Consider the following 144,179-nt stretch of genomic DNA (forward strand, 5'->3'; position numbering starts at 1 on the left):
CAAGTCTAGGGAGTACAACAGTAGCGAAAGTGTTGGATAGAGGAGAGGTAAAAAGTACTATTCCCACTCCAGTGAGTGCCACAGTAGAGAAAGTGTTGGATAGCATAGGAGTAAAAATTACTATTCCCATTCCATTGAGTGTAACAGTAGGGAAAATATTGCAAAGCGGAGGGGTAAAAATTAATATTCCCACTCCAATGAGTGCAACACATAGGGAAAGTGTTGGATAGCGGAGGGGTAAAAATGACTATTCCCACTCCAGTGAGTGCAACAAGTAGGGAAAGTGTTGGATAGCGGAGGGGGTAAAAATGACTATTCCAAGTCCAGGGAGTACAACAGTGGGGAAAGTGTTGGATAAAGGAGGGGTGAAAATTACTATTCCCACTGCAATGACAGCAACAGTAAGGAAGTGTTGGATTGCAGAGGAGTAACAATTAATATTCTCACTCCAGTCAGTTCAAAATTAAAAATAATAAAAATATTTAAAAAACAAAATACATTAAAAATATATTTAACATTAACATTTTAAAAAGCATAATAATTTTAAATACATATGACAAATACCTACAAATATTATATTAAATAAAATAAAAAATAATCTCCAAACAAATAAATATTTGTAATTAGAAATTATTTAGAAACAAAAACATTAATTATTACATAAATGTCCTTTATTTGATTTTCTACCACATAACACCACACAATGCACTACCACTATTTTTTTATGATCTTTCTGAACTAACATAAGTAATTTCGAATTAAAGAAATATTATTAATTAAAAACAAATTAAAATTCATAAAAATAATTTTACTTCCCACACTTTACCTCTATGATCCCAAAAACCCACAGCAAAAATTAAACCGTAAAAAAATTATTACACAATTAAAACTTATTTTCAATTTGAAAACTAATAGTATTTAACAACTAATTATAAAGTAAGTAAAATTAATTTACTCCCCACACTGTACCCCTATAATAAAACCCACATACAAAAAATATAAACAAATACCCTAATTAAATATACATTAATTAATATTAATGATCAACTAATTTTTAGTTAATTAAACATAAATTACTACCAACCCTTTACCCCTGTAAACCCCACAACCAGCACCTAAAATTAATTATAGTTTGCATAATACATTTTCAATCAATTAATTAATATAAATTAACAGCGAATTATTAATTAATAAAAAAATTACTTCCCACCCTTAACCCCTATAAACTCCACAACCCACACCTAAAAAAGCAAAATTACCATAATTAATTATCAATTAATTAATATTAATTAGCTACCAATTAATAAGTAATTACAAATAATTTACTTTCCACAATTAACACTATAAAATAGAAATTAAATAAATGAAAATAATCCCTAATTATTATAATTAAATTACTTCCCACCCTATTCACCTATAAACCCACAACCTCGCTACAGAACTTAAAAAATACAAAATTTTATTAAAATAAAATTCATAAATATCAATAATTTAACACATGTAAAAAATATAAACAATACTTAAACAAAAAAATACATCACATACATTTAAAATATAAACTACAATACACAACACTAATTTAAAAATCGATATTTTAAACATCTATATTTTTGCAAACAATATTAATGACTTCTATAATTTTAAAAACAAATTTCTTACCTTAAATTCGATATTCGTGACCACGATATTCTTGCTGTCTATATTTCTGAATCACGATATTTCCAACTCAATATTTGTGTAAGTAGACATTTCTAACTCGATACTCTGTCTCAACACCTTACCACCCTAAAGAAAATGGTGGTCTTTTACAAATACTGCACTACTTTGTACATATCTCAGATAGACCAACAGACAACAGTCGAAGAGACAGGACAATATATTGATTAAATTCACTTCCCAATTCATTCATTAATGAAACCCATTTCTAGGGAGGAACTACAAGAAGTAATACACTCCACTCCTAGGGCAAGTTGGGGAGAGGATGTAGCTAGAGCGGTCGACCACGAAGCTGGGGAACTATGTTCGAGTCTTGGCAACGACGCTCAGCATCCTGTGATTCTTGGCAAATCACTTAATCTCCCCGTGCCTAAGAAAAATGAATGTGTTGTTCTGTGACGTAACTGCTGCTCATGTAAAGCGCTCTGATAGCCGATGTCTCAGGTCTAGTTCGCGCCATGAAAAAACTCCCCCCAAAAAATTGGGGGGAAAACATGCACCACTTATTCTCAAAAAAGACACACCTCATAACCTCCCCAATTCATACTGATTGATATCATTACTACACACATACTATAAGATATTTACATGGATATTTGTGAAAAGAATTAATACTGTTATAAGTCATTTTGTGTCACCATGGCAACATGGGTACATACCAGGAAGAGACACCACTGGCTGCAACAATATGGTTGTTTCACTGATCGACTGGTCAGAGACCACAAAAACTGTCCTTTATCTTATAGAGTTAGATGATGAAAAGGCATTTGGCCATGTCAAATGGCCATTCCTGTGGATAGTCCTGAAATCTAATATCAATTGCATTCAACAAATGTATCACGATCCACAGGCACAAATCACTCCAAATGGGTCAACCTCTGCACCATTTTCTATTGAATGTGGAACAACACAGGGATGGCCTTTGTCCCCTGTACTATTGGCGCTGTATATGTAGCTATTTTAACACAACTAATGGCTCCTGATGAAATCATATCAATCATGTTTCAAATCCATATGGTTCAAGTACTAGCATATGCAGATAATGTATAATAATTAGCTTGGGCCCTCACAGTGCACTTTGCAGCATGCTTTAACTTGCTTCATCATTTGAGAAGGTATTGGGCTACAAGTTTAATGGGCAAAAACACAAATACTTCCAATAGGAATTTCTACACAACAATTGATATCCCCTTCATACACCAAATATGTAGTCTTGGAAATGAAATAATTAGGGCTCTGACAAACTGCTACCTATGATAGCATCAAACTAGCTAACTATATCCCAATATTAAAGGAGATTACCAGGCTACTAAATAAACGGAAATGCCTCTATATATCATTAGTAGGAGGATTTTATTTTTTAAAATAGAAGGTCCAATTTTGATGTCTGGTACCACAAAAGGCCATGTACCAATATCTTCTATTTCTGGTACTATGGGTGGTTGGGCACTTCCCACTATGTTGTTTTATTACTGGGGGCTTTAGCTGAAAATATGACAAAACTAATAGTGGATATATCAAATACGTTCTCACGTATTGATATGTATATATATATATATTCACTGAAAAAACCATAGGTTTCAGCCACGTTAGTTAGGAATTAGCATTTAATAAACCTTAGAAATTCACTGAAAAAAACATAGGTTTCACACATGTTATAGTTAACTGGACATTTCACTCATACAAAATCATTGAAATTCCCCTGTTATAGTTAGTTCAGCTAACTATAACTCGTACACCCGCAATGTACTGCTGATGACATCACATATTACATTACTCATGACATGGTCAGTGACATCACTCATGCCATCACTGATGACATCTCAAATGACATCACTGATGACATCATCCAGTGAATGTGTGTCTTTCTGAAAAATAAATATTTTTTTATATGTATATCTAAAGGTCGATGGAAGAATAAATGGGCAAATAACTGTCTAAATGTATGGTTTTTTTTGTAAAATTGATTGTATAACTGACTTATTACGTGTATCGTAGTGAATACATGTATTAGCGAGTCATGTTTAAATATGTAAATATCTGTATCAGTGTCTCACTTTGTGTATAAGTGGCTGCATGGGTTGGTGACTAGCACATTGAGTGTGTATATGGATTATTAGTTGGTTTTTTGAGTATCAGTATGAGTGTCTGTATGGTTTGTAGGGGAGTACTACTTTGCTCATACATGCATGAATGAGTGACTCACTGTTTGTATGTGTTTTGAAGACAGCATGTGTGCAGGACTGTATGGGTGGATGAGTGTGTGTATGGGCGTGTTAGTGAGTGAATGACTGTCTCAATAGTATCTTTGTGAGTAACTACATATGTTTTAATCTAGTATATGTGAGTATTAATGCATGTAAGTGATTATATGTGAGAGTGAGAGATTGGAAGAGTTCCTGTATAAATAAGTATGTGTTTCTATAAGTGATTGTTTAAGAGAGTAAGTATGTGTACGTTTCTGTAAAAGTAAATGTAGTGGTGTGTGTATAGCTGTATATGCAAATAAATAGATGTTTGATAGTTTATTTGCATGTGTGAGTATGTGTGTGAGTAACTATGGATGAGTGTCGGTGTGTAACAGGATGTATAGGTTTATGAGTACATATGATGAGTGAGTACATGTATGAGTGACTATATAGAACTGTTGGTGTATGAGTGGATGTGGATGTAGATGGTGGAATTGCTGAATAGGTTGTTGTAACTGGTATTGGTATCTCCATTTTTTTGAAAATGTTAGTTTCCATTTTTGAATGTGTGTATCAAAGGTTATATTACGCTGAGAGAAGGTCTGCCACTCTTTCACAAAGATGATGTCATCAGTGATGTCATTTGAGATGTCATCAGTGATGTCATGAGTGATGTCACTGACCATGTCATGAGTAATGTAATATGTGACGTCATCAGCAGTGCATTGCGGCACGCAATGCACTACATGTTTCCCTGCATTATGTATCCCTTTTTTTTACCCAATGTTCCTTCCCACATGTAGCTGGCATGTTGACTACTTGTTTCCTTGCATTATGTATCCCCATATTTTACCCAATGATCCCTCCCTTCCCTGCGCTCTGGACACCTCCCTTAATACTGTAAAGCGCTCTGATACCCTCACAGGTCTGGTTTGCACTCTATAAAACTTTAAATTAAATAATAATAAATTAAATAATAAATTGTATGAGTGAAATGTCCAGCTAATTATAACATGTGTGAAACCTATGGTTTTTTCAGTGAATTTCTAAGGTTTTTGAAATGCTAAATCCTAACTGTAACGTGGCTGAAACCTGTGGTTTTTTCAGTAAATTTCAAAGGTTATGTAAATGATAATTTTTAAATGTATTAATTGTTATATATTTTTTATACTGATTTACTGCATTGTTTTAAAGTATTTATTGTTAGATATTTTATTTTTTAAATTACATTACATAAATTTAATATAAATTGAAAATATTGAAATTGTAATATTTTTTATTTTATTTTATATGTTTTTAATTGATATATATATTATATAGCAGGCAATGTTATCCTATGGAAGGAAATTCAAGTTACTGGTAAGTACGGTTAAAATTACTTTTCAGGGACAGTAGTGAGCTGAAAGATGCAGCACTGAGGTCTCTCCTGATAACAGGTGAGTAAATCGGAATTCGTAGTTCGACTGATTTTGCAGGAATTTTTTAAAGTTGCAAAACTCCAGACTTAGAAGAATTTCCAAGTGAAACCAGTCAATGTTAGCCTACGGAAGGAAATTCAAGTTACTGTAAGTATGGTTAGAATTACTTTTCAGGATCAGTAGTGGGCTGAAAGATGCAACACTGAGGTATCTCCTGATAACAGGTGAGTAAATCAGAATTCGAAGTTCAGCTGATTTTTGAGGAATTTTTTAAAGTTCCAAATCTCCACACTTAGAAGAATTTCCAAGTGAAACCAGTCAATGTGAGCCTATGGAAGGAAATTCAAGTTACTGTAAGTATGGTTAGAATAATTTTTCAGGATCAGTAGTTAGGTGAAAGATGCAGCACTGAGGTCTCTCCTGATAACAGGTGAGTAAATCGGAATTCGTAGTTCGACAGATTTTAGAGGAATTTTTTTAAGTTCCAGGGGCCTCATTTATGAGAAATGATGCACCGCTGCGTGAAAGCAGCGATGCGTCACTTCTCAGTGCGCACTCCTTGCGACATTCCTGATGCGTCATATTTAATGTATGACGCATCATGTCGCAAGGAGTTACAGATACGTCAGTATTTCTGACGTATCTGTACGCGCAAAAGTGACGCATTGCTGGAGTGTGTCACAAAAGTGACGCAACTCCAGCAATGCGTCCTTTCACATGGGGAAAGCCCCAAGTGAAAGGGCCTGCGTCAGTCTTACGCCTGCTGTGAGGCAGGCGCAAGATTTTGACACAATGGCGTCCTAAAAGTGACGCAGTGAAATATAGATTTCACTGCGTCACTTCTACGACCCTTCCTTGCGTCAATACGCCCCCCTTGCATACATTATACCTGGAGCAAGTATAATGTGGCGCAGGGGTTTACAAAGTGACGCATCTACCTAGATGCGTCACTTTGTAAATATGGCGCAACAAGGCTCATTTTTACACCACTGGTGCGTCACAAAAGTGACGCACCGGCGGCGTAAAAGTGACACACAGCCTCATAAATGAGGCCCCAAAACTCCACACTTAGAAGAATTTCCAAGTGAAACCAGTCAATGTTAGCATATGGAAAAAAGTTCAAGTTATTGTAAGTATGGTGAGAATTACTTTTCAGGAAACTTTTCTGGTGAAAATCACACAATAGATTTCCATGGAAGGAAATACAAGTTACTGGTAAGTATGCTTAGATTTGCTTTTCAGGGTCCGTACTGGGCTCAAAGATGCAGCACTGACGTCTCTCTTGATAACAGGTGAGTAAATCAGAATTCGTAGTTCACCTGATTTTAGAGGAATATTGTGCTCAATAGTGAAGGAAGGGGGTGGGGCCTGAGGCAACATGTGGGCAAACACGCCCTGTGGTGCATTTTAGTTTGGGGAATTAATTCCTCTTCAATCCTGAGGTCCCCTGTGAGCCAACTAGCCCACCAGGTACCTCCAGTATGCACCAGGGAGCTGTGTTGCAGAGAGGTGTTCAGAGGGCATGCCCCCTTTTTACAACACTCTGCAATGCAGCTCCGTGGTGCTTACTGGAGGTACCTGTTGGACTAGTTGGCCCCTAGGGGACCTCTGGATTAAAGAGGAAATAATTCCCAACTTAAAACGCGTCACAGGGCATGTTTGCACACATATCCCCTCAAGCCCCGCCCCCTACCTTCACCACTGTGCAAACGCGCCCCGTAGCGTGTTGTAAGTTAGGGGATTAAGTCCCCTTGCATACTGGGGGTCCCTGGGGGCAAACTAGCCCACCAGGAACCTCCAGTATGTGCCAGGGGGCTGCATTGCAGAGAGATGTAAAAAGGGGCATGGCCTCATTACTTCTCTCTAAGCAGGCCTAGGGGGTCAGGGTGTTTCTACCCTGCCCTCTTTTCGCGTTTTTCGTGTTTCTTTTTCTGTTTTCTTGTGCCTCGGTTTGGAATGTTGGCAGACAGTTTACAACCAATTAGCATGCAGCTCGTGCTCGTAATAGTACGCGAAAAGGTCTCGGACAGTACGCGTACGGTACAACTTCGCATATATATCTATATGGAACTACTGAACGGATTTACACCATTTAACAAAAAGCACAATCTACGGACCAAACTCTACCTTTTTGCCAAATTTGGTGTAATTCCGTTCAGCAGTTTGGGCTGTAGCCGTGTCTAACGGTCGCTATGAAAAATTGCATGGGGAAAGCACGTTTTGGGACCCCCCTTTGTTCTCGGCCCCCGCTTCATGAATCACCCCAAAACTTTCAGGGAAGGAGCAGAGCGGGCCATCTTCTTGGAGAATTTTGCGGAGATTCGTTGACCGGCGCTAAAGTTATTCCAAATAGAATGTTGCGGATTTCCTATGGAAACTAGGTTTTAACTATAACTACCTACTTGGAAATATTTATTGGCGACGCGTTTCGACCGAACGGTCTTCTTCGTTAGCCAACCAAATAAACAGTGCAATCACCATTTTATAGTGCACTAAAAGAAAAGTGGAAATAGATATAGGACCACATCCCAAAAATGAACTACAAATCATGTAGGAACTACAGAGAATATAGAAGAAAGACTCTTTGGTGCAATTATTATCCTGATTGTGCTTAAATAAATAGTGATTCACATTTCATTATTCATGTTATAATGTATGTAATCCTTAATGAATTAATTTACTTTAAATTAAATAGGATAAATAAATAAACTTAACAGCCTGGCCCAGTGGCCTGAAACAAAAGCACTGGATGTTTTCATCCTTAAATTTGCACATCTTTAGAGTCAGAAATCACATGAAATCTAGGCCGAGTGGCCTCGTATTGTCTCTTGGCCGGTTTTGAAATACAGCATGTATACAAATCCACCATCCTCAACGATAAAGAGGAAGAGAATAATTATTCACCCCACTGCTTTTTATTTGTGCTGTTTTGTGAATCCTAAAAGACACCCCAACATGTTAAGTTAAACGTAATACAAGCATATGCATTGGCATGGAAACATAGATGCAGGCATTGTAAAATCCCTACACTACATGGGATTCAACCTATATATAAGACCAACTATTTTGACAAGTATTTAGAGGATCGGCTACTTCTCCATGGATAGCATCCAGCCACAATGTTTACACCTGTTACATAGAAAAGGCATCCTTAAAATATTTAATGAATTCACTAAAGAATTTATCATTCCTCAATATAACTTCTTTATTGGAAATAGCCTTGCCGATAAAAAATAAAACCTAGCTCTTTAAACATTACCAAATATATGCTACGTGCTGATGAAGCCTACCCCAACACCTGCCATCAAGGTCTATTAATAAGAGTTTATGATGCGCACACAGGATGGGCTTGACCACTGGGCAGAGAAGTGTACGAGTTGGTTAGGAGTATAAATTACACAAACACATTTCATTTCAGCACTGACCATGGTGCTTAAGACAACGTGCATCATGAAACATGGGCTACAACATAATAGTAATCTAATGCATTGTAAATTTTACCCTACAAAATCAATAAATGGCAACCTCAAATGCCCTCATGCTGTCCAGATGCCTAGAACCTTCAGTAGATCACAGACATTTGTTTGCATGATGTTCTAGAATCAAGTTGTACTGGGTGTTCATCTTTGCAAGCATATCACAAATCTAAAGATTTAAAGTTCACCAAGATATTCAAATGATTACGTTAGACCATATGGAATATGTTAAGTCAGACTGTGTTTTTTGCAAAACTGGTCGCTAAATGATAGATAGACCACCACTGGAAGCACTTGTTCAGTCTGGACCAACAACAATAAAGGCAAGAAAGACTTGACAGCCATGTGCACCAAATGCTGATGAATAGGACTCTGTGAACCAGTAGAGTTTATTCAACATGGGGTCAATTTGATTCAGTTGTATTTATGACATGTCCAGCCGTATGAATTAGCAAATCTTTTGGAAAGTAATGGCTTAGGTATTATGGGGAAATTCTTGATTGAACCTACATTTTATATTGTCTTACATTTCCTTGTAGATTGCCCAATAAAAAAACAAATATCCCACCAATAGTAGTATAACATCTCCACCAATCCACATTACTACCAATACCACCAATATCAATAGCACCAACACCATCAATACTACTACCAACAACACTATGTAGACTACCATCACCATTACATCACCATCACAATACCAATTTCATCTATTCCACAAATATCACCACCACCAGTACCACCACCACAAATACTGCCAGCGCCAACACCAATGAAATCACAGCGCCAGCAATTATATGCCACCACCAATGCCACCTCAATAATACCACATGCCCACAGATGCTACATCACTTCAAATAGTACTTTAACTGCCAATACCACCAACTAAGTCACCTTCACCTCTGCCAATACCACCAATACTGCCACCACCTAAACCAAATGCCATAAACACTAACACCAATAACACCACAACAATATATCACAAACCTCACTACCAACATTACATCTACCTCTAATACTACAACCATCACCAATTCCACCACCACCAATACCATTACTAGAAGTAACACGCCACAAATACCACACCTCATCCTATACAGCATCACACCATCACCAATGTCACACTACAATCAATACCATACCACTACCAACATCAATACCACCTATACTACTACCATCACCAACACCATCAATACCACCACTGCTTAAATAACTACCACCACTAACATCACATCACCACCAGTAACAATACCAACACAACCATATCAATACCATCAATGCACCAATATCATGACCATCAATACTGCCAACAAAAATATGAACACCACCAATATCACTAACAATACCACCACTAATAACACTAATATCACCATTACAACTACAGCCAATACTAATAATACCACATCACCATTGTCATGTCACCACCGGCACCACAACAGCACCACATCACCATCAATACCACCACAGCTAATACAATCAACTCAATAACTACCAACACAGCCAATAAAGCCAGCATTACAAATACCAAGACCAATACCACCAAACTCAATAACACCAATATAAACACCACCTTTACTGCCGCTACAAATACCCCACCACAATACTAATAAGCCACTGCCATTATTACCACTGCCACCAATACAACCAACAATACCATCACTACCAATAACACACCACAAATACTATCACCACCAACACTTACAATTTCACATCAGGACCAGTTCCACACCCCCAATACATATCACCACTAATACATACAACCAATATTACCAATATGACCCCCACATCACTTTCAAATAGTCTTTATTTCGATGCACATATCATAAAAGACAATACAATAGAATTTAAACAAGTATAAGAAAATTGGACATTCCATTCTCATGAGAATAACAGGACAACACAGCAGGAGAATACATCGTCAAGTTAATCAATCGGTCGCACTGGAGGGAGCGGTGAGCATGTTATCGGACTTTGGGAAGCTATCGGGACTTCGTGTGAACTGGACTAAAACGTCTGTCTTTCCTCTAAAGATGGATATACCCCAGCCGCAACTAGCCGCTGATTTAATATGGGAGAGATCGTGCTTCACCTACTTGGGAGTTCGGATCTACCACAAGGCAGAAGATATGTTGGAAGGGAACATAGGGCGCTGCATAAGAGCACTGAGGGACAATATGGCGTTTTGGGCAACCTTGCCTCTCTTGGTACTGGGGAGAGTTGCACTGCTCAAGATGGTGGCTTTGCCACGCCTACTCTATTACTTCCGTACACTCCCGCTCTGGGTGCCACCTCGGTATTTTCGGGATCTACGGACGCTCACCATTGATTTTTGTGGGGGATGGGAAGGAGACGAGTGGCACTGGATACGCTGTTGAGACCAAAAGCGGAGAGGGGACTAGCAGTTCCTAACTTTGAACTTTATTATCTGGTGGCGCAACTGCAGATCCTTACACAGAATGTAGCACGGAAATGTAGGGGTCCGGAACAAGTTCGTGGATCGGGGATACAGAGGCATGTCCTCTCCTATATTGTTATGCAACAGCACCTGGTGGTCCGGAATCTAACCCTGGAGGAGAAGACCCTGAGGCTGTGCTGGAATAAAAGCCAAAACAGGGCGAGAGTGGCACACCCATATGCACCCGAAATCCCTCTAGGCATGTTGACAGCATTGCCACACGGAGGGGACTGGTCCCAACTACTGGAATGGGAGGGGCTGGGGTTACAAATGGTGGGCGACTTATATGCTGATGGCGAGCTGCAAGACCAATTTGGCCTTCCTGATGGAGGTTTCCTTTTGCACATGACTGTTACTACAGCAGTGCGGAAACATTGGAAAACAGGGCAGTTAGAAGCGCAAACCACAATGGCATGCCAATATGTGGTAATGGCGGCGGGTACGTTTAAGGCGGTCACCTGCCTACACTCCCGAATGCTGTGCGAAGGTCTGGAACCCCTGATGATGCTCAAACAGAAATGGGAGGCAAGTATAGGGAAACCCATTCCGGACACGACTTGGGGTCATATCATGACGAGGACATGGAAAGGGTGCAGGAATGCACAGTTTCAGCAGGTACACTTTTTTATAATACACGGAGCTTACCTCACTCCGGGAAAGATCCGGAAATATTTCCACGTGCAGGACGCAGCATGTCCTAGGTGCCTAACGCCTGATGTGGAGCTAGACCACATGATGTGGGATTGTCCGAAATTGCGGCCCTATTGGTCCAAGGTAGGGACGCTTCTTAATGAAGTCACTGAGCGGCAAGTGGAATATGACATGGCGACTTGTTTGTTGCTTTGGTTTCCTCATACTAAGACGACCAAGATAACTAGTAAATTCATTGACTTGGGCCTTATTCTGGCCCAGAGGGAAATAACCTGGCATTGGAAATCGAAGGAAGGTCCCTCTAGTAAGCGGTGGGCGAACAAACTCCAAAAATGGGCCCATAGTGAGAGCACGATAAGATTACGCCAGGCAGCCCGTACAGCTAATGAGAAGAGTCTAGAAGCAGCGCACGCATGGGCTGAACTAGTGAGAGCGTTAAGTGACAGCCTATCACCAGCGGAAGAATAAAGCATGAGAGCTGTGTGAGTTGTTCCATGTAAGATACAGAAGGATGATTGCGATCCTACAGGTTTCCTCCTTTTAGGTGCTAAGAGACTGAACGTAGGCCCACACCAGCTGCAGTTTAGGGGGGGTGGGTTTAATCGGGATATTGAAGGTATCTACTGTTAGTACGGGGGGATGGACCTCTTAGAATTAAGTAGGTGGTTCTTGGGATGGTGCAACCAGACTGGCAACTACATCTGAGGAGCGGCCGAAAAGAACGGGCTCTACAATGAGGTTTACTGTAGAGAAACTAGGCCTGGGCATTACATTAACAGAACCTACAAATACACACCACCTAGGTCATAAGTCTGGTTTACTGAAAGGGCCGAAAGACATGGAATTACAGGAAAGCAGATACTAGATGATCCGAGTAGCAGAGATTAAGGTCCCCCGCTGGAAACCCCAATTATGACATTGATTTGCTATCGCCGCCCGACCTCAGGGATGCGTGCTAAATGGCTGTGGTATGCAGGAGTTATATTGAGTTATATTGAAGATGAAGCATTGATCTATTTTGCAGGCGGGATACCCAGAACAGTTGCATGTATATTGTCTAATTCTGCAATAAAAATAAACTTTAAAAAAATCAAGTTAATCCATCCAAATACACAATAATGCATCTAAAAACAGGATAAGAACAATAAAAAACGTGGCAAATCCCGGCCCAAAATACCATAAGCATCACAGAATTAATATCACTATATAAATGTATGTATATAATAAAGTTCCGGCTTAACTTATGCGCACGAATTGCCCACATCCAATGTAGAAATTTAGCAACAGCAATGACAGTATATTCTGACCAATCTGTTTTGAGTATCCTTGGTGCCTCTGTACCAGTGGTAATGTCCTTCAACAGGCAGATAGGCTTCAACCAAGTGTGCCTGGGATATTTGTACACTGGACAGATAAACAGAATGTGTGCTATACTTTCCGGCTGAGATGGACAAAATGGACAACTTGTGCTGGTTTTAGCATGCCATTTGCCGGACCCCCACATCTACAACACTGCTACCATCAATGCAAATATCACCACCACAATACCACCATCAATACTAACAACAATACCACCACCACCGATAAAACAATGCAAATAGCACAATATCACCAGTTTCAACAATGCCATACAACCACTTATATCACATCACCACAAATATTACCAACACAATATTACCAACACAAATACCACCATGACTAAAACCACTACTTGCAAGCCTACCACCACCAATATCACCAACCACCACAATACCAATACCATCACTGCCGCTAATATCACAACCAACAGCACTTCATTAATACCACTATAATCAATACCACACTTATCAGTACCACACCGCTGCAACCAACACCATCACATGTATCACCTCCAATACCACTACAGCCATTCTCAACATTATCTGCACCACCAGTAATTCCACAACACCACCAATATCCTTCCCACCACTCTATGACTCTCAGTACCACAACACTGTTAATACCACATTTTGTCTAATACTACCAACTGAAAGCACTACCAATACCACCAATAACACCACCTACACCACTACCAGTACTACAAATACCACCACGACCAATAAAATATTAACATCAATATTAGCACCACCAACAGAAATACCTTCCCACAATACCAATAATATCACTGCCACTGAAAATATCACCAACACCATCCCCAGTGCTGCCACCACTAATAACATCACTACCTATACCACACCACAAATATCACATGATCACCAATACTAACCACATCAAGCCTCCGCTAATTCCACACTGTTAATAATACACCATGATCAATATCAACACTACCAACATCACCACTAAGTGGCACTAGAAGTTCCACGACTACCAATATTAATACTACTGCCACATAAACCACTACCAATACCAGTTCTACCAAGACTACCCACACCAATATCACCAACCCCAGTAACAATGCTACCACAAGCACCACAACAAACATGATCACCAATACCAAACATATTGCACCACTATCAATACTACACCACCATTGTCAACAATACCACACCAGTAGTACCCTAACAACAATAAGAATGCCACCAATAGCACCAAAAATGCCACTACCACCAGTACAGACTAAATCACTCCAGCACCAATTTCACAACCGCAGCAATACAAAACCATCACCAATACAACCCCACCAGTACTGTGCCACAACCAGTACATAAATATCACCAATATCAAATCACCACCAATACAACATCTCTTCCAATATCACCACCACAATACAATCACCATGACCGCTACCAATACCACCAGTAAAATCACCCCACTTCTACAAATACTAATACAACCATCGCCGCCACCAAAACCAATAGTTCTAATACTTCCACAACCAATACCACCACCATCAATGACATTCCACCTTAATACCAATTAACCACTTCCACTAAGGCAACACACACCAATGCCAGCACCAATACCACCTCCACCAACAACATCACTACTAATAACATGCTACAAATAACACACCACCACCAATTCCTGCTGTGAAGAGGTTATTTACCATTTAAGGATCCATTTCAGATTTGTTTTGTTTCTCTACCCTCTTACTAGTTCCTTTCCCTTTGTTCCTGAACAGTTTCCTGGTTATCTTGAATTGCTTTCCTATTTGTTTACCAGCATTTTTGGTGTTCTGCATGTGTGCCATCTGCTTGTATGAGGAGGATTCCTGAAACTATCTGAAGTCATGAACAGCTGTGTCTTTGGAGCATTAGGTAAGTGTACATTGTGTGGACTGAAATGACAAACAAGCTTAAGATGTCATAAGGTCTCCTTTAGGCTGGGGCAGAAACACCACCATTGTATATGCTCACATTTAAAATTGACATCTTTTCTTGAACATTGACATTTGATACACTTTTCCTTGCGTGCCTGTGCAGATAAAGTTCCATGAAATAACTTTGCTTACATTTACACATCTTCGTAAGCATATTATCAGAGCATTGAACATTCTGTACGACAGTTAAAGTTCACTGTGCAGAATTATGTTGTTTATTCGTGTATGCTCAGCAGTAGCTTTGTTAATGACAGCCTGACTGGGACTTCGGAATGGCAACATGGGTGATGTTTATTATATAAACAGCATCACGCCTTTTTTTAGTTAGAACAGCATTTTACTGACACTGTCAAGGTCGGCCGATGCCGGAATTCCAGCCCAATTGAATCCTGTTTACCTCCTGAGAGGGATGGGGCCCAGCTCTACACCAAGACGTGCTCCCTGATGACACTTACCCACAAGTAACGGGAGAGTTAGATCAACCTACAGGAATTCTGGCACATTAACCCACCCTAGGGACACTAGGATAGGGATCGCTAGGTAGGAGCAAAAATATCCCTATAATTATATGCAATCATATATTCTATCTAACACCATCTTTTTTTTACAATTTTCGTGATGCTGATTACTCTGTCTTACTTCCTTCTATTGATTATTGCACACACACATTTTACACAAGAATCATGATGCTTCAATAAATATTGAAATGCCACATTGTGTGTTTCTTGTGGATCTCTTTGGGTTTGTGTGAGTTGCCAAATATAAGGATTCTAGATCTGTTCCCCATTTTCCTTGGGGAGTCAGGGTTGTCATGTTCTGAGGTTGCACATTCCACTTGTCACCTTTCCAGGTTAGGGTTACAGATGGAACGTTGTGAGCTAGCAGGACTTTGGCCAACATATCCTGATGGTGTGCATGAACTCAGTCTCACAGTTTTTATGTTTATGTTGTCCAACAAATGCACAGTTTTACTGAGAAAGTATGAACCATATAACATAGAAAGGATGACTAGATCTTAATATATTGTTCCCATTTTTCCAATTGACTAAGAGCCTCATAAAGAAGAAACTAGAGATGAGCCAGGGAGTAGTTTACTGTATTTACTGGATGTTCATCACAATAAGACCAGACCAGTGGGTTCTGTTCCAGTGATTCTGTCTCTTTCTATCTAACTTCACCTAGAGTGAGGGTGACTGCGATAGTTTCCTATCTCACACATCTACCTTTCCTTCAGTTTGGTTGATTACTGTTGATGATGGCAATCAGTGCCAAATCCTTGCTCCCCAAACTTTGCCTGTGTGGTGCCACAAAAGCACCACTACCGCCAAATCAAATACCACCCCACAAAAACAATACCGCCACTTTCACTAAAATCATCACCAATACTAATACTGCTGATACTAATAACACAGTACAAATGCTACATCACCACCAATACCAGCAATATCCCACCACCAGTATTACAAAAAACACCAAAATCAATGCCACCAATACTATTACCAACACTAGAATCAATACCACAATTAACAAAACCACTACATCCAAGACTACCACCACCAATACCACACCACTATCACCACTTCCACCATATCAGTAGAAATACCACCACCAAAAAGACATCACAATCAATGCCACCACAGCCACTAATTTCACCAGCAGTGCCACTGATACCTCCACTACCACGACTCCCAGCACCAGCATCACCAATAGCAATAATAATACCACAACAAATACCACCACAGTACCACCAATACCAACCATATTACACAAATAGCTATTCCACAACCCCACCAATGTTAACAATACCATACCACCACAATGACCATAACAATACTAAAACCTCCAATCCAACTGCCACCACTAACATGAACAACATCACATCACCATCACTACCGCACACCAGTCTCAATGCCACCAATACAACCATCACCACCACCACTTCCACATGAAGACTACCACAAGTACAAATACGACCACCACAATACCAATAGCACCAGTGCAACCAAAATAGACATCCCCAACTCCACCTCCTATACCAATACCACTACCAATACCATCACCACCAATTATAATAATACTAAAAAAACATGACAAATGGCACACCACTATCAATATGACACCACCAGTACCACAACAACATTACCACTATCAAATCACCACCAATACCACTTCTATTCCAGTACTGCCACCTCCAATATATTTACTGACACCACCAGCAATACTGCTGATGGATCACTGACTAAATATTGACGGACACAATATAGACTACCCAAAATATCGACGCCAAAATATGGACAAACAAAATATCGAATTCCTATCTACAAACAGGTAAGTACCAAAATATCGAATCCAAAATATTGTTGATATATATATTTATATACATTGTAAAAATATCGAACATGATTGTATATAAAAAAATATACAATCATATCTGTTAAAACATATATATATATATATATATATATATATAAACATAATATTAATACAAAATACACAATGTTATTACCGTAGCATAGCGGGGGTGTAAAAATTACTATTCCCATTCCTGGAAGTGCAACAGTAGGGAAAGCGTTGGATAGCGTAGGGGTAAAAATTACTATTCCTACTCCAAACAGTGCAACAATAGGGAAAGCGTTGGATAGCGTAGGGGTAAAAATTACTATTCCCACTCCAGAGATAGCAACAGTAGGTAAAGCGTTGGATAGCGTAGGGGTAAAAATTACTATTCCCACTCCAGAGAGTGCAACTGTAGGGAAAGCGTTGGATAGCGTAGGGATAAAAATTACTATTCCCACTCCAGTGAGTGCAACAGTAGGGAAAGCGTTGGATAGCGTAGGGGTAAAGATTACTATTCCCACTCCAGTGAGTGCAACAGTAGGGAAAGCATTGGATAGCGTAGGGGTAAAAATTACTATTCCCACTCCAGAGAGTGCAACAGTAGGGAAAGCGTTGGATAGCGTAGAGGTAAAAATTACTATTCCAACTCCAGAGAGTGCAACAGTAGGGAAAGCGTTGGATAGCGTAGGGGTAAAAATTACTATTCCCACTCCAGAGAGTGCGACAGTAGGGAAAGCGTTGGATAGCGTAGGGGTAATAATTACTATTCCCACTCCAGAGAGTGCAACAATAGGGAAAGCGTTGGATAGCGTAGGGGTAAAAATTACTATTCCCACTCCAGTGAGTGCAACAGTAGGGAAAGCGTTGGATAGCGTAGGGGTAAAAATTACAATCCCCACTCTAGTGAAAATAAATTGATATAAATCACATAATTATAAATTAATCAATTAATAAATTTTAATTAGCAATTAAGAATTAATTAATTACCAATTAAAAATCCATTAACAATATATTCAAAATAAATACCAATGAATTAGTTAACATGTTTAATTAATTATAATTAAATTACTTCCCACCCTATTCCCGTATAAACCCACAACCCGCTACAGAAAATAAAATAATAATATTCACATAATTATCAATTAATACATTTATAAAAATTAATGATCAATTAGCAAATAATTAATTACCAATTAAAAATAAATTGACAATTTATTCAAAATAAATACCAATTAATTAATTAACATATTTAATTATTTATAATTAAATTACTTCCCACCCTATTCCCCTATAAACCCACAACCCACTACAGAATTAAATTACACAAAAACTAAATAACATAAAATTAATTACTTACAATAAATTACAAATAAATATACACTTTTCACACATATACTAACATACAAAACACTTAAAAAATTCGATATAATTAAAAAATCGATATTTTTAATAACCTATATTATGTACTTCGATATTTTGACTATCTATATTTTTAAATTCGATATTACATTACTTACTTTCAAAACGATATTTTGGATGTCTATATTCTGTCCAGTCGATATTTTGTCCATTCTATATTTTGGACTCAATATTTAGGTTACTCGATATTTTGGAATCGATATTTAGACCATTTACCACTGCTGATACAACCAGCAACCACCACTACTAATACCAATATCACCACTGCCAAAGCAATACCTCTCACACTATCACCAATCTCCCTACCACCAATAACACCTCACCACTACTGCCTCTACACATTTCACTAGAATAACAAAAATACCACTGCTACTAATACAACCACCACCAATACATTACCAATATCACCTTTACCAACACCATCACTACTAATAACATACTACAAACAACACAACACCACCAATATCACACCACCATTGCCACTCCTTCACTGATATCACTACCACCAAAACTACTACTACCAACACAGCCACCACCAGTGCCACATAAACACTGAATACCACCACCAGAATACCAATGCCACCACTGCTACTCAAATGAACACCACCAAAAGCACCATCACTACCAATACCACCACCAATTTTTACCATCAGTACAAATAACACACCACAAATACGTTAGCACCACTATTACCAACAAATCACCCCACCACAAGTACCATACTACCATCAATATTAATACCACCAAGACACCATGACCAACAAAGACACAACTACTAAAACTACCATTACCAATACAACTCCTCCACTACCACATCAACAATACTACTACCATCACCACAATACTAAAGTTATCAATACAACCACTGCCACTCATATCACTACCAAAACCACCACCAATTACACCTTTAACAATACCACCATCACCAATTACACCACAAGTACCACAAATAGGACCACCAATACAACACCACATCCAATGCCAACACTACCACATTACCAGAATCACACTGCCTCAGACCGCAAAAATAATACCAATACCACCAGTGCCTCCATACCTGGGGCCCCCCATCTCTTTACAAAGCTGAATTAATTTTGCTCTTACTGGCCAAGATGAAGTCACTGATTCGCCTCAAACAACTAAATATGGCTCCCCAGACCATCCTTGCTCATTGTCATTTTGACAGTCTCTTATTAATATACACTCCAAAGAATTAAAAACTTTGCAATGTGAATAGTGTACAAGCTATGGAAGTGTGAATATATGAACCAAGCCAGAGCTCGGTTCAAGGTGACTTCATGTCTGAGGCTGTTTATTTAAGCAATCACCACCCCAGGGCTGGCCAGTAATAGTGCTCACATATTCAAGAGTTGAGACTGTTCATTCTACGGTTGACCCCTACCTATCTGCAAAGCCACTGTTACTAACAGTGCCTACCAACAGGAAAGCGAGTTCTTTGCACCGTTATCTGAGAGAACATTGTTTCATTTTATCATCACAGCTGGGCTCATTGAAACGACTCAGTGGCATTATTACTTGGTGAAGTGATTAGGAATTAAATAAGCAATGGCAAAGCAAATAGCTTTCGCCTATACAAAATTGCTATTTGCTTGGTCAATGTTCATGTGCTGAATATTCTATTCATTCAGCAGGTGGCCCCTACCACATAAGCCGCTTACTGTGTTTTTATCGACACTGGTGGGAAAAATTCAGGAGATAGGCAGGTAGTAAGAGAAGAGTGCCAGGGACTGAAAGGGGAGAAAGAAGAAAGATAGACAGACAGAGACTAAAAGAGTTGATGAGGAAAGGTCCTAGAAGGATAACACAAAGCTAGCAGATTATTAAATAATAAAGATAAGGATGTAAAGATGATAAACACAATGAAAGGGGGAGAGAAAGGAATGGAATTGGTCATGAGACATAAAAGTAAATGGGTCAAGTGCACAACAGTGGATAAGTGCTAAAACAGATTACAGAGAAGAAAAAAGAGAACAAGGAGGGGTAAAGGGAAGATGAATAAGAGACCGAAGTGGTCAGAGAACCGGAGGGTGAAACCAATGTGGTAAATGAATAGAATCCTGATATCAGAAAGTTACAGCTAATTCACGACCCTCCTTTCCATGTCCCTGTTAGAGAATACATGGAGTGCTCAGAGTGAGTGATGTTGGAATACACCAATGGCAAGTTCAGGTAAGTAAGGGGTGGGTTCTAGCCCCTTTTAAGATTTTTAACACAAAAGACTTTGCATACTGTGTGCAAGCGCTGTGAAGGCGAAACCTAAAAATGAATGTGTTCTTTTGTAATGTAAATGGTGTTCATGTAAAGCGCTCCAACACCTTCAGGTCGAGTTTGACCTATATAAAACTATAAAAAATTAAGTTAAATGCTGGCGGGAGAATGTGGCCTAATGGCCAGAGTTTCGGAGTTTGGAAATGGGGAACCAGGTTCACGTCTCAGTGTCTTCTCAATATCTTGTGATTGTGGGCAAATCACTTATTCTTCCACTGCCTAATAAAAAAGAAATGATTGTTTAATGTAACTTGTAAAGTGGTCCACTAACTTCAGGTCGAGTTTGCGCTATAAAAAAAAATTAAAAAACAAAAAACTTAGGGGAATATTATCAAGGGGGTTTATCTCCGCTTTTTTGGCTTTAAAAGCCAAGAAAGCGGAGATAAAATTATCTCCCTGTTACCTAGCTGTCGCTAACACCAGTTAGCGACAGCTAGTAGGAGATAGCGACCATCTTGGGCCCCGCTTTGCATGTCAGTGATATTTATCACTAATGACATGCAAAGTGGGCGTGCCAAGATGTTAGTGACTGGAAACAGTCGCTAACATCGCTATCTCCTATTACCAACTTTTGGAGATATTCGCGCTAAGCGCGAATATCTCCAAAAGCTAACACCTGCGCATGAGCAGTTCTTAGCCATGTTATCCAATGGTAGGTGGATAACATGGCTAAGAGCATTAGCTCGGTAATGCATGAATATCGCTGACTTTACAGCGATATTCATGCATTTTGGCCGATTTTTATCGCTTAGGAGATAAACCTTGATAATAGCAAGGCTCCTAAGCGATAAAAATCGCCGCAGCTCGGCGATAAAAATATCGCCGCTAAACCAACATACCGATAATTATCGCTAGTTGTTGGTAATATGCCCCTTACTTTCCTGATGTGATACCTGCCTGAACAACAATTGAGTCAGTAATGGACATAACAAAAAATGGATGCACTACACTCTCCTAACATCGCTTGGATCAATATTTGTTCTCCAAATGTTGTGCTGATAATGTTGTATGTATTACAAACAGATGAAGTAAAATATAATCTTAATACAAATAAAATAGTCCCAAATGTGCTGTCTTTTTCAGCTCTATCGTTGCCCAATATCTAAAAATCTCCCAGTATTTTTAAATCCACTTCTACAAAACGTGTTAGCGTTTTTTGTTGAATCTTGTTTCAAACTGTCTGAGATACCTCCTACTTCAGAGCTCGTGTTTAAATATCTGGCATTAAAATTATGTTCAAATACTTCGTTCTTGTAAGTTGCCTTAGGAAAAAACGATGTTGCACATAAAAAAACCAATGTAATCTCGACTTTCAATGTCATCAATTTGCGGACTTAGTTAATTATAGAAATGCCTCTGCTCAGTCCCTTTATACTATTAAACCAGGAGACGCTGCTTTTATTTTCATATAAATGCACCTTTAGCTGTGACTTAAAGTCCATTAACTCAAACTCATCCGAATGCTGGCCACCATTTAATGGCAAGGAGAGAATAAAGATAGCGGTACATACCATCCTTTCAAAGGCAGGAACCACAGGGGAAGGGATAGGAAGTACCATGGAAACCTAAATGTCCATCTTTTATGCAATGTCTTCCCCTTATTGTCTCTTTGCCCAAAAGGTCTTGAGTGGCTAGAGGTCTGTTTGCTTTGGAAAAGGCTTGAGAAATTCTCGTTCAGGCCTGCCGCAGAGCTTTCCTCACCCTCCGGGTAATCTTGGAGAGATCTGACATAGATCGCACAAGATATCAGGGGTGCAGTTCTGTATAAGTGGGCACGTAGATGTATAATCACAGATTCATCAGACCAGAAAACCAAAAATTACTGTCATTCTTAAAAAACGTTTACTCTAAATTTACATGCAATATGTCCAGAAACATCAAACCACAGCTGTGAAGCGGTCTCAAATCATGAATGACAATGACACCTTCAGCCAGTCCTGACTTTTTTAGGAAAAAACACTTTTGCATCCCGGCCTTCTGTGCTTCAGGAATGTAAGTGTTCCACTGCATAGGTGGCTGGAAACTGACAGGCACTCTTTGTTATTGTTTAAAGAGTTTAAGAAACTTGGTAACAATACTGTGCATTTAGTGTAACCTCTGACTAGAGTTGAAGACATTAACTCTGATGTGCACGCTTCTTTGTTGTCCCTGATGTGTTTTGCAGGGGCCGCCCCCGAAGGTGGCCTCGAGGACCGGCTCCAAGACCACCACAGAGCAACCGGAAGGATCCGGTTCTGGGTGCCCCAAAATGTAAATGTAAATTGATACTTGTATAGCGCACTACTCACCCGCAAGGGTCTAAAGGCGCTTGTACAAATACCGCTGTGGAACCCTTCCTGGCTTTCCCTGTGAGGCGTCCACTCCTGGGCACCCCCAAGGTGGAGGCCAGGCATCCTTAGCGTTGTGGGGGCCGTTGTGGAGATTAAGCAAGCTATTGTCCAGAGTTACAGAGTGGGACTCCATGATTGGAATAGGCACTGAGGCGAGAATTATCAGGTCCGTGGAATTTTGAGCCCAAGACCCGCCGAGGCAGGGAATTGAACCCTGGTCCCGGTCTAGACCTCTGCATCAAGGTCTGCCGCTCTAATCATTGAGCCACACTTCTCCAAAGCACCCAGAAGCAGATGAGGGTAGCCCTTCACGCCCAAGGTGCGCCAGAGTGGTGCCATACCTCCGTCCAATTGGGGGCCAGGCGAGTTACGAAACCCCCCAATGGGTGAAACCGCTAGCAGAGGCGGGAAAACTGAGGGGGTTATAAGTCGCCGCTCACCCTGTGCAGCTCCTTATCATCGTGGAGCGGGGAGAATGGCACAGCCCAACTGTGGAGGAAGGTGATCCTCCAGGCCATCCAGATGGACTTAACAGAGGCTGCGAGGTGCTTTGGTAATACGTTCATCATATGGTCGGAGCTGATCAGTAGAATGGCTTGCGCGTGTCCGAATTGCACAGGGCAGTTGAAAACTCAATGAGAAAGCTGAACATCGCAGTTAACAATTTCTGCAAAACCAATGGCTTGGAAAGCATCAGGCACGGCCTCATCCACCCAGGCCGCTCAGAGCTCTGTGGGCGGGATGGGGTTCATCTATCGGTTGAAGGGATGTGTGTGTTCTGGGATAACCTGTGGGGTGCAATAGCTCTTTCAGGCTGCAAGTAAAAAAAATATTTAAAAAAAGGCTGACCCAAGGGGGAGCCGCAGGAAGATGTTAGCTTTCCTGATCTTGTGGCAGATAAGTACGGGTACAATGGTTGGTTATGGAGACACACAGACAGGGCGGTGTGTAGGAGTAGGGCCACTCACTTTGGGATGCCTTACGGCAGGGTGAGTAGGCCTGACAAAAGGGGGTAACAAATGGAGACGGCACACGCAGCCCAGACCCCGCCGGATGGCAGGGCACAAATGAGACTAACAAGGTAGCGATTTGGGGCTTAATTCTGGGAAGAAGCTATCCCCCACACACAAAGAGCTTGGAAACCAACAGAACAATTTTATGACCCAAAAGTGGCAAGAAGGAGATAAGCTTGCAAAAGAACCGACCAATGAACTGTTGGCGCGATTTACAAATTTATAATGTACAAATGATTTACGACAAGCAATGTGTTATGACAAGCAAAGTATATGATGTATGACAAACAAAGTATGACAGTTTGCAATGATAATTTACGGCCAGGGGTCAGAAAATTATGACCAATGTATATGCATGTTCGGAATAAAACTGCGGCCAACAATGACCACTATAATCACAACGCATGTTGGCTGTTTATTGTGAGAAATATAGGTGATAGAAGATTGCATGCTATACTGGAGTGGGCACAGTGCAAGGGTTATGTTTTTAGGTAAGCCTGGAGCAGTCTCTTTGCGGTATCACTAGAGCATCTTGTTACAGGAGGCAACGAATTTGCGATGGAAACGCTGTACTTTCCAGGAGACTTGCAGGGCTGATGGCAGCAGCGCGGGTCCTACTGAACTTTGGAGGGCCATCGTGGCAGAATTAGCTTGGGATCAGAGGAGCTGCAAGACTCCACCAGAGGCTCAGAAGTACTATGTGTACTTGAAAATAGCCTTCATCAGAAATCCCTTCCTGCTCTAAAGGGATGAACGGAGCTGCACTGCTCAGGACCCCTAGCTCGCAGAGGGTTCCAACCGGCAGCAGAGCCCTACTTTTGTGGTGTGTGCTCCTGTTCACCCCCCATCTGCTGTCGCTTGTCACATCCTTGAGCTCCTTGGAGACACTGGGCCTGAGCAGTGAAACAGTACGCAGTGATGCTAAACGTGGACATCTGATTCCAAAGAGCATCCTTCTCGTGAGTCACAGTGTTTGCATCTTGGAGAGATACTGACAAATGCACACTGTGCACTTTGGAGCCACCCGGACCCTCCACAGCATCAAGAGTCAAGAGAGAAACAAAATAAAATGTAGCTTGCAAGCACACTTGAAATGTCTGCTGACACGAGGACATTAAATAAAAGTCGTCAGACAAACAAACAAAAAAAGATTTGGAAAAGATAAACAGTAAACACTGTGCAGGTAAACCTAATAAAAGAAGATCCCCCACCAGGGCAGATGAAAAGGAGCACTTGGCCCATGGGAAACTGATGAGAGAAAGACACAAGGCAAGAACAGGAAATAGCATGCAACAACCAATAGAAACGACGGAAAAGTAAGTAGCGAGCACAGCAACAAACGAAAAATGAGGGTGAGATGTAAGCCCCTTTTAATATATATTAAATACAATAGATCACACAAGCACGGTGTAAGCACTGGGCAGGCCAAACCTAAAAAGAGATTTTTTTGGAGGCAGAAGTTCTTTAAATCGATTCTCCTGCCAAGCCACAGATACAAATCGAAGCGTGTTGAGAATAGCACGTTGCCTGGTGAAAAGCGTCCTTTTCACAAACCCACCTATGTTTGCAAGTGGGTTAAAATCTTCAAAGGTTGCCTGCTTTCCATTGAAGAGACCTTGTCTTGTCAGGCCTGGTTAAATCTGATCTTGTTCATCTGGTGACCTCGGCTTTCGTGTTGCTTTCAACGTGCTGTATTTCATCGCTCACACCTAATAGTGGCTGTTTTTCATCCATCTTCCTATAAGAAAAGCGCTGGCTCAGAACAGCGGCCTCTGCAAAGGGCGAACACCCGAGCCCCGCATTTGCATGGTGCTAGCTAGCCTCAACTGTAAACGTTCACCTCAGGTACATTTGTATTTGCTTTTTCTTTAAAGGCATTCCTCAGGCTGGTGCTGCCAAAGGCTTTTCTTTTAACGTTGTGCTGACATTTAACTGAAAGCGCTTTAGTATTTTCTGTCAGGGAAATTAGCAACATTGCATAAACCCATCTCGTTGGAGGGGTTAAAGGTGATGCTATCACTGGGTGCTTTCTTGGAAACAAGCGACCCTCTTATCCTGCATAAAAGGCAGCAGAATAACTATTTTGTAGTGCGCAGGAAGGCTTCGCCTTTCACGCTGAACCCGTCACCTTACAACTGCAGTGCTGCGAGAGGCTGGATGACAGGTCAGCTTTAATGAGAATAAAGGCATGCAGATCATGCTGGAGGGGGCGGGGTGACACTTTTGTTTCCTTCAGGGAAATCTTTCTGCTTCCGTGTAAACTTGAGGTTTCAGATTTGAAAAGGCAGGATTTTTTTTTATAAAGAAAGGATTCTGTCGCACATTTACTGTTTTTTTTTTTTTCAGAGTTTTATATAGCGCGAACTAGACCCGAGCAGAATCGGGTATCAGAGCGCTTTACATAGCACCAGTTACGTTACATTAGGACACACATTCAGGGCTAGATGTAGGTAATTCTATTTTACCACTTCTAAAATACCGAATTTTACAGATTCGGTATTTAAGAAGTGGTAAAATAGAAGGGGGCACATGTAGGTATTTCAGAATCGGTAAATACCGAATCTGTAAGATTCGGTATTTACCAATTCGGTAAAAACAGAATCGGTATCCCCCATTGATTCCTATGGGCCTTGAAGCCCATAGGAATCAATGGTGAATACCGAATCGGTATTTACCGATTCGGTAAATTCCGATTTTTGCAAGGGTGCAGGGGGTGTCACTTTGACACCCTCTGGCACCCCGATTCCGGACTTGTGTGCCATGTGGCACACAGACATGCCCTAAGGGCATGTCTGTGTGTCACATTGCACAGGTGTGCATGCACAGATGTGCATGCACACCTGGATTCGGTATTTTACCACCCAATTGGATTGGGTGGTAAAATACCGAATCTGAAAGGCCTGCGGCACTCATAGATGTGCTACCTACATGTGCTTTTACAGAATCGGTATTTTTACAGAGTCTGTATTTACCGATTCGGTAATTTTACCAAATCTGTAAATACAGATTCGGTAAAATACTGATTCTGTAAAGCATGCTCCTACATTAGAAAACCCTAATACCGGTCGGAAACGGCCGAAATCGGCCGTTTCCGACCGGTATTAGGGCTCCTACATCGGGCCCTCAGTGATTTGCCCAGAATCACAGGAAGTTTGGCGTTGTTACCGAGACTCGAACCCAGTTCCTCCAGGTCCGAGGTCGAGCGCCCTGTTTTATATGGGCTTCTTCTCAGAGTGCTATGGGGGAAAGTGGATGATTTGGTTTTGTGGCTCAGCTACCGGTTTTGATAGCTGCAGACTTATTTTTTTTCTTTTTTTTATTTAAGCAATTTTTAGAGCGCACTAAATACCCTTGGGTGTCTCGTCCCTTGGGTGTCTTCGGCTTGGGATCTAATCTTGGTTTTGCAATTTTGAACAAAGATGTGTGTGATCCAGGCCAAGGGCCCGATGTAGGTAAATCTACATTTACCACTTCATAAATACCGAATCATACCGAATCGGTATTTATGAAGTGGTAAATTAGAGGGGGGGAGATGTAGGTATTTCAGATTCGGTAAATACCGATTCGGTATCCCCCATTGCTTCCTATGGGCCTTGAAGCCCATAGGAATCAATGGGCACTACCGAATCGGTAATTACCGATTTGTGCAAGGGTGCAGGGGGTGTCACTTTGACACCCTCTAGCACCCCCAAAACAGGCATGTGAGCCATGTGGCACACAGACATGCCCTAAGGGCATGTCTGTCTGTCACATGGCATAGGTGTGCATGCACACATGTGCATGCACACCTGGATTCGGTATTTTAACACCCAATCGGATTGGGTGTTAAAATACAGAATCTGAAGGGCCTGTGGGACAGAAAGTAGTCCCACCTACATCCCAAATTTAAAAATCGGTAAAATTACCGATTCGGTATTTTTGCGATTCGGTAATTTTACCGAATCGGTAAAATACCGAATTGGACAAAAAAAGGTCCCCTACATCTCAGTAGGCCAAATACCGGTCGGAAACGGCCGAAATCGGCCGTTTCCGACCGGTATTTGGTACCTACATCGGGCCCCAAATCTCTAATCCAGCCTCTTTTTTATCAGGCAACATAGGGCCAGATGTAGGTAATCCCCGATTACCAATTCTTAAATACCGAATCATACCGATTCGGTATTTAAGAACTGGCAATCGGGATGTAGGTATATTTACCGAATTAATTACCGAATCGGTATGATTCGGTAATTAATGAAATCGGTATTTACCGAGTCTGTAACTGCCATTGTTTCCTATGGGCCTTGCGGCCCGTAGGAATCAATGTCAATTACCGAATCGGTAAATACCGATTCGGTAATTGGGGGAATTATTCAAGGTTGGCAGGGTGTCACTTTGACACCCTGTTGCACCCCTCAATTGTGCATGGGTGCACATGTTGCTGACATACATGCCCTTAGGGCATGTATGTCTGCAACATGGCACTGTGTAAAAAGCAAAAAAAATGCTTTTTAAATGGTTTTCTAAATTTACCACCAACTACTAGTTGGTGGTAAATTAAGAATTCTTAAACCCTTGTAGCACTGAAAACAGTGCTACCTACATCTGAAATTACAGAATCGGTAATTTTACCGATTCGGTAAAATTACAGAATCAGTAAAATTACTGATTCGGTAATTTTACATGCCCCCACATACCAATGTCCAAATACCGGTCCGAAACGGCCGAAAATCGGTATTTTCGGCCGTTTCAGACCGGTATTTGGACACCTACATCTGGCCCATAATCACTTAGACAAGTTGTGGGTATAAATGGGCGCAGATTCATTAGAGCAAACAATTCAAGTGATTATACATTTTTATCAAATATCTATTAAAAACAATCATTGCCTTCACATCGGGCCTCATGCCGTGAGTGTCTGCCATTTATTTTCTTATGGTTAACCCCTTTACAAATTGTGGGGCTTATTTACAAGCCCCTTGCACCCCTAGTGCATCACTTTTAGTTTAATATGGGAAAAAGTGACGTACCTGCGGCGTTAGAGGCTTGTAAATAAGCTCCTCTAAGCAGCATCGGATTGGTAACGCGGGCATTCGGGCAATGCCCGAGGGGCTGGTGTCCGAGTGCTGCTGTGGGCCTCTTTTGTTAGCAGCCTGGGGTGGCCATTTGGGCGCTGTCTCCATTGTTCTAACAGCCAGCGGCCCAGTGGGTGTCTGAGTGGCCTTTCTAGAGGCAGATGGGCGCTCATTACCTCTGTTTAGCAACAGGCAAGAGGTGTCACTCCCTTTGTCTCGCTGGCCGGCCCAATAATGTGTGCACATACTGAGCGGGGGCAGGGGGCCTGAGTAGAAGTGGCCTAACTTGTTTCACCACTGTAAACTAACGTGTGCATTTTTTTTACCCCCCTCCTAAAGTTTTTTTTATATGATTACGCCATAGCAGTGATTTGAGGAGTGATTATGCAAATGTGGGCCGATTTTTTTTTTGTGTGTGCCCGGGCCGATTTTCAATCCCAATCCAACCCTGCCTCTAAGTTAAACACGCTAACCCATCAGCTTGTTCCTGTTCGCTGGCCTCAGGGTAAACTTGACTTCGATTGCTGTGCAGGGCACGAGTCGGGGGACAACGCGGGTGCAGAGTCCACCTAAAATTTTCACCCTTCAAAGAATTTGTGCCCCACTGAATAATGTGCTGAACTGGTCCTGGTGTAATTTCCAAACACGTTGTTTGCTTTCCATCTGCAACAGTCAACAACGTGCAGGCGGGACGGGGCTTTCTTATTTAACCGCATGCACGCTAGCGGGTTTTCCCGCTGCGCGCTGAAAATTCGAAAATCGCGAGTTACGTGACAAAGCCAGCTCAGGTAACGCCCATGACGAGCTGGCTTTGTCACCAGCATCGAAGGGGTTAAGACTCTTGCTGGGCCCGAAACAAAAGCCGAATTTGAGGGGTCATCAGGCCTCCTTTTGTTCAAGTATCTTGGCTGGGAACAGTCAGGAGCCTCACACCTGATGCAAATGGAAGGGGAGGGGAAACAAAGGCTCACATCTTGTTAGCACTTCACACATACTTAAGAGCCAGCTTTTCACTTTGTTCTGTCCCTGTTTAGGAGATATGCATGCACTGTAAGGTCAGATGCGTTGGCCTTTCCCATTATGTACCCAAAGCAAATTGCATTTATATAGAGCTTAGTTTCCCTGAGGAGGCGTTGAAATAATGTAAGTACCACTATTTTTTCTTGTATAGCCCTCCTCATTCCAATGCAGGTTGTCAGAGAACTTTCCATCAATGGGTGCATATTACATTTACAATAAATTACATGTTAGTAAATTAACGTACAGGATGTGTTATATAAAACTGGGGGACTGCAAAGTGTAGAAGTCACATATTTTCCATAGCTCATTGTGCTATTATCCTCGCAATGCGCTCAAACGTACACATGATAGACCTGCTAAACATATATGTGAGGGCTTTAGATATGATGTCACTTCTTGTGATGCCACTTCCTGTAAAGTTGTGGCTTGTGATGCCACATTCTATGATGTCAATTCTTGTGATGGCATGTGTGATGACATGCGCCGTAATGTTGTACACCGTGATATCGCGCACCGTGATGTTGCACGCAATGATGTCACTTGCATACTGCCTAACTATGTTAGTCTCCCCACTTCTTTTTTTAGAACTTGTGCCCAGGTGCTGTGTCTGTTTCTTCTCCAGCTGACCTTGCTGGTTGTCATCCCAATGCCTGCTGTGTTAACTGATGCTCCTCCTCGCGCCATTTTGTGATTGGGGCTTGGGGAGTTATTCTGTAACGTCGTTATTGTTCTTTACCACTACTGTTCTGCCACTAATTACCTAGGTTATGCCATTTATACCCACACTCTTCTGGCGCCAGTCGGTGGGAAATTGCTATAACTTTGAGTATACTTGCCTTTTCCGTTTCTTTGCAGTGGGCTGGTTGGCCAGTTCAAACCAAACTAATCAGCTGCCCAATCCTTAAACCATGACCTCCTTGGCGCCCTTCCAACTTGGCACGCTAGGCCCCTTTCCAACCTCCAGTGATTCTTTGGCACAAATTTAGGTGTACTTCGCTTTTCAATTTGGGCCTCTTTGAGCTCCTTTGTACCTGGAGAAAGCAGATGTGATGGACTATTTTTGGCATTTGTGTACACTTTTGCTTCTGGTCTTCTACAGGGCTATTGATCCAGTCACAATGCTCTTTTCACAAGACGCGCCTTCACACGTTCAAGTTATTTTCCTTTAACACCCTGAAAATGGGTGTTCAGGAGCAGACAGAATACCAGTATTAAGCACTATGGTGGAAAACATACTCCTGCGCCTGAAAGCGCCTGCAGGTAAAGTAATTCAGTTCTCTGCTTTTTGCACTGTTTGAGTGTAACTAGTCACAGTTGTTTAACCTTTATTGCTAACAAAGGGAGGGACAGTGACTTATACATTTTAATAAAGGATTCCAAGTGTTTCCCAATGACTGCTCTTTATCAGAGGTGATAAAATGGCATACCCAAAAGGACTGTATCAGTCATTGAAAAATAGAAACCAAAGCAAGGAGAGTTACAATAGTAACATTGCAATCAGCCCAGACACCCACATATGCAATTATACAAACACTCCATTAAAGTTGTACACAATACAAGAACAAGGCCTACCAAAAAATCAAAAAAGATGGACTGTTTATCACAGTTCACAGTTATTAGGAAGACAGTTATTTGGCTCAACCCTCACTGAGATACCCTTCAAACAGATAGCACAGAAACCAACTCACCATGATCATCCATACATCTCCACCCACCCTTACCCTGAATTTGGAACACAACACAAGAAATAAAATCCAACACAACGCTACTTCCCCTAAGTTGATAATGGTCTGTTTGTAGACAGCCTCACAATGACTGTCCCTTGGTAAACCCTTAACTGCAAAGACTTACATCTGCCAGTAAAAGCTCTGAGGTGACAAAACTCCACAAGACCACACCACTTTCTGGGAGCTTAGGTTAATCTACAGGCGGCTGTGTCAGAAGAGAAATGTTTGGGCTAATTAAGTAGACCTCACTGAAGAGAAACTGGTTTTGGACAGAAGTTGAAGTGTAGGTAACTCCCTTATGAGCAGATATTATGGTTAATGTTCTCCCTGTGTAATCAGTGACAGACTTAGAACAGTTAGCACCAACTACAGGGAATTCCTATTTAGGTGACGGGAGAGGTGCGGATTTCATCACTCATGTGGAGCAAGGCAATGATTCCTGACACTCAATTATATTAGTGGGCAGGCATGAGGATGGTTGAGAGGTAGCACAGAACGTTGCTCAGAGTCGGTGATAGATCAGCTTTCCCGGGCCTCTGGGGATTCCTCCATCAGGAAGCTGTGCACAAAGAGAAATCAAAAAAGGGAAATTGCTGGGACTCCCTGAGGCCCAGGTAAGGACACATGGATCCATACCTCCCCTGCACATAGGGATTTGAGTAACTCTTTGGATTATTGTCCCTTTGAGGAAATCTTTGCCATTCACCTTTTCCTAGGCCACCAGGCAAATTCATGTTAGGTCAAGGGAATCGCTTAGGTTGCCCTATCCAGAAGGGTGCTTTTACCAGGGAGAGGATACCCAAGGGACATCATGTCTCAATGGCCTGGGGAGTTCCTTGGATTCCCTCTCCTGCACTACCTTTTATGAACATGGGTATGGGAATAACCCAAGATTCTCACCACTGCACAATGCCTTTGGTGTGTTGTTCCACAAGTCCTAAGATCTGTCTACTAGGTGGAATGTCTGGGCCACCTGGATAACCAAGACATCAGCATGGTGGTAGCAATACCAATATTCTAATCCACATAATGCACTAATGGCCCTACTGCCTTCTGAATTGGGATGAAAACATGGTGGGTCAAAGACATGGGAAAGGCAGAGAAAAGGCCTTCTGGGGGGGGAATGTTTGTTGACGTCTATATCAAAGCCTCAGGGGGAAGAAGGCCAGAGAAGAGAGCAGAGGCACAGACTTTGCACAATTTTAAGTCATGACCATATACATTGATTGCAACTTAGACTGAGGTATCATCATCACCTAAGTCTCCATCACTGTCTTGCCATAGGTACAACAATCATTTATGTTTCTTAGAATATAATCAAACAGTAGTGAGACAATGGCAGACATCAGCACGATGGTATTGCTACCCCAGGGCTGATACCCCAGTCGTCCAGATGACCTTTCAGGTTGGACTTAAGTGGAACCTAAGGGGTGCAGCCTGCCATAACTTCCCAGGTGCCCATCCAGGAATGTGGAATTCCTTGGGATCCCACCATTCTGTGCAGGGACAATAGTATTGATTTCCAAAACCCTTGGGACTTTAACAATCTTTTGGATTACCCTTCTCAGGGTGAATGTATCAGATCTTGGGGCAAGGCAGAACTCTAGGATATCCCTGAGGACTATAGTTGGCATGCACGGCAGTGCCCTCTGGAAATCCCTGACGTTAACCCATGGCCCAGTGTAAATGCAAACACAATGGATAGTATTAGCCAATTACCATGGGGTGGGGAAGTAATGGGGATCCATATCCCCCAGGAACCAGAGTCTAAGGGTAGGGGGTTCTATGTAGTCTGCCACATATGCATAGCAGTTTGCATAGCAATATGAAGGGCTAGCTCCTCACACTCTGTCAGGCCAAGGGAGGCCCACCTTCAGCTCACAGCTGCCCATCAATGTCAAAAGTGGACATCAAGAATCACTACCATTGTGGCGTGTGCCTGACAGCACTAAGGTGGAAGTGGACAAAGGAATTCCAACACATAAGCGGTTGATTTCCCCATCCATAGCTTGTCTATAAATTTGGTAAGGCAGGTGTAGAATAACAATACTTTGGTAGGAGGAGGCAGGAGTGTACACACTCCATACTATAAACAGAGAAAGATTGCTAAACTATGAATTCTTAATACTAGAATGCCCTTCAATGGCTTTAAGGTACATGAGAAAAATCTTTATTTTATATCAATCCTTGATGTTTCCCTTCACACCTTCTTGGTCTTAAGGTGGCACCAAAATTGTCACAATGTCCCCTCTATGCATAGAGGAGCATAGGGACTAAATGTCAAACAATATTCCATGCAGCCCCTTAAGCCAGGAAAGCTTTTCATAGGTGAGTCTCCTTATAAATGTGTGGAGGTAACTAGAATTTGCTTATTATGTGTTTCTGTGTTTCATTTTGAGACACAATAGGGGCACAACGTTTTAAAACATTTTCAGCGTACTCAAATATTTTCAGAAGAAGCTGGAAGAAAGATCACTGAAACAAATTCCTGTTTTAATATCCACATTAAATGTATCATTGAAACATATAATCCAAACATTACACAGTAATGCACTGTAGTTCTGTGTATAGTGCCATAACCCACAGGTTTCCCTTGCCTGTGTCATTGTTAGGCAGCAGAATTGACTTATCTGTCAGGTAAAGTAAAGACATAATATAACAAACCCAAATTTTAAGATCCAAATGCATACATGATAACTAAAACAAAAATGCATACAAGACAAAAACAAATTATTCTAATGACTAAAAATATTAAAAATACTAGAAAACATTAGCAACCAGAAAGTTCATTCTGGACACATAGTAGAACCTGCTACATAGATAGTGAAACCAAAGTAAATTACACCCCAGGATAAGTACAATTAACTTCTGAACCTCCTTCGCCTCAATCATTTTTTCTTTGTAAATAGAAAGAACCTAGGGGGCATATTACTAACAACTAGCGATAATTATCGCTATGTTGGCTTAGCGGCAATATTTTTATCGCCGAGCTGCGGCGATTTTTATCACTTAGGAACCTTGCTATTATCAAGGTTTATCTCCTAAGCGATAAAAATCGGCCGAAATGCATGAATATCACTGAAAAGTCAGCGATATTCATGCATTACCGAGCTAATGCTCTTAGCCATGTTATCCACCTACCATTGGATAACATGGCTAAGAACTGCTCAGGGGCAGGTGTTAGCTTTTGGAGATAATCGCGCTTAGCGGGAATATCTCCAAAAGTTGGTAATAGGAGATAGCGATGTTAGCGACTGTTTCCAGTCGCTAACATATTGGCACGCCCACTTTGCATGTCATTAGTGATAAATATCACTGACATGCAAAGCAGGGCCCAAGATGGTCGCTATCTCCTACTAGCTGTCGCTAACTGGTGTTAGCAACAGCTAGGTAATAGGGAGATAATTTTTTCTCCGCTTTCTTGGCTTTTAAAGCCAAAAAAGTGGAGATAAACCCCCTTGATAATATGCCCCCTAGTTTATGGACATGCTTTGAGATGCACACAATTCACCGACCAAGACACAGTAACAAATTACAAGAAACTGAAACATCACCCATGCAAGGGTTTCTCTAAAGTACTAAGAGACCACAGTCAACTGTGAGGTAGTGTTGGAGGGAGAGTATACATGGCCAGAACGCACAAATATAGCAAGAGAGATGATGCATATGAACAGACAGAAAAAGACAGAAAATAGGTAAGTGGAACAGGTGGGTGGGTAAGGATCAGCTGATATGTGTATCTGCTTATGCTCAGATGCAGAATTCATTTTGTATGTCTCAGAGGGGTACACAGAGGCAATTACACCATTTAAGATCTAATTGCAAAATGCACCACCCACCAATGCTATTGTACTTGTCCTGTTGCACTTCAGGTTACCTTTTTTTCCCTGGTCAGCTTCAAAAATGTAACTTTGATTATTTAACAAAATATGGGGATATAGATGTATATTTTAGAAAATACACGTCGGGTCTTTATTTGTTTACTGATGAACTAGGAAGAATCCGTTATTATCTGAGAGGCTTTGGAGATGTTCAATAACTGACTACCGTTGATCTTGCACGAATAGCAGGTACTTTTTTTATACATATGCATTTTAAGATGTGTTTTGCATATATTATAAAATTGTATATGTTGCTGTATGATTTTTATGTCGAAATCAGGAATAAAACCAGACGATGTTGGTGATGGTCTAGATATTCAATGGAGGCAAGGAAGCTAGATTGTTGCTATGAATACTGGAATTACATAAGGGATGGCCAAATGCAAGAGTTCTCTCGATTGACCGTCAGTACCCAGGCTGCCCAACATCAGTCAAGGGTAGCACTGACATAACGTAAAATAATGGACGCCCCTGCAGAATTGAAGCAGGGCCCCTGAGTCTTCCATATCACACAAATATTTATTGGTTTAGGAGGAATGGGGCCCCTCTGAAGGTTTGTGATCCCTGAAAGTTTGCCTCCCCCAGCTTGGCAGGGGCTGCAGGGGCATGAGCTATGTCCCTGAAGGGGGTGTGGCTTTTGGTGAATTGGGGGTGTCATTATCTTACAGTGGTGGGCTGTGCTAATCTCAACAGCCTAATTCCACAATTGTACAGGCATGGTATTATTCAAGCTGACATGAAGAGGGATAGAGTATTAGTTAGGCTCTTGGGTGCTATCCGATAGCCATTAAATTATGTACTCATGCACACTTGAAATACGCCTGTGTTTTCCTATTTTTTAGGAATTTGAAATAGTCAGACCCACCTTCTGTGAGCAGCTCAGCACTTTACAATTTTTTTATTGTAAGAGAAAAATCTCGAGCATGAGTATGATGAACTCAAGGTGCTCTACGTAGAAATTGTTTTGGTACTGTGCAAAGAAAGATTTGGTATATGGAGTCTAGTTGATGCAAAGGTATAGAAGTCAACATGTGACAAGGGTAAAAACATGTCATAGGGATATCACACTGAACAATTATTTTTGATCACATTTTTACATTATATATTCTTATTCTACATAACATATTTAGATTTTACTCACAGGCAGTTGACATGATTGGCAGAGAATCACACAGTTTGCGGTCAAGTAACGAAGCCATGATTAGAACTCGAATCTTCAGGATCCAAAACCATGAACACAGATAACGAATCACAACTTCTCCAATTGGAAAACTTTGCTAATTATGATGAAAATGAAGCCATTGAGAAATTTTAAAAGTTCTCATTATTTTCCCACTGCCATTTATCCAATAATCTACGACTCACTAGAATAGTTCTTAGGGCTTTCCCTTCTTTTCATGAACGTGCCATTCCTAGGGTTTCTGGTAGCAGTTGCCTGCAAATATGTTGCTCTGAGTTGAGATGTGGATCAATCTGGTTCAAACCTGCTCAAGTTGTCCTAATTTCACACACACACCTCATGAAAGGTAGTCTTGTGTTTACTGGGGTCCTTCTTGTTTAGGGAGAAAACTTTATGAGAAAGATCAGACCAAATTGATTATTTTTCAGTGTCTTTGCACAACATGTTCATGACAAGCAGGTATAGCTTCAGATGGGGTTCCGCTTGTTCACGCTTACACACTTTAGTAGACAAACATAACTAGACTATCTGCATTTTAAAATTGGTATGGGCTACTCACTCTGTAAGATTTCACTAAACAAACTTACCTATGCCGCCGCGATTTTGCATTGTCCCGTGAACTAGTGTGGCTGTCTCTTGAAAGTTTGCATAAACTATTTGTAATATTTTTTTTATCTTCACCTACTTGTTTCTGATCAAATAATTAATATCAGAATACGTGTGTAATTTGATCCTCTCACATTTCAGTTCTTTTCTTGCTATTCCCATACTTATTAAATATTGAACTACAAAAACATGCCTGGAAACTGCCACCTGGATTTGGCCTCCCACTGTATTTTGGTGAGGGTGTGTTGTCGACCAGCAAAGTTCAGAACAGTTACTGTTTCTGGGCCTCATTTATGAGCACTTCTGCACCACTTGAACGTCGCTTTTTTGTAGTTCCGGTGGCGCAATGTGCCCCGGCATATTTACAAGGCCACGTAAAGCCACTTTACGTGGCTTTTCATGACCTTGTAAATACGTGCCCCTTTCACGCAGAACACTGCATGAAAGAGGCGGTCCATGGGAGTTGCTGTGAGTGTTCCCACTCAACACCGTGGAATCTAAAGCATTCCCAGATTTATGAGAAATCGAAAACCTGGGAATGCGTCAGACTCTAACTCCACCCCACGTTAGGGAGGCTCAACGGGGAGAAATGTTTTCATTTCTCCTAATTTTGTTCCTTTTTCCATGTGTGCTGCAATCTGCAGTACACATAAAAAGATGAAATCGTCTGAATAGCTTGATTTTGTGCAAATCATCCAGCCCCGCAACGCAGGCACACGTGCACCATGGTGCAAGGATGCCTGCGCTGACACATGGTAGCCCATTTTGTGCCAGCACAGAGGAAAAGGACAGACATGCATCGTATCGCGTAGATACAGTGCATTCATACCCTTATGTTTTGACGTAGGGCAGCAGAGCAAGATTCCTTGTGGTGCTGCCATACATCAAAAGATCATAAATGAGACCCTATGTGCCTTGTGTGACAATGGAAGGCCTTTATTTATGAGGGTTTGACCAGCTATTGCGTCACTTTTTGTGGTGTTGCGGCAGCGTAAACAATGGCACACGCTACGCCTTATTTACAAAGTGGCACATCTAGGCAGATGTGTCACTTTGTAAAGCCCTGCGCTAGTGGCGCAGCAAGGGAGGTGGGGGGGGGGAGGGGGGTGGAACGAGTTTTAGGGTTAGTGACATTGATTTCAGCCATCTTGGGGTTGACATCTTGGTAGCACCTCCCTGCTCTTAAATTCTGCTGCCGCAGGCAGCAAATGCAGGGGCCGACACGGGTGGCAGAATGCCTAGCTATGCTACTGCCCTGCGCAACATTATATCTGCATCAGGTATAATGTATGCAGGGTGGGTGTTCTCACATAAAAAAGCCTCGTAGGAGTGGTGCAGTGAAATCTATGAGATTTCACAGCGCCATGGTGTTGCAAGGATGGCGCGATGAAATGTGTAGCATCTCTGTTTTTCCCCAGTGATACAACACTTTTCATAAAAGAGCCCCAAGTGTACAGTCTTTCACCTTGTTTCACTAAAAAATCTTTAATGGAATATACCACATCCTGTGGCAGTTTAATGTTACCTTAGCATCATATTGTGGTCATACACTGACAACACTTCATGGGTTTGTTTTATTTGAGGGCGTACAGCTGCACTATTTTTGGTCTCTGCAGCATTGGCTGTATGTTGCCTGCTTGTTATGACACATGTGACTGCCCTGAGAATTGGAGTTCCTGCGATATACTGTCCGGAGAGTGGCCCACAAATTCAGTTAAACAGAACTGTACCTGTCCTAGTTAACGTAAGGACACAGATGAGATAGAATTAAGTATAAAGTAAATAAATATTCAGCAGAGGCCTGCATGAATGGCCTTATTTCATTATAATAAAGAATTGTGATTAATGAAATTTCTGAAATGATAAGCCGACGGCCAGTAGTTAAAAGTAGAGCAATGGAAGGTTGAGAGCTCCATTCAAGACAAAAGAGTGGCCCAGGGCCAATATTGACTTATGTAGGCCTTCACCCCCGACCTTCTAATGTTTGTATCTCTGTTTCTTTCTTTTTAATGTAGATCATTCAACTTTCATTGGGTGGAAAGGTCTAATAGACTTAAAGCTCTTCTAGTTCTCGTTATAATGGTTGCTAAAGGATCTTTCTCTTTTTGTAGACCCTCACCTTCAGTTCGAGACAATAGTTAGTGGTTAGAGCTTTTAACAAAAGATATACGTCTCACCAGAGGACTATAATACTGCACGTAGGTATTATTGTAATATAACTTCTGCTTTCATTATCCATGCAAATTTGAGTGGTTGTTGTTCTATCCTTGATATTTATTACAATGCGATCATGCATAATCATAGCACGTTTGTATAAGTGTATGTATATGGGGGCGGAGCTTGCCTGGCTCCAAGTTGGCATGTGTCTGCTACTGCTGCTTTGCGAACATCTGAGCGAACCGAAGTGGGAAGCAGTGGCGGACAGGCCTGGGTACACCTTGGGGTGCAGCTCCCACATCGGAGGGCCTCCGCTGCCTGGCACACAACTGGGAGATGGAGTGGAGTGGGGGTTCAGCTGTCGATATACAGACAGAGGCGGAGGCGGTTCCCAGCTGCAGCAACGAGAACAGAAATGGCTGAGAGAGGCCTGTGCTGGCATGGAAGGCGGTGGCAGACTAATAAAAAAGTAAAGACAACCTAACAGTTTGTCTGCGTGTAGCCTACTATCTCTGGTGGCAGCTGGTATCAACCTGGAGGAGTGCTCCGCCGGACGCTGCTGTTGCCCCAGATACCTGCCCCCATAGCAATAGTACCACTAGTAGATTCTGGACAGTGAGGGCCCCTTCTAGCAGTGGAGTGGAGTAGGGAACAGCATTGAGCTAGCAGCCAACTAATACCCGGCGGCCTGGACCTCTCTAGCAGTAACATTCTCAATCATACGGCAGAGCTTGAGAGGCCAGCATTTACTGGTCTGGGTGGACCTAGGGTGCTCTGTTGCTACACTAACTGCATCTCCCTGGTCATAGCGAACACACAGCCTAACTGTGACAGAACATGGGAAAGATGGACAAAACCCAGCCCAAACTCTAGTTTGAGTTCCGTAAAACTCCTAAGTCAAGGGATACTGAAGTGAAAGCTCCGGAAGTGGGGTCTGAGGCCATGGACCCAGCTGCAAATACTGATTTGAAACAGATACTGGCAGCCGCGCAACCTAACAAAAATAGATGAGAAAATAGATGTGTTTTCATTCAGAGTGGATAGAATGATAGAGATGTTGGACAAGCACACCGAGCAGCTAGACACGGTGTTGAGGAGGCTATCCGATGCTAAGGATGTCATAATGGTGGAGTCTGCGGCACATAAAAAGATGTATAAATTGCTCTACTCACTACGAGCGAAAGCTAAAGACCTGGAAGCCCGCTCCAGGAGGAATAATGTACACATTGTGGGAGTCTCACATACAACTCAGATAGTGAATATGGAACTCTTTGTGGAATGGCTCCTGACCACTCAGAGACATTTTTGGAAATCTTCGTGGTTGAATGTGCATACTGCTCTTTGGCGCCCAGGCTGGTTCCGGGAGCGACAACCCCCCCACCCCCGTCCGTCCCATCATATCTCAGATCCTCAATTACAGAGATCAAGATGCGTTACTACATAAAGCACAAGACTTGAAGGCATGGAACTATCTTTGTATCCTGATTTCACACAACAGGTCCAGGAAGCCCATCGACTAGTTGCCCTGCCAAGAGGAAACCTCGAGAAATTCAACTAGAACACATCATGTTATACCCAGCAAAACTTTGTGTCATGTCAGAGGGGAAGGCACACTACTTTACGGACCCAAAGCAAGTATTTCATTTTCTTAAGATGAGGGAGGGGAATAGGAGCAGGCACGGATCCCCATGCTCAACCTTTGAAGGAGATGATGAAGCACTGGATGCAGAGGAGCAGTAGAGTGATAGTTTCCGGGTACAAATTAAATCTAAATAAAACTCAAATAATTGTTAATTAATTATGATGCTTTAGTTAAAGCTACCGCTATATTATTAAAAAAATGGCATAAACTCCCTTTAAATATCATCGGTTGGATCAATTTGATTAAAATGAAAATACTTCCTTAATGTCTTTATTTATTCCGTTCCATTCCTCTTTCACTTACCAATTTTTTTTTTGAAAACTGGACGGAATATTTTGTAGTTTTATTTGGGGATACCGTAAAGCTCGCCGGTCCATGGTGTTGCTTAAAGGTGCATTAGACAATGGGGGGCTTAACTTTCCGGATTTCAAGCTATATTTTTGGGCAACCTTCCTGGGACGTTTACGGTGTCTACTTAACCCAGATAACCAAGTTTATTTTTGTACTTTTATGTTAAATTCGGATTCTAATATGTTTTTGTTAAGGGTTAATGATCCCAATTATTATTTTTTTTGTTTAAGAAATTTTTATTAAGCATTGAAAAGAAATACAAAAGACATGTCATGAGAATTTAGAAAAAAGTACATATGAATATAATAATGAATGACATCAGTTCAGAGGAATTTATATAAGGAAAAGAAAAAAAAGGGGGGAGAAAGAAAGAGAGAAAGGAAAGAAGGAAAGTGAAAAAAATAAGAAAGCAAAAGAGAAGGAAAGAATAAAAGAGAAAGAGAAGAGAGAGTGAGGGTAACCAGAAGGATCATAAGGGAGTAATAGCACGTGTTAAAGGAGAAGGATTAGAGGAAAGATAGGAAGTGAAGGGAAGCCATAACAGATCGGATTTAATTTTCAGAGGAACAGAGGTGGAGGAAGCAATAGAAATTCTGTGTTCATCACAAATGTAGTTCCACCATGTGTGGACAGAGAGTTTAGAATTATCTTTCCAACACGATAAAATAACTTTAAGTGCAAGAGCAATAAATAGGTCTAACAATTTAGCAGAAGAGGGTGTAACGATATTAATATCATCAGATAAAGAACCTAAAAATATGCGTAAAAAAGATAACGGGGAAGAAAGAGATAACATTTTCATACAAATATTCCAAACATCAGTCCAAAAAGATAAAACAGGGGAACATTCGTATATTTGGTGTTTTAGAGTACCTGAAACTTTGGAACAGGACCAACATAAAGGAGAAGAGGTAGGAGAAAAATTATGAATAGTAACCGGGGTAATAACAACTCTATGATATATAAATAGCAAGGATTGGGTAATGCGTGCAGCAATGGATATTTTAAAAATCCTAGACCATAAACGATCCCACATTGCAATGTCGAGGGAGACATCAAGATCAGTCTCCCAAGCAGTCTCCACTGTAGATTTAGAGCGAACAGAAGTATTGGACAGTAAAAGAGAATATACAAGAGCAGCTTTAGGGAGTTGAGTAGAAAATAAAGGATAAAGTGGAGTAACAGGAGTGAAGGAAGAAAAAGATTCGGAAGAAGAAGGTAGAGAAGACAAGTGAGATTGAATAGCAGATGTTATAATAGTATATGCAAAGAGAAATGAGGAGGGTAAATTAAACATGTTTTGCAGTACTGGGAAAGAAATAAGGGAGGAATCAAGAAAAAATTGATGAACAAACAGTATATCCTTTTCCTTCCAATGTTTAAAATAGAACGATTTACCTTTATATCTAAGAAATTTGTTATACCAAACCACAGAGGATAAAAAACATTGCAAGGGGGAGAGGCTAGAGGAAAAAACATTTTGTAATAGAGATTGGGAATATTTCAAAATGGGATATTTGGATATAAAGGTACAATTTGACATAAAGGTAATATGCTGAAAGGAGAAATCTTTCAGAAGAGAGCGTTCCAGAAGAACCCACTTAGGGACAGGAGTAACAAGAAAATCATAAGCCAAGGAGAAGGATTGTTTGATCAAAAAGGCAGAGTGGTATGAGCTAAAATCAGGAAACCGAACACCACCCTCATTTTTAGGTCGGATCAACTTATGTAAACCAATGCGGGGATGCTTATTATTCCACAGAAATTTTATACATACAGAATTAATACGAGAAAAGTAGGATTTGGGAATTTTGAAAGGGAGCATAGAAACTGTGTATAAAACATGTGGGGTAATCATCATTTTGATGGTGTCCAATCTGCCCCACCAGGACAGAAATAAGGGGGACCAAATTTGAAGAAGAGATTGGACTTTGCTAATCAGGGAGTCAAAGGTCAATTTAAGGGTGTCCCTTAGAGAAGAAGAAAACCATATACCAAGGTACCTAATTTTAGTTGGGCACCATGCAAAATCAGTGTTATTAAACATGTATTGAAAACAAAGTGAGTTAAGGGGTAGGACTTCCGTTTTGGATAAATTAAGCTTATAACCTGATATGGAGGAATACAACTGAACTTCATTTAAAAAAGGAGGAAGGGAGGATTCCGGATTAGACATATAAATGAGGACATCATCAGCATACGCAGATAATTTAGTTTCAACAGAGGAAAATTTTATACCAGTAATATCAGGGTTGGAACGAATGCGCTCTAGAAAGGGCTCAAGACATAAAATAAATAATAGAGGGGAAAGGGGACAACCTTGTCTTGTGCCTCTGGTCAAAGAAAAGAATCTGGAAAATTGGTTATTAACAAAAATACTGGCACGAGGGGATGAGTAGAGGAGCTTAACCAAGGATATAAATTTCGGGCCAAAACCAAACCAATGGAGGGTACGGAACATAAATTGCCAATTAATACGGTCGAAAGCTTTCTCAGCATCCAGGGAAAGGGCTGCCAAGGGGGTTTTTGACATTTTTACTATGAGCAAGAACATTGGAAAAGAGACGAGCATTATCAGCAGCAAGTCTGCCCTTAACAAAACCCACCTGGTCTGTTTTGATTAAGCGAAGGATAATGGAATCAAGGCGAGAGGCAAGGATTTTAGCAAAAATCTTACAATCATAATTAATTAAAGATATTGGGCGGTAATTTTTGCATTGTGAGTGATCCTTGTCAGGCTTGGGGATAATTACAATGAGAGCATCCAAAAAGGACCCAGAGGCCTTAGCCTCTGAAATAAAGGAATTAAATAATTGAAGGAGTTTAGGGGCAAAAAAGGAATGGAAGGAGGAATAAAACTCGACAGGCAGACCATCGGGGTCAGGGGCTTTTGATTTTTTGAGAGAGTGGATGGCTGTAGTAATTTCCTGGAGAGTGATTTCACGTTCCAAGTCAGAGAAGTCCATCGGGAGGGAAGGAGGGGAAGGGAGACCTTCAAAAAATGTTGTTAAGTTTGCATCAGAGGGGTGTGTATCATCGGAGTATAGGGCTTGGTAATAGTTGTGAAATACTTCAGCATTGTCTTCATCGGAGGTAACCAGCTTATTAAGAGAATCATTAAAGATTGGACCAACAGCCTTGCATTCTGATTTTATTTTCAAATAATTGGCCAGCATTTTCCCTGCTTTGTTCTGGCCACCATGAAATTTAGATTTTATTTTAAGGAGGGTGTGACAAGCTTCATTAGTGATAATTTTGTTAAGATCTGTTTTGGCAAGAATCAAGTCCTGAAGGGCAGAGCAGGATTTAGAAGAAAAATATATGTGTTCAAGGTTTTTAATCTGTTTAAGCTGATCTTCATACTTTTGTCTATTAAGCTTCTTTTTTGTAGAAACATACAAAATCGTAAAAGCTCGAAAAGAGGCTTTAAAAGCATCCCAGGTGATGGGAATTGAGGTGTCAGAGGGCTTATTAAAGGAAAAATATTCATTGAAAAACTCTGTACATTTTTTCATGAAAGTGGCATCGGATAAAAGAAAAAAATTAAATTTCCAACGACTAAATTTAGAGGAAGTAAGAGAGAGATCTAGGGTAGTGTATACAGGAGCATGGTCGGAGATAAAAATAGAACCAATAACAGATTTTTGAATGGAGGGGAGAAGAGACTTACTAATCATAATATAATCAATTCTCGAACGTGTGTGATGAACATTAGAAAAAAAAGTATATTCCAATAAATCAGGGTTACATATTTTCCAGGAGTCATATAAAGGACGTGAGGCAATGGCAGATTGAAAACTCTTATGAGATTTGTCAGGCTGAAATTTACTAGAGGACAATCGGTCTGAAAAAGGGTCTAACCATTGGTTAAAATCACCAGCTACTATAAAATCAGGGCAATCTATGGATGCAATGAGTACTTTAATGTCTTTCCAAAATTTTGGGTCTGGGCGAACAGGGCCATAAATATTCAATAAAACCATCGTCTTGTTGTGTATAACAACCTTTGCCATTGCCCAACGACCTTCACTATCATTTTGAGAGGAAATAATTTGAACATTTAAAGCTTTATGGAATAATATAGCAACCCCTCCTTTTTTGTGAACAGCAGGAGAAAACACAACCTGACCCACCCAATGTCTCTTAAGCTTAAGTTATTCAACGTCTGTACAATGCGTTTCCTGGAGAAAAACAACCTGTGAATGAAATTTGGTTAAGTGTGACAATACCTTCTGACGCTTGACAGGGTGACCAAGACCTCGCACATTCCAAGAAACGAAATTACACATGTCGGGAGGAGGGGAGGATGGACGACAGATGGAAGCGACACATGGCAAGGAGAGCACTACAAAAGGGAAGACAAAAAATATCAGTTAAACAGTGGATTCGTAGGACGCTCACGATAACAAAACCAACAAGAGTGAAAAAGGGAGGAAGCAATAATTGGACAAATAAAGAAAAAAGTAGAGACCACTTAGGAAAAAGATAGCAAAGAGAAAGAGAGAAGAGAGAAAAATAAGAAAGATAGGCAAAGACAGAGAGAACAAAAGGAAACAGATCAAGGCACGAAGGCTTGATCTGAGAAAAAGAGAGCAACCAAAACATATGAGGCGAGGGTACACCAGAGAGAGGACATGACCCATGTGCACTCAAGAGACGGACAATATAGAAAGGAAAAACACAAGGATGTGAGGGAAATATCTGACGAGAATAGATAAGGAAGATACATTAAGAGAGGTCAGATAAAATAGAATAGTGGCAATATAAAAGAAGAACAAAGAAATACATAAAAGCATTAGCTAGCAGTGTCCATAGTAGAAGGAGAGACACTTAGCAGATAGTCGCGAAGTTTCTGTGGATCATCATAGGATCTAGTACGACCATTGTGTGTGATCTTGCAGAAGCAGGGATGTAGGATTCCATACTGAATGTTGAGCTGTCGCATCGTGGGACGGAGATTCAGGAATTCTTTACGCCGAGCATTTGTAGCAGATGAAAGATCCTGTGAAATGAAAATGTTATGACCAGACCACTGGAGACGAGGTTTGGCCCTGGCAGCCTTCAAGACAGCCATTAACTCTGTGAACTCCAAGAACAGCATGATGATGCCACGTGGTTTGGAGGAATTGGAATTGATGCGGCCAAGACGGTGCGCTCGTTGGATGTTGAGAGGGTGAGACGATGGTTGGAGTTCCAAAAGTTCCTGGAGAAATTTCCGAATAAAGGAGACCATGTCAGCCCCCTCCAAATTTTCCGGAACACCATAAACACGTAGATTATTTTGTCTATTGCGATTTTCCAAATCCTCGGTGTGAAGCTTGAGCTTGTGGATCTCTTGCTCCAATAGTGGAATCTTAGTTGAGAGGTCTTGGACATCGCTCACGCGCTGTTCTAAATTCAAAACTTTATTTTCCATAACCACCCAGCGCTCCTCAATTTGCTGAAGTTTAGCATTAGTAGCAGACATAAAATGTTGAAGACCACGCACCTCTTCGAGGATGGAGTCAAGTACTGGATTAGTCGAAGAGTTAATGGGGGAGGGCGGGTCATTTTTAGGCCTTTAAGGTTTGGTTCCGGTCTGCGACAACTTCGGCGAGGTGGAGACATTCGCCATGGTACAGGACACCAGAAGCAGATATGAAGTAGAGATGTACCACCGTGAAAAGCAGAGTCCAGAAAAATTGTAATGTTGGAACTGGTTTAGAGATGCACTATGAAAATAGGGGCACACAATGTGTGGCAAATATAAGGCGAAGAAAAAAGGAACCGCCAAGCAAACGCACTATACTTCAGTGCGAAGACAACAAAAAGCCACACAGCACCCTATGAGAGGCATCAACCAAGACCAGTACATAAACAAGGTGGTATAACACAGCGCTATTATAAGGTGTCAGACCAGAGGAAAATACAGAGTAAAATCCGGAACACAATATGGCTGGTAGTGGAAAATATAGGCAGATTAATGTCAAAATGCAGGAGGCAGATGATTATTGGAAGTCAGGAGAGCGAGTGTCATGAAAAGACGGTGAGGCAATCACCACAAAGCCCTCATTTAGAAGTAGAAACATCGCAGTCAGGAGACTCAAAATGGCGGGCGTTTTCCCTCAGAGGAACAGGTTCGCAGTAGGCTGAAGTAGGTAAAGCGCACAAAGTATAAAGAAACTCTGAGCAGGCAGCAGAGAGAGCAGCACCATAATGTTATGTCCAAAACGAGCTAATGCTGAAGCGAAGAAAGGAGGATTGTAGAAGCGACGAAGAGAAACATTCACGCAGTCGGCAGACAAAATAGCGGCCGTCCGTGATGAGAGGATAGAGGAAAGTTACCGTTATGAATATTCGGCGAAATGTCGCTCGTAGAGGCTGCACAAGCGCTCCATAGTAGACTGTCCACCTTCCGACACAGTTGTATACCCGAAAAAGCCGTCCAAAAAACGGCAGGAAGGGTCCTCACGGCATCCACGGAACAGTCCGTAGCGGAGCTCACGGGAAAGACGTCCTCTGCAGATGGCGCGCAAGCCACGCCCCCGATCCCAATTATTTTAAAACGGTCAAATTCAAGACCGCCAAGGACATTGTTAAAATTTGGCGTAATATTTTGGCTTTTTGCCATACCTCTTTTTATCATCCTAAACTTTTGTTGTGGGGTAATTCTGGACTTCCAGGAATCTTTAGTGATGGTGCGACAAATATATGGCTTGTACATGGTTTAAAGACACTTGGGGATTTATATGGTATGCAAGGCTTTCTGAGCTTTGAGACATAAACATTTTATATAAAGTTACAGAATCAATGAGGTTTAAATATATGCAAATATATGATTTTTTTATTTGTAAGATGAAACTTCTTGAGATACCGGATTCCGATATCTAGGACTGTTTTTATTCACATAAGAATAAATCCTTAATTAGTATTGGTTATAAATGTCTTAATACTTACAAAGTTAGTGATTGTACTAGATTAGCTGAAAAATGGAGCAATATGCTGGGAAGTAACATCACCCCCACTATGATTAATTTATCTCTTTGTAACATTAATAATTCTGTTCATGCTTCTAGTTTAAGACTTCAGCAATTTAGTTCAAGTTCAAAACAACTTTATTTCGATTCATGACAAATCATAAAAAGCACACAGACACAAAATACATAATCAGCAGGTACAGTTACATTGAATTGATGTCACTATTAAAATTGAACAATTAAAATATTTACAGGTTTCAAAAAGTGCAACAATTTTTCAGTGATTCCATAAATTGTCGCCAATGATGTTATGTTGTCTGTTTCCAGTGCGTGTTTTAAGGCGAAAAGCAGCTACCAAGAAATTTGCGACGCTAAACATTGTTAGTGGTGAATCTAGCTTTTTTAAATAAAAAAGAGCTGGTTTGGCTTGGACAAACCCCTTGTTTTTAAGCAGCGGAACAATATATTTTTTCCTAGGCAAGGCGTAAATACTGCAAAAAAGCATAAAATGTGTAGTGTCCTGCAGGGAGTAACTATCACATTTGCAGACAGGTAGATCCTCGGGCTTAGCCCACACCTTAGAGTCATTTAACAGGAAGTGAATCTGATTAAGTCTTAGTTTGGTTAATAACTAGCGGTGTAACGGAATTGACACTACCGTTAAATAAGGTTCAATGGCCAATGTAGACTTAGAAATATAGTGCTTCCTCACAGTGGGTTTCACAAGCTCGCAACTTCAGCAATTTAAAACCACCTGTATGCTCTATCATACTCCAGAAAGGATATCGAAATGGTCCACGAATGTCTCATATAGCGATCGAACTAAATGCCCCAAGTGCACCCTTGCTGCTGCGGACTTGGAACATATGTTATTTTCTTGCCCTATGTTATCTGAATTTTGGATAGCTTTGGACAAGATAATGAAACAAAAATTGATCTGTCCCCCCCCACAGCATCCTCAGTTTTACTTGACACTAATACCATCTATGCCCCACAGCAAGCTATAATTCCTACCATATTATCATTTGCTAAATTAACGATTGCCCGCGCCTGGATCTCGCCCAACCCCCCACATATTATGGAATGGTGGTCATTGTTTAATGACATTTATTCTATGGAACATGCTTTGGCTAGACTTAGAGGTACACAGTCTTTAATGAAATTTGATAAGACTTGGGGTTCCTTTATTATGTGAACGTTATTAAGTGCTTAAATTGTGGCTATTATTTTGTGCTTGGTCCCTGCAACGTTGCATATATTAATTTATGTTATCACTGTTTATTGTATGGTCTGATCTTGTTACTAATGTAATTTTTATTCTGTTACTTTGTTTTCCTCTCTCGTATTTTGTCTGGTCTTGTCTAATAATATGTATCTTTCTCCTTTGAGTTGCTAATAAAAACATTTTTAAAAAAAGGCAATAACACTGTGATAGTCATTCAGACCCATGGCTGCATGGCAGCTACTGGTAACTATGGATGATGGCTCCTCATGCAATCCAATAACCAGAGAGATAAATGAGACCGTTCTGATAAAACTGTGGGATTCCCTCCCTTTGCTGAGTATAGGACAATAGACATTATGCGCAATTTGCCACGCTCCTTGAATAGTTGGACTGAGGCAGACCCATGATTGGCCCGCATCCAGGGGGTGGAGGACTTGTGCAGGGGACTTGGGAGGTACCAAGGTTCGCCTCCCTGTGGTCCCCCTTGTGTTTTTATTCTCCTGCTTCTTATTGTCATACTCATCTGTTTAGTGGGTGTGATCACACATCTCTCTCTTTCTGTAACATGTGTCAGGGTTAACTGGAGGCTTTCATAGCTGGTAACATCCAGCCCCATGTGTGCACCACCACATGCAAATGGTAGAATTGGGTTGCATTATGTTTGGGAAATATTGGGGAGGGTGGACGATGTTTATGCTATGCATTTTTTGGGGTGTCATAGCATGTGTGGGGGAATGTTGGGGAAGTTATGTACTTGTTTCACTGGGGTAAAAGCAAAATACATGATACAATAAGACATGGGCGAACTGCAGAAGTGCAATGGGAGGCATAGGGCAGGAAACAGCAGACCACCCTGATACCTCTCTGGTAAGTCTCATCATTTGTAACATGCGTGGCCTTAATGACCACAGGAAAATCTGAAAGGTAGTGGAGTATCTCAGATGGCATAAAGTGGACATAGCTATTTTGCAGGAGATGCACCTTGCGTCTGATAGCAGTGCATTGACGAGGGGGAGATTACGCGGTCAATACTGCACCACTGGCTTCACTTCCCAAGCATGCGGCGTCCTCATATGGGTGGACAGCGGATTGGGGATACAACCACAGGAGTACACACTGACGCGGGGGCAGATTTGAATGGCCCTAATCGCGACAATCCATAATTTTACCATTCCCTCAGCGCTCACCTTCTGCAATGGGCAAATCTTCTTCAGATATAGGGAGGGGATTTTAACTGCTTTTTAAACCCAGGTACTGGACTGCTCGAGGGGCCCACCCCATCGCCCTGCTGCTGCTGTTAAGGCAATCTTGGAAATAGCAGACAGTCCAGGGCTAGGAGACATATGGGGACATCACTGCCCTCATGTCACCGGATACACGCACTATTCAACAGTTTATGATGTACACATCCGCATAGATTACTGAATGATATCCAGGAGCCTAATGTCCCATGCGTTTGACTGTTGACCACTCCCTCACACTTATTCAGATTATTACCTAGTGAAATTGGATCTGGAACTCTATGGCTGTCGTGCTTCTGTGTTCACCTGGTGTTTTCCACCTTATTCTCTACTGGATGCTGTCTTTAAGTTCAAACTCGCACAGGCCATAGAAGAGTTCTTTGCAATTAACATAGGATCCATTGACAGCTTTGCTGTAGTCTGGGAAACCTTTTAAAGTTTAAATCAGAGGTGTCACACTCTCTAAACATGCAGGGGTTCTTAAATCACAGAGGAGCAGGCTGACGCATCTGGAGAGGGAGATGACAGGCATGGAACTGAGGCATCAGAGTTCGGGTGATCCTAGAATGGTGGGGGAAATAAAACCAAAATAGAAGAATACTGCGAAATAGCCCATGACGAGGTTAAACACTTAGGCAAATATGCTTCTGCAAGGACATATGAGGAGGTGTAGCAGGGTTTCCGTTCTCCCACAGAACTGTGCACAGAGATCTAGAACCTTAGTGAATTAGGGTGACCCAAAACTCACCTTAGTATCAGAAATCCCCTTACCGAGCTAGCTACAGTGTCTCATTGGTCATAACAAACTCCCAATGACTTAGACAAACCAGAACATGAACTTAGGTTACCTCAGGTATCGTGGAACACATGAACACTCTTTCGCTCTATAATCATTTCAAACCACAACGGGGAGTAAAAGAACACACGTGCAAGTTTGAAATATTTATTTTTCAATGCAAGGTTCTCAAACGCAGTATCTTATATAATACCAACATACATATTATAAAAATCAGAGTTATCAGCATAGTCACTAAACCATAGTAAGCGAACGGTGATGGCATATTATAATGCAAAAATCAATAGAAATCTGTATCACCTATATTTCGCGCACCCTATTTAGCATTCTATATTATATCTAAGAAGGTCTCATTTGGGTTTTAGCAGGGCGGGCCCATACCTCTAAATATCAGTAGGAGAAGATCACATCATCAGCTACCAGCTCTCTGCATGCGAAGCACCATCAAGTGTGTTTTTGCATTCTCGGTAACTCTATCTTAAACCCGCTTAGAGCCCAATGTTGGCAGCAACATTATTTGTGTTATGTCTAATGTGGTGCGAGGATCAGGCCTCCCAGCAACCTTGTGTTAGGTTATTCTTAGAGGGTGCAGTTCTCAGTGTGCAGACAGTGTACCAAGTGTACCAAGCACAACTGATATCAGAGCAATAACATATTATTCTCAAATAAATCACATCTTTCGTCTAGGTTGAAAGCTACAATAACAATTATGTGTCGTGTGCAAACTGAAGCCGAAGGAAAATATGTCGTTTAAACATTTAATAAACTCATGCTAACTGAACACAATATATAGAAAAGCAGTAACTATATGACACCCCCCCAATGATCTGAGGACGGTCAAAAAGAATCAATCAATCAATCAATCAATGACATTTATAAAGCGCACTACATACCCGTAGGGTCTCAAGGCGCTGGGGGTGGGGGGGGTGCCGCTACTGCTCGAACAGCCAGGTCTTCAGCTTCTTCCTGAAGGAGAGGTGGTCTTGGGTCAGGCGCAGGTCGGTCGGGAGGGAGTTCCAGGTCTTGGCGGCCAGGTAGGAGAAGGACCTTCCTCCTGTAGTCGCTCTTCGGATGCGGGGGACGGCGGCGAGGGCGTGGTTGGCTGATCGGAGGTGGCGTTTGGGAGCGTAGAAGTTGATTCGGCTGTTGAGGTAGCTCGGGCCTTGGTCGTGTAGGGCTTTGTGTGCGTGGGTGAGGAGGCGGAAGGTGATTCTTTTGTTGACGGGGAGCCAGTGAAGGTCTCTCAGATGTCCGGAGATGTGGCTGGTTCGTGGGATGTCGAGGATGAGTCTGGCTGAGGCGTTCTGGATCCGCTGGAGTCTCTTCTGGAGCTTGGCGGTGGTACCGGCGTAGAGGGCGTTGCCGTAGTCCAGTCGGCTAGTGACGAGGGCCTGGGTGACGGTCTTCCTGGTCTCGGTGGGGATCCACCAGAAGATCTTCCGTAGCATGCGTAGGATGTTGAAGCACGCCGAGGAAACGTTGTTGACTTGCCTGGTCATGGAGAGGGAGGAGTCCAGGATGAAGCCCAGGTTGCGTGCATGGTCTGTCGGTTTGGGTGCGGAGCCCAGGGCGGGAGGCCACCAGCAGTCGTCCCAGGCGGAGGGTGAGGAGCCCAGGATGAGGACCTCCGTCTTGTCCGAGTTCAGTTTCAGGCGGCTGGTCGTCATCAACTCGGCTACCTCTTTCATCCCTTCGTGCAGGTTGGCTCTGGCGGCGGCGGGGTCGTTGGTCAGGGAGAGGATCAGCTGGGTGTCGTCGGCGTAGGAGATTATGTTGAGGTTGTGTTGGCGTGCGATGGCCGCGAGGGGGCTCATGTAGACGTTGAAGAGGGTGGGGCTCAGAGAGGATCCTTGAGGGACGCCGCAGATGACTTCGGTGGCTTCTGACTTGTACGGTGGTAGCCGGACTCTCTGTGTTCTTCCGTCGAGGAAGGAGATGACCCATTCCAGCGCCTTGTCCTGGATACCGACGTTGCTGAGGCGCTGTACTAGGGTGCGGTGGCAGACAGTGTCGAATGCCGCGGAGAGGTCCAGGAGGATGAGGGCCGCTGTTTCTCCGTTGTCCATCAGGTCTCGGATGTCATCGGTGGCGGCGATGAGGGCGGTCTCGGTGCTGTGATTGGCTCGGAAGCCGGACTGTGAGGGGTCGAGGGATCCATTCGACTCGAGGAAGGCGGCCATCTGCTTGTTGACGGTCTTCTCGATGACTTTGGCTGGAAACGGGAGGAGCGAGATGGGGCGGTAATTCTTGAGTTCGGTGGGGTCCGCTGTGGGTTTCTTGAGTAGAGCGCTGAGTTCGGCGTGCTTCCAGCTCTCAGGGAAGGTGGCGGTGTCGAAGGATGTGTTGATGATGTCTCGCAGGTGGGGTGCGATGACAGCGTCCGCCTTGTTGAAGACGTGGTGAGGGCAGGGGTCGGTCGGTGATCCGGAGTGGATGGAGTTCATCGTGCGGATGGTGTCTTCGGTGCTGATCGGGGTCCAGGCGTGGAGGGTGGTGGTGGGGGGTGGTTGTTCGGTCTTGGTGTGCGTTGGTTGGTTGTTGAAGCTGTTGTGTATGTCCGCGATCTTGTTGTGGAAGTATGAAGCGAGGGAGTTGCAGAGGTCTTGCGATGGGGTGATGTCGTTGTTTCCTGCGCTGGGGTTGGATAGCTCTTTCACGATGTTGAAGAGTTCCTTGCAGTTGTGTGCGTTGTTGTCCAGCCGGTCCTTGAATGCAGTTTTCTTGGCGGCGCGGATCAGCTGGTGGTGCTTCCGGGTGGCCAGCTTGACGGTGGTCCTGTTGTCTGGTGTAGGTTCCCTTCTCCAGACTTTCTCGAGGGCTCGGCAGTTCTTCTTGGAGCTCTTGAGTTCGTCGGTGAACCACTGGGCTTTCTTGCTGCCGGGTCTGCTGGGCGGGGTCCTCAGCGGGGCGAGTTCGTCCGCGCAGTTGCTGATCCACTTCGTGAGGTTGTCGGCGGCCTGGCTGGGGTTCGCTGAGCTGGCAGGAGGGTGCTGGCTCAGGGAGGTGGCGAGAACAAGCCAATATTATAATAAAGGCATAACATGAAAGCAGAGTTCAACAATATTGAGCCAAGCTAAATGTATGTAGATGTATATAAAAATTAACAATACAAAATATGTATGAATGCCTATTGGCCAAACAAAAAATGTAATAAAAAGTCTTGAACTTGAGGCCAAATATAAAATCATAGGCCTAGAACAAATAAAAGTCGAATGTTCGTAAGAGAAAAGGCACCATTCAGAATTACTAAAAAGTCACGTGCCAGTATAGTGAAAGTCTCCAAAGCCACTCATGGGTGGATAGAATATGCAAAATAGGCAGCCACGGCCTCCAACATGAAATCACTGTCATCATCCGAAAACAGTTCAGCCATCCAATTAAGCAATGGGAAAGAACATACGTTCTCCTCCAGCACCGGACCCTCTAGCAACATCAGAGGACAACTCGGTGGGTTCTCAAGAACACTATGTGCCAGAAACTCATGCGTCGCTGCGGGGATGTCCCACTGACCCATTAGTCCATGCATCGCTGCCAAGGCCATAATCCTTTCGCCAGAACAAACCAAATCGTGAGCAACTACGGGGCCCATCAGGTGATTAAAATCGACTTCAGGAGATAACGGCAAGCAGAGACACAAATCAATGGCCCAGTCAAAATCACAGCTCAGGCAATGAAACACAGGCTGGACACATGTGAAATAGGAAAATCGAAACGATAATCCAAATGCCGTGCTTAAAGTCGCAAGCGACAGGGTGCCATAGTAATCAAGCATCCGGTTGCGAAACAATGTCAGAAGGGGCTGAGCGGCTTCTTGCGCAGGATGGGCATCCATGTTTTAGGAAGAAGAATAATATTAAAACGCCTGCAGCTAACGCCAGCAAAACAGGTAACCCGCCAAACAAACTCGAAAATATTGAATGGAAGAAAGCGGGGATGACACCAAAAATCTTTTCAAATGTAGTCACGAGACCACTACTAACCAATTTAAAAAAATGAGCCAAGCCAGACGTGGAGGAGGCATTAAAGATTTGATGAACTAATTCGCAGAAATGAAACGGCAAGTCAGTATTTAAAAGTGCCTGCACCTCTGTGCGTGTGTTAGCTATGTGAAGAACATAAGTTTCACGGGCCGAGCTCAGGGCCACTTCCTTTTGAGACAAAAGAGCTCTTATTCTGCTCATACCATTGAACTCCGCTTTCAAGGTTGGGATGCGCGGACAGATGGAAACATCTGAATTCCCATGTGTGGGTGGATATAACACATTCTTGCAACACACCACACGTTCTGATACTGTAACCACATAGGCGATACCGACCATTAACCCACAACACTCCTCGTTATTCAAAAGTAAATAACTACCGTTTGTCAATAAAGTGAATGTGGGAACTATTGCAGGAACCGGTGTGCCTTTTAAAACACAGGCTAAATTAGGCCGGTCCTGATTACAAGAACCATGCAACTGGATGTGTCTGCATATCAGTGAACGGTCAGGCGACTCTGTGCATTCTTCACCATTCAGATTCACTTCCTTTCCATCCTTCAGGCATCTGTACGTGTACGGTAAAGACCATGCCTCATGCAGGAAAGCACTGCCTAGTGGTTCATATCTCCCTATTGCAATATATCGCATACAATTAGTAAATTTGTACAAAGCAAATGGTAACGTAATAACACCATGGATAAGCCATGTAGCAGCAGCTGCCTCAGCTACAGAAAAGGGCAAAGATTCTAACTTCCCAATGTGTAACATAGAAAATGATGCATCTCGCATGGAAAGCATGCGCTGCTTGTCAGTCAAATTAAATGGTGCAAATAGGGATGACACGTTCATGTAACTCCAGGGCACGCGACCCGCCTTAAGAGTCTGTAGTGTCCATGCAAACTGCATCACAGAACGCAATTGATTTTGTCCTTGGTACAATACAGACACTTCATCATTCACAATGTCAACTACAGAAGAGATAATATTGTTCAACGTGTAAATTTGGGAAGGAAGCATGTTAATACTGTTATCGACAACTGCAAGCACTTTTTCCAAATTTGCTTGGTCAATCGCCCTTAGGCGTTTAGCAGCCTCAATTTGCGAAAATTTCCAAATTTCATTGTAAACTGCATATATCCACCGTTTAGACCTACCCTTAGCCGGGCCTTTTATGAAATCATTTAAATCCACATTATCAGTCAACTGAGACAGATGTAGTTTAACTGCAGCTAAAGTGGAATGTTGTAACCAATTCTGACACAGTTTCCCCACAGAGTAAGTGGTGACAGTATAATCAGTTTCAAAACGGGGATCAGGTCTGACTTGTGTGAACCCTTCAGCCAAACCCAGAAAACGACGTTGGCAAGAATCAGCACTTCTTTGCCACATCAGCCAACCCTTTGGATCCAAACTGGATATATTAAAGGATGAATTGTGTAATAGAGTCTGTAACTCACGAATAGACAATTCAGAAAAATTACCCCAACCTGAATATTCATCCAATTCGGGGATACTTGGTGTATTTAATTTTTTAGAAGTAGCCAATCCAAAGCATGTTGTTTGGGAAATAGTAGAATTTAGAAACAACATGTGATTCGGGATGAGACATGCACGGTGCAAAGCCTCAGTGCCTTGTACCTGCCAATCTTTGGTACCCCAAACCGATTTAAGGTCAATTATTCCTTTCCAGAATTCGTAGCCATCTACAGCTAATTTGTCTAGAAAGGACTTCGAATACAGCAATTTGGTATCGGTAAGTCTAACTTTGGACATGGGCTTTTGTGTCATTTTGAAATAAAATGACTCAGGATTTGATTGATTAAAGTCTGTAAAATAAGTGTATTTTTTCAGAAATGTACTGGAGCAGCCTATTAATGGAGCTGGGCAGTGTTCCCACTGTGTGTAATTCACAGCAACCCTCCTGGAATTCGTCTTATGCAGAAAATGATTACCATAATGTTGGAAGCAAAACAAATCACCATAATTAACAGAATCTAAATATAAATCCTCAGCATCAAAAGCTGCATAATATTTCAAATCAGAGAATAATGCTTCTACGGCCTGAATATCCCAATCATCAGAACGTATATTTTGTTTAATCACATCCCCCATGTTTACTCTAAGCACATTCAGAACATTAATCACTTCAGTGGGCCCATGTATCTGAAATCTAACCGCATCCCACACAATCCCATCAAGGACAGGCCAAGCAGTAATGTTGACTGTATTCAAGTCTCGTTTCAGTCTGTGTGCTGAATGTGAAGAGGAAAGAGGGGCCAATGTTCCATTAAGGTACCGAATTCCTATTCTTTCTTTGACATAGTGGCCATCGATCAGGCGGAAAAAATAAAACACAAAACCAATTAACATAAAAAGGTAAAATGAAAATAGAATCAACCAAATGTATGTCCAAGGGGGAATTAAAAAATGTTTTTCAAATAAGGTGGCATATTTTGCAATAGTTGAGGGTTTCTTTAAAAGTTCCGAAACAGACTCAAAAGAGAATCTGGACTGGTCGGCCAAACGAGTCTGCAAATCTGGCATAGATAAATCAGCAGGATATGTGTAGTTCAGCTCATCAATGTTAGTAACAGGAATAGTATTTAATAAAGGACTGGATATAGCAGGCATCTCGAGGGACACCTCCGGCTCTGCACCAGAAGTAATAGCCAGCACAGGATGCCTCACCATGGAAGGACAGGATACAGCCGGTGTCATGCTATGAAGAATCGGCCACCCTGTGTGTCTTGACATTGTCAATAGAGATAAATCTGTTTTCCTTACGACCTGGAAGTGGTGGTAATATGACTGTTCTCGTGCCCTTCACTCCAAGAACTCGAACCGGTGCACGATATGAGGGACCAAACTCTTTCTTGCTATCGATCTTCTCTCAAACCAGTTCTCCAACTTGTGGTAGCCAGCCAACTACCGGGATCTGCAACGCATCATCCGATGTGGAGGGCAAATGTTCCTTTGCTAGACTGTCTTTGGTCTTTTGTAGATCCTGTAAAACATTGCAATGTTCATCTACGTCAAAGGCCGCGGCCTGGGCCTTGCAGTCTAGACCGTCGAGGTCAGGGCCGTACATCTTGATACCAAAGAGCATTTCGTATGGGGTCCGCCCACCCAGAGACCTTCTAGGGAGATTATTAAGCGCACGCTGCACGCCATTGAGGTGGGCTAACCAGTTTCTGCCAGTGCCTATAACTCGAGCTGTCAAAGATTGCTTTAAGTCACGGTTCATTCGTTCCACTACACTGTTTCCCTCGGGTCTGTACGGAGATGAAAACTTGACTTGGACCCCCAACGAAACCATAGCATCCTTATACGCCTTAGAGGCGAAAGCCGGCCCCTGGTCCGAATGGAAGGTACCACAGGCAAAAATCCCTACAAAGACTCGCAAATCCTTAATGACAGTCCGTGAATCAGCGCTCCGATGAGGCCAAACCCACACAAAGCGTGTGCATGAATCAACTGCTACTAAGATGTACTTATTTGCAGTATCAGAAGAAAAAGGACCGCAGTGATCTAAATAAACACACCCCAGTGGTTTATTAGAAATGTACAACTGTGTCTGAGGCGGCCGTGCAGCAGTTGAAGGTTTAATCTGCTGGCAAATGTCACATTGAAGGACATAATCGCGCGTCTGTTTGTACAGTCCCCGCCACCAGAACCTCTGCTGTAGCTGAGTTACAGTGGCTGAGACGCCCGCATGCGCAGACGCCACACCTTCATGAGTCGCTGTAATCAAAGCAGCCCTACGATCCGAGTTGGGAATTAAACGTTCGCCAACATCAGGAATTTTCACATAAGGAACCTTATCGGGACTTAAGTGGTATGTGTATTTAGAAGGGAACCCCGCAGGACATTTACTTCCCTTCTCAGTAGCAGCAACTGCTGCCAAGATGTCATCATCTATCTTACTTTTGGACCTCGTGACTGCTGCAACTAAGTATTTAGATACTGCTGACTTCGCTGCTTCATCAGCAAGCGAATTACCGACAGCGTGGACTCCCACGCGCTGATGGCCAAGAGTATGAATCACAAACACGAGCGGCAACTTTTCTTTGAGTTCCGCCACCCGGACCCAGATCATTTTATGTTTTATTGTGCTACCTTTGGAATCACGAAATTCATTCTGAATCCAAAAGAACAAGTTCTCATTGTAAGACTGGGCACAGTAGTAAGAGTCACTTGCGATTAAAGTCATCACACTAGGATCCGCGTACTCCAATGCAAGCATCAGAGCACGAAGCTCTGCCAATTGTGCGGTGCAGTCCCCAAGCGTCTGTGTATGCACGACACTGGACTTGAACTCATCGTTCACCATGGCACCGACCACAATGGCGCATGCAGAAACCTAGGCATGTTTAGAGCCATGCGCAACCTGCGCCGAACCATCAGTGTAAATGATGCAATGGAAATCCTCCAACTGCCGCATTGCTAAAGGAGCAGGATGAACAAATTCATACTGTAAGTACTCCTGCGACCGTAAAGTGGCGCCAAAAATAAACGTGACATCCTGGGATGTCAAGGATGCAGCCCATTGAATCCACCGAGGGTGCAAAGCTTTGGAATTTGGTACACTGGCTTTCGTAACTGCCTCCAAGGCAGGACACGGGGTAACAACCAACATGCGTTTTCCCTGTGACAGGGCACGTTCTTTGAGAATTGCCATCTGTACAGCTGTCAAAGCTTTCTCCACAGTGGAAAAGTGCATTTTAGCCGAAGTGTACAAGTGTGACTTGTAAGCCAAAAGTACTGTATCTCCTTCATTACAAGTTAGGTACGTGAAACCTACCGTCCCTGGGACAATTCTTATCACCAAGTTGGTTTGGTTATCACGAGTCTGTAAGTATTCAGAAGCGAGCAAATCAGCTTGCAAAGACTGCAGAATAGATGAATGCTCAGGCAGCCAGCATGATTTGGAAAAATATGGTTGTATCAAAGCATACAAAGGCTTGATACGCTGGGCATATTCCGGAATGTATGTTCTCCCGAAATTCAAAAAGCCCAGTAAAGACTGTAATTTTTTCAGTGTTGTCGGAGCGCGCAAATGTGCGCATTTCTCCAGGAAGTGAGGAGCAAAGCCTTTTCCTTCATTAGTTAGTTCATAGCCTAGAAACAACACTGTGTACTCTGCAATGTGCGATTTTGCAAAATTAAACTTGTAACCCATGTCTGCGAAGTTACAAATAATACTGTTCACTCGACACAGATGCTCCCAAAGTTCATCGTCTGTGAGATAGATATCATCCACATAGGAACAAGCATCTGGGTCGACCCTCTCCAACAGAGAGAGAATGCGGGCGGAAAATACTCCAGGACTATTCTTATAGCCCATTGGGAGACGCCGAAACATTTTTTGGACCCCGCCGCATGTGAAAGAAGTCCATTGGGAACTTAGACTGTCCAATGAATGGGCATAAAAACCATTGGAAATGTCAAGCGTGGTTTTGAACCGCTTACGCACAAGACTATTTACAAGGGCCGAGCCGTGAGTATTCTGTACTGCACAGTTACGGCAATAAGAGTTTAAATGCCGGTAATCCAAAACCAAACGGTAAGAGCCGTCCGGCTTGTTTACAGTAAAAAGGGGATTATTCATCGGTGACACACATGTTTCAATTACACCTTGATATTCCAATTGTTCAAGGATCGCTGCGACCGAAGCTTTGGCTTCACGTCGTATGGGATATTGAGGTTGAGGCTGTGGCTGAGACCGTAAAGGAATCTCGTGGCTAGGGGACAATTTATCCCAGCCACACTGATTGCGGTACACAGCCGGTGCAAGCGCCAGAGCCCACTCTTCTGCAAAGTGCAGCGCTTCCACTCTCGAAACAGTGTTCGCGAAACTGGGGAGGATTACCTCCTCCCCTCTCGGAGCAGCGAGCACAAAAGGTGGGGGCCAGTCAGCCTCCGAAAGCAAAATGTCATACGTAGACGAAAGATTTTCCCAAAATACCCCTTTTATGGTACGCTGTATGTCACCTTCAATTAACAGGACAATTTAAAAAAGTCTATCAGGGGGAGCAACTCTTGTATCAGCTGTTTCAATCACAACATAAGTGTCAGTCGCTGTCACCTTCAGTAGTGGACGGAGGGCCTCTCTCACTATGGTAATCTCCGCCGCGCTGTCCAGCAAGGTCAGAGCCCAAGTCAGATTCCGAAGCCGCGTTCTCACAATCTGGGGCATATCGATGCGCCGTTAAGGCTGCGACTTTCTTCTTGGCAAACTGCGGTCTCTGAGGCGTAGAGCCCTCCTGCTTGTCCGCACCGTTGCGCGGGCAGGGCTGACCACGTCCTTGCTGGCCAACCCGGCTCCTGCCGCCCCCTCCACCACCGGTTGACGGAGCCGATGAGTCCTGAAAGGAACGAGGAGAGCGTTGGTCAGAAGCCTGAAAACGTTCAGTTGATTTAATCATCGCGCGGTCGCGCAAATCATAAACCCGTTCCGACTGAGCAGGCAACGGAGACGCAGGGCGCGAAACCTGAGTTTGCTGTTGTTGCTGTTGCTTACCCTGATTCTGTTTTTTAGGCCAATTTAGTTTCTTGGACTTGGGTTGAACTTCAGTTTCCGAAGCTTGTCCCTGGGGCTGCTTCTTTTCCTTAGTCAAAAAAGGCTTATTACCCTTACTATTGCGACCCACGGTTTTATAAGCCGCCACAATTACCCTTGCTAACTGTCGGGGTTTCTCGGCATTGGGAATTAGTGCCAAAGCGTTAGCTACCTGAAAATTCACTGCATCCCCCTTGACATTCGCAAGGATCAGATCGCAAACCACTTCAAAGGAGCCACATAGGCGCAAACCCAACTCAACAGCCGATTCCGGCCCGTGATCATCTTGAACACGTTTAAGGACCGTAGACAGATTGGACACAGACGGGGAGCCGAAGCACCTCGAATATACAGCCGCAAAAGTCTTACCCCAGGTCTCACAGTAAACAAGCTCAGGGGCCAAATCTTTCGGCAAACTAAGAGTAAGAATCCGGTGTTTCTCACCAGGAGTCGTATTAGGAAACACCGCCTCCAGCTGGTCAAATTTCTCGGCAAGCCAGAAAGGAAATTCATCCTTATCCAGGGGCTTCTTGCCCATAACGGAATTCACCATGACAGGACTGATTTTCAAACCAGCCTGCCCTGCCGGAAGGGCTGCACCTCTAGGGGCTGCCCCTTGAACATTACGACTTGTGTAATGTACAAGGGCTCTAATCACGGCAATGGCGACTACATGAAGTCGCCTAAGGTCAGCCACCTTACAAGTTGCGTGATTAGGGTGAGGAGTAAATCCAGCCAAAGCGGGCCAATTTGTGCCCGGAATGGACAAAGGACCTAACCTCGGAGCGGTTAAAGCGTGTGGTAGGGCGCCACCAAACCAAACTCCATGCTGCCAAACATCAATAGGTACTTCCTGTGCTCTGTACGGAGCATATTCAGCAGGTACAGGTGACGGAGTGTACGAGTGGAACACACCAGAATTTGCGTCCACTGGCGGAAATGTCACCCACGAATAAAACAGTTTGTATGGGTACGCATGTTCCGCACTCACCACCAGAGCCACAGCCAAGCCTTCAGCAGGTACATCATAAGTCCGCAAATGATCACGCACCGCAATGCGACTATGCAGCTGGATGTCCACGGCTTGTGCCATGACTGCACAGGAACGTGAAAAAACAAAGATTACTTTGTAGCACAACTGGGTAGTAATTCAAGGAAACCGTTTTAGATAGATTCAAGCTTGAAAAGACCTATTTCAAAAATAGGTAGGTTTTGCCGACACCACAGTTTTCCGGAAACGGGAATGCAGGGGTTAGGGTTTGAATGTAATACTACTCGAGTGTCATGATATAAGGCCAACAACGTATGGGCGCCATGTAGCAGGGTTTCCGTTCTCCCACAGAACTGTGCACAGAGATCTAGAACCTTAGTGAATTAGGGTGACCCAAAACTCACCTTAGTATCAGAAATCCCCTTACCGAGCTAGCTACAGTGTCTCATTGGTCATAACAAACTCCCAATGACTTAGACAAACCAGAACATGAACTTAGGTTACCTCAGGTATCGTGGAACACATGAACACTCTTTCGCTCTATAATCATTTCAAACCACAACGGGGAGTAAAAGAACACACGTGCAAGTTTGAAATATTTATTTTTCAATGCAAGGTTCTCAAACGCAGTATCTTATTTAATACCAACATACATATTATAAAAATCAGAGTTATCAGCATAGTCACTAATCCATAGTAAGCGAACAGTGATAGTATATTATAATGCAAAAATCAATAGAAATCTGTATCACCTATATTTCGCGCACCCTATTTAGCATACTATATTATATCTAATAAGGTCTCATTTGGGTTTTAGCATGGCGGGCTCATACCTCTAAATATCAGTAGGAGAAGATCACATCATCAGCTACCAGCTCTCTGCATGCGAAGCACCATCAAGTGTGTTTTTGCATTCTCAGTAACTCTATCTTAAACCCGCTTAGAGCCCAATGTTGGCAGCAACATTATTTGTGTTAAGTCTAATGTGGTGCGAGGATCAGGCCTCCCAGCAACCTTGTGTTAGGTTATTCTTAGAGGGTGCAGTTCTCAGTGTGCAGACAGTGTGCCAAGTGTACCAAGCACAACTGATATCAGAGCAATAACATATTATTCTCAAATAAATCACATCTTTCGTCTAGGTTGAAAGCTACAATAACAATTATGTGTCGTGTGCAAACTGAAGCCGAAGGAAAATATGTTGTTTAAACATTTAATAAACTCATGCTAATTGAACACAATATATAGAAAAGCAGTAACTATATGACACCCCCCAATGATCCAAGGACGGTCAAAAAGAACAAGCCAATATTATAATAAAGGCATAACATGAAAGCAGAGTTCAACAATATTGAGCCAAGCTAAATGTATGTAGATGTATATAAAAATTAACAATACAAAATATGTATGAATGCCTATAGTGGCCAAACAAAAAATGTAATAAAAAGTCTTGAACTTGAGGCCAAATATAAAATCATAGGCCTAGAACAAATAAAAGTCGAATGTTCGTAAGAGAAAAGGCACCATTCAGAATTACTAAAAAGTCACGTGCCAGTATAGTGAAAGTCTCCAAAGCCACTCATGGGTGGATAGAATATGCAAAGTAGGCAGCCACGGCCTCCAACATGAAATCACTGTCATCATCCGAAAACAGTTCAGCCATCCAATTAAGCAATGGGAAAGAACATACGTTCTCCTCCAGCACCGGACCCTCTAGCAACATCAGAGGACAACTCGGTGGGTTCTCAAGAACGCTATGTGCCAGAAACTCATGCGCCGCTGCGGGGATGTCCCACTGACCCATTAGTCCATGCATCGCTGCCAAGGCCATAATCCTTTCGCCAGAACAAACCAACTCGTGAGCAACTACAGGGCCCATCAGGTGATTAAAATCGACTTCAGGAGATAACGGCAAGCAGAGACACAAATCAATGGCCCAGTCAAAATCACAGCTCAGGCAATGAAACACAGGCTGGACACATGTGAAATAGGAAAATCAAAACGATAATCCAAATGCCGTGCTTAAAGTCGCAAGCTGGTGCAGTGAGCTAAAAAACGGTGTTGGATCTAGCCCTGATCTCTTGACTGGGTGAGAGCTTTCTGCTTAATTCAGAGACTCTGTCCCTCACCACCCCTTGTTGTAAATATTTTTGTCCACCCTAAGCGTGGAAGGGTATTCTCAGATGTGAGACCCTTGCTCATTGCACCATCAGGATTCAAGCAAACCGGGCCGAAGACGGCTGTAATGCCAGAAACCGGTCCCCGGGAGCTTGTTTACTTCCCAGTGTAAGAATTGGCTTTTGTAGTTTGGTTTGCCCTGTTCCCATCATGCACTGGGACAGGAACAGACTAATTTGCATACAGCCAGGTTCTGAAACTGGGATGGTGCAGTGAGCTAATAAACGGTGTTGGATCTAGCCCTGATCTCTTGACTGGGTGAGAGCTTTCTGCTTAATTCAGAGACTCTGTCCCTCACCACCCCTTGTTGTAAATATTTTTGTCCACCCTAAGCGTGGAAGGGTATTCTCAGATGTGAGACCCTTGCTCATTGCACCATCAGGATTCAAGCAAACCGGGCCGAAGACGGCTGTAATGCCAGAAACCGGTCCCCGGGAGCTTGTTTACTTCCCAGTGTAAGAATTGGCTTTTGTAGTTTGGTTTGCCCTGTTCCCATCATGCACTGGGACAGGAACAGACTAATTTGCATACAGCCAGGTTCTGAAACTGGGATGGTGCAGTGAGCTAATAAACGGTGTTGGATCTAGCCCTGATCTCTTGACTGGGTGAGAGCTTTCTGCTTAATTCAGAGACTCTGTCCCTCACCACCCCTTGTTGTAAATATTTTTGTCCACCCTAAGCGTGGAAGGGTATTCTCAGATGTGAGACCCTTGCTCATTGCACCATCAGGATTCAAGCAAACCGGGCCGAAGACGGCTGTAATGCCAGAAACCGGTCCCTGGGAGCTTGTTTCCTTCCCAGTGTAAGAATTGGCTTTTGTAGTTTGGTTTGCCCTGTTCCCATCATGCACTGGGACAGGAACAGACTAATTTGCATACAGCCAGGTTCTGAAACTGGGATGGTGCAGTGAGCTAAAAAACGGTGTTGGATCTAGCCCTGATCTCTTGACTGGGTGAGAGCTTTCTGCTTAATTCAGAGACTCTGTCCCTCACCACCCCTTGTTGTAAATATTTTTGTCCACCCTAAGCGTGGAAGGGTATTCTCAGATGTGAGACCCTTGCTCATTGCACCATCAGGATTCAAGCAAACCGGGCCGAAGACGGCTGTAATGCCAGAAACCGGTCCCCGGGAGCTTGTTTCCTTCCCAGTGTAAGAATTGGCTTTTGTAGTTTGGTTTGCCCTGTTCCCATCATGCACTGGGACAGGAACAGACTAATTTGCATACAGCCAGGTTCTGAAACTGGGATGGTGCAGTGAGCTAAAAAACGGTGTTGGATCTAGCCCTGATCTCTTGACTGGGTGAGAGCTTTCTGCTTAATTCAGAGACTCTGTCCCTCACCACCCCTTGTTGTAAATATTTTTGTCCACCCTAAGCGTGGAAGGGTATTCTCAGATGTGAGACCCTTGCTCATTGCACCATCAGGATTCAAGCAAACCGGGCCGAAGACGGCTGTAATGCCAGAAACCGGTCCCCGGGAGCTTGTTTCCTTCCCAGTGTAAGAATTGGCTTTTGTAGTTTGGTTTGCCCTGTTCCCATCATGCACTGGGACAGGAACAGACTAATTTGCATACAGCCAGGTTCTGAAACTGGGATGGTGCAGTGAGCTAAAAAACGGTGTTGGATCTAGCCCTGATCTCTTGACTGGGTGAGAGCTTTCTGCTTAATTCAGAGACTCTGTCCCTCACCACCCCTTGTTGCAAATATTTTTGTCCACCCTAAGCGTGGAAGGGTATTCTCAGATGTGAGACCCTTGCTCATTGCACCATCAGGATTCAAGCAAACCGAGCCGAAGACGGCTGTAATGCCAGAAACCGGTCCCCGGGAGCTTGTTTCCTTCCCAGTGTAAGAATTGGCTTTTGTAGTTTGGTTTGCCCTGTTCCCATCATGCACTGGGACAGGAACAGACTAATTTGCATACAGCCAGGTTCTGAAACTGGGATGGTGCAGTGAGCTAAAAAACGGTGTTGGATCTAGCCCTGATCTCTTGACTGGGTGAGAGCTTTCTGCTTAATTCAGAGACTCTGTCCCTCACCACCCCTTGTTGTAAATATTTTTGTCCACCCTAAGCGTGGAAGGGTATTCTCAGATGTGAGACCCTTGCTCATTGCACCATCAGGATTCAAGCAAACCGGGCCGAAGACGGCTGTAATGCCAGAAACCGGTCCCCGGGAGCTTGTTTCCTTCCCAGTGTAAGAATTGGCTTTTGTAGTTTGGTTTGCCCTGTTCCCATCATGCACTGGGACAGGAACAGACTAATTTGCATACAGCCAGGTTCTGAAACTGGGATGGTGCAGTGAGCTAAAAAACGGTGTTGGATCTAGCCCTGATCTCTTGACTGGGTGAGAGCTTTCTGCTTAATTCAGAGACTCTGTCCCTCACCACCCCTTGTTGTAAATATTTTTGTCCACCCTAAGCGTGGAAGGGTATTCTCAGATGTGAGACCCTTGCTCATTGCACCATCAGGATTCAAGCAAACCGGGCCGAAGACGGCTGTAATGCCAGAAACCGGTCCCCGGGAGCTTGTTTCCTTCCCAGTGTAAGAATTGGCTTTTGTAGTTTGGTTTGCCCTGTTCCCATCATGCACTGGGACAGGAACAGACTAATTTGCATACAGCCAGGTTCTGAAACTGGGATGGTGCAGTGAGCTAAAAAACGGTGTTGGATCTAGCCCTGATCTCTTGACTGGGTGAGAGCTTTCTGCTTAATTCAGAGACTCTGTCCCTCACCACCCCTTGTTGTAAATATTTTTGTCCACCCTAAGCGTGGAAGGGTATTCTCAGATGTGAGACCCTTGCTCATTGCACCATCAGGATTCAAGCAAACCGGGCCGAAGACGGCTGTAATGCCAGAAACCGGTCCCCGGGAGCTTGTTTCCTTCCCAGTGTAAGAATTGGCTTTTGTAGTTTGGTTTGCCCTGTTCCCATCATGCACTGGGACAGGAACAGACTAATTTGCATACAGCCAGGTTCTGAAACTGGGATGGTGCAGTGAGCTAAAAAACGGTGTTGGATCTAGCCCTGATCTCTTGACTGGGTGAGAGCTTTCTGCTTAATTCAGAGACTCTGTCCCTCATCACCCCTTGTTGTAAATAAAGTCGCAAGCGGCAGGGTGCCATAGTAATCAAGCATCCGGTTGCGAAACAATGTCAGAAGGGGCTGAGTGGCTTCTTGCGCAGGATGGGCATCCATGTTTTAGGAAGAAGAATAATATTAAAACGCCTGCAGCTAACCCCAGCAAAACAGGTAACCTGCCAAACAAACTCGAAAATATTGAATGGAAGAAAGCGGGGATGACACCAAAAATCTTTTCAAATGTAGTCACGAGACCACTACTAACCAATTTAAAAAAATGAGCCAAGCCAGACGTGGAGGAGGCATTAAAGATTTGATGAACTAATTCGCAGAAATGAAACGGCAAGTCAGTATTTAAAAGTGCCTGCACCTCTGTGCGTGTGTTAGCTATGTGAAGAACATAAGTTTCACGGGCCGAGCTCAGGGCCACTTCCTTTTGAGACAAAAGAGCTCTTATTCTGCTCATACCATTGAACTCCGCTTTCAAGGTTGGGATGCGCGGACAGATGGAAACATCTGAATTCCCATGTGTGGGTGGATATAACACGTTCTTGCAACACACCACACGTTCTGATACAGTAACCACATAGGCGATACCGACCATTAACCCACAACACTCCTCGTTATTCAAAAGTAAATAACTACCGTTTGTCAATAAAGTGAATGTGGGAACTATTGCAGGAACCGGTGTGCCTTTTAAAACACAGGCTAAATTAGGCCGGTCCTGATTACAAGAACCATGCAACTGGATGTGTCTGCATATCAGTGAACGGTCAGGCGACTCTGTGCATTCTTCACCATTCAGATTCACTTCCTTTCCATCCTTCAGGCATCTGTACGTGTACGGTAAAGACCATGCCTCATGCAGGAAAGCACTGCCTAGTGGTTCATATCTCCCTATTGCAATATATCGCATACAATTAGTAAATTTGTACAAAGCAAATGGTAACGTAATAACACCATGGATAAGCCATGTAGCAGCAGCTGCCTCAGCTACAGAAAAGGGCAAAAATTCTAACTTCTCAATGTGTAACATAGAAAATGATGCATCTTGCATGGAAAGCATGCGCTGCTTGTCAGTCAAATTAAATGGTGCAAATAGGGATGACACGTTCATGTAACTCCAGGGCACGCGACCCGCCTTAGGAGTCTGTAGTGTCCATGCAAATTGCATCACAGAACGCAATTGATTTTGTCCATGGTACAATACAGACACTTCATCATTCACAATGTCAACTACAGAAGAGATAATATTGTTCAACGTGTAAATTCGGGAAGAAAGCATGTTAATACTGTTATCGACAACTGCAAGCACTTTTTCCAAATTTGCTTGGTCAATCGCCCTTAGGCGTTTAGCAGCCTCAATTTGCGAAAATTTCCAAATTTCATTGTAAACTGCATATATCCACCGTTTAGACCTACCCTTAGCCGGGCCTTTTATGAAATCATTTAAATCCACATTATCAGTCAACTGAGACAGATGTAGTTTAACTGCAGCTAAAGTGGAATGTTGTAACCAATTCTGACACAGTTTCCCCACAGAGTAAGTGGTGACAGTATAATCAGTTTCAAAACGGGGATCAGGTCTGACTTGTGTGAACCCTTCAGCCAAACCCAGAAAACGACGTTGGCAAGAATCAGCACTTCTTTGCCACATCAGCCAACCCTTTGGATCCAAACTGGATATATTAAAGGATGAATTGTGTAATAGAGTCTGTAACTCACGAATAGACAATTCAGAAAAATTACCCCAACCTGAATATTCATCCAATTCGGGGATAATTGGTGTATTTAATTTTTTAGAAGTCGCCAATCCAAAGCATGTTGTATGGGAAATAGTAGAATTTAGAAACAACATGTGATTCGGGATGAGACATGCACGGTGCAAAGCCTCAGTGCCTTGTACCTGCCAATCTTTGGTACCCCAAACCGATTTAAGGTCAATTATTCCTTTCCAGAATTCGTAGCCATCTACAGCTAATTTGTCTAGAAAGGACTTCGAATACAGCAATTTTGTATCGGTAAGTCTAACTTTGGACATGGGCTTTTGTGTCATTTTGAAATAAAATGACTCAGGATTTGATTGATTAAAGTCTGTAAAATAAGTGTATTTTTTCAGAAATGTACTGGAGCTGCCTATTAATGGAGCTGGGCAGTGTTCCCACTGTGTGTAATTCACAGCAACCCTCCTGGAATTCGTCTTATGCAGAAAATGATTACCATAATGTTGGAAGCAAAACAAATCACCATAATTAACAGAATCTAAATATAAATCCTCAGCATCAAAAGCTGCATAATATTTCAAATCAGAGAATAATGCTTCTACCGCCCGAATATCCCAATCATCAGAACGTATATTTTGTTTAATCACATCCCCCATGTTTACTCTAAGCACATTCAGAACATTAATCACTTCAGTGGGCCCATGTATCTGAAATCTAACCGCATCCCACACAATCCCATCAAGGACAGGCCAAGCAGTAATGTTGACTGTATTCAAGTCTCGTTTCAGTCTGTGTGCTGAATGTGAAGAGGAAAGAGGGGCCAATGTTCCATTAAGGTACCGAATTCCTGTTCTTTCTTTGACATAGTGGCCATCGATCAGGCGGAAAAAATAAAACACAAAACCAATTGACATAAAAAGGTAAAATGAAAATAGAATCAACCAAATGTATGTCCAAGGGGGAATTAAAAAATGTTTTTCAAATAAGGTGGCATATTTTGCAATAGTTGAGGGTTTCTTTGAAAGTTCCGAAACAGAGTCAAAAGAGAATCTGGACTGGTCGGCCAAACGAGTCTGCAAATCTGGCATAGATAAATCAGCAGGATAGGTGTAGTTCAGCTCATCAATGTTAGTAACAGGAATAGTATTTAATAAAGGACTGGATATAGCAGGCATCTCGAGGGACACCTCCGGCTCTGCACCAGAAGTAATAGCCAGCACAGAATGCCTCACCATGGAAGGACAGGATACAGCCGGTGTCATGCTATGAAGAATCGGCCACCCTGTGTGTCTTGATATTGTCAATAGAGATAAATCTGTTTTCCTTACGACCTGGAAGTGGTGGTAATATGACTGTTCTCGTGCCCTTCACTCCAAGAACTCAAACCGGTGCACGATATGAGGGACCAAACTCTTTCTTGTTATCGATCTTCTCTCGAACCAGTTCCCCAACTTGTGGTAGCCAGCCAACTACCGGGATCTGCAACGCATCATCCGATGTGGAGGGCAAATGTTCCTTTGCTAGACTGTCTCTGGTCTTTTGTAGATCCTGTAAAACATTGCAATGTTCATCTACGTCAAAGGCCGCGGCCTGGGCCTTGCAGTCTAGACCGTCGAGGTCAGGGCCGTACATCTTGATACCAAAGAGCATTTCGTATGGGGTCCGCCCACCCAGAGACCTTCTAGGGAGATTATTAAGCGCACGCTGCACGCCATTGAGGTGGGCTAACCAGTTTCTGCCAGTGCCTATAACTCGAGATGTCAAAGATTGCTTTAAGTCACGGTTCATTCGTTCCACTACACTGTTTCCCTCGGGTCTGTACGGAGACGAAAACTTGACTTGGACCCCCAACGAAACCATAGCATCCTTATACGCCTTAGAGGCGAAAGCCGGCCCCTGGTCCGAATGGAAGGTACCACAGGCAAAAATCCCTACAAAGACTCGCAAATCCTTAATGACAGTCCGTGAATCAGCGCTCCGATGAGGCCAAACCCACACAAAGCGTGTGCATGAATCAACTGCTACTAAGATGTACTTATTTGCAGTATCAGAAGAAAAAGGACCGCAGTGATCTAAATAAACACACCCCAGTGGTTTATTAGAAATGTACAACTGTGTCTGAGGCGGCCGTGCAGCAGTTGAAGGTTTAATCTGCTGGCAAATGTCACATTGAAGGACATAATCGCGCGTCTGTTTGTACAGTCCCCGCCACCAGAACCTCTGTTGTAGCTGAGTTACAGTGGCTGAGACGCCCGCATGCGCAGACGCCACACCTTCATGAGCCGCTGTAATCAAAGCAGCCCTGCGATCCGAGTTGGGAATTAAACGTTCGCCAACATCAGGAATTTTCACATAAGGAACCTTATCGGGACTTAAGTGGTATGTGTATTTAGAAGGGAACCCCGCAGGACATTTACTTCCCTTCTCAGTAGCAGCAACTGCTGCCAAGATGTCATCATCTATCTTACTTTTGGACCTCGTGACTGCTGCAACTAAGTATTTAGATACTGCTGACTTCGCTGCTTCATCAGCAAGCGAATTAGCGACAGCGTGGACTCCCACGCGCTGATGGCCAAGAGTATGAATCACAAACACGAGCGGCAACTTTTCTTTGAGTTCCGCCACCCGGACCCAGATCATTTTATGTTTTATTGTGCTACCTTTGGAATCACGAAATTCATTCTGAATCCAAAAGAACAAGTTCTCATTGTAAGGCTGGGCACAGTAGTAAGAGTCACTTACGATTAAAGTCGTCACACTAGGATCCGCGTACTCCAATGCAAGCATCAGAGCACGAAGCTCTGCCAATTGTGCGGTGCAGTCCCCAAGCGTCTGTGTATGCACAACACTGGACTTGAACTCATCGTTCACCATGGCACCGACCACAATGGCGCATGCAGAAACGTAGGCATGTTTAGAGCCATGCGCAACCTGCGCCGAACCATCAGTGTAAATGATGCAATGGAAATCCTCCAACTGCCGCATTGCTAAAGGAAAACAGAACAAAGTGGCTGGACAGGGAAGTTTAACAAAAACAAATTACAATCACGAATGACCGCATTGCTGCTCAGAACGCCGGATTAATTCCCATGTACAGAGCACCAGCATAAATCTTTAATCGCTTGCTGGCGCGGAGGAGTCTTCCCTGACTGGTTGGGTCTTCAGATCCCACATAGAGACGGTTCATCATGTGAGCTTTCTCCTTCTCCGCTCATGCACCGCGTCGCGGGCACTGCACCCCAACCTCAGTCCTGGTTGAAGCACAGAAAAATTCCTTCCCTGGTTGAGTCCCACCGACACCACGACTATCTCTATGCCATTGTGCAGAATTTCAGTCCCCAGTCCCTGTCCTGAAGAGAACCTGTAATAACGCTGGTTCGAAACGCGTCGACACTCCCACCCTGTGGCAAACTCCAAGGGTGCCCCTAGGATAGAACTTCATCAATCACTCTGGATCCTAATTGTGCAAACCCGTTTTAAACAATTAACCACAGGATTGGTTGACAGGCAGGCATTTCATTCCATCTTCTCCGCCTGTCCCATGGTCTCATATTCTTATGGACTGGTCACATATTTGCTTTTTCATTTGAAAGTTTTTTCACTGTATATAACGGCAATTGATGTTGTTTATTGAATTTCGTATCGTTTTGGTGTGTCCTGTTCACTTGTATTGCTTGATGTATCCTTGTAAGTGCTGTATATTTGTAAATTTTGTATATTTGTAGATAGTGTCATCATGAATTCACTGTAGTAACATTTGTTTTGTTTTTGCCTGTGCTTTTGAATTCTGAATTTAATCAAAAAGAAAAATAAATTTACTTTGGGATTCCTACCCGGTGGTCACGTGGTATATATTGACTACGTGATTGTAATTTGTTTTTGTTAAACTTCCCTGTCCAGCCACTTTGTTCTGTTTTCCTTGTTGTTGAGATCCGGGCTGGGCAGGTGTTGGATCCAAAACCTTCTCTGTTTTACAGCATTGCTAAAGGAGCAGGATGAACAAATTCATACTGTAAGTACTCCTGCGACCGTAAAGTGGCGTCAAAAATAAACGTGACATCCTGGGATGTCAAGGATGCAGCCCATTGAATCCACCGAGGGTGCAAAGCTTTGGAATTTGGTACACTGGCTTTCGTAACTGCCTCCAAGGCAGGACACGGGGTAACAACCAACATGCGTTTTCCCTGTGACAGGGCACGTTCTTTGAGAATTGCCATCTGTACAGCTGTCAAAACTTTCTCCACAGTGGAAAAGCGCATTTCAGCCGAAGTGTACAAGTGTGACTTGTAAGCCATAGGTACTGTATCTCCTACATTAAAAGTTAGGTACGTGAAACCTACCGTCCCTGGGACAATTCTTATCACCAAGTTGGTTTGGTTATCACGAGTCTGTAAGTATTCAGAAGCGAGCAAATCAGCTTGCAAAGACTGCAGAATAGCTGAATGCTCAGGCAGCCAGCATGATTTGGAAAAATATGGTTGTATCAAAGCATACAAAGGCTTGATACGCTGGGCATATTCCGGAATGTATGTTCTCCCGAAATTCAAAAAGCCCAGTAAAGACTGTAATTTTTTCAGTGTTGTCGGAGCGCGCAAATGTGCGCATTTCTCCAGGAAGTGAGGAGCTAAACCTTTTCCTTCATTAGTTAGTTCATAGCCTAGAAACAACACTGTGTACTCTGCAATGTGCGATTTTGCAAAATTAAACTTGTAACTCATGTCTGCGAAGTTACAAATAATACTGTTCACTCGACACAGATGCTCCCAAAGTTCATCGTCTGTGAGATAGATATCATCCACATAGGAACAAGCATCTGGGTCGACCCTGTCCAACAGAGAGACAATGCGGGCGGAAAATACTCCAGGACTATTCTTATAGCCCATTGGGAGACGCCGAAACATTTTTTGGACCCCGCCGCATGTGAAAGAAGTCCATTGGGAACTTAGACTGTCCAATGAATGGGCATAAAAACCATTGGAAATGTCAAGCGTGGTTTTAAACCGCTTACGCACAAGACTATTTACAAGGGCCGAGCCGTGAGTATTCTGTACTGCACAGTTACGGCAATGTGAGTTTAAATGCCGGTAATCCAAAACCAAATGGTAAGAGCCGTCCGGCTTGTTTACAGTAAAAAGGGGATTATTCATCGGTGACACACATGTTTCAATTACACCTTGATATTCCAATTGTTCAAGGATCGCTGCGACTGAAGATTTGGCTTCACGTCGTATGGGATATTGAGGTTTAGGCTGCGGCTGAGACCGTAAAGGAATCTCGTGGCTTGGGGACAATTTATCCCAGCCACACTGATTGCGGTACACAGCCGGTGCAAGCGCCAGAGCCCACTCTTCTGCAAAGTGCAGCGCTTCCACTCTCGAAACAGTGTTCGCGAAACTGGGGAGGATTACCTCCTCCCCTCTCGGAGCAGCGAGCACAAAAGGTGGGGGCCAGTCAGCCTCCGAAAGCAAAATGTCATACGTAGACGAAAGATTTTCCCAAAATACCCCTTTTATGGTACGCTGTATGTCACCTTCAATTAACAGGACAATTTAAAAAAGTCTATCAGGGGGAGCAACTCTTGTATCAGCTGTTTCAATCACAACATAAGTGTCAGTCGCTGTCACCTTCAGTAGTGGACGGAGGGCCTCTCTCACTATGGTAATCTCCGCCGCGCTGTCCAGCAAGGTCAGAGCCCAAGTCAGATTCCGAAGCCGCGTTCTCACAATCTGGGGCATATCGATGCGCCGTTAAGGCTGCGACTTTCTTCTTGGCAAACTGCGGTCTCTAAGGCGTAGAGCCCTCCTGCTTGTCTGCACCGTTGCGCGGGCAGGGCTGACCACGTCCTTGCTGGCCACCCCGGCCCCTGCCGCCCCCTCCACCACCGGTTGACGGAGCCGATGAGTCCTGAAAGGAACGAGGAGAGCGTTGGTCAGAAGCCTGAAAACGTTCAGGTGATTTAATCATCGCGCGGTCGCGCAAATCATAAACCCGTTCCGACTGCGCAGGCAACGGAGACGCAGGGCGCGAAACCTGTGTTTGTTGTTGTTGCTGTTGCTTACCCTGATTCTGTTTTTTAGGCCAATTTTGTTTCTTGGACTTGGGTTGAACTTCAGTTTCCGAAGCTTGTCCCTGGGGCTGCTTCTTCTCCTTAGTCGAAAAAGGCTTATTACCCTTACTATTGCGACCCACGGTTTTATAAGCCGCCACAATTACCCTTGCTAACTGTCGGGGTTTCTCGGCATTGGGAATCAGTGCCAAAGCGTTAGCTACCTGAAAATTCACTGCATCCCCCTTGACATTCGCAAGGATCAGATCGCGAACCACTTCAAAGGAGCCACATAGGCGCAAACCCAACTCAACAGCCGATTCCGGCCCGTGATCATCTTGAACACGTTTAAGGACCGTAGACAGATTGGACACAGACGGGGAGCCGAAGCACCTCGAATATACAGCCGCAAAAGTCTTACCCCAGGTCTTACAGTAAAGAAGCTCAGGGGCCAAATCTTTCGGCAAACTAAGAGTAAGAATCCGGTGTTTCTCACCAGGAGTCGTATTAGGAAACACCGCCTCCAGCTGGTCAAATTTCTCGGCAAGCCAGAAAGGAAATTCATCCTTATCCAGGGGCTTCTTGCCCATAACGGAATTCACCATGACAGGACTGATTTTCAAACCAGCCTGCCCTGCCGGAAGGGCTGCACCTCTAGGGGCTGCCCCTTGAACATTACGACTTGTGTAATGTACAAGGGCTCTAATCACGGCAATGGTGACTACATGAAGTCGCCTAAGGTCAGCCACGTTACAAGTGGCGTGATTAGGGTGTGGAGTAAATCCAGCCAAAGCGGGCCAATTTGTGCCCGGAATGGACAAAGGACCTAACCTCGGAGCGGTTAAAGCGTGTGGTAGGGCGCCACCAAACCAAACTCCATGCTGCCAAACATCAATAGGTATTTCCTGTGCTCTGTACGGAGCATATTCAGCAGGTACAGGTGACGGAGTGTACGAGTGAAACACAACAGAATTTGCGTCCACTGGCGGAAATGTCACCCACGAATAAAACAGTTGGTATGGGTACGCATGTTCCGCACTCACCACCAGAACCACAGCCAAGCCTTCAGCAGGTACATCATAAGTCCGCAAATGATCACGCACCGCAATGCGACTATGCAGCGGGATGTCCACGGCTTGTGCCATGACTGCACAGGAACGTGAAAAAACAAAGATTACTTTGTAGCACAACTGGGTAGTAATTGAAGGAAACCGTTTTAGATAGATTCAAGCTTGAAAAGACCTATTTCAAAAATAGGTAGGTTTTGCCGACACCACAGTTTTCCGGAAACGGGAATGCAGGGGTTAAGGTTTGAATGATATACTACTCGAGTGTCATGATATAAGGCCAACAACGTATGGGGGCCATGTAGCAGGGTTTCCGTTCTCCCACAGAACTGTGCACAGAGATCTAGAACCTTAGTGAATTAGGGTGACCCAAAACTCACCTTAGTATCAGAAATCCCCTTACCGAGCTAGCTACAGTGTCTCATTGGTCATAACAAACTCCCAATGACTTAGACAAACCAGAACATGAACTTAGGTTACCTCAGGTATCGTGGAACACATGAACACTCTTTCGCTCTATAATCATTTCAAACCACAACGGGGAGTAAAAGAACACACGTGCAAGTTTGAAATATTTATTTTTCAATGCAAGGTTCTCAAACGCAGTATCTTATTTAATACCAACATACATATTATAAAAATCAGAGTTATCAGCATAGTCACTAATCCATAGTAAGCGAACAGTGATAGTATGTTATAATGCAAAAATCAATAGAAATCTGTATCACCTATATTTCGCGCACCCTATTTAGCATACTATATTATATCTAATAAGGTCTCATTTGGGTTTTAGCATGGCGGGCCCATACCTCTAAATATCAGTAGGAGAAGATCACATCATCAGCTACCAGCTCTCTGCATGCGAAGCACCATCAAGTGTGTTTTTGCATTCTCGGTAACTCTATCTTAAACCCGCTTAGAGCCCAATGTTGGCAGCAACATTATTTGTGTTATGTCTAATGTGGTGCGAGGATCAGGCCTCCCAGAAACCTTGTGTTAGGTTATTCTTTTTTTTTTTTGTTTGTTTTTTTGTAAATTTCTTTTTATTGTTGCATCATACGGATCATCAAGAAAAGCAGTGTGGCAATCCGGGGGGGGCGTCAACATTCCGCAACCCCCGGTTATACGCAACTTTTGAACACAGTAGCATACGTTATTTATCATGATAAGATCATTTCGTGTTCCAACTTTTCACCCCAAACCCCCCCTCCCAACTTCCACACTGAACATCCCCGGGCAACTGAGAGGCCTCTATCCGAGGTCCCCCTTCCCGCCCTTCACCTCCCCCCCCCCCAAACAGCTCGCCCCCCATACCTCCCCCCACCCCCCGGATCTCATGTCTTCCACACCCCACATGGCAGAAGCCGCAAGCATTAGTTCGACTCATCCTCCGGGTCCTCCAAGTTCAACAGGTGCAAAACATTCGTACATGAGACCACCTCTGTGGGCCATATCGTAACCCTCAATTTTCCCCCCCCCCCTCCACAGTGCACCCCCCTATTCGAGTCCGTGATAGTGCCTCCACTTGGCCCATATTTTTCGAAATTTCCTCGGGCACCCCCTCGCTTTATACGTAACCCTCTCAGCTGCCATGTACATGTCTAAGCCTCGCCTCCAGTCATCCAGATTCGGCCGTCCTGGTGCCCCCCACATTCTAGCTATATCTCTCTTGGCGACTACCAGCGCCAACAACAGGAAGATAAGTGAGTATCGTGTGACATCCACCTCAGTCGACAAGCCCAGGAGTGCCAGCCTAGGGTCCCTGGGGACGCCAACCTCCAGAACTGCTGATAATTCTGTGAAGACCTCATTCCAGTACCCCTGGATCACGGAACAACCCCAAATAATATGGTAAAAATCACCCTGAGGATGTTGGCACCTCAGGCAGGAGGCATCAGCGGCCCTCCCCATCCGGAAGAGTCGTGTCCTATCAAAGTAGGCCCTGTGGAGAACCTTGAATTGGATGAGGCGAAGCCGTGATTTGATGGCCACCTCCCTAGGGTGCATGAGGATGAGTTCCCAATCCAGGGTGTCAAACGTGCCCACATCACCCTCCCATCTCTCCCTCAAAGCCTGTAGGTCACCTAGCATATTGTTTGTCAGTGTTTTGTAGATCATGGATACCGCCCCTCTGTGTATCCGCTCCTGGAGCAGGCGCCCCTCAAGTGGTGCATACTGGGGAATGTCAGTAAGGGAGATGTTCTGTGCGCCCCACGCATGTCGCAATTGCAGGTATCGGAAGTATTGTGTGTTATGAAGACCAAAGTCCTGTTGCAGTGCCTGGAAGGTTTTCAGCTCCCCCCTCGCCACGACATCCCCGATCGTAGAGATGCCAATGTCATCCCATTGTTTGAAACCCCTCAGTTTGTGGAGTTCGGTCAGCCAGCTGCAGGACCACAGGGGGGTTTGCCGGGTGGGTCTATTTTGCCATCCCATTTTCACCGTAGCTCTACGCCACGCCGTTAGGGTGATTCTAGTTGCTGGGAGAAGCCTACGACCCCCCTTACCCCCGTATAGGAAGTGTAGCACCGTCTTTGCGCCCCATTTGGATTTTTCTAGCGCATAGGTCGGGTGATCTGCGGGGGCATGTATCCACTCGTTGACCGGGGCCAGGTGTTCAGCCCAGTAGTATGCCTCTAAGTTGGGTAGCGAGATGCCCCCGCTGTATTGGTGCCGCTGCAAAGTCGTTAGTGCCACTCTCGGTTGTTTCCCCAGCCACAGGAAGGAGCGGAGGTCAGCGTGTATTTTCGATGTAGTTGCAGCTGGCAGCGGGTAATATTCGTTTTGGAGGGCGTATAAGAATTTCGGTAAAAGGATCATTTTATACAGGGCGGCCCTGCCCAGGATGGTGAGTGGGAGTTGTCGCCATCGATCCATTTCTGCCTTCGCGGCCACCAGGATCCTGTCAATGTTAGCAGTATAGGAACGACGGGCGTCTCGGGTGATGAAAACCCCCAGATATCGGAAGCCCTCTGTGGTGTGCAGGAGCTGTTCGGGCAAGCACTCCCCTCTAGGGGCCCCCTGAGGATCGTAAATGACCGATTTGTGCCAGTTAATGGTATGGCCGGCCACTGCCCCGAAGTCTCCCAGCTCCTTAAATAGGGCAGGGATAGTCCTAGTCGGCTCCGTGATGTACAATAAAACGTCGTCAGCGTAGAGGGAGATTTTCTCCTGGTCCGCGTCCGACTCCCCCCAGTGAAACCCCCTCACGTCCCGGTTGCGTCGAATGCGAATCGCCAGGATTTCAATCGTGAGGGTGAAAAGCAGTGGGGATAGCGGGCACCCCTGTCTTGTCCCCCGCTCTATCGCAAACTCTCTGGATAGCCTTCCATTGACCCTCACCTTCGCTCTGGGGTTCGAATAGAGCAGCTTCACCCATCCTAAGAACTTAGGCCCTAACCCAAAGCGTTCGAGCGTGCCCATCAAGAAGGGCCAATGTACCGCGTCGAACGCTTTTTCCGCGTCCAGGGAGAGGAACCAGTGGGGTTCATCCCTGTCACAGACCTCCTGGAGCCAATTGTGGGTTCGCCGTAAGTTGAGTTTGGTGGCCCTATCCGGGAGAAACCCAGATTGGTCCGGGTGCACTAGATCTGGAATGACCTGTCGTAGGCGTCGCGCCAAAATAGTGGCCAACAGTTTGGTCTCGATATTAAGGAGGGAGATTGGGCGGTAGGAGGAGCACTCCTCCCTGGGTTTATCCTCCTTATAAATTGGGACTATGGTGGCTAGGGTCAAATCTGGCGGGAGCCGCCCGGCATCAAACGCCTCGACGAGCAATCCCTGCAGGTGGCGCGAGAGGAGGTCTCCCGTCCGTTTGAAAAACTCCGCCGGAAAACCGTTGGGGCCCGGCACCTTCCCAGGCTTCAAAAGCGCCAGCGCCTCCGTAATTTCGTTAAGTGATAAGTCTGCCTCCAGGGTCTCACAATCCTCGGGGGTCAACTGCGGGATTTCCATATCTCCCAGATAGGCCCGCACTACCTCCGCTCCCCCTAGGTCTCTAGCCCGATAAAAATTCTCAAAGTAGGCCGCGAAGGCCTCCGCCACGGAGTCATCTGTGGACGCCCGCGCGCCCCCTTGGAGCCTGATCTCGTCCACCCACCTAGCAGCTCTCTCCCGCCTACTCAGCCAGGCCATAAGTTTCCCTGATTTGTCACCCACATCGTAAAGACGGTGTAGGGTGGCCAAAGCCTGCGTGCGTGCCTCGTTCGTTGCCAATTCCCTGTGAACCTTTTGGGCGTCGAGCAGTTTCCTAAGGTCCAACTCACACCCCGTGCTATGGTATTCGGTCTCTAGAGACAGTATGGTCGCCTCCCCGGTTGCAATTGCCTCATCACGCTTCCTCCGAGCCTCACCCACCCTAGATTGGAAGCGATCCCTCAGGACCGTTTTCATGGCCTCCCACAACGTAACCCTGGACTGTACGGAGCCCTCATTTTCCGCCACATACACTCGGATATCCGCCCTAATACCTCCCAGAATTTCAGGCGTCTGTATGTCCCATGCCGACATGTGCCAGCGGGCCCGTCTGCCACCCCCGTCCCGCCCTATGTGTGCAAGCAGAGGTGAGTGATCTGAAATGCCCCTTGCCCTATACTCAGCCTGGTCCCCCAACGATAGCTCCTGTCTCGAGGTGAAGATGTAATCTAATCTTGAGAAGACTTTGTGTGCCCCGGAGAAGAAAGAGTATTCGGTCTGTGTGGGGTGGAGCCATCTCCAAACATCAATGAGGCCAAGCGTGTCCATCTGACTTGCCAGTGCCGTGTCTGTTGTTACTGCATGGGTGTTGCCGGACCTATCTCGTGCCGTGCACATCACATCGTTGAAATCCCCACCTATAATTTGGACCGTATCAGCCGTGTGCATTAGTATGTTAGTGATCTCCCGCAGTGTGCGCGCCTGAAGTTTGGGTGGGGCATAGACCGACAGTAGCGTATACCTGCGCCTCCTCCAGGTCCCCTGCACCCCCGCGTACGTCCCCTGGGGATCTAACCATGTGCGCGTGGAGGTGAAAGGGGTCGTTTTCCTGATGAGTATGGCCGTGCCCCGTGAGTCCGTGGTGTACCCCGCGTGTGCTAGTACTACGTATTGGCCCCGTGCCAGAAAAGCGCACTTGTTCCCTCTCAAATGCGTTTCCTGTAGGAAGATAATGTCTGGCGCTGTTCGTTTAATGTAGGCCGTGACCAGGCCTCTCTTGATTTTGGAGCCCAGGCCGTTCACGTTCCAAGTGAGCACCTTCACCCCGGGCCCATCTCGAGACGGTTCAGTTAGTGTACCTGCCATTGTGTTGCTCGATGTGAGAAGTGCGGCCCCCCCAGACTCCGCTGCTTGGGCCATGTGTATAGCGATAGGATAAGCGCACCCCAGGGCATGGGGCCGAGTAGTCGGGCACACATTTGCAATGATGGAACCACACCTTTCTCCAGACTTCTAAGCATGACTCCCCCCGCATCCCCCCCAAGAACAACCAAACAACATAAACAAACCCCCATCCCCCCCACCCCCACCCCACCTACGCCACCCGGCCATCCCGCCCGTGCAACCATCGACGGTTCAGGATACCAGGGAGCAAGGTCTGTCGCCCACCCTCCAAACAAAACCCACCTAGTGGGTACCTAGTTGTCCAAAGTCACGTAGCAGTACGGAGTGTTTCCACCCCTCAGAGCAAAGCAAAAAGTACCTGTGCGTCCCCGGCAGGGGGACTGCCAAAACAGATTCTCAGGTCCTTAGCCCCTCAGGAATGCGAATCTTGTGTCTCAGGATCAGTACCTTCCACGGCGTGTGGCCCACCCTGTTCCAAGTCGTGGATGGCCACGGCCAGTGGGTGGAGGGACGGTTCCGTGCGGTCTTCCGCGTCCGATGCAGACACTTCTCCCTCGTGGTCCGCGCCATTGCCAGACCCGTTCAGCAGACACCGGAATCTTGATCCCCTTTCTGGGTCCCGTGCCGCTGCGTCGCCTGCGTCTCCCGTTCTCCCACCAGCGGCACCCTGGCGCGATGGATACGGGTTCCGTTGAGATTTCCTGTCCACTCGCTGTTGGCGAGAGCGCTGCGATCCACTGCGAGCACGTTCGAAGTTAGCTGCCGCGAGCTCCTCCCGGATCCTACGACCCTCCTCTTCCGCCTCTCTCAGCAAGGGCCGTTCCTCTAGCCAGTGCCAGGCCTCCTCCGGTCGAGCAAAGAAAAGCGATTTTCCCTTATAAAGAACCTTGAGTTTGGCGGGAAAGAGAAGCATGTACGATATGTTCAGGGACCGCAACTTAGCCTTTACAGTATCATAGGAGCGCCTCTGCTTCTGCACATCCTGGCTATAATCGGGGAATATCATCACAACCGTGTTCTCAAACTTAAGTTCCCCCATTTTCCGGGCCTCCCTCAGGATAAGGTCTCTGTCCGCATAATTCAGAAATCGGGCAATTATCGGGCGGGGTCTCGCCCCCTCCGGAGGCCTAGCCAGGAGCGCCCTGTGCGCTCTCTCGATCAGGAAGCACGAAGAGAAGGGTGCCTGTGGAAACATGGTCCTGAGCCAGGAGTGGAGGAAGGCCGCCGTATCGTTCTTCTCGATTCCCTCCCTCAGGCCCACGAAGCGCAGGTTGTTTCGGCGGGCTCTGTTCTCCGCATCGTCCACCCGCCACAGTAGTTGTCTGTGGGAGGCCTGTAGTTCCGCCATATCTTTCTTCAGTGAGGAAACAGATTCCTCCGTCTCCGTAATCCTGGTCTCTGTTGCGCCCACGCGGTCCGATAAGTTCCGAAGGTCTTGACGCAGCAGTAGGACTTCTGATCCCACCTCTCCAATCTTCGTTTCAAGGGCAGCTCTGGAGTCCTGAATATCAGTCCTGGAGGCCTGGATCGCCTCCAGGAGCATGGCGGTGTCCGCATGCGTGTCCCGCGCCCCTGCGGCCATATCCTTGGGGGTCCGGGTGGTGGTGAAGGACTCAATGGACCCCTGCCTGGTGGAGCGCTGTGGCGGGTTCCCTTTACCCATTCTGAACCCCGGGGGGGGGGGGGGGGGGCCCAATGCCCGCAGTCCGGCCGCCGGGAGACCGGCTCAGTGTTGCCCCCGAGGCTGACCCCCGGGTCTCGCCAAACTCCGCCACGAAGCCCCCACCTCCGCTACTTCCAGGCGTCGCGGGCCAGGCACCTCCCCCCGAGCCAGGCCGTCACCGGGTCCCCTCGTGTCTCAGGGGAAATAGGGAGGCAAGATGACGGATTGCGCCCGTGTGGCACTGGGGTCCGGGATTCCCACTAGGGCTCCGTGTGTAGAGGTGGTGGGGGGGGGGAGGGGGGGGACTACCACCCCACAGCCCCGTGCAGGCCCCGGCGGGACAGCGTTGCGCTCAGGCGCGAGCGCCTCTTACTTGGCTCCCGTTCCAGGGAGAGCGGTCTGCGGCCAGCAACTTCAGTCCCCGGCTCCACAGGCCCCAATCCGCCTCCGCGGTCCGTCAGCGGGGGGGGCTCCCAGGCGTCGGTCGCCGATTCTGGAGCAACCGCACTCACGCGGGAGGGGAAGCGGTCCGCCCGTCTTCGTCGCAGCCCTAGAGCCGCGTCAGCTCCGGATCCCGGCTCCGGCCGTCTCCGCCATCTTAGGCGCCTCGGGTCTCTAGGGAAGGCTCTCGAGCAAGTCGGTCTCCCCACAACGGGAGGGCAAACCGGAGGAACGTGCCTGCACCTCCTACCTCCGCCCACTCCTCCGCCGTGTTTTGTTCCGAGTTTTGTAGGCTAAGGGCATAGAAATCGCCGGATCATAAGCAGCTCTGCCGGGAGCGTTGCCGAGGCACGTCTTACTCCGCCATGCAGCTAGCCACGCCCCCCTGTGTTAGGTTATTCTTAGAGGGTGCAGTTCTCAGTGTGCAGACAGTGTACCAAGTGTACCAAGCACAACTGATATCAGAGCAATAACATATTATTCTCAAATAAATCACATCTTTCGTCTAGGTTGAAAGCTACAATAACAATTATGTGTCGTGTGCAAACTGAAGCCGAAGGAAAATATGTCGTTTAAACATTTAATAAACTCATGCTAACTTAACACAATATATAGAAAAGCAGTAACTTTATGACAGAGGGGAACGCCCAGGAGCCACTTTGGCGGCGCTACTACACCCCAAAAGGGAGACTGAAGTGATCACAGGTATACAGGATGAGGAGGGGCATTCGGTTTGCAATATGGATCACATCGCAGACAGGTTCAGACAATGCTATGCCGACCTATAGAGTACACACATAACACCAGTTGAGGCAGCAATTAATGGCTATTTAGAGCACATAGCAATGACGTGGCCTACAGTAAAACACAGGGAGCATCTGATGATGCCTGTACGACCTGCAGAGATACACAAAGACTTTGGCCAGCATCAAAGCCGGAAAGGCACCAGGTACAGATGACTTCTCTGTAGCCTTTTAAAAAACTTATCAGGACCTCCTCATCCCACACTTAGCCACACTGTATGAGGACATGGCAAAGACTGGCATGATAACCCATAGTTGTGAGAAGCTTTGATAGTCATGTTCCTAAAACCGGGCAAGAGCCCCAATAGCTGTTTCTCATAAAGGCAGGTTTCTCTACTAAATGTTGATACCAAAATTGATGCCAAAATACTGGTGAACAGGTTGGCTCCAATGCCCGGCGTGGTGCACCCTGAGCAGGCAGGATTTGTCCCGGGCCGTAACTTAATGTATAATCTACATAGGCTGTTTGGCACTATGGAGAATATAAACCCTGAAGGGAGAGCAGCTGCTATCTTTCTAGATGCAGAAAAAGCATTCAATTAGGTTGAAAGGGCCATTTTGTGGGCTTTCCTCCGTAGGATAGGAGTCAGCGAGATCTCCTTAAGATTGATCCAAATTTGTATGCTAAACCCACTGCTCGGATTCGTATGGGAAATGCTGTGACATTCCCTAATGAGGTCACTAGAGGCACCAGGCAGTGTGGCCCCCTTTCTCCCTTGTTGTATGTGCTAGTGGCGGAACCTCTAGCGTGTGCACTCGCTGAGTACCACGGATACAGGGAGCTGCGCTTCCCTGGCTACAGCCTCATGTTTTCCACGTTTGCCGATGACACGTTAATATATGTGCGCCAGCCGGAGAGGAATCTTTCTCAAATGTTACGGAAGGTGGTGAGTTTTGGAGGGCTCTCAGGCCTCAAAATCAATTAGGGTGAATCCATCATTTTCCCACTCACCCCATCCATAGCACCCATAATGTTGGAGACCCCTTGAGCTAGACTCAATCTGTTATCTTGGAATACAGATGCATACAGACCCAGCGCAGGAACTAAAGAACAACTATGTCACAGCAATACATCATTTACGGGAGGATATCGAGCGTTGGATCAAGTTCCCGCTGTCATTAGGCGGCTGATAGCAATCATGAAAATGGTGGTATTCCCAAGAATTTTATTTCTGTTCCAAAATATTACTATGCTTCTGCCACGGTCATTATTTGTCACATTGCGCACACAGTTGCTTAGGCTGGCATGGGCTGGGAAGCTGCCCAGGGTGCGATTGAGGGTCCTCACAGTGCCGTACAATATGGGGGCCTCAACGCTCCTGATTTAGAGCTATACTACAGAGCAACGCAAGCTATCCCAACAAGCTTCACAGTCCATGTGATTTGCTTCACTTACATATTGAAAGAGATTTTGCACACCCACATACACTGCCCCAGATGCTGTTCAGTATCCCACATGACGCTTCAGTGTTTATGACTTTATTAGCTTCATGGTCTACTCCTGGGATCAATTACTGGAGCACCAGGCTGGTTCCCTAATTTTTTCTCCACACATACTGATAGAATGGTGCTCCTGGTTCCCGCTTAGCTGGGATAAGAGTGTGGTCAAAATATTGAATACACCAGGGTTAGTCACACTGTGGGATTTATTCATTGAGGGGGTGGTGAGAGACTGGGAAACTTTCCAAGATGTTGCAGAGGCACAGACACCCCATCTCGCTTTCAGTACTTCAGAGTTCGACACACATTGTGGAATCTCTTGGGAGAGGATATGGAGGAGCCTCCAGACATGCCTGCACTATACTCCATAACACAATCAAACACTCCCACTAAATTGGTCACGAAAATATATGCCCTGGCACAATAGGCACGACGACCAGGCATCACGAAGATGAGACTAGAATTGCAGAGGGATCTGAGCAGGCACATTGATGATGAGAGCTGGAGATATTGTTGCTCAGTGATAAAGCCTGTGCCGCTAAGTGGATGGCACAGACTCATACATTTTAAATATATAAACAGAGTATACTATACCCCAGAAAGGCTCTTCAAATATGGACTGCAAGCCACAGCGGAGTGTTTCAGATGTAGTGAGGGCGTTGCTGGATTCATACATGTGGCATGGCACTGTCCTAAGATAGCTGAATTCTGGGAAGCAGTATTCCATGAGTTGGGTACCATTATTGGCTCTCCCTTTCAACAGAACACCATGTAGCTATTTTAGGTTGGGACAGGGCAGTGGAAAAAGCAGGCAGGAAATTAGTACCCATTGGGCTCTTGCTGACCAGGTACTGTGTCTCAATGTGCTGGGCTAGAGTTCCGAGACCTACCTTTGCAGAGTGGGATACAGACATGGTTTTCTGTAATACACAGGCAGATGTAAATAGCGATCTGTTACCTCCTCAAAGTCGCCCTAAAACAAACTGGGGGCCATATCAGGTGTACCTGATTGGGAAGGAGACGGGCGAGGCAGAGGGAGAATAAGCAGACACATATCACCAAATGACCCAAAAAGAGGCAGGACGTGAGGAAAGGGTGTGCAGTGTGGTGACAATTCAAGTTCAGTTGGAGGATAGGCACGCTGTATGAATCCGACACTCAGCCACAGTTATTGTTTTAACATGAAGTAAATGTTGTAATTACAAACACAGAGAAGAGTTACTATTTGAAATGCTGTCCCCAATGTGCTGACAATAATGCTTGTACCATTGCAAATTGCTATTATTAACTTGTGCATAACGTTGTATCTAAGTAACATCTATCAGTCATGTTGTGATCCTGATACACTATCAGATCTATGTGTTTACTGTGTTTCGCCAATACAAAAAAAATGATGTATGTGGAGGGTAGAGTAAGCCCTCTGTTGACAGAATATCACCTTTCAAGTGAACATATCTGAAGAAGCCTAATGGAGGATACCAGAGAGAAAGGAAGACTCAGAGCGGTATTTATATATATATATATATATATATATATATATATATATATATATATATATTTTCACTGAAAAAACCATTGGTTATAGACCATATATAGTTAGGGATTAGCCTTTTCAAAACCTTATTTTACTCACACAAAACCATTGAAATTCCATATATAGTTAGTTCCACTAACTATATATCGCGCACCCGCAATCCACTGCTGATGATGTCACATATTACATCATTCATGACATGGTTAGTGACATCACTGATGACATCACTGATGACATCTCAAATGACATCACTGATGACATCACTGATGACAACATCCAGTGACTGTATGTTTCTGTAAAGTTAAAATATGTCTTACATATTGAAGAATGAGTGGATGTATAAGTGTCTGGATGAAGGATTTAGTAGGTGCATGACTGACTGTATGAGTGAGTGATTAAATGTGTCTCACTGAGTGCATGGGTTAGTGACTAAACTGTTTTAATTCGTGCATCATTATATCTGTTGTTCTACAAACTGCTGCATATGTTGATCAGTAGCTATATGAGTAACTGTATGGGTTATTCATTGGTTGTCCAAGTATTTGTATGGGAAACTGAGTGTGTGTGTATGGGTGGCTGGGAGGTGTGTGACTCTGTACATAGATGTGTGAGTAGTTGATTCACTATATGTATGGGTTCAAAAGTGCATGTGGAAACAGCTGTATGGGCGGTTGACTGTGCATGAGTGTATTAGTGAGTGAATGGATATCTCAGTGCTACATGTCAAAGTAAGTACATATGTAAAACACAGTACATGTGAGAGTTGACATATATAAATAACTGTGCATAAGAGCCAGTGAATGTGTGAGTGGCTGTATGGATCATTGTGAACATGTATCAGGGATTGTATAAGAGAGTAAAGTAAATATGTGTTAGTATATGTTTGAATAAGTAAGGTGTGTATAACTGTATAGTTGAGAAAATGGAGGTGTGATTGATTTTTTGCATAACTGACTAGGTGTGTGAGTAACTCCATGGATGAGTGACAGTCTGTGACTGTCTGTTTACACTGATTGTATCTAAGGTTATATTAGAGTCTGAAGAGGTTCATGGTATTATCACATGAATGATATCATCAGTGATGTGATCAGTCATGTCAAATGAGATGTTATCAGTGATTTTATCAGTGATGTCATTTGAGATGTCATCAGTGATGTCATTTGAGATGTCATCAGTGATGTCATTTGAGATGTCATCAGTGATGTCATCAGTGATGTCACTAACCATGTCATGAATGATGTAATATGTGACATCATCAGCAGTGGATTGCGGGTGCGCGATATATAGTTAGTGGAACTAACTATATATGGAATTTCAATGGTTTTGTGTGAGTAAAATAAGGTTTTGAAAAGGCTAATCCCTAACTATATATGGTCTATAACCAATGGTTTTTTCAGTGAATTTTCAAGGTTTTGTAAATGCAAATTCCTAACTATATATGGCCTATAACCTATGGTTTTTTCAGTGAATTTCATTGGTTTTTTAATAGCAAATATCAAAAGCTGTCAAATGTCAAGTACGTGATAGGTAAAAACTTTTTCGTGTTTATGCACGCTGATGTGCTTTGAACACTGCCCCCCTCCCCTCTTTTCTCATAGTAGTACTCTCTCTTTGCAGATAGTGAAGAGTAGTTAACGCAGGCCTTTACCCCCGTTGTAATCCGTCGTGCCTGCTTGTCTCTCCATTTGATTGATTGTTATCCAAGCATTTACTGTTTTACAATTGATTCTCTTTGGTTCATTCTCTATTTACAAACAAGCACAAAGTCGCAATACTCTGTTTAGTCTTTGCAGATAGTGAAAAATCGTGAAAAATCGTGTAAAAAAATAAAAGTAATCGAGCAAAATCAGTAGGCCACTAATTGTATCTCTTTTTGACCTCGCTAAAATAGAAACATTAGGAACAACCCTTCATGAGAAATACGAAAATAGTGAGATGAACTGAGCTCCACACCATGAGGGCTGCAAGACAGCTCGGCTCCGTCACCCACCCCGCCCAAAATAACGACAAACCCTATGCAAATATTAAAAATATAGACAACACACCAGCAAAGTAACAGGGTAAAACATTTTATTAAATAACTATTTACATTACGTTGGTTTATGAGATGATGTCAGTAGTGGACCGATGTGTGAATAGGTCGGAAGCAGCACAAGGCGCCAAGATCCGGATGGCAAGTCCTGGATGTTGGGTGCCATAGTTCAGAGTTCTGAGTTTGAGCCTTTTTCAATGCCTGTTTTTTGTTGTTTCCCCTCCATCAAAAACAAAAAAAACATATAAAACTGTGCAAAAATACAAAAAAATCAAAAAATGTTTAGAAAAGCAGTGCTTGTAAGACTGTCTGAAGCTTATTTCCACCTACTGCAGCTTCACTATTCTCAAAGTAAGTGAGGGTCGTTTGTGGACCTGACTGCATTTGAAAACAATGTTATATGGTACCTCCCTAAACCGCTTGACGGAGGCCCCCGAGGGGCGGTGTGATGGCACGGACTCGGAGAAGACGCTTGGCTCCGACCCCCTCCCCAAGTCTTATAGCACTGGTGTAGCCTGAGATCGCCCCCGACATAGGCGGCCGGCTCCCGGGGTCCGGCGGAACTTTTTGCCTTTTGATGACTCTTCTATTCTGGACTTTGTCCCACAATCCGTTTGACCTGAAGACACGCTGTAGTGGGGCGCCCCTTTACCGTTTTAGTTGCCATTCCGCCCGCTTTTGCTACACTGTGCCTCTTCCGCCGTTCAGCTGTTTACCGCCCGCTCTTGCGACTACAGCGTCTCGCTCACCATGTAGTTGAGTTGCTCCCGCTCTTGCGGTGCAGCGATAGGCGACTGCCACAGGACTCTCAAAATGGCGGCCGGCTCTTCAGATTTGGGCGTGGTCCACTAAAATGGCCCTGGGACACCTTGGAACTCGGACGCTTCCCTGATAGGGCTTGGGTCCCATTCTCGAAAGCGTCCCCTCAGCCGTGAAGATTCTACAAAAGTCTTGGGGGCCCCCGACTCCCGCAGGCTTCTGGTGGGGAGCGGCTGCCATATCTGCTCGTGGAATGGCCACGACGGAGCTACGAGATGGTAGTGCTCTCATGCTGACGCCAGCTTTAGTCTGAAACATCCAGAAACACTGTAGACTACCAATTCGATCAGTTCCGGTAGCGCCCCAACATGACCCGGTAGAGAAGAACTTGCCCTCCCCTCTTTGACTGATGGTTCTTGTTGCCTGTCCCCTCTGTTGTCATTTAACAGAACTTTTTGGACTGCTGAAAGGGGTTGTGTTCCGAACGCTGGTTGGTGGAGACATTTTGACTATATTCTTGACCTACATTGTCGCGTAATGCGTTATATGACACGCCGCGTTAGCGCACCCGGAAGTGATCCGGGGCGCGGCGCGCAGCGCGTAACGTAAGCATAACAGGTCATGTGACTTGTTAATAAAACTTTTCATTGGTTCATTTTACTTTTGTTATTTTAATGATGAAAAGCTTGGTCATATGACCTAAAAATTACGCTTTTTATTGGTTTCGAACTTTTTTCTTTATAACATATATGTTATAATATTCCAGGCTAATGTACTTTCCCGGAAAATTTTCAACTGTCCTGCAAGTAAAATATATTCCTTTTTCGAGAAAAAGGGCGTTTCTTCGTTCCATGACGGAGCCGTTGAGTAAAAGAGACTCGGCCTGCTATCTTAGTCGCCGATACGCCTGATTATCAGATTCTTATCGATCACTTTATGTTGCAGGAGTGGAAAACACAACTGCCCTTGACCATTTATCTTTACTGCGTTCCTACATATTATACCTTTTATCCGTCATGTAATTGGACTGCTTTATTTCACTTGCCTTTTACTGATTCGAAAACAGTGACTAAAAGTAAAAACTTTACCAATGTAAATACTACTACCATGTTTTGTTTTAAAAACCTTTATTGTGAAAATGTCAGTATACAAATACGGGCCTATAACCACGTGGGCCGGCCACGGAGCAAACTGAAATCGTATATGATGAGGAGACATTTACATTATAGAGGAACGTAACGAGCGAGCCATTAGGTTGCAAGAACTAAGGTGTCTAACAGTTGCGGAATCGGTGGACGTACATTTTGTAATTAAAATACGACAGGGCCACTTACAAAAAAGTTATCTAGATATACATTTGCGTGCAAGTACCATGGGTGACGTTAATTCGAACTTTCAATAGTACAGTAATCAATAACACATCAGAACTTAATATCAATAGGGATGTCGAAATATTCAATCAATTCTCGTCCCCGCCCGCCATGAGCATCAAAACTGCATTCATATCTCGTGATATCAAGGTTGTTCAACCAGTACACAACAAGGAGTTACGAGTCCCATTTATACCGGCGCCATTTTGGGCGAGGCCGGGCAGGTCCAAGATATAGTCAAAATGTCTCCACCAACCATCGGCCAGACCAGAACCCCTTTCGGCCCTTTATGCTACAAGATGGTGTCTTCCATTCAGAAAATATTGTTGGCAGCATTTTGAAAGGAAAGATAAACAGCCGTTCTCCTAGTGAGTCTCACATTGTTACATTTAGGAAGAATGTTGAAGAGTAATATGTGGAAAATCTGAAGCCATTTTTCTACAAACTCTCAATCAGCCTTGGATGGAAAAAAAAATCCTGAAGAATGTACAAACTGAAAACCAATTTTTGTCTGTATAGCATCAACAGCAACGCTTGAGTCAGCTTTGTGTCAAGCCGCCATTTTCATTCAATCAATAGCGTCCCCCTGCACACATTCAGGGACCTGGTCGTGTCTTCAGGTGAAACGGATTGTGGGACAAGAAGCAGAAAGGAAAAGGAAAAAAGTTCCGCCGGACCTCGGGAGCCGGCCGCCTATGTCATGGGCGATCTTTGGCCACACCAGGGCAATAGTGAAGCTGCAGCAGGTGCAAATAAGCTTCAGACAGTCTTACAAGCACTGCTCAGAACTCTCAACGATGGCACTCAACATCCAGGACTTGCCATCCGGATCTTGGCGCCTTGTGCTGGTTCCGACCTATTCACACATCGGTCCACTACTGACATCACCTCATAAGCCAACGGGGCACCCCACACCGACTTTCGGCGCAGCATTGTAGGATGGCCACACCAGTGCGGCAACTTGCTGGACACAACCTCGGTGCCATCCGGATCTCTGCGCGTTCGAGTCACTGTACCGCAAGAGTGACCGGAACTCAGCTGAACACGCCGTCTTTCGGCGCAGCATTGTAGGATGGCCACACCAGTGCGGCAATTTGCTGGACACCACCTCGGGCAATAGTGAAGCTGCAGCAGGTGCAAATAAGCTTCAGATAGTCTTACAAGCACTGCTCAGAACTCTCAACTATGGCACTCAACATCCAGGACGTGCCATTCGGATCTTGGCGCCTTGTGCTGGTTCCGACCTATTCACACATCGGTCCACTACTGACATCACCTCATAAGCCAACGGGGCACCCCACGCCGACTTTCGGCGCAGCATTGTAGGATGGCCACACCAGTGCGGCAACTTGCTGGACACAACCTCGGTGCCATCCGGATCTCGGCGCGTTCGAGTCACTGTACCGCAAGAGTGACCGAAACTCAGCTGGACACGCCGTCTTTCGGCGCAGCATTGTAGGATGGCCACACCAGTACGGCAATTTGCTGGACACCACCTCGGTGCCATCCGGATCTCGGCGCGTTGTGCTGCCTTCGGCCTATTCGCACATCGGTCCGCTACTGACGCCGCCTCACGTGCCAACGGATTTTCTACGCTTTTTGTAGCCCTATGCCGCATAACAGGTCATGTGACTTGTTTATAAAACTTTTCATTGGTTCATTTTACTTTTGGTTTCCTAAAGATGGAAGGCTTGGTCATATGACCTAAAAATAACACTTTTCATTGGTTTAGAACATTTTTTTTCCCCAAACGATGAAAGCCCCACCTTGTTTCTGGATGATTCAGACTGAAGCTGGCGTCAGCATGAGAGCACCACCATCTCGTGGCTCCGTCGTGGTCATTCCGCGAGCAATCATGGCAGCCGCTCCCCACCGGAAGCCTGCAGGAGTCGAGGGCCCCAAAGACTTTTGTAGAATCTTCACGGCTGAGGGGACGCTTTCGAGAATGGAGCCCAAGCCCTAGCAGGCAAGCGTCCGAGTTCCAAGGTGTCCCAGGGCCATTTTAGTAGACCAGGCCCAAAACCGAAGAGCCGGCCGCCATTTTAAGAGTCCTGTGGCAGCCGCCTATCGCTGCACTGCAAGAGTGGGAGCAACTCAACTACATGGTGAGCGAGACGTTGTAGCCGCAAGAGCGGGCGCAACTCAGCTGGATGGCCGCCACCTGGGGAGGCCCGTTCACGCCGCCTCCCCCACGCCCCCCCCCGGGCCGCCCCACGCCAATTTTCGGAGCAGCATTGTAGGATACCAAAACCAGTGCGGCAGTTTACTGGACATCACCTGGGTGCCATCCACATCTCAGCGCGTTCTGCTGCCTTGGGACTATTCGCACAACAGACCGCTACTGACGAGGCCTCCCCCCGCACCACCCGGGACGCCCCACGCTGTTTTTCTGAGCTGCATTGTAGGATCCCAAAAACCAGTGCGGCACCCAGGTGACATCACCTGGGTGCCGTCCAGAACTCAGCACGTTGTGCTGCCTTGGGACTATTCGCACAAAAGACAGCTTCTGACCATTGTTGCTTTTTTTTGTCAAAAATGTTTAAATGTTTGTTACAGTTTTTGTTCCGTTCGTTATATTTAAAAGTTAATAAAGTTTTATAATCCTACTTTGTTGGAGTGCTATATATTTTTAAAAAATCGGGTGAATGGGGCCTTGAATCGGGTTATTGTCATGTGTGGGCTTTGCAAGTGTACTGCTACAGGATCGGACATTTCAAACTCAAATGCACGTTCTTTTTCTTACCTTTCCGAAGCATGGAGCGCAATAGCAGGCAGAGAAAGGGTGATGCAAGTGTTGAACACTGCCTGGCCTGGCAAGTTGCTGGCAGTGCCCCCCCCCCCCCGCCCGCTCCTGAAAGAGGACACACACACACCGCCGCCCCGAGTACTTCACAGATCTTTAAAAGACCATGCGCTTGTTCATGAGGCTTAAATGGTTTATCACCCCTTCTAGAACCCCTGCATCGACCCTCTGACGTTTCCTGGAAGAATTACCACGTAACACAATACCAAGCCTTGTCAGCTGAAACCCCCGAGGAATCGTGGGGCATATTATCAAGGGGGTTTATCTCCGCTTTTTTGGCTTTAAAAGCCAAGAAAGCGGAGATAAAATTATCTCCCTATTACCAAGCTGTCGCTAACACCAGTTAGTGACAGCTAAAAGGAGATAGCGACCATCTTGGGCCCCGCTTTGCATATCAGTGATATTTATCACTAATGACATGCAAAGTGGGCGTGCCAAGATGTTAGCGACTGGAAACAGTCCCTAACATCGCTATCTCCTATTACCAACTTTTGGAGATATTCGCGCTAAGCGCGAATATCTCAAAAAGCTAACACCTGCCCTGAGCAGTTCTTAGCCATGTTATCCAATGGGAGGTGGATAACATGGCTAAGAACATTTGCTCGATAATGCATGAATATCGCTGACTTTTCAGCGATATTCATGCATTGCGGCCGTTTTTTATCGCATTTGCGATAAACCTTGCTAATAGCAAGGTTTATCTGCGATAAAAATCGCCGATGTGCGGCGATAATTTTTGTCTCTAAACAAGTTAGAGACAAAAATTATTGCTAGTTGGTAATATGCCCCCGGGTTTTTGCTTGCAGAAATCGGGAGGCGGGAGACTAGCACTGAAATCAGTAGTCTCACGCCTGAATCGGGAGGGTTGGCATGTCTGGATTCTCTACAGCTGGGGCCATAAACTACATCCGCAGGGCTAGGTGATAGCCTGGGACCGGCCTGGCATCTAAAATGGCTGCCGTGCACGACAAAATTGTGGCATTGGAAAAAAGGCAAGATGGCGCAGACAATGTTTATCAATAAGGATTCATTTATAACAAAATATTTTATCGCACTGACAAATTGGCGGTCAACACTTCCTGATTTCCATCGAATCGAACGTTAACAGACGTCACGCAGCAAAAAAAAAAAAAAGCTCACGCACAGCCGCTGGAAGACATGTATCAACATATATGAGCCTCCTCAGCCACCCTCAGAAAACATAAGGGATTAGGATACGTCTCCCGCACCCCCTTATACCTAGTAATTTAATTAAAACGAAGCACAAAATGGCGAATTCCCGTTTCGCTACCAGTTTGCGGCCCAGTTCGCGGCCCGTGAAGCGCTTCTACCGTGAAAATTTTTTTTTTTTTTATTTTCCCCACGGGACCCTTTAATAACCCCAACAACATTCCTAGGGGGTCAAGAGGGGTATACCTTGCCCCCTTTCATTAAATTCCCCCTTTGTTTTTCACCTCTTCTTCTCTCTCGATCCTACCGAGAGATAAGATGGCGGCCGCTCAGGACTGTTTAGAATGTTGACAGACACCGGGGAGCCAATCAGCTTCGCATCGCAAAGTTCCATTTCGCGAAAAGTAAGCGGACCGGAGCGCAGCCCGGAGCGCTGTTACAGATATATATCTTGTTTTGAACGTTAATTTCTCAAAATCCACTGGAGCACATATATTGAGACCTAGCAAAGGCACATCGGGCTAACAGTCCCTACAATTTTGCCAAGTTTCGTGCAAATCCATTCAGCCGTTCGAGCTAAAAGTGAGGCCAAAGGCCCTATGGAAATTAACATGGGAAAAACACGTTTTGGGACCCCCCTTTTTTCTCGGCCCCCCCTTGACGAAACCCCCCCAAATTTTCAGGGGCTGCTCAGAAACGAAATGTGCCATTTTCCTGAAAATTTCAGCCGATTCCGTCCACAAACGCCAAAGTTATTAGACATAGAATTTTAAAAAATCCCATAGAGAAAAAATCCTAACTATATATACCTACTGGCGACCGCCAGTAGGTAATATATATATATATATATATATATATATATATATATTGTGCAAGTTAGCCTAGGTATTAAGGCAAACATTCACAATGCGGGGAGCTATGCCGATACACGGCGATATGAAAATCAAGGTTCCCATTGTGGTTAAACGAGCGCCTAAGGATGTATGATGTATTTACACGTTCCAAGATGGCGCGACCCCAAGTAATAATGACTAAGTCCGTCAACTGTGTTTGTGAGTGTTTGCATTAATACCCAGGCTAACTTGCACAATGTAACTAACACTGATGAAGGCTTGATGCTAAAACGCGTCTGTTAACTCTGCGATTAAAAATCTTTATGGTGTGAGCACCGACAACTTTGGTTCCACGAGTGCGGTTCTTTGGAAGAAAATTTCTAAAGCTGAGCGTGATATATATATATATATATTACCTACTGGCGGTCGCCAGTAGGTAGTTATAGTTAGGTTTTTTTTCAATGTTAAATCTCAAAATTCTATTTGGAATAACTTTGGCGCCGGTTGACGAATCAGCCTGAAAATTCGTCGAGCTCTGGTCCTTCCCTGAAAGTTTGGGGGGATGCGTCAAGCGGGGGCCGAGATAAAAGTGGGGTCCCAAAACGCGTTTTCCCCATGTTAATTTCCATAGGGCGGTCGACCTCACTTTTAGCCCGAACGGCTGAATGGATTTACACCAAATTTGGCAAAATTGTAGGGACTGGTAGCCCGATGTGCCTTTGCTATGTCTCAAGATATGTGCTCCAGTGGATTTTGAGTAATTTAGGTTTTAAAAAATATATATATCTATGGCAGCGCCCCGGTACACGCTCCGGGGAGCGCTCCGGGCGCGCCACGCGACTTGCGCACAGAAAGCTGATTGGCTCTCGGTGTCTGTAAACATTCCAAACAGTCCGGAGCGGCCGCCATCTTGTGTCTTGGTAGGATCGAGACACAAGAGGTGGCAAAAACAAAGGGGGAAATGACCATAAGGGGGCAGGGGTAGACCCCCCCTGACCCCCTAGGTTTGATGTGGGAGTCATAAAAGGGCCTCGCAGGGCAAAAAATTATTATTATTTTTTTCGATTTTTGCAGGGGGAGCGCCCGGTACGCGCACCGGGGAGCGGATCGGGGAGCGTACCATGGGGGAAAAAAGAAAGACAGTTTTTAAAAAATGTAGCATTTTCATATAAATTGGAGGTAGTTCTGAAAAGAACTGTTTTTTTTTCTTTTTGTTGTTTTATATATATATATTTTTTTGAACTTTTTTTGGGGGGGATTTTCAGAACAATTTTATATTTTTTTGTAGTTTTTCTGGGGTGAAACAAAAGACAGGGAATTGCAAACAGCTCAACTGGAGCAAAAAAATAGAAAAAAATTAAGGTTGCTTGCTGCAGTGATGGTTAAGTAAAGTGATGCTCTGCTCACCATATGATATCGTTTTGTTGCAATATATGCAAACAAATTTAAATTGTGAAAACTTGGTTTGGACATTAGGGACCATCTCCCTAGCCTCTGCACCCGATGGAGTGGGTTGGTTGGAGGTGCTGGAAGTAGAAGGTTGGGGAGGGTTCTTGGTCAGTTGCCTGACTTCTGCTCTTGAATAATTGTGTGGGTGCTTCCTCTGCATATGCCTTATCATCGTGTGGTTCCCAAACGAATATTTTTTGTTTTGGGTTCCCTCTTGACAGTTCTTGGTCACAGATGAGGCAAGTCACCTTTGCTGCATTTTCTTTTTTGGCACCCCTTGGCATTTTGAAAAACTCCCAAATAAAATGTTCTTTGAGTTTGTATGTGGGATTGTCCTCAGGCAGATATTGCCTCTCCTCCTGCTCCTCTTCGTCCTCCTCTTCTTCATGACCACCAATATGGTCTTGTGGTGGTCCTTGTGGTGGTGGTGGTGGTGGTGCAGATGCACCTGCAGCTGCTACTACTGAAGCCATTTCTCACAGAATGCAGGTCTTCTTCACTCAAACAACAAAGTGAAAATGAGGAAAAAAGGTGGGGTCTTTAATCATTTGGAAAACAAAACTGTTGTGAACCAATCAAAAGTGTTATTTTCAGGTCACATGACCCGACGCGCTTACGCTACGCATCCCGGGGCGCGCCCAGGGGCACGACGCGTAAGTGCGTCAAATGCTTCCGGGTGCGTTTACGCCGTGCGTATCACGCGGACGCGGCTACGCGATACGTCACGATCATGTTTTCGTTCGCGACATTGGCGCTAACGGGACGCTTCCCGGTTCGCGCACCAGGGCGCTTCAAACGAGTACACTCTCCGGGGCGCTTACCGCACCGGAAGAGCTCCAAGGCAAACAAAAAATAAATACATAAAAAAAAAATGGGAAAAATTGTAGGGACTGGTAGCCCGATGTGCCTTTGCTATACTCAAGTGGTTTTTACGAAACTTAACTTTAAAAAATATATATATTGTGCTACATTGGGCTATATATGTTAGAGACCAAATGTAGCCCAAATGTAGCCCAATGTAGCCCAAAGATGGCCACCAGAGACAAAAAAACAAATATAGCCCAAATATCAGCCATATGTAGCCCAACTATAGCCCAATGACAGAATGTACCAGAGTGTTCTAAAGAACAACTAGAGCGTTAACAGTCTTACTTATAAAGTGAGACTTATACTTAGGAATTAGCATTTAAAAAACCTATGAAATTCACTGAAAAAAACATAGTTTTCACACCAGTTATAGTTAGGAATTAGCATTTAAAAAACCTATTAAATTCACTGAAAAAACCATAGGTTTCACACCAGTTATAGTTACCTGGAAATTTTACTGACATAAAACCATTGAAATTCCACGTTATAGTTAGTTGGACTCACTATAACTTGCGCGCCTGCAATGCACTGTTGATGCCGTCACATATTACATCACTCATGACATGGTCAGTGACATCACTCATGACATCACTGATGACTCCATCCTTGTGACAGAGTGACAGACCTCCTTTCAGTGTAATGTAACCCTTGAAACACATATTCAAAAATAGAAACTAACATTTACAAAAAAGTGGAGATACCTATACCAGTTACAACAACCAATTCAGTAATTCCACCATTTATATACACATCCACTCATTCACCAACAGTTCTATATAGTCATTCATACATATACTCACTTATCATATGTAGTGAGACACCTTTACATCCGTTAACACACCGACAGTCTTCCAAAAGTTACTCACACACATACTCACACATGCAAATAAACTATTGAACATCTATTTATTTGCATATACAACTATACACACACTAGCACATTACTTCTAAGGAAACTTACACATACTTACTCTCTTAAACAATCACTTATAGAAACACATACTTATTTAAACAGGAACTCTTTCAATCTCTCACTCTCACATATACTCACTTATATACATCAATACTCACATATACTAGATTAAAACATATGTAGTTACTCATAAAGACACTAGTGAGACAGTCATTCACTCACTAACACACACATATACACACTCTTCCACCCATACAGTCCTGCACATATGCTGTCTTCAAAACACATACAAACAGTGAGTTAGTCATTGATGCATCTATGTGCTAAGTAACACCCCCACCAAACCATACAGACGCTCATACTGAAACTAAAAAAAACATCTAATAACACATATACACACACATGTAGCTACCCACCAACCCATGCAGCCACTTATACACAAAGTGAAACACTGGTACAAACATTTAAATATTTAAACAATACTCGCTAATATATGTATTCACTAAGATACGCTTAATAAGCCAGTTAACCAATCAATTTTAAAAAAAAAAAACATCCATTAAGACACTTATTTAAACATTTATTCTTCCATCGACCTTTACATATACATATATAAAACATTTTTATTTTTTCAGAAAGACACACATTCACTGGATGTTGTCATCAGTGATGTCATGAGTGATGTCACTGACCATGTCATGAGTGATGTAATATGTGACGTCATCAGCAGTGCATTGCAGGCGCGCAAGTTATAGTGAGTCCAACTAACTATAACGTGGAATTTCAATGGTTTTTATGTCAGTAAAATTTCCAGGTAACTATAACTGGTGTGAAACCTATGGTTTTTTCAGTGAATATATATATAGGTTAGATAGCAAGGGCAGGTACATAGCCTAAATAGATGTCCTGCACTTGTCAAACTATAAATAACTCTCTTAGTCTGTTCATCCGTGAGCACTGATTTGCGGCAGGCTCTATAAGCAGAATGTCACCCAAAAACTTGCTATGTCAGTGTTCTCAAAAACCTTTATGCTCAGTATTGGGACAAGGGAGGGGGAAAGAGGATTGTCAATGGCCTACAAAGTATCCCTTTGGTCGAACACAGAGATCTGCAAACCTGCAGTAAAGCAAATACAGTAAGCGTGCTCTGCGTGTTTTACAGATACAACTGAGGGCATATTTAACTTTATTTCGCACAGCAAGCCACCTTAATGTACTGTGTGAAAGGGAAAGGGCAGGAATGCACCGTATTTACCATGATACGCACATTTCTGTCTTTTTCTTGTGATGGTGCCTTTTTAACTGCCTAGTTTCAATGCAGGCACCCTTGCACCATGGTGCAAGGGTGCCTGCATTGTAGTCAGGATTGTTTTTGGGCAGGAAGGAATACTTGCTTGCTCAAAAACAATCCTCTGTGGCAGGTTCTATTTCTATGTGTGCTGCAAAATGCAGCACACACACAAAGAGGACAAGCATTTACAATGCAATGGTCTCGTCTTTGTTAAAGTTAGAGCTGTTGGCATTGCAAATGTTATTGTTTTCATTTACTGTTTGTTTTTTAAACCAATAAATATATGGTATTTTTGTCATTTACAATGGCAATGTGTAAGCATTAGAGAGTAGTAGAGAGTATTAGCAGTTATTAATAGTTAGTAGAGAGTGACTAGTTGATTAATAGAGAGTGTACTTGTATGGAGTAGAGTAAGAGTGAGTTGTAGGCAATAGTAGTTAGTGAGTAGTGTAGATTAGTGGAGAGTAGTATAGAGTGAGTAGTAGATAGTGTGTAGAGAGTGTGTAGGATTTAATGAGTAGTAGAGAGTAATGAAAAGTACTAGATAGAAATAGATGTAGTGTAGTGAGTTATAGATAGTACATGGAGTAGTATATCTATTTAGTAGAGTGAGTAGCGAATGACTTTTAAAATAGAGTATATATTAGAGAGCAGTAGTTAGTTAGTACTTTTTAGTATTAGAGTGTAGTAGAGAGTAGTAGAGTAGTAGAGAGTGAGTATAAAATTGTGGATAGTGTATTTTAGTGAGTTGTGAGGTGTGTGACTTGTATGTAGTAGAGAGTAGTTAGAGGGTGTATTAGAGTGTGATTAGTTGAATTAGCAGTAGAGTGTGAATTGAGAGTATTAGAGAGCAACAGTCTCGCCTTTGCAAAAGTTAGAGCTATTGGCATTTTAAATGACAAAATGTTTATTTATGTGTTGGTTTTGAAAACATATAAATAAATGGCATTGTCATTTACAATGCCAATAGCTTAATCTCTCGCAAATGCCACACACAAACACACAGACCCACACAGAGCCCCACACATATACACACCTACAGAGCCACACATAGAGCCACACACACACACAGAGCCACACACACACACAGCCACACACACACACAGCCACACACACACACACACACCCAGCCACACACACACACGCACAGCCACACACACGCACAGCCACACACACACACAGCCACACACACACACATACAGCCTCACACACACACACACACAGCCACACACACCCACACACAGAGCCACACACACACAGAGCCTAATTCCAAGAGCCAATCAGACTCCATCCCTCCAGTCAATTAGTGGCTGACTCAATCTATGCATCCACCCACTGGCCAGCTCCATTGATCCACCTGTTGACTATATGCACCAACTGACTCTTTCACCCATCCATTGGCGAGCTCCATCTTCTATCCATTCACCCATCCACTTACCACATCCAGACATATACCCACCTACTGAATTGTCCATCCAACATACAGATCCACCCATCCAACACCTAACTCAATTCAACCATCAACTGGCTCAATCCAACCATAAAACTCCTTCCAGCCACCCAGTGACTTGTGCATTCCATCAATGTAACCCCCATTCAACTCCAACCACCCACTAACTCATGCATCCACTGAACTCCTTCAACCCACTGACTCCATCCACCTAACCACCACTCAACTCCTTCCACCCACTGACTCCATCCACCCAACCACCAATGAAATCCTTCCACCCACTGACTCCATACACCCATCCTTTTAACAAATCACATACGGAAGCATTCTATAATGTTTGGTGGCGTTTTTGAGACATACAATGACATAATTTACCTAGTGGCTGCTTTAACGAGGCGCTGTGGTGCGCCACTCCATGTGGACTCACCTTCCCGCGCCCTAGCTCAGGGCAGCCGACGTTCCAGCCTGGAGAAGTGGGGCGACTGCTACCAAAGTGCAACTTTAATGTGGCTACACAAATATACAGATATGAAATCACGTACCATGCAACTTTGAGTCTTCGAGTCCTTACCAAATTACAATACTGGTTTAGGTGACTGAGTGCATACAAAAACGTGGCAGAACTCACACTAAAACCACAAAGCTGCAGCCCCTAACGCCTCATCAGCAGGAGCAGAAGCTGCGCCTGGTACCTGTCACACCCTGCCATGCAAAGCGCCTGCACACACAGCCGCTCCATTCAGTCCCCAAAATTCCCCAACTCACCTTTACCAGAATCCTCTGGGGGGCGCACCGGAACCGCGCAGCAAGTTTGGTAAACTTTGCGCATTCCCCGCTCGGCGCCAAAAGGACGACAACTCAGCAAAGCGCTTCCTGCCTGCTGTCCTGGGGACGATGGACGAGTGCCTTCAAACATCCACGTTTCACAGTAGTAGCCAGGGCAAGGGAGGTCTGCACTCACTTCATCTGTCCAGGCTGAGCCCCGGCCCCCTCCTGCGACAGGGCTCTTCTCCTCAGCCCCCCTGTCTCCCCCCTTCCCTCCTGTCGCTCCTCGGGGTCGCTCTCCGTGCTCCAGGTGATTCAAGTCAAACAGTCTCTCTCACACGCCCTCCCAAAAAGAAAAAAAAACGGAGGCACAGGCACGGAAGGGAGAGGAAATATGCAGGAAGCTGCAGCAGCAGTTAGGCAGGCACAGGAGGAGAGAGGGGTGCGGACACCAGGGCAGAGTACCCTGGTGTTACCTCTTACCCTGCTCTGCTGGGGAGCACTTTCCCTGCTTCTGGAAATGTCCCTTCTTCTTTCATGTTTCCCGAAATGCCTATTCTGTACCATTTCAAATTACTTATGTATATTTGTTTTTCCCAAAATCAGACAAGAATACTTTGTAATTTTGTTAGGGGTGGGACACACGCAGCAAGATAATACATTCTTCACACTCGTACAAGCATGTTCTGTGATATCTGTTTGTCCTAAATTAACATTTTATCACACTCTCAGACCCTTTTTCTCTATTTTCCTTCCCTCCTTGCTTAAAAATCTACGAAAACAAACCTTAAACAAATATTGAACGAGCACAAAATTAAGTTTTGCCTCTTCTTCCAGTTTTTTTGTTTTTTTGTCCAAGATGGGCCAGTTTGTCTGCGCGTGATTGGGATGCGAGGAATGTTTTAAGATGTGTGTGTGTTGAGCCGTCACGGTGTAGGTTTGCAGGGTAAAGAGTCACATCTGTGTGTGACACTGAGCCAATCCGACAAACCCTGCCCTGGAAACACAGAAAACAAGTGCATAGTCGAATACGCCATCATCCAATCACGAACTGAATTGGAGTTCAAGCCAACATTCAATGAGCTTTGTGCAAAACAAAAGTACTCGCGGGTGATGAGCAATACGTTAAGGCGAGCTGCAGGCAAACAAAGCTTCTTACTCCAACAGGGTCAAAAGTGGGTCACACGAGTAAACCAAAGTCCAGAGGACGCCGTCAGAGCTAATGCGGCTCGCCCTTACTGTGAAAACCGGAAGTGTGTGAGATGTGGAAGGTGAACCAGAATAGATATAGAGAGGGGACTTCGGAAGCGCGGTCCCGTATGTACTAAGGGCAAGGTAAATGAACGGGGAGATGAATAAAGTTATGTGCTCGTAAACAATCTGGAAAGTAAAGTGAACATGCGGGGTAAAAAAGTGGAAACAACCAAATAAATGACCGCAACATGTCAAAACGGAACACTGTGAAAAAGCGCCAGACAGACAAGAAAAAAAGTCAGTCGAGAAAAGGAGCATCAGGAGACGTCACTAAGCCCCGTCCTTTGCAGACTGGGGGGTGTGTTTTTCTTTCTCCCCTCTTCTCCATTGGCTGGAATGTAAACAACGGGCGTGTTTTTGACTTGTTGTTTACCATTCCAGCCAATGGAGACGAGGGTAGAACAAACCTAAAAAACACGCCCCCCAATCAGAAAAGGACGGGGCTTAGATGGAAAGAATGACATCACTGAGACCTCTTCTCTAGTGGCTGGCCGCCGTGTAGGAGGCCAGCCAATGGAGAAGAGGGGCTGGGTTTACCCTCGCTACTCAGAGTCATTAAGTCTCGCTGGCGAGACTTTGCATGTGCGCAGCCTACGCTAGCCGAGACCTAAAAAAAGGAGGTGAAATAAAGATATTTCTCCTTGTTACGCCCCACATTGGGAGGAGTAGCATTTTGGCATATTCCCAGGTCTGCCAGTAATGGTAATGTGCCGAAATCCATGGGTGGATGCATCGGAATACCCACGCTCCACCCATGCTGTGTCTCCTTGGAGAGAGTAACGCAACACAGAGATTTGCACAGCAATGTGATACTCCAGATTTATCAAAACATGCAGGGCCTTGGAAGGTGGCCTTGCATGGCTTGATAAATCTGACTTAGGTTTTGCAAGGGTGCAAGGGTGACGCAAAACTCTTATAAATATGGCTCTCAGTGAGCACACATAGGGGCTTTGCCTTATTTACAAGACAGCGTTAAGTCCCTTAAGGGAAACAACTGTTGCAACGCATGCGTTACAACTCATGCCTTTACCCCGCATGTCATTTCAAGGCGAAAGGCTTGTTGCAGGGGGTAGAAGGTGTTAGATTTAACTCCAACACCTTCCCTACTGTTGTACACACTGGAGTTGGAATAGTAAATTATACTATTCCAACTTCCAGCGCACCACTGACAGCAAGTCGGGGTAAAGGTATGCGTTGTAACGGCATGCAGGGTAATTGCATGCATTGTAACGGAATACAACCATCACTTAATGTGGTTCAACACTGCCTTGTAAATAAGACAAACTTTCGCAATATACTTAGCGTGAAAGGGGAGAGCAATGGGTGTTGCTGTGGGTCTTCCACAGTAACACCCAATGATTATGACGCTGCCTCATATTTAAAAGGGTGGCATAAATATGGGATGGCACCAAAATTAAGACCAATGAAAACCTGGTCTCACCCTGGCACAACGAGGAGAAATGTTTAATTTCACCTCGTTTTTTTGCTGATTCCATGTGTGCTGCATTGTGCAACACACATAGAAAGAGCAAAAGCCCATTGTTTGCTTATGTGCAGGAAGGTGTCCCTTCCTCCACAGGAATAATCTTTTTTTTTTAAATGACGTTTTGCATTAAGCAGCACACATAGTAGTTACACACCGCCATTTAAAGATTGTTTATGTGCAGGAAAGGGCACCTTCCTGAAATTAAACAATCACTCCCCTCAATGCAGGCACCCTTGCACTATGGTACAAAAGGTGCCTGCATTGGTGCTTGGGAGCTAAATTTAGCGCCAGCTCAGGGGGAAACGCAGGGCTGCACCATATTCTTGTAGATATGCTGCAGCCCTGCGTATCGTGTTGTTAGGCTTCTTGGGTTAGCGACATGCTTCGCCACTTTCCTGTAAATATGCCCCATATGGGCAACATCTCATGAGTCAACATTAACTGCCAGGACGGAATTCAAGAAGAAATGGGATTGCACCACTGTATCAGTGAGCTACTGCAGCCTTTTCTGGCAGACCCCCACAACAAGCTGCTGCACATCACCCTTCTTGGATAAATATGTCTGCTGCCACCCTAGGGCGATGTTACGTCACACACAAACACCGCCATGATCTATGGGGGCACGTGAGACATCTGTATGCAGAGTACTAGACAGGGCAGGCGTGAGAGGGCGGTGCTTTACTATCTTTGGTAATAACATTTGGCCGGATACCTTCCGTGTTTGATTTGAAGGCGCCTTAATTCCTCTTCTTTAATCACAAATAGGAAACGCTGCATGTTGATGTTTAATAGAAACGTCGCTGCCGCGCGCCTTCCCTCATTGACTGGAAAATCCATAGAGTGGAGGCTTCAACTCGGCACCTGCTCCAGAACCTTCTTGATGAAGCAAAGGTTGTCTTCATTAAGAGCATTAATATTCATGCGGCATGGTAATTTTGACACAGAAAAGGTCTCTGTAACCTTTTCTTGTGTGAGAATTTTTTACTTCTCAAGGAAATTACAGTCCAGCGATGACTTAATTAATGCTGGGTTTTTCGGCGCGGTTTGAAGGGCTGTCAGTTAGGGCTCGCGGTATCTGTCAAACAGGGTGGGCGGACTGGCTGAGGAGACTGAGGCAAGCGAAGGGGAAGGAAGGATGCAGGCCTCCAACCTGGCTGCTAGGGGCTGGAGGGGGCTCTGAACCTCTCATAAGGGAATCAGTCCTTATTTGAGGGAAGGTGACCCCTTCATGTGTTTCTTTTTAGGGTATTTTAGGAATTGTAGTAAGAGGGTCCCTTCCAATTCATTTAATTGACTATCTAATTAGAGCGCCGCAAGACGAGTTGTTTTTGTTTTTCGAGCGCTTACTTTAAAAAAAATATTATTTCCCATCCTGGTGAAAGTTCTAGCTGACCAGTTGACCATGGTTCAGGCGCACTGGTTTTTGAACTTTTTGCTGTATGTGCCCAGCAGGAAAAACAAGCAATGGTAAAGTCATCAGGGCTGACATTAATGTGCAAAGGGAAGCAAATAAAGGCATGCAAACACAGGAATTAAGTATGTTGCTTACAAATGGTAGTGGATTACAGAAAGACATGTCTGCTTTGGTAATGCTTGTTTAGAAAGGTAGCGACAAAAGCTGTGAAAGCATATGAACATAGATGTGAACAAATCAGACAATATTTATGAAACAACAAATAGCTTGAGGTAAGAGATTGTTACTTCTCTAAAGCGTACTGCATATACATTTTAGAAGAGTAGTTACACAAATTCTGCTACCAAGGCCTACTTTTCTAGGAATTATTCTTATTTATTTATTTTTCTTTTTTATATAGCGCAAACAGGAAGGCCTCAATGCTCTGTATCTCGGAATGACATGGGGTGGCAAGTCAATTACTTACAAAAAATAATCATAACCCCACTGAAAAGAAGTTAATAAAATTATTGGTAACCTTACCACTCTAGAAATTCTGCCAGTCTTCATAAAATAAATGCTAAGAGCTGGCTCGCTATTAAAAAAAAGGAAAAAGAGGAGTGAGAGAGGTAGGATGCATGCTGGTATATGAAAGACATAAAAGTTACAGAACTGAGAACTCATGGGGAGGGAGTGGAAATGTGTGGTAAGAGTGGGTAGGGTGAGAAAGAGAAACGAGTCTAAGAAAAGTGGGAAATTCTGGAGAATAGACAAGAATGTGCTGAAGGCTAATGAGAATGAGTTTTAAGAAGGGAGCTGAGATCAAATTTAAAGAAGAAAGGTAATAAAATGGGGTGAGATAGGAAAACAGGGGAGCTGAAGAGATTCAGATGAGGTTACGAATGAGTAAGAGAACAGGGACACAGTTCAGTAGAGGTTAGCTGAGCAAGAAAGTTGGCTATGAGAAACAAGCATTGGCATAGCCAATAGATCCCGCCTTTGGGAACTTATAAGTGTTTAGCCATGCAACAGTTGATGTTGTTGCACCAAGGATATTGTGCTGGGTAACTAAACACTTATAAGGTCCCAAAGGCGAGACCTATTAGCTATGCCAATGCTTGTTTTTTTAACCTAACAAAATCTTGTTAAATGCCAGTCTGCACCTTGCATCCGAAATGGCTGTGAGGATGCATTTCGTGTTAGAAGATAGCACAAAATTGCTTGTGGGGTAAACATTAGCCACTCGTATTGAGTTGCCTTGCCTTGTGCTCCTGAAATAGGATATTTACTCGATCAAAATGTTGTACATGCAGCATGGCACGGTGTAATATCGTTATTTTGCTTAACAGTCGTAAGGTGTAATGTGTGAAATTTCATGAGATTCGACTGGCCCCTGCCCAAATTAAAAGCGCAAAAGATAGCGATTCAAAAAGGAGCCCAAAATGGCAAAGCTTGGAGCCTGGAGTACCCAGAAGTCGGAGAGCCAATTGCCACAATGGAAGGAGCCAGGTGATAAGAAGGCCATTCAGTATTGATTGTCGAAAATTAGCATTTTGCCTACTCTGCATCAGCCTGACAGTAAAAGCTCTTTTCGTTTCAGTCTCCGAAGGCTTTATTAGTCAGCGTCTGCAGCACCGAGGTGCTTACACCGAATCCGCAGACTTCTGACAGTCAGAGAGACACTTTCTTTTACATAACATAACATGAGGTAAGGTAATGTAACACAACAAAAAACAACATAAAATAACATTGGGATAGAAAATGTTGCAAAACAGATTTGCACCACTAGTCCTAGAGTGTGCTATCATCCGGTAGGCATTTGTCTTGCATGATGGCTCCCAGGCCCCATGAATCACTGCTACTGGTGACCGCCTGCATGGCAGCATCTCATATCCTTCAGCACACCATCCTTCCATCAGTTCACCTTAAATTAATTTAGCAACAAAAAAAGAAAAGAGCACAACGCTGGTCCTCAGGCAGGGCACTGAGAGGACCCATACAGGCCGAGCCACAAACACGCTGTTCTATACCTTCCAGTTTTACAAAAGTATAGTTCTACCTATCTTTAAAGGTCTTAAGCGCTATATCGGCTAATGCAATGACTATGCAATAGAATGACAGACAGAAGGCAGGATTGGCAGGTACAAGGCGAGTGCAAACTACAAAGGGCAAGAAGGACAATCAGGATACAAGAATGACCAACTAAAAGTAGGAATACCAGACATGATATGGAAATGCCAGAGAGAAGGGTGACATACCAGGCACGAGCTGGGACTGAAATACCAGAGGCAGGAATGTTCGAAACAAGATCACAATGACAGTTTGTGAGAATGACTGACGCAAGTGGGGATGATGGACACAAGTCAGGAGTGACATGCCTGAGCGCAGAACACCAGACTTGTGGCACTAAGGCATGCACGAGGAAACAGGAATGCCAGGCCCTGTTTAGGAATACCGGATCCAAGGCAGTAATGACATGCACGTGAAAAGAATGCCTAACGTGATTTAAGAAACTGATACATGCTAGAATGTCACACACTGGATGGGAATGCCAGGCACAAGGCAAAAAGGGCAAACACTAATCAGTCAGGACAAACAAAAGGCGGAAATCTAATTCACTGGGTGGGAATGTCAGACCTGAGGTGGAAATAAAAGACACAAGGTCATAATGAGGAAATTACATTTACAAGACAGAGTGACAGACATGAGGCAGGAAATGAGATGATAAATAACAGTCATAAGTGCAAACAAGCCCGTGTCTCATGCTGAAAGATAAAAAAAAGGCATGCAGGCTGCAGCGGGAAAGAGGGCGGAGGGGTGCACCCGCTAGTGGTGCACGCGCACTGGGGAGAGCAGTCTGCTCTTTTTCAAAGCACATACTCATGCTTGTAGCGCGCTGCTGCACACTCCCGCAAGGCATATGACGCCGTAGGCAAGAGTATGTGGTTTGAAAAAGAGCTGCAGGAGGGCTAAATGTCTCCTTTGCATCACATACGCGCTGCGTAGGCGAGACCTAAAAAAACAGAGCTTGGCAGGAGAAAAGTCATTAGGTTCAAGAGTGCCTAATGGAGGAGGAAGGTAAGTATTGCCATTGAACCAAGAGATTAATGTGGTAACCTCTGCATTCTAGTCCACATAAAATCTGAAGAGGTCCTTGTTCACTCCTTTGCAAAATTTGCAGAGGTAGTTTGTGCATCTCAGTTCTGCTGCCAGTGAATTCCAGATATAAGTAGTGCTCTGGAAAATATGCTTGTCAGAATTGAATTTCTTGGGTTTTAGGGGCTTTACAGTATCCTTGCATCGCGGGTGTGTCACTCCTAATATGGGGAAAAGTGACGTATCAGTTGCGCTAGGGGCTTGTCGATGCTTCTCCAGATCCTGCTGTCATCTTGGATTCTCAGAGAAACTGCAACGTGCTTCAGGTGTTGTATCTATATAGCCTTGAAAGTGATACCTGTCAGTATTAATTTGATTCTACATTCCAGAGGAATCAGTGAGGTCTTTAAGTACAGTGACTGCATGATCATACTTCCTGGGAAAGGTTCACTGATTCAAATATAACCGACCAAATGTGGATACAACTAAACAGTTACAATATACACCTTGGATTTTCAATCTAGTATTTTTGTATGTTTAAAACATATGCTACTAACTTGATCCTGAAGAATGTATTTGAAATTGATTCACTGCAATTTTTTACTTGGGGAAACTCAACTGTATTCATTGTGTTGCCCTCCAAATGATGAAAGGCAAAGTCTGACATGCTAGGATTCCACCTATGCCCTAGGGCTAAACACAAATGCAGCTATCCATAGGTATCCATTAACTGCCTTTCTAGCATATTGATTGCGAAAACCTAATGTCCCCATAATTTATATTTTCCATTATTGCGAACCTGGCATACCTTGGCACAGACATAATACAGTAGAAGGCAGGTAATTTACTTGCACCAATGCAATTAAAAAAATCTTTGTCCCTTTTTAGGCTATAAACCCCTCCCAGAAGCACTGAATTGTCTACAGACACCAAGTGAGCCACTGGAAGGTAAAGCTGAGGGGGACAGAAAAGCAGTATTATCATAAGAAATTCTAGACTTGAAATAATGAATATTACTGGTAAGTAATCAACACCGTTACCACCTCATCTGCCTTCCTTATCACAGACCAAACACATCAGTTGATGAGCTGCAAGGGGATCTCCTTCACAAATGGCGCAGAATAAGAACCATCTGTCATTAACTTGTAACGGTGAAAAATATTGGGAACCACCCAAGTGGCAGCTGAACAGGTCGCAGCCAATCCCACCCCTTTTAATTATTCTGAGTAGGCGGCCATGGCACAGGGCAAACATTCTTCAACAGGCCAAAGATGGGGGTACTGGCAACACAGTAAACCCTGGAAATTATCAACTTCATCCAAGTTCCAAATGTGATACAAAAGATGTTTGACTTCCAGAGTTATACAGTCTAGGACAGGAGTGAGCCCTGCCACCATCAATACAGCATAATAATGATTTTTATTGGGGATGGGGATTATCAGCAAAACAGTCAGATTTAAGGTCCTGAGAAACAGAAAGACAGGACTGATCATTAAGACAACCTTGTCACAAAAACCATTTTGTAAGGCTGTTGGCACAGCAAGGCACCCAGTTCCCCCGCCTTCTGAGCCAAGAGTAGGACTTAACCTAGATACGATGAAAGAATGGATGATTGAACCTCAGGCGCGCACTTCAGTAAGCTATAAAGGAGCCTCGAAGCCAGACTAACCAGAGAATAGAGAGGACAGATCTGCCCAAATCAAATGCTGGTTCTTGTAACAAGTGCTAATAGCTAGTACAAGAAGATACTAATCTCTCAAAACATCGAGCGTCCTCAAGAAATAACGCTGTCTGGGTGTAGACGCCTATGATCATAGATTGAAGGCGTGCATAAGGCTAACTGGAAAAAGCCAACTCCTTGGAACACACAGGGGACCGAGCCTAAGCAGTTCCAGATGCCTAGGTGAAGATGTCAAAGTAAACACAAGGAGATCATGGACGGAGCACTGAAACTTTTCTGACACTCATCCCATCACAGATCTGGGTTGAATCCATCATCGTTCTTTAGCTCACTTGCCACCCCAGTTCAGACCCAGCTATGTACAAATCAGTCTTTACCCTGCGCCACATGGAAATAATTTAGCCCAAATTGCCAAGCCAGGTCTTCCCATGACTGGAAACAAGCCTCCTGGGACTGGTTTCGGGGTAACACCCCTCATCAGCCAGGTTAGCTTGAATCCAGTGGCAAAGTGAGCAATGGACAGACGTCTGGGCATAACCTGCCAACTTAGGGCTAGCAAAAGCAAACACAAGGAGATGATGGCGGAGCGCAGAAACTTTTCAGACACATACCCCCAGTCACAGATCTGGGTTGAATCCATCATTGTTCTTTAGCTCACTTTGCCACTCCAGTTCAAACCCAGCTATATGCAAATCAGTCTTGACCCTGTGCCTCCTGGGAGCAGTCCAGCCAGAACTGCCAAGCCAAAGTGCCAGAACTGACAGACAGGAAAACAGAGAAGAAGCAGCAGCGAGTAGAAAATCCATGTTGGACCCAGTGCAAACTGCAGCTGAGTGGAGCACCAACGAAAGCAAGGACACACTAGAGGCATCAGCACCAGCTCTGCCTCACCTTTCGGAGGCACGCCAACACCCTGGGCAGGCACAGGATGAAAGGTACATAATAAAGATGCCCCTGCAGATACCCAAGAGAAAATGCATCCAACTCCCAATATTAAGGAAAGTGGAGCCTTTGAGTAGAAAAAAAAAGAAAAGCATTCTCTAGGGAGGCAAAAAATTGCCACAGAGGAGTCCCTGGACATTAGTAGGCATCTCGACAGAGGGTGATATGCATGAAGCTGCGACACTGAACTTGTTTGACAACCTTTTATAGCCTATTGTAGGCCAACTCATGCAATGTGCAGGACGCAAGTGGCTGAAACTGGCAGAGTCCCGTGGACAGGGCTCAGCAACTCACAATGGGGATAGGTCGTAAAGCTGTGATTCAGGTGGATAAAGCACTTAAAATTAGAAATGCGATTAACGTTGATTGTTCGAGAACTAAGGGGCATATTCACAATGAAGGGACGGAGAGTGGCGTTCGCCTTGTTGGCTTAATGAAGTGATCCGCTAGTTCAGAAACGCAGGGCTGCATCATATTTAGAACAATGCGTTTCCCCCAGTGCTGGTGTTAATTGTAGCAGCCTAGCACCAAAGCAGGCACTTTTGCACATTGCGCAAGAGTGCCTGTATTGCAGGGGAAGATTGTTTATGTGCAGGAAGGTGTCCCTTACTGCACATAAACATTCACCAATGGCATTTTGTAACTTCTATGTGTGCTGCGAAATGCAGAACACACAGAAGTTGCAATGTGTCATTTTAAAAAAAAGATTGTTTATGTGCAGGAAGGGACACCTTCCTGCACATAAACAATCAATGACGTTTTGCTGTTTCTATGTGTGCTGCACAATGCAGCACACATAGAAACAACAAAAACGAGGAGAAATAAACCATTTCTCCTTGTTTCACCAGGTTAAGACCACAGTTTTTTTAGTCTTAATTTTGGCGCTGCCCCATATTTACATCACCCTTGTAAATATGGGGCAGTGTCAAAATCAATGGGTGTTGCCGTGGAAGATGGCTACCTCTTTTTTTGTTATATATATATATATATATATACAGGCTCAGAATCCTCCCCAGTCCACGGGAAAGAAGGCAGCACTCACGGAAATGTTCAGCAAAGCAGTATTTATAGTCTGCACAATAAAAATACTGCTTTGCTGAATATTTCCGTGAGTGCTGCATTCTTTCCCGTGGACTGGTGAGGATTCTGAGCCTGCATTTTTCCACGCTGCGCACCAACGCGTCGCAGCACCCGCTTAAAAAGTGCCTCGCTATCGTGGTGCAAAATGAGCAGCAATATATATATATATATATATATATATATATATATATATATATATATATATATATATATATATATATATATATATATACATATATATATTCACTGAAAAAACCATAGGTTATAGACCATATATAGTTAGGGATTCGCATTTACAAAACCTTAATTTACTCGCACAAAACCATAGAAATTCGCATATATAGTTAGTTGCAATAACTATATATCGCGCACCCGCAATCCACTGCTGATGATGTCACATATTACATCATTCATGACATGGTCAGTGACATCACTGATGACATCACTGATGACATCTCAAATGACATCACTGATGACATCACTGATGACATCTCAAATGACATCCCTGATGACATCACTGATGACATCTCATTTGACATTACTGATCACATCACTGATAATATCATTCATGTGATAATACGATGAACCTCTTCAGACTCTAATATAACCTTAGATACAATCAGTGTAAACAGACACTCACAGATTGTCACTGATTATACAATCCCTGATACAAGTTCACAATGATTCATACAGCCACTCTCACATTCACTGGCTCTTATGCTCAGTTATTTATATATGTCAACTCTCACATGTACTGTGTTTTACATATGTACTTACTTTGACATGTAGCACTGAGATATCCATTCACTCACCAATACACTCATGCACACAGTCAACTGCCCATACAGCTGTTTCCACATGCACGTTTGAACCCATACATCTAGTGAATCAACTGCTCACACATCTATGCACAGAGTCATACACCTCCCAGCCACCCACACACATACTCAGTCTCCCATACAAATACTTGGGCAACCAATCAATAACCCATATAGTTACTCATTTAGCTACTGATCAACACATGCAGCAGTTTACAGAACAGACATAATAATGCACAAATTAAGACAGTTTAGTCACTAACCCATGCACTCAGTGAGACACATTAAATCACTCACTCATACAGTCAGTCATGCACCTACTAAATCCTTCATCCAGACACTTATACATCCACTCATTCTTCAATATGTAAGACATATTTTAACTTTACAGAAACATACAAACACTGGATGATGTCATCAGTGATGTCATCAGTGATGTCACTGACCATGTCATGAATGATGTAATATGTGACATCATCAGCAGTGGATTGCGGGTGCGCGATATATAGTTATTGCAACTAACTATATATGCGAATTTCTATGGTTTTGTGCGAGTAAATTAAGGTTTTGTAAATGCGAATCCCTAACTATATATGGTCTATACCTATGGTTTTTTCAGTGAATTTCAATGGTTTTTTAATAGCAAATATCAAAAGCTGTAAAATGTCAAGTACGTGGTAGGTAAAAACATTTTCGTATTTATGCACGCTGATGTGCTTTGAACGCTGCCCCCCCCCCCCCTCCTCTTTTCTTTTAGGAGTATTCTCTCTTTGCAGATAGTGAAGGGTAGGTAACGTAAGCCTTTGCCCTCGTTGTAACCCGTCGTGCCTGCTTCCCTCTACATTTGATTGATTGTTATCCAAGCATTTACTGTTTTAGAATTGGGTGCTCTCATGCTGACGCCAGCTTCAATCTGAAACATCCAGAAACACTGTAGACTACCAATTCGAGCAGTTCCGGTGGAGCCCCAACGTGACCCGGTAGAGAAGAACTTGCCCTCCCCTCTTTGACTGATTGTTCTTGTTGCCTGTCCCTTCTCTTGTCATTTAACAGAACTTTTTGGACTGCTGAAAGGGGTTGTATTCCGACCGCTGGTTGGTGGAGACATTTTGACTATATTCTGGACCTGCGTTGTCGCGTAATGCGTCATATGACGCGCCGCGTTAGCGCACCCGGAAGTGCTCCTGTGCGCAAGGCGCAGCTTCCCGGAAACGATCCAGAGCGCCGCGCGCAGCGCGTAACGTAAGCATAACAGGTCATGTGACTTGTTAATAAAACTTTTCATTGGTTCATTTTACTTTTGTTATTCTAATGATGAAAGGCTTGGTTATATGACCTAAAAATAACGCTTTTCATTGCTTTCGAACATTTTTTTTTTCCCAAATGATGAAAGCCCCACCTTTTTTTTCTCACTCTGACTTGTAAAGCAAAGGACCCAGATGCATTTACAGTTTATCACTAACAATGTTCCAGGCTAATGTATTTTCCTGGGAAATTTACAACTGTCCTGCAAGTAAAATATTCCTTTTTCGAGAAAAAGGGCGTTTCTTCGTCCCATGAGGGAGCCGTTGAGCAAAAGAGGCTCGGCCTGCTGTCTTAGTCGCTGATAGGCATGAATATCAGATTCTTATCGATCACTTTATGTTGCAGGAGTAAAAAACACAACAGCCCTTGACCATTTTTCTTTACTGCGTTCCTGCGTATTATACCTTTTAACAGTCATGTAATTGGACTGCTTTATTTCACTTGCCTTTTACTGATTCGAAAACAGTGGCTATTATTCAAAACTTTACCAATGTAGGTACTACTACCATGTTTTTTTTAAAAAACCTTTATTGTGAAAATGTCAGTATACAAATACGGGCCTATAACCACGTGGGCCGGCCACGGAGCAAACTGGAATCGTATATGATGAGGGCACATTTACACTGTAGAAGAACGTAACGGGCGACCCATTAGATTGCAAGAACTAAGGTGTCTAACATTTACGGAATCGGTGGACGTACATTTTATAATTAAAGTACGACAGGGCCAGTTACAATAAAATTATCTAGATATACATTTGCGGGCAAGTACCATGGGTGACGTTAATTCGAACTTTCAATAGTACAGTAATCAATAACACATCAGAACTTAATATCAATAGGGATGTCAAAATGTTCAATCAATTCTCGTCCCTGCTCGCCATGTGCTTCAAAACTGCATACGTATCTCGTGATATCAAGGTTGGGCAACCAGTACACAACAAGGAGTTACGAGTCCCATTTATACCGGCGCCATTTTGGGCGCGGCCGGGCAGGTCCAGGATATAGTCAAAATGTCTCCACCAACCAGCGATCGGACCAGAACCATTTTCGGCAGTCCAAAAATGTCCGTTAAATGACAACAGAAGAAATAGGCAACAAGAACAATCAGTCAAAAGAGGGGACGCTTTCGTGAATGGGGCCCATGCCCTAGCAGGCAAGCGTTCGAGTTCCAAGGTGTCCCAGGGCCATTTTAGTGGACCAGGCCCAAATCCAAAGAGCTGGCCACCATTTTGAGAGTCCTGTTGCAGCCGGCTATCGCTGCACCACAAGAGTAACCGCAATTCAGCTAGATGGCGGGTGAGTCACTGTACCGCAAGAGCGGGCGGAACTCAGCTGGAAGGCAAGTCAAACGCTAAGAGGCACCCCACTGCAGATGAGGTGCCTCCACCTGGGGAAGAGGGAGAGGCCCGTTTGCACTGCCTACCCCCCCTCCCCGGGCACCCCACGCCATCTTTCGGCGCAGCATTGTAGGATGGCCACACCAGTGAAACTTGCTGGACACCACCTCGGTGCCATCCGGATCTCAGCGCGTTCGAGTCACTGTACCGCAAGAGTGGGAGAAACTCAGCTGGACACGCCGTCTTTCGGCGCAGCATTGTAGGATGGCCACACCATTGCGGCAACTTGCTGGACACCACCTCGGTGCCATCCGGATCTCGTCGCGTTGTGCTGCCTTCGGCGTACTGTAGCAGCAAGAGTGACTGCAACTCAGCTGGACACGCCGTCTTTCGGCGCAGCATTGTAGGATGGCCACACCAGTGCGGCAACTTGCTGGACACCACCTCGGTGCCATCCGGATCTCGTCGCGTTGTGCTGCCTTCGGCGTACTGTAGCAGCAAGAGTGACCGCAACTTAGCTGGACACGCCGTCTTTCGGCGCAGCATTGTAGGATGGCCATACCAGTGCGGCAACTTGCTGGACACCACCTCGGTGCCATCCGGATCTCGGCGCGTTCGAGTCACTGTACCGCAAGAGTGACCGCAACTCAGCTGGACACGCCGTCTCTTCCGGCGCAGCATTGTAGGATGGCCACACCAGTGCGGCAACTTGCTGGACACCACCTCGGTGCCATCCGGATCTCGGCGCGTTGTGCTGCCTTCGGCCTACTGTAGCAGCAAGTGCGCGCGCAACTCGGCTGGATGGCGTGTGAAACGCTAAAGGGCGCCGCACTGCACATGAGGTGCCTCCACCTGGGGAGGTGGAAGAAGGCCGTTCGCGCCGCCTCCCCCCGGGCACCCCACGCCGTCTTTCGGCGCAGCATTGTAGGATGGCCACACCAGTGCAACTTGCTGGACACCACCTCGGTGCCATCCGGATCTCGGCGCGTTGTCCTGCCTTCGGCCTATTCGCACATCGGTCCGCTACTGACGCCGCCTCATGGGCCAACGGGTTTGTATGCTTTTTATAACCCAAAGCCGCATAACAGGTCATGTGACTTGTTTATAAAACTTTTCATTGGTTCATTTTACTTTTGGTTTCCTAATGATGGAAGGCTTGATCATATGACCTAAAAATAACACTTTTCATTGGATTAAAACATTTTTTTTTCCCAAACGATGAAAGACCCACCTTTTTTTTTTCTCACTCGGCAATCAAAAAAGGTTCCGTTAGATGACAACAGAGGGGACAGGCAACAAGAACCATCACTCAAAAAAGGGGAGGGCAAGTTCTTCCCTACCGGGTCACGTTGGGGCTCCACCTGAACTCATCGAATTGATAGTCTACAGTGTTTCTGGATGTTTCAGACTGAAGCTGGCGTCAGCATGAGAGCACCACCATCTCGTAGCTCCGTCGTGGCCATTCCGCAAGCAATCATGGCAGCCGCTCCCCACTGGAAGCCTGCGGGAGTCGGGGGCCCCCAAGACTTTTGTAGAATCTTCAAGGCTGAGGGGACGCTTTCGAGAATGGAGCCCAAGCCCTAGCAGACAAGCGTCCGAGTTCCAAGGTGTCCCAGGGCCATTTTAGTGGATCAGGCCCAAATCCGAAGAGCCGGCCGCCATTTTAAGAGTCCTGTGGCAGCCGCCTATCGCTGCACCGCAAGAGTGGGCGCAACTCAACTACATGGTGAGCGAGACGCTGTAGCCGCAAGAGTGGGCGGTAAACAGCTGAATGGCGGATGAGGCACAGTGTAGCAAAAGCGGGTGGAATGGCAACTGAAACGGTAAAGGGGCGCCCCACTACAGCAGACGAGCCTCCACCTGGGGAGGCCCGTTCACGCCGCCTCCCCCCCCCCCCCCCGGGGCGCCCCGCGCCGTTTTTCGGAGCAGCATTGTAGGATACCAAAACCAGTGCGGCAACTTACTGGACATCACCTGGGTGCCGTCCAGATCTCAGCGCGTTCTGCTGCCTTGGGACTATTCGCACAACAGACCGCTACTGACGAGGCACAGTGCAGCAAAAGCGGGCGGAAAACCGCTGAATGGCAAGTGAAACGCTAAAGGGGCGCCCCACTACAACAGACGAGCCTCCACCTGGGGAGGCCCGTTCACGCCGCCTCCCCCCCCACCCCCCCCCCCCCCCCCCGGGCACCCCACGCCGTTTTTTGGAGCAGCATTGTAGGATACCAAAACCTGTGCGGCACCCAGGTGGCATCACCTGGGTGCCATCCAGAACTCAGCACGTTGTGCTGCCTTGGGACTATTCGCACAACAGACCGCTACTGACCATTGTTGCTTCTGTTTTAATAAAAAAAATTTTAAGGTGTTTACTGTTTTTGTTGCGATGTATATATTTATAAGTTATTAAAGTGTTATAATCCTACTACTTTGTTGGAGTGCTATATATTTTTAATGTGACACATAATTGTGAAGACTTTGATGTACAAAAAGGCATCCCTGGAATCTTCCGCTTCAGGCTCGGTCCCACACACCCTCACAGTGAGAATCCCCTCCCCAATCACAATACAGGATGGTTATCAGATAGTAGGAACGCGTGTGGTGTGACGGATCTCATCGGGTGGGGGCCTTGATCTACTGTAACTCCTTTGAAGAGGAGTGATTCTTTACAGTTGAGGCCATAAACTACATCCGCAGGGCTACGTGATAGCCTGGGACCGGCCTGGACAATCAGACACAAAGGAAGAGGAATGTCAGAGGGTGCAGTAGTGAATAGGGTGAAAGGGTGGTGTCGGGCGGGCACAGGGTGTGATTCTCAGGGAAGAGCAGCGCAGATGGGGGGAGGTTTATGGCCCATGCATAAGACAGAGAGCGGGGGTGACCAGTGCGTGGGGGAGATGCTTGCGAGGGTGGGGAGCCATGCTGAGGATCGGCGGCGTGCAGAGAGTGGGTCTGGTCAAGGCATCTAAAATGGCTGCCGTGCACGACAAAAATGTGGCATTGGAAAAAAAGCAAGATGGCGCAGACAATGTTTATCAATACGAATTAATTTATAACAATTATTTTTAACAATATATTTACTCGCAGTGACAAAATGGCGGTCAACACTTCCTGATTTCCTTCGAATCGAACGTTAACAGACATCACGATCGGCGGCGTGCAGAGAGTGGGTCTGGTCAAGGCATCTAAAATGGCTGCCGTGCACGACAAAAGTGTGGCATTGGAAAAAAAGCAAGATGGCGCAGACAATGTTTATCAATACGGATTAATTTATAACAATTATTTTTAACAATATATTTACTCGCAGTGTCAAAATGGCGGTCAACACTTCCTGATTTCCTTCGAATCGAATGTTAACAGACGTCACGCTGCAAAAAAAACGCTCACGCGCAGCCGCTGGAAGACAAGTATCAACATATATGAGCCTCCTCAGCCACCCTCAGAAAACATAGGGGGTCAGGATGCGTCTCCCGTACCCCCTTATACCCATTTCTCACATTGTTTTTCCTCCATCTTGTAATTTAATTAAAACGAAACACTAAAATGGCGAATTCCCGTTTCGCTACCGGTTCACTACCCGGTTCGCGAACCGGAAAGCGCTTCTACCGCAAAAAATCAATATTTTTTTATTTGCCCCACGGGACCCTTTAATAACCCCAACATCATTCCTAGGGGGTCAAGAAGCGTCTACCTTGCCCCCTTTCATTAAATTCCCCCTTCGTTTTTCTCCTCCTCTTGTCTCTCGATCCTACCGAGAGACAAGATGGCAGCCGCTCCGGACTGTTTAGAATGTTGACAGACACCGGAGAGCCAATCAGCTTCGCTTCGCAAAGCTCCGTTACGCGAAAAGTACGCGAACTGGTGCGCTATCCGGGACGCTGTCACAGATATATCTGTTTTTTTAAATGTTAATTTCTCAAAATCCACTGGAGCACATATATTGAGACCCAGCAAAGGCACATCGGGCTAACAGTCCCTACAATTTTGCCAAGTTTCGTGCAAATCCATTCAGCCGTTCGAGCTAAAAGTGAGGCCAAACGCCCTATTGAAAACTCAATGTTAAAAATGCGTTTTGGGACCCCCCTTTTTTCTCAGCCCCCCTTGACGAAACCCCCCCAAATTATCAGGGGCTGCTCAGAAACAAAATGTGCCATTTTCCTGAAAATTTCAGCCGATTCCGTCCACAAACGCCAAAGTTATTAGACATAGAATTTTCAAAAGTTCCATAGAGAAAAAATCCTAACTATATATACCTACTGGCGACCACCAGTAGGTAATATATATATATATATATGTATATATATATATATATATATATATATATATATATATATATATATATATATATATATTGTTTTAATCAAGCATGGTTTTCTTAAATGCAATTATTAGGTTATTTATTATATATTACGATTTTTAACCTGCATTGTAAATCACTTGCTTTGATTTCCTTTACCAATGTACCACTGTTGCTTGCTGTACAGTCTGTTTTCCATGGCTATTAAGACCCCTGTCACGTGCAGGGGGCTATGTGATGTACATAAGGGAGTAATTGCACTTTCACTTTGTCATGTGAACAAGGCTCCGGGCGAGCCGAAACGTTATGGTGACTTGCACGCAAATTCTACAATAAAGAACAGCACTTAATCTATGGTCCGTGTCTGTGCTGCTTGGGAGGGCGCTTTGAGCGAGCGAGCCTTGAGGCGGAAACGGAACTTGTGAATATTATTGGCTGTTTGGCGACGTACGGCCACTACACGAGACCATCTCCAAAAACGGACGGAGCTAGAAACGAAGCCATCTCCCGGTTTTTCCGGGCTCTACAAATCCTTGGAAGAGGAACAGCGCCAGTCCCCCCAGAAGCAACGAAACTGTCTGCCTGTGGAAGTAATCAGGAGGAGGAGTGCATCGGAGGTGCCGAGTCGGAGGACACGCCACACCGGAGGTAATCCATCTTTCGAACTTGCTTACAGGCAGCGCTTTTGATTTGCGAGGGGAGGAGAGCCATAGTGCGGTCGGGGATTAATTGAACCAGGAAGCTTCTGTCATTGGTTCTAAAATCCCGCGGCCTCTATCCTATTTTTCTAATTTGCATTAAGTGAGGCAAGGACATGTCGGCCGACAACGTGGAAGAACGCGAGGCTGCAGCGAGCAAAATGTTCTCGGACAGTCTTCCGTCAGTAGCAACAACTACTGTATTAAGCAGCAGTGAGCCAATTAAGGGCAACAGCACATTAAAAGATAAAATGAAAATACTAGAAAAAAAGCAATGAAATGAGCAGAGCAAATGGTGGGAGGCAAAGTCCCTACAAAGCTACCTGGATGTTAACCGGATACCAAGAGGCTTACGTATTTTAACTGCACCCAGTTACGAGAATCCCAACCCAGAACTTATGAAGGAATGGGCGGTAATCAATCTCGAGGCGTCACGGAAACAAGTGCAACTATTAGTTAAGTACGCTGAAATCGACAGGGCTCAATTGTTAAAAGAAATAGCCACCATTCAAGATGAATTAGAAGTCATGGAAGAAAATGAGGAAAAGAAAAAGTTAACTGATGAAATGAATGTGAGACTAAAGAAGGAGCAATCTAAAATTATGGATAGAAAAGCCTATAAATTTAAACGAGATCGCATCGATTATGAATTGGGACAAATTTTTACTTTTGCAAAAAGATATGACTCTTACCGTGTTGCCAAAAATAAACCGCAGGGTCAGCATAAAGTTAGTACAAGGAACTTAAACCAAACCAATTCAACTCTGTCTGACGCCAGCTCTGGAGCAGGCAGTGAGTCGGATTCAGACCAACGGGGAGCTTCTGCAGCTGATGGCGCCGAGAAACCCCACCCGGGGCAGGAAATTAATTTTTTATGCCAGGAACGGATGAATTCCCTGTGACCCCGTGTTCAAAGAAACTACGGAGGAAATATGCAAACTACAGGCGCAGGCAGAGGCACAAAGCAAGGAGGAAGCGCATCCTCCAAAAGAAGGGGCAGGGGACAGTGGAAAGCCAAAAATCAGTAGTCACGATAGTGGGTGAAACTACCATCATAAACCTGACCCCCAACGTATTAACTAAGGAAGAGGAAAACATTTTAAAACTAGGTCTTTCCTATGCCCCACAAACAAACATGAACTATACTGACACCAGATCTGATATTTACAAAGCTGTATGCAAGCTGAAGCTCCGGAAATTCCACCTAATGAAAAAGAAAATTCCGACAGAGGCAACAGTGCCAGTGATCGGTGACAATATCACCGCATCAGGGAGTATTATGCCCAGCGGAATCGTTGATTTATGGACAACTGAAGGTATGGACTCCCAGGGAGTGGCAGTTGAGAAAGGTAAAGAAAACAGAAGTCAACATCCTTCAAAACAAATTTCACCACTGACTCCCTTTAAGCCAACTTTTACCTTTAGTCCCATCATGCTAAGGGACTCCATCGACATCTTTAATGAAAATGTCATATCCCAGGTCAAAGATCTTCAAAAACGCAATTGCCAAAGAAAATCCAGGTTTTACACGAGAAATATGCAATATGAGTCACTCCTTTTGAAATTGAGCAATGATAGGAATACCATTGTACGGGGTAGTGACAAAGGCGGAAATATCGTCTTAATGACTAGAACTATGTATGATAAGGAAGCTTATTCCCAACTCAACAATCGGGACCACTATGAACGTTGTAATGCAGCAAGCATAAAAACAATGCAAATGGACTATCATAAAAAACTATCCAAATGGAAAAAGAAAGCCATGTTGACTGACTATGAGTACAAATATCTCAGGAATGATCATCCGGTAATACCCCTGATATATTTTATTCCCAAGATCCACAAGGATATGGAGAATCCCCCTGGCAGGCCTATCATCTCTGCCAGGGTAGGACTATTGGAGAAAACATCTGTCTATATAGACTATTTCTTACAGGGGGCAGTCAAGTCTCTGGAGTCCTATGTTCAGGATACTGGGGACTTCCTGTTCAAACTACAAGCCATTGAATGGAAGGATGACTATTGGATGCTTGCCCTAGATTTATCAGCATTGTACACCAGCATTTTACATGAGGATGGCATGACGGCGGTAAAGTACTATTTGTCCCAAAGGGAGGAACATTATAAGGAACATACTGCCATGATCTTAGAAATGCTACAAATATGCTTACATAATAATGTTTTTATGTACAATAACCTGATATATCGTCAGTTGCAAGGAGTTGCTATGGGGGCCAGTTTCTCTCCAAGCTACGCCTGTTTACATATGGGTGCTTGGGAGGAACTGGTCCTCAAAACGCAATTCAAGAAGGAGATGGATTCCAACATTATTGTTTGGTTGCATTATATAGACGATTTGTTCATAGTATGGCAAGGCGATAAAGAATCAGCTGAGAAATTTGTCAATGCTATTAACATTAACAATCTTAACCTTGAATTCACAGTCACCATCAGTCAGACGAGTGTCACATTTTTAGACACTGAAGTATACATTGACAAAGGCAAGATTGAAACCAGGCTATATAGAAAAAAGACTGCTGGTAATACCATACTCCATGCGGCTAGCGGGCACCCTCATCATCTCATAGCCAGTATCCCCTATGGCAGAGGTCTTCAATCTGTGGGGCGCGACCCCCAGGGGGGCCGTGGAGCCCTGATAAGGGGGTCGCGCATTCCCGGGCCTCACTTCTTGAACTCTTTTAAAAAAAATAAACCGACCCGGACAGTTTATGAAATGAAAGTACTTAAAGCTGTAATGCCATTCAAGAAGTGTTCACTTGTGCTGTGAAACCGGAGCTGATCAGACAGCTAAACAAGGTTTCCTTCCAGTACCCTTGCCTGAAAGGGATGGAAATATATGCTGAGTTAATCTGAAAATGCAAAGGACAATTTACAGTTTTAAAGAATGATTGGGAGCCAGTACTGGCTTTCAGTGATTGAATCACTGGAAGCTTTGTGACGAGCTGTGAAATGCGCGCTTCTAATTGTAAATATATTTACTTAGTGCTTGCTATCCTGGAGAAGGTGTTGAAGGCCAGTAAGGAGCGAGAAAAACAAGCATTTGCAATGCAATAGGTCTCGCATTTTAGACACTTTGACCTATTGGTATTGTAAATGACAATGCCATTTATTTATGTGTTTACAAAAGACCTGAAATAATAAAAAGGCATTGTCATTTACAATACCAATAGGTCAAAGTGTCTAAAATGCGAGACCTATTGCATTGCAATTGCTTGTTCTGCCAGAGAAGGAGTTCACACTATATAAAACTACAAAACAGTTACCGATTCTGGAATGTGGGCCACTTTTTTGGGGAATGCCCTGGACTAATTATAATCCTGATCCCACACTGATGGCCCATGGTGGTCACATGCATTAATATTTGGGGACTGTTTTTCATCACGTTCTGACTCATAAAAAGAAAAAGAGGAAGACAATAGAAAGTGGTGACAAATGTAGAAAATAAGTGTGAAAATAAACCAGTAAAAGTGAGTTAAAGAGACACGGAAAGAAGGGTGGTGTTAAAAAAAAACAGGTGGAACTAGGATCCCTGGTGATCAGTAAGCACAGCATTCAGTATAGCACTAGCTGTAGACTCCAAAGAAAAAATGTGGGCCGCTACTCTTATGTTTATTACAAATTAAGAGCTTGCCCAGTGTCTTAAACATAACAAATATGAGACAACGGTCTGTGACTCTAATTTGGCTATTGATTCCTGAGAGCCAAACTTGTTTAGCATCAGTGCTAAATTTGAGCCAGTGGTTACCGTTGGGCAACATAGGCACTTATTTTTAGATACCAGCACTTATTTTTCTGTACCAGATATTTACATGTAAGAGAGGGAAAACACATAGGGGTTCATTACGATGTCCGCCCGCCATTGTTGCGGTACTAGGACCACCTGCCAGACATGCGGCGGTCCCACCACTGCGATTAGGATGCGCCCGCCATACTGGTGGGTGCATCCTGAGCTTTTGACATTGCAGCACCGCACGCAATGTCAAAAGTGCGTGCACAGCATTTCCCTGCACTACGTGACAGGCACCACGCGGTGCCTGCCACTTGGTGCATCGAAATGAGAGGGTACCAGGGGTATCCCCCAGTGCAGCGACACCACCCTACCCTACCCAACCCCAGCCACCCTTTCCATGGTGGCATCGCCACCATGGAAAGGCCTTTGTTTACCCACATCCTGATATGGCGGACAGAGCCTGCTGGGCACCGCCACCATTTAAGGCGCTCTGCACCCTCCACAGGGCAATCGGGATGATTACCTTTGGCAGTGAAAGGGCAGACACACTTTCTGACTGCCGCCGTACCCACCGGCATCCTAATTTGGTGGTTGGTAATGTGCTTCGTGAGGGCGGAAGGTCCGCCGGCCCGGCGGTGGTGGTCTGTCCACCATCATAATGACCCCCATAGATTGGGAAGACAAAGGGAAAAACCAGCCAGCAGCCACAAACAGAAAACCTGAACCCGCAAGTGCAGTAAAGAAAAAAGGGGCAAGGAGTGTCTGTAGTTGCAGGTATTCTGTGCACAAACGTTTCATTGCATTGCCATGGGAATTGGGGATGTTTATGGTAGTAGAGGATGAGGAGTACCAGATTCCAGACATTTTTGTCAGGAGGGGGTCCTTACGCCTAAAAATGTTTAACAGGGGGGTCTTGGCATCAAAAAGTTTGAAGACCTCTGCCCTATGGGGAGATGTTAAGACTACGCAGAGTGTGCAGCACTGAATCAGAACTAGTGGAGGCACAAAAATCCAGCAAGATTAGATTCTTGCAGCGTGGGTACTCTGAGGTAATGATTGACAATGCTATAGTCAAGTCACGCTTGAGGATGAGACAGGATCTTTTGGCCAAATATGACCAGTCAATCTCAAGCTTTGATATTCCCAATGAAGCCTCTGAAACCAATGATTTCAGAATCATAACTGGCTTCAATAAGCAACATCGCGATCTATATCGGATCTTTAATCACAATTGGGCGATCTTGACTAGCGACCCTATCATAGGTCCTTCTTTACCATGCAAAGTTACCTTAACCTACAACAGAGCACCTTCAATGAGAGACCGATTAGTAGATACCAACCCTGAAGTTATGGCCAAAACCACCTGGTTTCAAAACAATGGGGGCTTTTTCAAATGCAAAGTCTGTAAATCTTGCACAAATGGGGTCAATACTAAAACATATAAGGATGGCTTTAGTGACAGGAAACACAAAATAGATAAGGTCCTAACATGCAAGTCAGAGTACGCTATATATGTACTTCAGTGCCCTTGCGCCCTCAGGTACGTTGGCAGCACAAAGTTAGAAGTGCACAAACGTATTTTACAGCACCTGAGGGCAATATCAAATCAAGACAATACCTAGCCGGTGGCGCGTCATTTCAAGGAGGCACATCAAAGCAATAACAAAGATCTAACATTTTTTGTGATTGATGCTGTCCCTGCAAGCAGGAGAGGGGGCAATAGGGAGGCTGCGCTCCGTAAATTGGAAACTAAATACATACTCCTCCTAGACTCTAAGGCCCCGGTAGGGTTAAATGTCACTGAGGATTTTTATACTGTGTTGGGATGATCAGTTAAATGAATGCTTGCACTTTCATGATAGTTCTAGTCAGACATTAGTTGGCTATATGCAAACTCCTGTACATATATGAAGTTGGTTTTTACTGTCATTTTTAAATGGTTTTTATCATTTGGAAACTATGGTTTTAATCACTGTATGTACTATTTATTATCTTAGGAGGTTTTTATTCAATCATGACTTTTTGAATACTGTGATGTAATGCATTTTTAGAGCTAGTAGGTGGTGACCTATATTCTCCTATAACCTGTGATGTTTTCTCACATGCACTGAATACTTTTCTATATCTGTTGCTCATATCATTTTACATGTCTATTTAAAGAAACTTAGGACTTTTTTAATGGACGAGACTGGGCTCAGTCCGACCATGCTGACCCCCTATATATTGACTCCTGCTGCTTATCTGATATATCTGATATATTTGATTATATATTGCACTACTTATAACTTAGCACTTTACTGCACACTTTTGTACTCCCTTTGTGTATTTTCAACTGCAGGGACCTGCAGTTGATATCAGACATGCCATTTGTGATTATTCAGGGATTCATCCCAATATTTTACATTCCAACAGACAACCTATATGTAGTCAGCATAGCATAAGTTCAGTTAATGACATGAATGCACTTTACATTGGTTTATATGTTTTGACGTATGTTTTCATCTACAAATATGAATTCAAACTCATGAAATTAGACACTCAATAGCATCTAGAACTTATCTGTATTAGATGACTATTAAGATGCACTTTAAGCCCTATTTACAATGAATATGCAGGGCTTATTGTTTTAATCAAGCATGGTTTTCTTAAATGCCATTATTAGGTTATTTATTATATATTACGATTTTTAACCTGCATTGTAAACCACTTGCTTTGATTTCCTTTACCAATGTACCACTGTTGCTTGCTGTACAGTCTGTTTTCCATGGCTATTAAGACCCCTGTCACGTGCAGGGGGCTATGTGACGTACATAAGGGAGTAAATGCACTTTCACTTTGTCATGTGAACAAGGCTCCGGGCGAGCCGAAATGTTATGGCGACTTGCACGCAAATTCTACAATAAAGAACAGCACTTAATCTATGGTCCGTGTCTGTGCTGCTTGGGAGGGCGCTTTGAGCAACCGAGCCTTGAGGCGGAAACGGAACTTGTGAATGAATATATATATATATATATATATATATATATATATATATATATATATATATATATATATATATATATTTATTACCTACTGGCGGTCGCTAGTAGGTAGTTATAGTTAGGATTTTTTTCAATGCAAAATCTCAACATTCTATTGGGAATAACTTTGGCGCCGGTTGACTTTATTTAATTCATTGAACGTGACTTTCTTGTAACACAATGCATCATCCAAGTGTTTATTAGCCTCGTTTATGTAGAGGTCTCTTGGCCATAGGACAATATATAATATATATATATATATTTGCCACAATATGATCCTTTGCAAGTCAATGAGAGCTCACCAGCGGGTGCCCAGCGCTAGGGTCGGATCCTGACCCCCACTTATAATTTTCACTCCAACAAATGGCGCGGCACTCCAAAGCAGGTTACTAAATGGTCTTTATTTGTTCCACACAACCACTCAACCAAGGTTGAGTCGTTGTGTGGAACAAATAAAGACAAATTAGTAACCTGCTTTGGAGTGCCGCGCCATTTGTTGGAGTGAATATATATATATATATATATATATATATATATATATATATTCACTGAAAAAACCATAGGTTTCACACCAGTTATAGTTAGCTGGAAATGTTACTGATATAAAACCATTGAAATTCCCACGTTATAGTTAGTCGGACTCACTATAACTTGCGCGTGCAATGCACTGCTGATGGCATCACATATTACATCACTCATGACATGGTCAGTGACATCACTCATGACATCACTGATGACACCATCCTTGTGACACAGTGACAGACCTCCTCTCACTGTAAAGTAACCTTTGAAGCACATATTGAAAAATAGAAACTAACATTTTCAAAAAAGTGCATATACCCATACCAGTTACAACAACCAATTCAGTAATTTCACCATCTATATACAAATTCACACATTCACCAACAGTTTTATGTATTCACTCATACATATACTCACTCATCATATATAGTGATACCCCTATTCATTCTGTTACACACCGACAGTCATCAAAAACTTACTCATACATATACTCACACATGCAAATAAACTAATAAACATCCATTTATTTGCATATACAACTATACACACATTAGCACATTACTTCTAAGGAAACTTACACATACTTACTCTCTTAAACAATCACTTATAAAAACACATACTTATTTAAACAGGAACTCTTTCAATCTCTCACTCTCACATATACTTACTTATATACATCAATGCTCATATATACAAGATTAAAACATATGTAGTTACTCATAAAGACACTAGTGAGAGAGGCATTCACTCTCTAACACACACATATACACACTCATTCACCCTTACAATCCTACACATATGCTGTCTTCCAAACACATACAAACAGTGAGTCAGTCATTGATGCATCTTTGTGCTAAGTAACACCCCCACCAAATCAAACAGACAATTATAAAGATACTAAAAAAACATCTAATAACCCATATACACACACATGTAGCTACTCACCAACCCATGCAGCCACTTATACACAAAGTGAAACACTGATACATATATTTAAATATTTAAACATTACTCGCTAATATATGTATTCACTAAGATACACTTAATAAGGCAGTTATCCAATCATTTTGTTTTTTAAAAAACATCCATTAAGACAATAATTTAAACAAGTATTCTTCCATCGACCTTAACATACATATATAAAACATATGTATTTATCTGAAAGACACACATTCACTGGATGGTGTCATCAGTGATGTCATGAGTGATGTCACTGACCATGTCATGAGTGATGTAATATGTGATGTCATCAGCAGTGCATTGCACGCGCAAGTTATAGTGAGTCCGACTAACTATAACGTGGGAATTTCAATGGTTTTATATCAGTAACATTTCCAGCTAACTATAACTGGTGTGAAACCTATGGTTTTTTCAGTGAATTTAATAGGTTTTTTAAATGCTAATTCCTAACTATAACTGGTGTGAAACCTATGGTTTTTTCAGTGAATTTCATAGGTTTTTTAAATGCTAATTCCTTTCTATATCGAGTTTCTAACCATTTTTTTTTTTGCAATTTGCTGTTTTTTTGTAAGTATTCATTTTTTTTTATATAATTTTTTTTTGCGCTCTGGGTGCGCGCTCAGGGAAGCTTTCAGCTAAGCTCTCCGGTAAGCTTTCCGGTGAGCTCTCGTGAAAACGCACCCAGAGCGCTACTGTCGTTCGTGAAAAAAAATATGAATAAAAAGTTAATAATAATGCAAAACATTTCGTACCATACAAATAAAATCAGTTTTTTTTATAAGGAAAATGATTATGCATTTCTGTAAAAGTTTGATGACGTCACTTCGGCGCGCAACGTAAGTGCCCTCGGAAGCGCCTACGTTCGCGCCGCGTAAAAGCACCCAGAAGCGCCTTCGATCGCGCCACGTTTGCGCCCCGGAAGCGCCTACGATCGCGCTGCGTAAACGCACCCGGAAGTGCTCCGGAGCGCGCAGCGTAAACGCGTCGGGTCATGTGACCCTAAAATAACACTTTTCATTGGTTGCTAACAGTTTGTTTTACAATGAATGAAATCCCCACCCATTTCCTTCACTTCTTCTTTCACTTTTGTGACTGAAAGACCTGTTTATTGTACCTGGATCTTTTGTGATTTACCATGGCTGCCAGAGAATCCAGCAGTGAGGATGAACCTGAGTTCATCAATGAAGAACCTCCTACCCCAAAGGTGAAGGAACATTTCATATGGAAATTTTTTAAGATTCCAGCTGACCAGAAGAAAGTGAATGCACCAAAAGTGGAGTGCAGGATCTGCAAACAGGTCCTGTCACGGGGTGACCCCAAAAAAAAGTACTCTTTTGGGAACTTTACGATGATCCGACATGTGGAGAGGAGGCACCCCCAGAATTTTGCCCGGGAAAGTGTCAGGGCTCTGACACAAGAGGTTCCCAGAGATGGGGCCTCTACATCAACCGGAGGAGCAACTTCTTCTGGGAGAGAGCAATCGCAGGAGCAGGTGCCAAACATACAACCTGCTTTTAACCATGGTGTCCTCAGATGCAGATACTGCAATCAACTCCTCACCTATGGGGAGCAAAGTGTCCAGCTCATGGTTCGAGCATTGGAGAACCATCGCTGCCCTTCCCACCCCTAATTTTTTTGTTTTCTTTTTGCTCCTGTTGAGCAGTTTCCATTCCCTGTTTTTGTTCCTGTTCAGTTAAAAGAAGAAAACCAAAAGTTCTTTTCAGAACTACCTCCAATTCTCATCAAAGAGCTATATTCTTAAAAAAATGAAGAGTAAGTGAAATATAGTGCATTGATAATTCAAAGGAGAATGAGTAAGAAAGAACAGAAAGGTATGAGAGGAAAAAAGAAGTGAAGTAGGAGGAATGAAAGAAGGTGAGTGTTAGAAAAGAAAGTTATGAGAAGAAGAGTGAATATGGGGAATGTTGATATTCAATGAAAATGTTGAAAAAGAACAGGAGTGTTGAAGGATAAGAAAAGATGCATTGCTGGAGTTGAAGGTAGAAGGCTTCATTTATGAAGCCATGCGTCACTTTAACGCCACCAAAGCATCACTTTTTGTGACACAACATTCCAATAAAAAATGCACCTTATTTATTCATATTTACAAAGTGGCGTTTCTTGGTAAATACATCACTTTGTAAACCCCTGTGCCACATTATTCCTACGTCAGGTGTAATGTATGCAAAAGGGACGTATTGACGCAAGAAAGGGTCGTAGAGGTGACACAGTGAATAAACTGGAGGCCTCATTTCTGAAAAGTGACGCATCGCTACGTGAAAACAGTGATGCGTCACTTTTCTGGACGCACTCCTTATGACATTCCAGATATGTCATATTTAATATATGACTAATCAATTCGCAAGGAGTTACAGATATGTCAGTATTTCTGACGTATCTGTAAACACAAAAGTAACGCATTGCTGGAGTGCGTCACAAAAGTGACGCAACTCCAGTAATGTGTCCTTTCACATGGAAAAAGCACCATGTGAAAGGTCTGCTGTGAAGCAGGCGCAAGATTTTGACGCAACAGCATCCTAAAAGTGACGCAGTGAAATCTCAAAGACTTCACTGCGTCGCTATTACAAAGCTTTTTGCGGGGAACACCCCCTCTGCATGCATTATACCTGACGCAGATATAATGTGGCGCTTGATTTTAAAAAGTGACCCATCTACCTAGATGCGTCACTTTTTAAATATAGCGCAACGAGGCGCATTTTTTTACACCACTGGTGCGATGCGTCACTTTTCTGTGCGCACTCCTTATGACATTCCAAGTAACGCATTGCTGGAGTGCGTCACAAAAGTGACGCAACTCCAGTAATGTGTCCTTTCACATGGAAAAAGCACCATGTGAAAGGTCTGCTGTGAAGCAGGCGCAAGATTTTGACGCAACAGCATCCTAAAAGTGACGCAGTGAAATCTCAAAGATTTCACTGCGTCGTTATTACCAAGCTTTTTGCGGGGGAACACCCCCTCTGCATGCATTATACCTGACGCTATTTTTAAAAAGTGACGCATCTAGGTACATGGGTCACTTTTTAAAACTCTGCGCCATATTATATCTGCGTCAGGTATAATGTATGCAGAGGGGGCATTCCCCCGCAAAAAGCTTGGTAATAACGACGTACTGAAATCTATGAGATTTCTCTGCGTCACTTTTAGGATGCTGTTGCGTCAAAATCTTGCGCCTGCATCGCGTCACTTTTATGTTTACAGATATGTCAGAAATACTGACGTATCTGTAACTCCTTGCAACATGATTCGTCATACATTAAATATGACACATCTGGAATGTCATAAGGAGTGCGCACAGAAAAGTGACGCATCGCACCAGCGGTGTAAAAAAATGTGCCTCGTTGCACTATATTTAAAAAGTGACGCATCTAGATAGATGCGTCACTTTTTAAATATAGCGTTACAATGCGCATTTTTTTACACCGCTGGTGCGTCACAAAAATTGACGCACAGGCGGCGCAAAACTGGCAGCGCAAGGCCTTCATAAATATGGTCCTGGATTTTCCCCGTGCTTCGCTTTCCGGAGCGCGTACCATGCGCTTCCCCCGCGCAAAACGAAAAAAAAAAAAAAAATGTAATGCCCCGCAGGACCCTATTTTAGCCCCCACATCAAACCTAGGGGGTCAGAGAGGGTCTACTCTTCCCCCTTATGGTCATTTGCCCCTTTTTTTTCAAACCCCTTCTGTCTCGATTTTACCGAGACACAAGATGGCGGCCGCTCCAGACTGTTTAGAATGTTTACAGACACCCAAGAGCCAATCAGCTTTCTGCGCACAAGTCGCGTGTCGCGCCAGGAGCGCACTCGGGTGCGCGCACCGGAGAGCGCCTACAGATATATATATTTTTTTGAACCTAAATTACTCAAAATCCACTGGAGCACATATCTTGAGACATAGCAAAGGCACATCGGGCTACCAGTCCCTACAATTTTGCCAAGTTTGATGGGAATCCATTCAGCCGTTCGAGCTAAAAGTGAAATCGACCGCCCTATGGAAAGTAACATGGGGAAAACGCGTTTTGGGACCCCCCTTTTATCTCAGCCCCCGCTTGACGTATCCCCCCCAAACTTTCAAGGAAGAACCGGAGCTTGACGAGGCCATTTTCAGGAAATTTTCAGGCAGATTCGTCAACCGGTGCCAAAGTTATTCCAAATAGAATTTTGAGATTTAACATTGAAAAAAATCCTAACTATAACTACCTACTGGCGACCGCCAGTTGGTAATATATATATATATATATATATATATATATATATATATATATATATATATATATATATATATATATATATATATATATATATATATATATATATATATATACATATATATATATATATATATATATATATATATATATATATATATATATATATGTATATATATTCACTGAAAAAACCATAGGTTTCACACCAGTTATAGTTAGCTGGAAATTTTACTGACATAAAACCATTGAAATTCCCACGTTATAGTTAGTTGGACTCACAATAACTTGCGCGCCTTCAATGCACTGCTGATGACGTCACATATTACATCACTCATGACATGGTCAGTGACATCACTCATGACATCACTGATAACACCATCCAGTGAATGTGTGTCTTTCTGAAAAATAAATATGTTTTATATATGTATATGTAAAGGTCGATGGAAGAATAAATGTTTAAATAAGTGTCTAAATGGATGGTTTTTTTTTAAATTGATTGGTTAACTGGCTTATTAAGTGTATCTTATTGAATACATATATTAGTGAGAAATGTATCAATATTTAAATATATGTATTAGTGTTTCACTTTGTGTGTAAGTGGCTGCATGGGTTTGTGAGTAGCTACATGTGTGTGTATATGGGTTATTAGATGTTGTTTTTAGTATCAGTATGAGTGTCTGTATGGTTTGGTGGGGGTATGACTTAGCACATAGATGCATCAATGACTGACTCTCTGTTTGTATGTGTTTTGAACACAACATATGTGCAGGACTGTATGGGTGGATGAGTGTGTATATGTGTGTGTTAGTGAGTGAATGACTGTCTCACTAGTGTCTTTATCAGTAACTACATATGTTTTAATCTAGTATATGTGAGTATTGATGTATATAAGTGAGTATATGTGAGAGTGAGAGATTGTAAGAGTTCCTGTTTAAATAAGTATGTGTTTCTATAAGTGATTGTTTAAGAGAGTAAGTATGTGTAAGTTTCCTTAGAAGTAAGGTGGTAGTGTGTGTATAGTTGTATATGCTAATAAATGGATGTTCAATAGTTTATTTGCATGTGTGAGTATGTGTGTGAGTAACTTTTGGAAGACTGTCAATGTGTAACAGGATGTATATGTGTATCACTACATACGATGAGTGAGTATATGTATGAGTGACTATATATAATACTGTTGCTGAATGAGTGGATGTGTATATAGATGGTGGTATTACTGAATTGGTGTCGTAACTGGTATGGGTATCTCCATTTTTTTGGAAAATGTTAGTTTCTATTTTTGAATATGTGTTTCAAGGGTTACATTACACTGAAAGGAGGTCTGTCACTCTGTCACAAGGATGGTGTCATCAGTGATGTCATGAGTGATGTCACTGACCATGTCATGAGTGATGTAATATGTGACGTCATCAGCAGTGCATTGCAGGCGCGCAAGTTATAGTGAGTCCAACTAACTATAACGTGGGAATTTCAATGGTTTTATGTCAGTGAAATTTCCAGCTAACTATAACTGGTGTGAAACCTATGGTTTTTTCAGTGAATTTAATTGTTTTTTTAAATGCTAATTCCTAACTATAACTGGTGTGAAACCTCTGTTTTTTTCAGTAAATTTCATAGGTTTTTTAAATGCTAATTCCTAACTATATATAGGGCCTCAAACCTATGAAATGTAATATTTTGTATAATGAATCCTATATTGTACATTTATATAATACTTTTTTTTTTTTTGCCCTGGTGCGCTCCCGGTGCGCGCCCCGGTGTGCGCACCGGAAAGGCCACTTTTCCGGCGCGCCCCGGGGAGCGCACCGGTGAGCGTCCCGTTAGAGCTATTGCCGCGAACGAAAACATCATCGTGACGTATCGCGTAGCCGTGTCCGCGTGATTCGCACGGCGTAAGCGCACCCGGAAGCACTCGAGCGAATACGTAAGCATCCGACGCGCTTACGTGACGCGCCCCTGGGCGCGCCCCGGGGCGCGTAGCGTAAGCGCGTCGGGTCATGTGACCTAACAATAACACTTTTTATTGGTTCAGGACAGTTTTGGTTTCCAAATGATGAAAGCCCTGGTCATGTGACCTTAAAATAACTCTTTTCATTGGTTGTTATCAGTTATTTTTACAACTAATGAAAACCCCACCCATTTCCTTCATTTCTTCTTTCACTTTGGAGACAGCAAGACCTGTTTTTTTCTGTCCTACCATTTTGTGGAAATAATGGCTTGACCATCCAGCAGTAGTGAGGACTCAGATGGCTTCATTGAGGAAGAGCCTCCTCAGCCCAAGATCAAGGAGCATTTTATTTGGAATTTTTTTTCAATACCTGAAGGATTAAAAAAGGTGAATGCTCCCAAAGTAGAATGCAAAATCTGCCAAACTGTGCTTTCCCAAGGAGACCCAAAAAGGAAGTACAGTTTTGGCAATTCGACAATGATTCGCCACGTCCAACGCAGGCACCCCCAGAACTATGCCCGGGAGAGTGTCCGAGACCTGGCACGTAATCCCCCAAGGGATGGTGCCTCTACATCTACAGGAGGAGCCACAACATCAGGGAGAGGACGTGCAGCGGAATTGGAGATGATTCCGAACATTCAACCTGTTTTTAGTAACATTACTATAAAGTGCAAGCAATGCGATGAACTGCTTTGCTATGGTGAGCAGAGCATCAAGCTCATTGCACGCAAGAGGCAAGAACACCGCTGCCTTCCCCAGCCCTAATTTGTCTCCTATTTTTTTGCTCCTGTTGAGCAGTTTTGCATTCCCTGTTTTTGTTTTTGTTCTGAAAAAAACATAAAAAAAGAAGAAAAAAACAGTTCTTTTTAGAACTACCTCCAGTTCTCAAAAAAGAGCTCTATTCTTATCAAATTCAAAATGAGTAACTGAAGTGGAGTGCAGTGAGAGAGGAGAGGAAATGAAAATGAGTGAGAAAGCAAAGAAAGGGACGAGAGGGGAAGGGAAGTGAAGTAGGGGGACTGAAAGAAGGTGAGTGTGGGGAACGAGAGTGAGGAGAAGTAGAGTGAACATGGGGAATGTGGATAAGTGAAGAAAATGTAGTAAAAGAACGGTGGTGTGGAAGGGTAAGAAAAGACTGACGCAAGCCCTTTCACATTATACCTGCACCAGGTGTAATGTATGCAAAGGGGGCGTATCGACGCAAGAAAGGGTCGTAGAAGTGACGCAGTGAAATCTATGAGATTTCACTGCGTCACTATTAGGACACCATTGCGTCAAAATCTTGCGCCTGCCTCACAGCAGGCGTAAGACTGACGCAGGCCCTTTCACATGGGGCTGGCCCCATGTGAAAGGATGCATTGCTGAAGTTGCATCACTTTTGTGACACACTCCAGCAATGCATCACTACCTCTAAGCACTTTAAATTATTATTTTACTGTTTCACTGGGTTTTTAACATGGTACGCTCTCCGGTCCGCTCCCCGGTGCGCGTACCAGGGGCTCCTCCCACGCAAATTGAAAAAAAAAAAATGTTTTTGCCCCACGGGGCCCATTTATGGCCCCCACATCAAACCTAGGGGATCAGGGGGGTCTACTCTGCCCCCTTATGGTCATTTCCCCCTTTGTTTTTGCCTCCTCTTGTGTCTCGATCTTACCGAGACACAAGATGGCGGCCGCTCCAGACTGTTTCGAATGTTTACAGACACCCGAGAGCCAATCAGCTTTCCGCGCGCAAGTCGCGTAGCGCGCCCGGAGCGCTCCCCGGTGCGCGTACCGGGGCGCTGCCATAGATATATATATTTTTTTGAACCTCAATTACTCAAAATCCACTGGAGCACATATCTTGAGACATAGCAAAGGCACATCGGGCTACCAGTCCCTACAATTTTGCCAAGTTTGGTGGAAATCCATTCAGCCGTTCGGGCTAAAAGTGAGGTCGACCGCCCTATGGAAATTAACATGGGGAAAACATGTTTTGGGACCCCCCTTTTATCTTGGCCCCCGCTTGACGAATACCCCCCAAACTTTCAGAGAAGGACCGAAGCGCCGCGAGGCAAATTTGAGGAAATTTACAGGCAGATTCCTCAACCGGCGCCAAAGTTATTCCCAATAGAATGTTGAGATTTTGCATTGAAAAAAATCCTAACTATAGGGAGAGGACGTGCAGCGGGATTGGAGATGATTCCGAACATTCAACCTGTTTTTAGTGACATTACTATAAAGTGCAAGCTATGCGATGAACTGCTTTGCTATGGTGAGCAGAGCATCAAGCTCATTGCACGCAAGAGGCAAGAACACCGCTGCCTTCCCCAGCCCTAATTTGTCCCCTTTTTTTCTCCTGTTGAGCAGTTTTGCATTCCCTGTTTTTGCTTTTGTTCTGAAAAAAACATAAAAAAAGAAGAAAAAAAACAGTTCTTTTCAGAACTACCTCCAGTTCTCAAAAAAGAGCTATATTCTTATCAAATTCAAAATGAGTAACTGAAGTGGAGTGCAGTGAGAGAGGACAGGAAATGAAAATGAGTGAGAAAGCAAAGAAAGGGACGAGAGGGGAAGGGAAGTGAAGTAGGGGGAATGAAAGAAGGTGAGTGTGGGGAACGAGAGTGAGGAGAAGTAGAGTGAACATAGGGAATGTGGATAAGTGAAGAAAATGTAGTAAAAGAACGGTGGTGTGGAAGGGTAAGAAAAGACTCACGCAAGCCCTTTCACATTATACCTGCGCCAGGTGTAATGTATGCAAAGGGGGCGTATTGACGCAAGAAAGGGTCGTAGAAGTGACGCAGTGAAATCTATGAGATTTCACTGCGTCACTTTTAGGACACAATTGCGTCAAAATCTTGCGCCTGCCTCACAGCAGGCGTAAGACTGAGGCAGGCCCTTTCACATGGGGCTGGCCCCATGTGAAAGGATGCATTGCTGGAGTTGCATCACTTTTGTGACACACTCCAGCAATGCATCACTACCTCTAAGCACTTTAAATTATTTTACTGTTTCACTGGGTTTTTAACATGGTACAATCCCCGGTCCGCTCCCCGGTGCGCGTACCGGGCGCTCCCCCCGCGCAAATCGGAAAAAAAAAATGTTTTGCCCCGCGGGGCCCATTTATGGCCCCCACATCAAACCTAGGGGAGCAGGGGGGGTCTACTCTGCCCCCTTATGGTCATTTCCCCCTTTGTTTTTGCCTCCTCTTGTGTCTCGATCTTACCGAGACACAAGATGGAGGCCGCTCCGGACTGTTTCGAATGTTTACAGACACCCGAGAGCCAATCAGCTTTCCGCGCGCAAGTCGCGTAGCGCACCCGGAGCGCTCCCCGGTGCGCGTACCGGGGCGCTGCCATAGATTTATATATTTTTTTAAGCTAAATTACTCAAAATCCACTGGAGCACATATCTTGAGACATAGCAAAGGCACATTGGGCTACCAGTCCCTACAATTATGCCAAGTTTGGTGGAAATCCATTCAGCCGTTCGGGCTAAAAGTGAGGTTGACCACCCTATGGAAATTAATATGGGGAAAACATGTTTTGGGACCCCCTTTTATCTTGGCCCCCGCTTGACGAATCCCCCCCAAACTTTCAGGGAAGGACGATGCGCCGCGAGGCAAATTTGAGGAAATTTTCAGGCAGATTCCTCAACCGGCGCCAAAGTTATTCCCAATAGAATGTTGAGATTTTGCATTGAAAAAAATCCTAACTATAACTACCTACTGGCGCCCGCCAGTAGGTAATATATATATATATATATATATATATATATATATATATATATATATATATATATATATATATATATATATATATATATTACCTACTGGCTGTCGCCAGTAGGTATATATAGTTAGGATTTTTTCCCTATGGGATTTTTGAAAATTCTATGTCTAATAACTTTGGCGTTTGTGGACGGAATCGGCTGAAATTTTCAGGAAAATGGCACATTTTGTTTCTGAGCAGCTCCTGGAAATTTGGGGGGGGTTCGTCAAGGGGGGGCCGAGAAAAAAGGGGGGTCCCAAAACGCGTTTTTCCCATGTTAATTTCCATAGGGCGGTTGGCCTCACTTTTAGCCCGAACGGCTGAATGGATTTCCACGAAACTTGGCAAAATTGTAGGGACTGTTAGCCCGATGTGCCTTTGCTAGGTCTCAATATATGTGCTTCAGTGGATTTTGAGAAATTAACGTTTAAAACAAGATAAATATCTGTAACAGCGCTCCGGGCAGCGATCCGGTCCGCTTACTTTTCGCGAAACGGAACTTTGCGCGCAGAAAGCTGATTGGCTCTCCGGTGTCTGTCAACATTTTAAACAGTCCGGAGCGGCCGCCATCTTATCTCTCGGTAGGATCGAGAGAGAAGAGGTGAAAAACGAAGGGGGAATTTATTGAAAGGGTGCAAGGTATACCCCTCTTGACCCCCTAGGATTGTTGTTGGGGTTATTAAAGGGTCCCGTGGGGAAAATAAAAAAAAAATTATTTTTCACGGTAGAAGCGTTTCCCGGGCCGCGAACTGGGCCGCAAACTGGTAGCGAAATGGGAATTCGCCATTTTGTGCTTCGTTTTAATTGTTTAGAGACAAAAATTATCGCCGCACATCGGCCACAATGCATGAATATCGTTGAAAAGTCAGCGATATTCATGCATTATCCAGCAAATGCTCTTAGCCATGTTATCCACCTTCCATTGGATAACAGAAAGCTGATTGGCTCTCCGGTGTCTGTCAACATTCTAAATAGTCCGGAGCGGCCGCCATCTTATCTCTCGGTAGGATCGAGAGAGAAGAAGAGGTGAAAAACGAAGGGGGAATTTATTGAAAGGGGGCAAGGTATACCCCTCTTGACCCCCTCAGAATGTTGTTGGGGTTATTAAAGGGTCCCGTGGGGAAAATAAAAAAAAAATGATTTTTCACGGTAGAAGCGCTTCACGGGCCGCAAACTGGGCCGCAAACTGGTAGCGAAACGGGAATTCTCCATTTTTTGCTTCGTTTTAATTGTTTAGAGACAAAAATTATCGCCGCACATCGGCCACAATGCATGAATATCTTTGAAAAGTTAGCGATATTCATGCATTATCCAGCAAATGCTCTTAGCCATGTTATCCACCTTCCATTGGATAACATGGCTAAAAACTGCTCTGTGCGTGAGCTTTTTTTTTTTTTTTTTTTTGCTGCGTGACGTTTGTTAACGTTCGATTCGATGGAAATCAGGAAGTGTTGAACACCATTTTGTCACTGCGAGTAAATATTTTGTTATAAATGAATCCTTATTGATAAACATTGTCTGCGCCATCTTGCGTTTTTGTCCAATGCCACAATTTTGTCGTGCACGGCAGCCATTTTAGATGCCTTGACCAGGGCCACTCTCTGCACGCCGCCGATTCTCAGCAGGGCTCCCCACCCTCGCACTCATCTCCCCCACGCAATGGTCACCCCCGCTCTC

This window comes from Lissotriton vulgaris, chromosome 4_1, assembly GCF_964263255.1.
Source record: "Lissotriton vulgaris chromosome 4_1, aLisVul1.2, whole genome shotgun sequence".
Lineage (NCBI taxonomy): Eukaryota > Metazoa > Chordata > Amphibia > Caudata > Salamandridae > Lissotriton > Lissotriton vulgaris.